This window comes from Pomacea canaliculata, linkage group LG6 (genome assembly GCF_003073045.1).
Source record: "Pomacea canaliculata isolate SZHN2017 linkage group LG6, ASM307304v1, whole genome shotgun sequence".
NCBI classification, from domain to species: Eukaryota; Metazoa; Mollusca; class Gastropoda; order Architaenioglossa; family Ampullariidae; genus Pomacea; species Pomacea canaliculata.
The window spans coordinates 14,141,852-14,264,868 of NC_037595.1; the positions used below are offsets into that span (position 1 = coordinate 14,141,852).

General features: G+C 40.3%; 11 protein-coding genes and 1 long non-coding RNA gene across 17 annotated transcripts in view; 4 read left to right on the plus strand and 8 right to left on the minus strand.

Annotated features, from left to right (window-relative positions):
* The window catches only part of LOC112566240 (coiled-coil domain-containing protein 1-like), a 4,530-nt gene extending 2,994 nt beyond the window's left edge, over nt 1–1,536 (plus strand). The window contains exon 3 of the mRNA XM_025242287.1: nt 76–1,536. Within this exon, the coding sequence (XP_025098072.1) occupies nt 76–570 (495 nt within the window). The 3' untranslated portion in view covers nt 571–1,536. The remainder of the gene's footprint in view (nt 1–75) is intronic.
* Nucleotides 591–1,033, plus strand: LOC112566141. The gene is made up of 2 exons (XM_025242115.1): nt 591–595; nt 691–1,033. Exons 1-2 carry the CDS (start codon nt 591–593, stop codon nt 1,031–1,033), a joined length of 348 nt encoding a protein of 115 aa, XP_025097900.1.
* Nucleotides 1,537–2,111: 575 nt separating the features above from the next.
* Nucleotides 2,112–15,817, minus strand: LOC112566237 (protein CIP2A homolog). The gene is given in 22 exon segments (XM_025242285.1): nt 2,112–3,410; nt 4,338–4,498; nt 4,766–4,848; nt 5,414–5,527; nt 5,949–6,011; nt 6,404–6,537; nt 6,832–6,942; nt 7,060–7,122; nt 7,525–7,744; nt 7,892–7,982; nt 7,985–8,009; nt 8,268–8,367; nt 9,190–9,346; nt 10,800–10,953; nt 11,474–11,707; nt 12,080–12,155; nt 12,695–12,843; nt 13,150–13,272; nt 14,065–14,161; nt 14,469–14,563; nt 14,995–15,106; nt 15,661–15,817. Coding segments are annotated over 20 exon segments (2,343 nt in total). The 5' UTR covers nt 14,489–14,563; nt 14,995–15,106; nt 15,661–15,817; the 3' UTR covers nt 2,112–3,242.
* A 1,040-nt stretch (nt 15,818–16,857) lies between these two features.
* On the plus strand, nt 16,858–21,148 carry LOC112566142 (methyltransferase-like protein 25). The gene is made up of 7 exons (XM_025242116.1): nt 16,858–17,802; nt 18,077–18,408; nt 18,483–18,934; nt 19,256–19,392; nt 19,545–19,610; nt 19,973–20,094; nt 20,273–21,148. The coding sequence occupies exons 1-7, from the start codon at nt 17,137–17,139 to the stop codon at nt 20,364–20,366; spliced, it is 1,869 nt and encodes a 622-aa protein (XP_025097901.1). The 5' UTR covers nt 16,858–17,136; the 3' UTR covers nt 20,367–21,148.
* A 28-nt stretch (nt 21,149–21,176) lies between these two features.
* On the minus strand, nt 21,177–26,587 carry LOC112566239. Its single transcript, XM_025242286.1, has 7 exons — nt 26,318–26,587; nt 25,792–26,087; nt 24,020–24,827; nt 23,566–23,767; nt 22,769–23,253; nt 22,228–22,595; nt 21,177–22,103 (listed from the first exon to the last, which is right to left on the minus strand). Exons 3-6 carry the CDS (start codon nt 24,420–24,422, stop codon nt 22,555–22,557), a joined length of 1,131 nt encoding a protein of 376 aa, XP_025098071.1. The 5' UTR covers nt 24,423–24,827; nt 25,792–26,087; nt 26,318–26,587; the 3' UTR covers nt 21,177–22,103; nt 22,228–22,554.
* A 6,175-nt stretch (nt 26,588–32,762) lies between these two features.
* LOC112567322 (brain-specific homeobox protein homolog) lies at nt 32,763–48,736 on the minus strand. The gene is given in 5 exon segments (XM_025243969.1): nt 32,763–34,891; nt 35,074–35,118; nt 35,121–35,260; nt 35,612–35,908; nt 48,644–48,736. Coding segments are annotated over 4 exon segments (759 nt in total). The 5' UTR covers nt 35,898–35,908; nt 48,644–48,736; the 3' UTR covers nt 32,763–34,603.
* Nucleotides 41,611–43,686, minus strand: LOC112567323. Of its 2 annotated transcripts, none has more exons than XR_003099791.1 (3): nt 43,591–43,686; nt 42,402–43,272; nt 41,611–42,090 (listed from the first exon to the last, which is right to left on the minus strand). It is a non-coding gene; the product is annotated as an uncharacterized LOC112567323 (long non-coding RNA). The 2 variants fall into 2 exon arrangements; XR_003099790.1 differs by having other exon boundaries at nt 42,213–43,272.
* An 8,300-nt stretch (nt 48,737–57,036) lies between the features above and the next one.
* LOC112567176 (leucine-rich repeat-containing protein 15-like) lies at nt 57,037–62,911 on the minus strand. Of its 2 annotated transcripts, XM_025243756.1 has the most exons (4): nt 61,879–62,911; nt 59,738–60,753; nt 58,988–59,453; nt 57,993–58,007 (listed from the first exon to the last, which is right to left on the minus strand). In XM_025243756.1, exons 1-3 carry the CDS (start codon nt 62,140–62,142, stop codon nt 59,036–59,038), a joined length of 1,698 nt encoding a protein of 565 aa, XP_025099541.1. In that variant the 5' UTR covers nt 62,143–62,911; the 3' UTR covers nt 57,993–58,007; nt 58,988–59,035. The 2 variants fall into 2 exon arrangements, with proteins under 2 accessions (XP_025099540.1, XP_025099541.1); XM_025243755.1 differs by having other exon boundaries at nt 57,037–59,453.
* An 846-nt stretch (nt 62,912–63,757) lies between these two features.
* LOC112566149 (filamin-A-interacting protein 1-like) lies at nt 63,758–72,013 on the minus strand. The gene is made up of 15 exons (XM_025242124.1): nt 71,935–72,013; nt 71,582–71,650; nt 70,964–71,154; nt 70,315–70,550; nt 69,683–69,711; nt 69,445–69,521; nt 69,061–69,205; nt 68,746–68,907; nt 68,060–68,192; nt 67,601–67,735; nt 67,255–67,347; nt 66,919–67,010; nt 66,492–66,564; nt 65,953–66,145; nt 63,758–65,409 (listed from the first exon to the last, which is right to left on the minus strand). Exons 2-12 carry the CDS (start codon nt 71,597–71,599, stop codon nt 67,006–67,008), a joined length of 1,224 nt encoding a protein of 407 aa, XP_025097909.1. The 5' UTR covers nt 71,600–71,650; nt 71,935–72,013; the 3' UTR covers nt 63,758–65,409; nt 65,953–66,145; nt 66,492–66,564; nt 66,919–67,005.
* Nucleotides 71,934–86,089, minus strand: LOC112566150 (centrosomal protein of 164 kDa-like). 4 transcript variants are annotated; one of them, XM_025242127.1, is made up of 14 exons: nt 85,464–86,089; nt 84,800–84,911; nt 83,946–84,088; nt 83,567–83,649; nt 83,095–83,220; nt 82,638–82,754; nt 81,828–81,881; nt 81,529–81,621; nt 81,275–81,358; nt 80,095–80,121; nt 77,973–78,107; nt 77,394–77,523; nt 76,796–76,893; nt 76,222–76,348 (listed from the first exon to the last, which is right to left on the minus strand). In XM_025242127.1, exons 1-11 carry the CDS (start codon nt 85,528–85,530, stop codon nt 77,997–77,999), a joined length of 1,017 nt encoding a protein of 338 aa, XP_025097912.1. In that variant the 5' UTR covers nt 85,531–86,089; the 3' UTR covers nt 76,222–76,348; nt 76,796–76,893; nt 77,394–77,523; nt 77,973–77,996. The 4 variants fall into 4 exon arrangements, with proteins under 4 accessions (XP_025097911.1, XP_025097910.1, XP_025097912.1 ...); XM_025242128.1 differs by lacking the exon at nt 80,095–80,121 and having other exon boundaries at nt 85,464–86,088; XM_025242126.1 differs by lacking the exons at nt 76,222–76,348; nt 80,095–80,121; nt 81,828–81,881; ... (4 more) ...; nt 84,800–84,911; nt 85,464–86,089 and adding exons at nt 71,934–72,018; nt 72,484–72,626; nt 73,006–73,128; ... (1 more) ...; nt 74,763–74,897; nt 75,215–75,332 and having other exon boundaries at nt 81,529–81,580.
* A 184-nt stretch (nt 86,090–86,273) lies between these two features.
* Nucleotides 86,274–98,597, plus strand: LOC112566148 (oxygen-dependent coproporphyrinogen-III oxidase-like). The gene is given in 15 exon segments (XM_025242122.1): nt 86,274–86,307; nt 88,796–88,925; nt 89,276–89,342; nt 89,824–89,910; nt 90,842–90,857; nt 90,860–90,891; nt 91,301–91,375; nt 91,605–91,723; nt 93,584–93,650; nt 94,189–94,314; nt 94,875–94,986; nt 95,428–95,507; nt 96,123–96,202; nt 96,588–96,717; nt 97,047–98,597. Coding segments are annotated over 15 exon segments (1,227 nt in total). The 5' UTR covers nt 86,274–86,288; the 3' UTR covers nt 97,134–98,597.
* A 2,093-nt stretch (nt 98,598–100,690) lies between these two features.
* On the minus strand, nt 100,691–118,202 carry LOC112567017 (palmitoleoyl-protein carboxylesterase notum1a-like). The gene is given in 15 exon segments (XM_025243451.1): nt 100,691–103,382; nt 103,935–104,071; nt 104,448–104,573; nt 104,776–104,823; nt 105,248–105,398; nt 105,606–105,703; nt 106,190–106,378; nt 106,628–106,704; nt 106,707–106,732; nt 107,307–107,362; nt 107,539–107,599; nt 108,241–108,336; nt 110,638–110,690; nt 114,477–114,791; nt 118,124–118,202. Coding segments are annotated over 15 exon segments (1,722 nt in total). The 5' UTR covers nt 118,186–118,202; the 3' UTR covers nt 100,691–103,155.
* Between the last annotated feature and the right edge of the window lie 4,815 nt (nt 118,203–123,017).

The window sequence follows — 123,017 nt, forward strand, 5'->3', positions numbered from 1 at the left end:
TACTCCAACTATTTATCGTGTCACAAGCCAAACCTAAACATTCTTAAAGTTCTCTTTTGCCTGTTTGTGTCGCAGAACAAGCCTGAAATGGTGGAAGATGTGGATGAAATAGCTGAAAAAATGGTTGACAGCATTCAAGATTCAGATGATGATGTTGAGGAGATTGTGGAGAAGGTCAATGATTTAGTTGACGATCTAGTGGATCGTGACGATCAAATCGAAGATGTAATCGATGACACGGCTGAAGCTGTAGATGATGTTGGAGATAGAGTGGACCATCTTGGAGATGTCATTGATGATGCTGGAGACGCAGTGGGGGATGTTGGAGACTTACTTGGTGATGTCGGAGATGCGATAGAGGATGGCGTGGGTGATATTAAGGACACTGTTGATGATGTTGGAGATGCACTGGGTGATGCTGCAGAAACATTGGGCGATGGAGATGCATTGAGTGATGTTGGAGATGCGATAGAGGATGGCGTGGGTGATATTAAGGACATTGTTGATGATGTTGGAGATGCACTGAGTGATGCTGCAGAAACATTGGGCGATGGAGATGCATTGGAGTGATGTTGGAGATGCGATAGAGGATGGCGTGGGTGATATTAAGGACATTGTTGATGATGTTGGAGATGCACTGGGTGATGCTGCAGAAACACAGAGCGATGGAGATGCATTGGGTGATGTTAGAGATGTATTGGGTGATGTTGCAGAAACACTAGGCGATGATGCATTGGGTGATATTGGTGACGCGTTAGATGATAAGGAGGATGTGTTGGATGATGCTAGAGAAGCGATCAGCGATGGCCTTGATGACCTCGGAGATCGCTTGGACTCTGTAAAAGATGTCATCAGCGATATTAGTGATGATGTGGGTGATACTGGAGATAGACTCAGCGATGCCGTGGAGGACCTTTCCGATATTATAAGCGAGGAAGCGGACGCAGTGAGCGATGCCGCTGACGATGTTCCGGTATTTGGGCGGCTGGACGACGACCCAGCTGACGTGCTTGACGACGTGGATGATGATTGAAGAAAATAAGCCCCTGCCCTGCTCCTAACTTGAACTCTTCGGCATCATAATCCATTGCCCACTACAGCTGCAATGTCAACAGACGACATTCTGTCATCTTGATCTCATGACAGATGACTTAGACCTTGACAAGAGAAGGCTGAAGTGACAGGTGACCGTTCTACAGCTCCAGACTGCTAGTGGGATTCGTTGCCAGCCAAAGCAAAAACCAAACTGGGACTGCTTGTGCCAAACGTTAAATGAACTTTAAGTTTTTTTTCCTTTCTTTAAAAAAAAAAAGATTTTAGTTATAGAGCATTTCCATGCGTTGATTAATGTTTGTGATACACGTGTCACCTAAAAATACTTCCACGATTCTACAAACCATAAGTATATAGTATCTAGTGGTAATATGACCTGCGAATAATTGATTGTCCTTGTTTCAATGACTTGTGTATTTATAAATTCAATTTTCATGTTATTGTTTGTATGGTATGAATGTATTATTAAAGCTTAATAAATTACCAAATTTGTCAATGCAAGGATTTGTTCGTATAAGCCTTCATAAAATATTGACACATTGCTGCTCAGTGAAAAGTCCAGTTGTGTAGTCATTGTTTCATGCCAATAGGCAAACAGGCAAAAACATTGAATCAAAGCATTTCATTATTGAATGAAAGCACGAACTTGGATTACTGGACTGCTTGCAGACGAGTTTCTGGATTCCAAACACGAGGCTGGTGTATACAAAGCTTCCGGTTTATTCACATTCTTTGTTTAGGGTCGCCGAGACTAACAGAGAACTTCGCAAGAGGCTGGCAGTGGCTGTTCTCTGTCTTAGAGTCGACAGAACAATGAACCTGTCCTGTTGTCGGGTAGTTGACCGTTGGCGTCTGGAGTGTCTTAGCTCTGCAACACTTCCCGTTGCATTATAACGGTCTCGTAGAGTTTGAATGACAGGGTGAGCAACTCCCACAGCTACCTCAGGCACACCCTTACTTTAAATACAGGCGAGGTGAGAGTGGGGAATTAATCCAATGGCTAGATGAACGTCTGGCTGTTGAAGTGTCAGAGGATGAAGACCGGTCAAAGTACGTGCTTGTATTAAATCCTTTTATTAGCAACATAATCGAAATATGTAAAACAAGAGTAACAGTTGTACTGAAGCACACGTCAATCAGTAGTGACCAGCTGTAATAGTTTACAATATGTTAATAGTGATGTATTTGACTGTAAATGTACTTGTTTAATTTAACGTGTGTAATAATTTGTCAGCAATATTACAGTATCATTGGAACAAAAGCAAAATGCCTTAATGACCCTCACGTCAGACTACCAAGACCATTGGTACCACGTGAGGGCGCACAGGCCTGCCAGTGAGTAGGCCACTATTTGGGCAGTCACCAGCTCCTTTCTGTGGAGTGAAACCAGAAGCCAATGTCTACTGAGCATTTCTTTCTCACCAGTCCCAAGAATGAACCCAGGGGTTTGGACTTAAGGGTTAGGATCGACTTCTGCGTCAGTTTTATCCGTTTCTATCACTCGGTTAAGCAAACTGTCTCGAGTACAGTTACTTCATCTACGTGAAGATTCTATGAGAAGTCCACCGTTACCTTTTAAACTTTGCGTGTTATCATAAATGTTTTCTTTTTCTAACGGTAGTTACCTTTTTCATAGGTAGTGTTACACAACAAACACGCTTGTGTTAAGGTTAATCCTCTCCAATTTCTTGTGTATGTACGGCAAGGTGTCACATAAACCCACCTCACGACTAGGAAAAATGGAAGGGAAGAACATTTCTGAAGACCAGTGTAAAAATACATATTAACATTAAAGACAAAGTGACAGGCAACTACCAATTGCTCAAGTATCCAGTTCTTACGTTCTATGTACACATTCCTATTTCTTTTGAGAAAGTGGTTTTCTTTCATTTCTTCTTTCCATTTAAAAATAAAAGCTGGACTTGTAAACCATAAAGTTTTATAAAAATGTGTCCGGGTTCCTTTCATTATCCACATAACAGCTTGGTTCAGTTTTTAAAATTACAATTAATATCTTTTGTAAAGATTCTTGACATGTTTTTTTCTGTTCATGTGAAGAGGACTTTACAGAGAGTAAACTTCTGTATTGATCAGTCTGTCAGCCTTCACAATCAGTTCTTTTGAAATAAAGGTGCCTGAGAAATACTCTTCACAGTTTTCATGGCTTAGAGTAACACAGCTGAGAGAGATCACATCTTTGGAGGTGCAGCTGAGGCTGAACGGCCAGAAGTCAGTTTATTAATGAGGGCAGCGACCTCTGCATGCTGACTGACTTCAGCCTCTAGGTGCTGCAATTTGTCTTGGTAGGCTTTTGCTACAATCTCCTGTTCCTGAGTAATGTGCTCCAGAGACTTCACCTGCAACAAATGTATGCCATGAGCTCTGGAATGTCCTCAGTCATATCAAACAAGTAACTCTGAATGCCACTATTTAGTTGTATGCAACCATCTGATTATCTCTAATCCTTGTTTGCCTGATTATCTCCATGACTGCTTCTAATAGCCTGCTGCATATGAAAGCTATTCTGCTTTCAGTGCTTAAAATATAACCATGTCCACTGTAGTTTTTTTTTCAGATGTATTAGTTTTATTTTTGACTTGTCTGATATATCTGTAATACTAATATATCTATAATACTTGAAGAACTATCAAAAATCAAAATATTTTTTGACCGAAGCAAGAGGATTTGTGAATGCTCTTTTATAAAGCATGCTTTGTCCCAACCACACTAGAATGTCTACATTTCAGAATCCAGGAACATGTACCCTTTGTCTTAACCCCCTTATCTTCATCCAGAGGCTAGAGACTCCTAAAATGAAAAGATACAGTAACAGCATTATTCTCTCCACCATTCAACTGCTGGGTACTGAAATGTGAAACAGTTCTGCCAAAATTGAAAAATAATGTTATTAAAAAAATGTTTACTTTTACTGCACTTTTTTTCTACTTCGTAGATAGATTTATTTCTGTAATCCTATAATGGAGACGTGATGTAATCCTTGCCATAACTGGATTATTAACACAGTTGATCATGACTTAATTATTATTTTTATTAGTACATGGTTATATTAGCATGTGATTTACTTCACAAGGTGCAGAAATTAAAATGATCTGTATTATTTTTTAATGCACAGAGAACATCAGGAAATGAAGATGCCACTCTCAAAACAGTCTGACATTGTACAGACAAATTATACAGTCTGTATCTGAAGACGGCAAAATCAAATCTGACATTGTATAGACAAGCCATGCAGTCTGCTTCTGAAGATGAAAACAAAGACTTACCTTCTGCAACAGCTCTCTTTTTGTCTGCTCCAAGATGGCAATATTTCCACGGAGAGTGTCCGTAGCCTTTTCCAGCTCCTCCTTTTCCTGTTCAACCTCTTCTTTGTCCTTCAGTATCTGGCTATGTTTCTCATTCAGTGTCTGCAGTGCTTTAGTGGTCTCTGCAACACCACCCCTTTGCTATTAGAAACGATTTTGGCTGTTACAAAACCACTCTTTTATCTATTGGAAACAGTTTTGACTCTCACATCATAACTTCAATAAACACTGTTACAATATGAAGCATTTACCATTGTTCTTATACATTAATATCAATGTTTATTGTGTTATCATAACGATAAGAGATTATCCCCTTCTTCTGTATGCCATTTTTCAATCCAGAGCATGTGCAACAAATTCTCTGAGTTTTACCTTTTTATTTAGCTCACCTTGAAGTTTTGCTGCCTTGTCCTTAAGTTCCCGTGACATGAGCTTGCTCTCTTCTTCTAACTTTTTCAGTTGTTCACTGGTGCTGTTAAGAAATTAAACACAAAAGACAGATTTAAATGAACAAAAGCATGGCAGAAAGACAGGAGGAACAAGTTGTGCAATATGCAATTTCAGTGATCCTTTTGATATGATGGACAATAGTATGTTAGTTTTGTGTTTTGTGTATAGGACAGATAATGCTCAGTTCGGAAAGTCAGTCAATCATCCCTTCACTGGCACCTGTCCTTGGGAGGAGTACATGGATAGACTGACAGGGCCCGCCATTCTTGCCTACAGTGGGTGATAGTCAGTTTTTGACGTTCATAGGCCAGTTCTTTATTGTCCACTGCAGCGTCGACTACCCTTCAAGATGCCTTGATGGATGGTCTTCAACAAGGCGTCATGTCGGGTCACATGACCAAAGAAAACTATCTTATGTCACTTGACTGTGGAAAGTAAAGGTAACTGGTGTCCTACGAGTGATGAGTTTGATATGATGGAAAATAGTCTGTTTAGTCTTGTGTGTTGATAATGCACAGAAGACTTCCCACTTCCCTTCAACCATTGGCTGTGAAGAAACAAAAAACATAAATGTACTTATATCTCACACATCATGTTGATGCTTGAGGGACTCATAGTGTTTCTGCAAAATTTCGTGCATCTCCTGGGTTGTCTTCAGTTCTTGCTGGACTTTGGTCAAATGAAACTCCAGTTCAGAGTATCTGTGAAAAAGCAAGAATATTTGATATCTAAGTTTCCAATGAATGAAGAATACAAAATAAAGATAATCATTTTGGAAACCTCTTGCTGTAGGATACAACAGAGGGGGAAAAAAAGGTACTCTAGTCTTGATGATAGCCATACATTTTCAATATGAATTCGTTTCATCTACATTGAAAAATGCTAACAAAAAACTCAAATTAGTCTATATCGCCACAATATGTCAAGGATTTATTATGCTAGGAAGGATTTTGTGCAAAGGTTATGTAAAAGGCTGCTTTGCTAACCAAGATTCTTACACTGTAGACTACTAAAGCACACATGTAGGCTCACTCTTCTTCCTACTGTCATCGTTGACAAAGCCATTAAGTATTTTAGATCAAACATTTTTTTTAGATACTTTTTTAATCAGCTTACACTAACCTTTCTTTTAGTTCAGTGTGAGTGACTTTTAGCTCACAAAGCTCCTGCGCTTGAAGTTCTAACCTGTGTAACATGAAGTTGTAGCTTATTTTAAGATGATAAAAAAATTAAGATAACAATTTCAAGATAATTTATGAGAATGATTCAAACAGAATACAAAATATCATAGGGCAAAGATAATGTTAAGAAACAAAGATTTCTATTATACACAGAAACAGACAAAACATATCTTTTCTACCTCCTCCCTAACCCAACCTGCATAATTCTTTAAAATCTGAAACCCACTAGTATGTAACAGATGTACATTAATATACATCATACGTAACTAAGAAACACAATGGTTTACACAAATTGCACTCCAAAACATGTTCTCTAGATCAAACTTAAAAAGGCAAGTGAATTTCCTAAATTCGACAAAGGATACAATGAATCTTATTGTCAATCTGAGAACATACTGGTTCTTTTCATGGCGAAGCATATCTATGTCACTTTTTAGGCGGTCCTTGTCCAGCTTAAGTTCGTTCATTTCCTTTAATAGACTATCATTTTTCCTTTCAGCTTCTTGAAACAAACATCTCATTTTGTGGGCCTGAAACCATCAGAGTCAATGCTTGCTTTTCACTGACAAACTATATGCCATATAAAAACTACATTTTTTTTCCAAATGTGCAGTACTTTATACAAAAGGTTGTAAGAAATGCAGGTCATATATATAATAAACAAGAAATACTTCATTATCTCCAATGGAATAGTTCTGACTAGAATGATTCCTCTATAGTAGTATATTTTACTCAATAAACTTTGACATGATTTTTACATACTTTAACTAAAAGTTTATTGAAAAAGACAGAGTAAAGGACCTGAAATAACAAAAATGGCTAACCTCAGCACCATGACGAGCTTGACGGGAGCGGTATTGTGCAATGAGGCGATCAGCTTGGGTCAAGGCTAGTGACTTGGCTTCCAAAAGGTCCTGTAGATGATCTTCCTTCATCTGTTATAAGGATCAAGAATTGCAATTGTTCAGGTCTACTGAAAATAAAGAGATTTTGAATCTGTAGAAGTAAAAAACAGCTTAAAATTGCAGAAATACCAAAAATTATCCATTTACCTGGTGGGACTGCAAGCGATGTTCATAAATGTCAATTACATCAGCAGTCTTCATATCTTTCAGCTGAAAAATGTGAATATGACATGCCATAATTTGAATGTAAAATTACAGTACACGAAAGTACATGTGAGCATACATAAAACATAGAAAACTAACTGAGCTGGTTTTAGCAACTTTTATTTGCATAATACTTTCAATTATGTATGTCTGTATAAAGCTGTTATTTAAGATCTTAAAGTTACCGCTATGTAAATATTTTAAATTGTTATTCTGAAATAAGCAATAAGTTTTAAATGATGAGCTATTTTATATTTTACAATATATTAAAATGGTGAAACATTTTTCAAGGACTGTTATGAATATTTCTAAAAGTGGTGGTCATTTAATGCGTATATATATCTTCAAATACCATGCAGATGTTTTAGAATTAAAAATATGTTTGGCATTAACAACTGATTAACTAACCTCGATAGAAGAATGCATCTTTTCAATAAGTGACTGTATGGAAGTATCTACATCAGTGCAAATAGACTGCAGACTCATGTCCCCAGTACTTGTGTTCCTCAGTAAAGGCATATTCTCCTTATTATTGCTTAACATCAGCTGCTTCTGTGCCTCAGTGCTCTGTGCCTGTATTGAAGAGCCAGCTTTTCTGGCATTAGCAGCAGCCACTGCATCCCCAAGACTGTCAAAATACAAATGTTTTACAGTTGGTGGTCAATTCAATCAAAGTGAAGGCTCAGCAAAATACAAAAGCCACATCCAGATGATTGTACTTACAGAGTTTTGGCAAATTTAGTAAGCTAATGTACTAATGCATCTGTCAACTCACATGACATCAGGAAAGTTTTCCAAAGTGGATGCCTGGCATATCAGCTTAAGTGAAATTTGCACCAGATCTCTATCAGTAGATGTCAATCCTCAGCCAGAAAAGGTACTATGCGACTGTCCTGAGAAATGAAAACACAGCAAGAAAATAGGAATAGAGCAATCAAAAATCTAAAGCTTTCAGCATTATTTGCCACGAATCATCTCAATTAATTGATAAGAATTTTTAACTAGTTACTGGCTTTGTTCAAAATTTTGTTTTGGCCTCCACAAGTGCAGATAACTGTATCAAAATCCAGAAACATAAAATAAAGAGGCCAGATTTATCCAAATGTACTGAAAATACATGGTGACTACCAATTCTTAGTAATTTAGCTTACCTGAAGGAGAGACAGGAAGCAAGTATCTAGATTCTGTACATAGCGCCGTATCTTGGACATCAGCTGTAGGGTTAGCAAAGCTGTCTCCACACCTGCACTCCTACAATTTAACTCTTTTTAAATGCCATGTACTATCTAACCATAACCACTACAATAAACTGTAATAATTTGCATATACGTGTGTGCAAAATAACTTTGATCATTCTGTATCTGCAACTCTAAACTATGTGAATGTACAGGCATCGTTCTTTCACCCATATTTAATTTCTTGGAGATCATCATTGCTAAAACTCAGGCAAGGATGACATAATTTGCAGGCTAATGAATCTGTCATTCTTTTTTTCTAGTCTCCACATTGTACTTAAACTTAAGCAATGGAAAAGATTCATTATTACAGCATTGATTTCATTTAATATTTTGAACTATGAGATTACAAAAACCAGCAATAACTTTTAATGACTTACCCTAGTTAAACAATTGCTACAAGGCTAACAGAACTTAGTACTGTCTTTAGTTTGTCACAAAAATGCCGTGATTTTTCAACTGTTTTGAGAAAAGCATACATGGGTTTGACCTAAATTCTTATTTCCTAGAAGGCTACAGAAATGCATGAAATTTCCTGATAAGGTTTTACCATAACAGTGAGCCTCCTTTCAAGATATTGCAGAAGATAAGGTCTTACATTAGAAGACCTTGATTATTTATGACTGGTATTGTCTTAATGTTTAAAGTCCAGTTTGTTAACCCCTTTTCAAAACGGAATTACAACAGCTAAATGAGTTTTTTGCTATTTAATTAGTATTTCGTAGTTAAAAGAACTCTGAAATAGTTTTGGAACCTGGATACCACCTAAAACCACCATTTTTTTTAAAAAAAAGACAAGAGAGGCAAATACATCACTAGACAAAGATTTGAGACTCACCCCCAATCTTCCATTAAATTTGCATCAAACTTATGAGCAAGAGACTGATTCAGAAGCAATCTGTTATATGCCATTTGAAAGTCAAGCTGCCCCATGAAATATTCTGTTTTTACCAGCTCTGCCACTGCTGCTTTTATCTCATCTTCTGAACACAGCACTGTAAAGAACCATCCACAAAATTATAGCTCACCCCTAGGAATGCTTCATTTCAAATGCAAAGAACAGAGAAATAAATATCTATTAAGATACAAATCACAACTGTCTTTTGAGATTGTAAGATAACTAGCAAAATTTTCTCAAACCAATCATGGTATTTTCCACACACATACTCACACAAAACTCCCACCATTTTCTTGTAGGTGTTACTATTGTGCTACACAAATATTTATTGACCATATGGTAACACACAGACCATATCGCTATACTACGAAATATTATTGAACAGTCCATCAAATGGCAGTCGCCACTCTACATGACATTTGTGGATTTTGAGAAGACTTTTAACTCCGCAAACAGGGAAACCATCTGATGCAACCAAGTTGATGCAGCACTACGGATTTCCACTAAAGTTCATTGCCATCATCCAACAGCTGTATGAGGACTTGACATGCCAGGTGATCCTCAATGGAAAGCTGACTGACCCCTTCGCAGTGAGGACTGGAGTGAGGAAAGGTTGTATGTTCTCGCCGACAATCTTCCTGATCGTCATAGGCTGGATCATGAGAAGAACTACTTCTAATAGCGATACGGGTGTTCAATGGACCTTTGCCAGGCAACTTGAGGATCTCAACTTTGCGGATGACATCAGCCTGTTGTCCCACAAGCAGAAACACGCACAGACAAGCTCATTTGGCTCTCAGAAGCAGCAGCAATGATGACTGATCTGACCATCAACATCAAGAAGACGGAGGTAATGCAGGTCAACAACAAGCAAGAAGCCACTACTCCAACTTCATGAGGAATGTATTACAGAGTCTGACTGTTTCACCTACCTTGGCAGCATAGTCAGCAAAGATGGAGCTGCAGATGAAGATGTAAGAAGCCGAATAAATAAGCCAGGCTTGCATTCCACACCCTGCGACCTATCTGGAACTCCAAGGCTTTATCTCTACACACCTAGATCTGCATCTTCAATGCAAATGTAAAGTCAGTCCTTCTATATGGATGTGAGACATGGTGTGTGACAAACACTATCACCAACAAGATTCAGACATTCGCCAACATCAGATGGCCCGAAGATCTCCAATACAGACGATACACGTGGGAGAGAACCAACTAAAGACTTGCCAGCCAAGATATCAAGAAGAGGAAGTAGGGCTGGATCGGTCACACGTTGCGAAAGCAGGCCGACAATTTAACAAGACAAGCTCTGGGCTGGAAGCCACAGGGTTGGGAGACCCAGCAGACATAGAAGAGATAGGTCAACAGCAATGAGGAGGCAGCTGGCATGACATGATCCCAACTGGAAAGGGACGACCAGAACTGGGTTTGATGGCGTGGTCTAGTTACGGCCCTATGCTCCACTAGGGGTGACTAGGAACAAGAAGAATGTGGTGACACCTTTTAGACAAATAATTTTTGGCAACTTTAAAAAACTTGTCCCATCGCACCTGTGATAAGCTTGAGTGTTCTGGATAGGCGAGCACAGGATGTCTTTAGTCGAGGCATGTCTATGCTCCATGGTTCTTTCAAAATGTGAATAAGTGCAGGTAAAAATAAAACACAGCCTGATCGCAAGTCATTTTCTTCCCCACACAGCAGTTCCTGCAAACATAAGAGCGTCTAATAACACAAAACCTTCTCTCAGCCTAAATGCATTCATATATGTAAATACAAAAGTCCTCCGATACATTGTGTACACAGAGGAGATTTACTACCTAATACAGTGGAACCTCGGTTAGCGAACGCCTCGGATAGCGAATATTTCGGTTAACGAACAAAAATTTCGTTAAAAGTTTGTCTCGGATAGCGAACAAAATTTCAGCCACGTGAACCACACGTCATGCAATCATTCGCGCTCGAGACACAGTTATGATCGGTTCGTTCCTTATCTATGCGCATTCTTCTTATTTAGTGATTGTTGTGCAATCTTGGCTTTAAGAGCAATTAATAGTAGCGAAATGAAGCGCCAACGATTTCTCCTCAAACTACCTGAAGAGCAATTGTTTCGGATAACGAACATTTCGGATAACGAACAGTTTTCCAGAACGGATTAAGTTCGTTAACCGAGGTTCCACTGTACAACAGTTCACATACATACACATTATGCACATTTCCAACCTACCTCATACATTTCTCTCAAGAAATCGAGAGCCACTAAAGATGTTGTGCTAGAGGTTCCCACAGGCTGTAGCCCCCAGCACAAAGCTGCTACAAGGGGAGGGCATTCTGGTCCTGGTAAACTGTTCAGAAGCTGACTCAACTGATCTGCTGGGGGAACAGAAACACTGAAGAGAAGACGACAGATACAGGTCCGTAGGGAATCCACAGTGCACAAAGATAGCAGCAACTCAAAAACCTGAGAAGATAAAAGAACATAGCCAAAAGGCCAAGTGTCTTGAAACTATCATTGAGAATATTAACCATGAAAGTCTACATTGCCTTCAATGCAGACTGCTTTGAAGTTTTGACTCAGAAATTTCTGAATTAAACATAACTAGTTTTATCAAAAAAATGTCTTCTATTACAACAGTTATGCTTAAGATTTAAACTGCTGTTCCACTGTTGGATAAAAACTGTTTAACCCAGGTGGGTTTTGCCTAGGCTCTCTGACATTGTAGCTATGGTTACCTATTACATACATATTTCTTACATAGCAATGTGGCTCAGGTACTTCAGGTGGACACAAAAGCGAAGGCTAACAAGAAAGAGGAAAGAAGAAAAGTCTTGCCTTTGTCACAGATTGTGTGGAAGAAGAAGAAATCATTTTCAACACATTCTGAATGTTTTCAGAAAGGTTGGGAAACCTTGAAAAAAGCATATTAAAAAATAATAATAAATTGAACTGAATATAGGGCATATTTTGATAAATCATAAAAATAAAACATGTTTTAAATAAATAAGATTGTTCTCATCACTACCCAATTAAATATATCATCTCCTCATTTAAATAAATCCATAGGTCATGTTTTAGATACTTTCCCCATCACCATGAGATACATTATCTCTACATTTGGGACACTTTACTACCACCATTCATCCCCCCCACATATGCATTATCTCTTAATTTAAATAAGTCAATAGGTCATTTTTAGATTAATCCTCTCCCTCATCAGATACATTATTCCAATATTAGAATATGACATGCTTTATATTCTTGTCTCTCCTCAGTCTCCATCAATATCTCTACATTTTCAGAAAGAGAATTAAAGCAAGATCATTTTTATTTATACCATCAAAACAGATGCAGTAATTATCAACTTTGTATTTTGTAATTCTTCTGTGCCTATCTTTAGCCTGATTATCACTAAAGAGTGAGCAATAAGCCAAATATGCAAACACATACTGTTTAAACCATTCTTGGAGATGAGGATTTCTGACCAGGTCCTGCACCAAGTCAACAGCATAGCAGCGTGTGGTCAAGGACTTGACGTTGGCTAGTACATTAAACACCATCTGCAGCACATGCCTAAAATTCTGTTTGGTGAAGAATGCCTGCACAGAATTGATGTGTTCTGCTGTTGATAATTATTAGCAATATAGATGACAAGATTTTAAAGTGCTGTCTGCTTCAATCTGATGGAAATGAGCTACAATTAACAATCATAAGCTTACAGAGGAAAAATAAAACTGTTTCCCCAACAAACACAACTTTTGTTTAATAAAATAAGAAAATGCGAGCAAATACTGTATGTACTGTTAACAGTTATGACTGCTAAGCCCTATGCAATGTAACATTTTTAACTTATTTAAAAATTTAGAGCACACAATGTGAATAACAGCTCTTGTGAAATTATTTACATTATCACCAGTTTCTTCATTCATACACAAGCTGGTGTAGGCTGACAGAGCAAATATCACAGTGGTCAAATCTTGGTCATTGAAATGCTGGCAAATTGCCTTAAATAATCGTCGTGCATTTTCCTGTAACAAATAAAGTACTTATATTTTTTTGTCACAGAAATATAATTATTACAGCAAACTTTTTAAAAAAGCTAACAAAAAATGGCATATTGTGAATGTTCTCTATCTCATTAAAAAAAAATTACAACCAAGAAATGATTCCATTCTCATAACGATTTTGTAACTATTACACATACTGTGCAAATGTGTAGGCTGGAGTTGCTAATCAATAGATTTCTACAAGGCTGAATGTTTACAAGAATACATGTGTAAATTATAAGTAATCAATCAAATTACTAGTTACACAGCTCCAAGAAATACAAGCATTCCACTACAATTCTTATCTTTTGTCTACTTTTCACTTGAACCAAACATTGATGATGTTAAAATCATTTTAAAATATTAACAACATAATGTAAACATTTTCATAGTGCCATCAGTAAACTAATAGTTAAGAATTGAAGAAAATAACTAAAATCTAATGAATACACATACTGTATGAATCAATTTGAAAAAAAATAATATATATAAAAAGAAAATACACTTGTCTTTGCAGGGATACAGAAATCTAAAATACTTGCTTAAGTCAAGGAGTCATCTACATCTAAAGTTTAATATGTACCATTGATAACAATAATCAAAAGATTAAACAAAAATAAAGTCTAAAAGTTGTGTGTACTTTGTATAAATCAATGAAAAAGTTCATATTCAAAAATTAAACAAACACATGTACGCAGGCATCAGAAATCTAAAGTACTTTTTAAATCAAGGAATCATTGTCCTCTCGTTGCATCTTAAGGTTTTCATATATACCATTGATTTGATTCTGGCTTGCACTGGGAAGTTGTCATGACAAAGGTTTGCTAGAATTCCCAAGCAGGACTGTGTCACTTCACTTGTGGGAGCAAGTCTGAAATTTTCATTGCAATATTATTTTATTATTTTGCGAGGATTATCCTAGTCTCTCTTCTGCCTATCTACTCCCTCTGTGCATGCCTGTATGAGTAAGTGTACATGGACAGGATTGTTACTGTTTTAACTTCTATCCAAAATATTTAAAACGAACTTAAAAATGCACTACAAGAGGCAGTAAATATTTTGCTATCTAGAAAGAAACATGGAAATATAGCATAAAGTAAAGAAGCTCAGATTTCTTGACATTGTATCTTTAATCCTGAATCATTTCTTGAAAATTTTCCACAATGATCTGTACTTACATTTGTCTCACCAGATACATCAGCAGATCTTCAACAAAACTCTCATGGAAACTGATTCGATGTCCATATGTCACAGTCTGTAGCAACTTAAGACACTATCAAAAAATTTTTTTTAAAACCATGAACTAAGGGTCTTCGTAAAATATATCATTTTGCAAGCAAAATCAAAGTTCACTTTTATAGACTCTGGAAACTGTGGTATAGGTTTAAAATTGAAGAGCTTCCACAATGGTTAAAGATCTGATTGTGGAAAAAGCCTTTTTCAATTCTTTAATTGTTTCATTCTTCTGCAATTTTTTTATATCTTACTTCCACCATAATTCAATTGCTACTGGGATAGATTTTAGTTATTATAGCATCATAACAACTCACTGGAGAAATTTATCTATTTTCAGATTCAGTTCTGCAACATTTTTCATTATCATTAGTCACAGAATGCTGCAATTAAAATACAAACATGCATGTAAAAAGCAGCATGTGTAGGTAGCTTTCCATTCTTCCATACCAAAATTAAAAAAAGAATAACCTCCTGGATCAGCTGATCATCTGGGGAACCACCGAAAGTCTTCAAGTTACCAGCCAGAGTGTGGTCTAGATAAAATGTTGCTGCAAACTGTTTCTGAGCTCACTATCTTTAGCTACAGATGAAAAAAAGATTATCAGTAATAATACAATGTTACTTTTGAAAGCAAGGTAAAACAGTTATGTTTTTGCGTGAACATGCACGCATTTGCACATGTGCATTACACAAGCACTGTGGAAACTCTTTAACTTTTGAAAGAGAATAAGAAAATCCTATTTGCATGCTGACATTCTGATGTATTCTTCATATTTTCAATCCACGAGCTTCATGCCAAAACTTTATGCAAGCCACTTAAACACCTGTCAAATAAAAATTCAGACAGACAAAGAAATCTCTTGGAATAAAACACTACAAAACTTTCTGCATACATGGGGTATATCACCAAAATCCATCTTAGTTTTCTTGGTCTATAATAATAAAAATATTAAAACCAATAAACACTTAATTTCTTTTCAGTAACATTAAATTCATTGCTCAAGGAGCACTTGTGTCCATTCAAATATAGTCAGCACGTCAACCTTTATTAGAACTGATAACTCTCTATGTAGACAATGACTTGTTAGAAAGTTAATGTTAATAGGCATGAATAATTAATAATATAAAATATACCCAAATTAGACAGGACTTGGATGCATTTTAGCACAAGAGCTGATTTATTGTTTGGATTTCCCATAATGTCCATCAAGCATTGCAGACATTCTACCGTCTGCAGCTGATTTGGCCGCAAAAGTTTAATGGAATCACTGCGTCCTGATACTGTGTGTAAAATCTGTCACAAAACAAGGTTTCAAAACAGTACGTCTACTGGAAAATGATTTTAAAGTTAAGGTGGTTATGTGTAAAAATAAACTGAGATATTACTTAAAAATCATACATAGATATGAACACTTTCGCTAATTTCAAAATAAAATATAACTCAGGAAAACACACACACAAGCACACTGCACCTACTCATATTCATTTATTCATATTGATGAATGTTATTTCAAAATAAAGTTTTCTTATCTCTCTCAGATTTAATTGTAACACACTACGTTCCTCTTATTGCTGGTATATATACATACAAATACATAATCACTTTTCTACAAGTGACAACCTGGTTTTTTTCTGTTTATGCCTATTTATTAGTATTACTTTACTTGCCTCAAGCTGATGCACTAAGAATCCCATGTTGCTGCTACTACGATTATTGTTGAATTGACTGGCTGCCATTGCAACACCTTTGATAGCAGATGCGATCTCCATTTTGCAGCTATGAACAGGCTGGCGCCTGAAACTTTCGGTAAGTCACGGAAGTCGTTAATTGCTTATCCGATAGTAATCATGATTAAATAGGAACAACTAGTATTTCATATTTTGCACCTATATAACACCTTATTTCATTCATAATATATATAAAAAATATATAATTCTGTCGGTATATGCACCAACTTCGATTTGTTCCAAAGTGTTACTAGTCAACTAGTGTCAGCCAAAACACATCATTAGACTACTGCTGGAGAATAATTCGTGTTTCAACATGTTTGTTAACACAAAATATTTCTTTGCTGGTCAAAGCTCAATTTTCTTAAAGTTTTAACTAAATAATATTTAAAACTCAACCTAATTTTTAAGATTCCAAAACAGACGACAGATTTCTTGAATTGAATGTTTGTTGCTCTACTAAAGTTTACTTGTATTTGAACTACGCGCCATCTGCAATGTTGCGTACAAAGTTAAATCATAGCTCGAAAAATTTCGATGAATATAATTAGTTATGGATCACAAACTGACTTTAGTAATGTTTATGTCAATGCCTTTTGATTTCTCGAAACGATCACAAAGTGAAATAAATACCCGACGTGCATAAAACAAAATGGCGTCTTCCTCCCTCGTTCCGTTGAATGTGAAAGTAGAAATAGCAGATACGTAGATTTGTTGTTCATTTCTTACATTTAATTTACTAAATGATGAATAATATAAACATCTACATTCAACTGAAACTAAAAGTCTGCCTTGGTATAGTGGAAACTATCTGTCTTTGAGTCGGTCCTGTAAGGACACACCATTATTTTTATAGTCATAGTCGTGGAGAGAACTAAAACCATGTTCAAAGTCGATGAACAAAAAGCACAGCGTGTTTCGCGTGTTAGGCAAACTCTAAGCAAATGCGCAAATTTTATTAAAGACTTCAGTGATTTAGCCAATGCTCATCCTTGTGATTTTATTGTAAATAACCACTGGAACAGGCTACTACCGGATTATATTCAGAAACAATTACTGCAGCTAAGTGAGAAGAATCTTGCAAAGCTGCTCACCTGTCAACATACTGATTATGACCCTAGTACTACGAGTAGTTTTTGCACAGATGCTCCGTGTGAGTATCTTGATCATCAGTTTAGGAAAAACGATATTGATGGCTGCATGCTAGAAAGCATGGACGATGGAAATAAGCTACAAACAAACATAGTGCCACAGACTGAGATGGAAGATCTAAATATTGAATATCAAGGTAACTCAAATTCACAGATTGCATGGAAAGGCAGATCTTTGAACCAATTTTTATCAGAAGCTCAGAAAAATTGCCTAGAGGGTCTGGCATCAGTATGCACCGATGTTGATGAGTTGCAGTCTTGGTTGAGGGAGGATATTAATGTGAGTCAGGAGACAATGCCCTTTGTGCAGACCTATATGAAAGTCAAGAAGGAGCATGAAGTTGAGATCATGGCTGCAGTCTGCACATGTCTTTTTCACAAATGTTCTGCTGACATGGTTTGTTCTGCACTTTCTGTTACTATCATTAAGCTTTGATCTTTATAGACAGCAAAAATGTGAATGTTTGTGAAGTAAAATTTATTTAAAAATTCAAAAATACTTATATATAATCAGCAAAACTTTTAACTTAAATACAGCATAATGTATATGCATGAGAAGTAGATGTTAAATTTATAATTAATTATTGAAACAGATAATTAAAATGTGAGATGAGCAACTCATGGGCAGGAATATCATGTTGAAAAGGACAAAACTACTCTTGGTTTTTCAGGTGGTGGATTTAGGCAGTGGTAAGGGATACCTCAGTATACACTTAGCTCTCCATTCAGGGTTACCAGTGGTTGGGATAGACTCACAACCCAACAACACTTCTGGTGCCAAGAGGCGAGCTGAAAAGCTTGGTACTCAGTTGCACTACCTTGTAAAGAATGAAATAAAAAATCAAACACAGAATGAAATGAAAGTAGAATCAAATTGGTCCAGGGCTAAATCAGAGTGTACCTGTGCGATAAAAGAAGGGACAGTTTTAGCTGATAACCACATGGATAAAGCAAGTGGTCTTCCAGTTTTATCAGAATCAGATACTGCATGTGTTGATACAAGGTATTGACCACGGAAATAAATCACATCTAAGTCCTGAAGCTTTATTGGACAAAAACTGTTTAGAAGTAACAAAGGAACTCTAGGACAGTGCCAGATGAGAAGTGCCAAGTGTCACATACATTATCAGAAAGTCATTGCAGAGAGAGTTATCCAACCTTTAAAGATAAAAACAAAACGCTTTCTTCAGAAACTCCCAGCAGGACAAATCTTGACCAGAATATGCAACGCCTTACCATTCTAGGAGCAAAATCAAATGAGGAGACACGGTCTGGTAAGCATGTAGCCCTGACTATGTGTGTTGGTCAAGACACCAGACTGACAGATATTGCTTATGAAGCTGCTTCCATAATATGTCCACACAAGGAGCCAGAGAACCTGAGACTACTTCTGACTGGCCTTCACACATGTGGGGGCCTTGGGTCTAGTGTGGTGAGACTGTTTGTTAATGACAGCGCTGTGGCAGGTGTATGTGCAGTAGGGTGCTGTTACCAACTCATGCAAGAGAAATTCTCAGAAGACTGTTTAAGTAAGCAAATGGCTGATTAATTCTTGCGATTTTAGTAAATTTTATAATCTAAAAGTAAATGCAGAGATGCATGTCTTAGAGTGAACATGTTTTAATTATGCTTTTACATTTAAATTTTATTTATAAAATTATATGTCAGCAAATATTAAATATGTTGAAAACCAAATAAACATTGTCTGCTGCTCCACTTGTAAATTTTTTTTCAACAAAGTACTCTCCATAAAAATTGCTGAGCAGAAAATCTGGAAGTAAAATTGTGTTTGCTGCTTTCAAGCATTTACCATTGTGATGGTGTCTAGTCTATGTGTATATATTGCTCAGGTGAAAATGATAAAAGTACTCAAGCTGCTCCTGACTTCCCGATGAGTTCTCTTTTGCTGGACAGCAAAGTATATCTTGGTCGGTCAGCCTGTAACACAGCCTCACTGTCTTTGGCCCGAATGAAAAATTGTGAAAAGGTAAAAATGTGTATGTGCATGCTTACAAGTTTTGTTTGTGTGGGTTAAATGCTAGTGAGTTTTAAACTGATTTTACTTTGTTTTTTTTCTTTGGTTGTTTTGCTATGAATCACACAACTATAGACAAGAAATTTTTGTATTTATGATTTCAGCTTCATGGACAAACATTCTATCCGAGAGCATTACTTCAAGCCATCATTCATGAAAAGATTGGGCAGGTACCAGCCAGTCTCAGGAATTTGCGGAATTTGTCAAAGCATGTAGGAGTCCTTGTGACTATGTGGTGAAGGCGCTTTACAAACTTGACATACCTGGTTGTCAGGTGAGATTAAAAATAAAAAAAACACTGTTGATTCTTAGTAAAATATTTACATCATCTGGATGTTGATGAACACATCAATAATGTTACTATTCTCTCTTGTATACCTGCTGGGTAGCCAGTACTATTTGCTCCTTCTCTCCCTCCCGAACCATTCTTTCCCTCCATAAGTTAAAAGCTCGGCCTTTAACTAAACCTCTCATAGTTCTATCACACTATTCTGGCCCTTATCATGCCAGGCTTCAGAGGAGGAGGTAGCAGATTTTCCATGAGAGACACAAGCATCAGGAGCACAAAATGGCAGCTTTCTACCAGCTTCAGGCAGCACTTGCACCTGTGATTGAATCGGTTATTCTTCTTGACAGACTTCTCTACCTATTGGAAGCAGGTGAAAGTAGTTTTGGTTTGAGGCTTAGAAAGGTTAAGTTTTCAATCCAGCTGTCTGCACAAACATGCCTTTTTCAAAATTATTGTCTTTTTTTAATGTTTGTTAAGCATACCTTATGTAAATAGGATCAGATGTCATGTAGAAATGTTTAAAGATTGTGCAGCTGTCCTTTTGCAGGATTGTGTGAAGGACGCTTTCATAGTGAGACTGTTTGATCCTGTGGCTTCTCCTCGATGCTATGCCATCATCGCCACCAAGGACTGCTGAATTCTTGTCAGGGAATTAAGAAAAAAAAACAAACTAACAGTGCAGTTGCAATTATTGTTATGCCTATACTTGCAGCTGTTCCAACTGCTTGACTGAAGTCTTATCTGCATGTTCCATACATCTATAAGACATGATATTTATTTATCCAAAATATCAGAAAAAAACTGTTACAGTGATTTCTATCTAGAAGAATGGATGGATAGAGAGATGGATGGTGGCAGGAGTTGTAAGTTTTCTGTTGTAGCTTTTTAAATTATTGCTGTTCATAAAGTCATATAATCTATATGGAAGCCAACGATTTTGTTGTCAGAATGCTAAAAATACTACATTCAAGCTTCCAGTAAAGTGAACAAATTCATTCCTATCCATTAAAAGTGTTTGAAATTTGGACACAGCATCTGCCTATTTTTTTGTTATGTATGATTCAGGATGCTCATAGCACGCCTTTGCTGGAGAAGTACATTTATACATGCATCATTTCTTTTATTCCCCTCACCTTATTTCGGTTCATCAAAGTATGTTGAAGTTGATGGGGGAGAGAATGACACGAAGAGAATGTCTCAGTGGCCTAGGAAGATGCTCGGGAGCTGACAGTAGACGATGCTGGCACTCGAACAATACCAACCAGAGAAGGAGGGAGTTCGTGAGTGCACGCGTGTACTTAGACAAGAAACAAAGATCGAAGCATGGCTCACCTATCGCAATCTCAAGAAAGTATATAATATGAGATAAACTGTATACTCATATTAGTCACATTCAAGGTTCGGCAAGTCATTGTAGTCAAAAAAAAAAACCAAAACAAAACAAAACTGCGTCTTCTTTGATTAATGGATTTGTTTGTAATAGTGTTTCTTTTTCTTTTATTTAGATCGAGGTTAGGTGTAAAAGAGCGTAACTTTTGCTTAGATTACCCTCCTAAATAAAGATTTGTCATTTGTCTCTCGGTTTCTCTACCTTTTTTGTTCTCCGTGAAGAATCACTTCTCAAGAATTGAGGAGAAGGGGAAAAAAGATATTCTTGCCCTCTTAGTATAACTTTTTGAGGGCAAAGCTGCTCTCTTGCTACCGCCACCCCTTCCCCCTGGTTTCCACTCCACTGTGTCTGTGCCACAAAGACATACTGGGCATAGAGAAATGTGGTTATCCCAAACCACGGTCCTGATATTGGCAAGTCAGGCAGAAGCAAAAACCACGGATTTGTGTTTTATGTCTCCGGTGTTGGTAGCAAGCTGATCTGTTGACAGTCTGTGAGCTTTATATGACAATGGCGGCACGTCGGCGTTGCGGCAGTGCCTGTCGTCCTGGCTCGGCAGCTGCACGACAACCAGTTGCGCCGTGCAGCGCGATACGGCGTACAGCCGGCCGCGCGCCTCCAGGTCCTCGTCACTGCGCTTGTCGTCTCGCCCTCGCAGCCGCCCCGGCACCCACACCACCACCTTGCGCTCCAGCCCCGACACGTCACGGTAGTTAGCCACGGTGATGTGGTCGTGCTGGCCCAGCGCCACGTCATGCACGTCTTGCTGCCAGTCGCTGTCTTGACCATTGCGCAGCACCTTCACAGGCAGGCCGGCGTGACGCAACCCGCGCACCAGTGGGGTGCACCCCGGGTGGTCTTTGGCGTCGCCTTGCTTGCTGGCGTCGTCATGCAGGTCGGCTCTCACAAAGACCATTACGTCGCGATACTGCAAGGGAGGGGGTGATGTAGCCGCTCCAATGTTGTTGCTGCTGGAGTTCGGCACTGTCGACAGATGCACATATAACAATCTGGAATTTGCACCAACCTTTATACATCAGTCTATTAACCTATATCCAACACAGATATACAATCTATATATATATATTTTCTGGGCCAAGAAACGGACCTTGTGCACCAACATGGAGGTGACGGGTCAAGACTGAGGCGATCTCCACCCCGCACTGTTCACAGTCCACCGGCTGTTCAGAAGTGTGTCCCAGTCCCTGGTGGCTCAGCCGTATAATGCTGGGCCCATCGCATGGGGTGGGCGCTGCACTGGCGCTGTAGTTGTACAAGGAGGAGGCCGTCACCCTGATGAATCCCTTCTCCACCTCCCGCTGAATGACGGGGGCACATCTAAGGGGCACGGTGAGAGGCTCCAACTGCAGGCCGGACGGTGCGTTGTTGTTCCACAGGCCGGCAGTCCACAGGTGTAGGTTTGGCACTCTCGCCATCAAGTCGTTGACGAACTTCTGATAGCGCTCTCCGTCCCTGCTACAGATACACAATGTGAATGTTGATTACATTGGAACTACCGAATACACCGCATATATGAAATATGCAACAGTCATGTCAGAGATACTTGTGCCTTGCTATCACACCGTGCAAACATTCTGCTGTTGATTGTCTGTTCTTCAATTACGTGGTCTTATAAGTTACATAAATACCTGATATCCGGCGTGAACTCATCACACAGCACGTGCAGAGTCTGCGCAGAAGCATGGCTTCAGTCAGCGTTTGCAGAGCGTGGTCTACATCGGTCTCGTTCTTGAGGAAGTCGTACAGCAGAAGGCGGGGCGTGCCCAATGCCGAGGTCACGCTGGGGTCAGCGCGCAGCGTGGCCCGGAGCTGGCGGTAGATGAGGTGAGAGGCCGCGCGGCTGTACTCGTCCACCCCCAGCACGAACACATCATGTCCCTGCCGCAGCCACTGCAAGCCCATCAGCACCATCACCACCGTTTTGCCAGTACCAGGCGGACCTGTCAGGAAGACTCTGGGGGTCGCCAAGTGCAGGATGCGGAGCTGGTCGGGGGTCAGCACCAGGCGGATGATCCGCTCGCCAGTCTCGGACACAGCCTGTCCCTCCGTCCGCACCTCGAGACGCGGGGGGAAAATGGCATGGATGTTAACTGTGGTGGCAGGACCTCCAAACCTGAGAGTTTTTAATTATATATAACTGAAGTAATTTATTCAGCAAAGTGACCATGCACCATGAAGATGCCTGGATGCCTGCTATCAGACGTGCACACACACACAAGCACACAAACATAGCAGATCAAAACCGTTCTCTCGCAGCCACATATGGTAGCATACACAAGGCAAAAATCATTATAAAAAATTACGTTTGTGTGTCAAGATGGAGAAGGTTTAAGCAACCGCCAGGTAATAATCTATTGTGTATAATCTCGTGAACTACATATATTGAAGGTCTGCGACAAACACGAGACGTGTAAGGGTCACACACCTGGCCACTAGCTCCAAGTGCAAAGCTGACGTCATGGTTGTATTCGTGCCACCGGTCATTACGCGACGCCACCAACCACGCAGCTTTGTGATGACATCATCTGTTACCTCCCATGGGGTCTCACGCGCCGTCATGTCATCTGAGCACATACACAGTTCCATGGCACTGATGGGGTCAGCTGCCCCAGACACTTGCAAAGTTTCTGCAACAGTTGAAGGTAAACATGCCCATTAGCATCGTGGCCGTCAACGTAAGTGATCCACTGTATCTAAGAGATGGCCAGGTTAGCTGTTTGCTTCCACTGCATTTACAAGTGAGCCTTGAGATAGAAATATTTTGCGGCATATTCAGGTGCACACCGTCAATATAAGGAGCCTCTACTGGCGATTTCTTTGCTTGGCAACCCTGAAAGAAGAGATGCCAGTCTATGGCACGAACGCTACGATTTACTTGCCTGTTCCAGGTCGCGATGGGCTTGCCAGCATTCTCATTAGCTGGCTCCTGGCGATGTACGGGAGCATCAGGGTCTTGCGAACTGGCAGGGTGGGAGCTACATCACTAGTGAGGTGTCTAACAACGGCCTCCGACTTGTTCAGCTGATTGAGGGCCTTGCCCACCCTCTTGGCGATGTCCGCGTCGGCCTCCTGCACACTCTTGTTCAGCTCGTTCGCATTCAGTCCCACGGCCTTGATCTCGGCCACCAGCACGCCGTGGTGACGGTGGATCACCAGCAGGTCAAAGTCTCCTCTGCGGTACTGCGACGCCATGCCTGCGGAGCGCGGTACCAGTCCGGCCGCTGCGGCGTAGCACGGCTGGTTGAAGTAGTCGGAGAAGGCGAGCTGCGAGATGACAAACATGACTTCCTGGGAATCGCTGGCCAAGGCGTTCAAGGCAGTGCAGCACGTGCTGCTGGGCTACATCTTCGCGCACGTGACTGTCTGAGTACTTAATGAGCTCTTGCTGCACCTTCCTTGTTCTGCAGCGGCCACAGGGCCCGAGGAGGCGGCGACTCCTGGCTGTAGTGAAGGCTTTGCTGTGGACTGACCGGACGTGGGTGGAGGCTGCCGCCGTCGTGACACACTGTCAGGTGGTGTTTCGGTTACCAGGACGGACAGGCCGCCTACAGACGTTTGCTTGAAGCACTCGCGGTTGAAATAAACGGGTGGAAGGAAATAGGCCCGCTTGTCGAGATCAGGGTAGAACCACGTGACCATCTGACGCAATGACTCCATCGTCTTTTGAACTGTAGCAGCATCGTCATTCTACAAAAACATATACAGCATACACAACATATACACGAGATTTCAAGAAAAGGTTATTGCATACTGACAGGACTGGTTCTGCCATTAGGCAAAGTAGACAGTCGCGGAAGGGGGGAAAATGCTGGATGAAAATTTTGACTTAAGAAAATAGATTAGAGCTAAACCTAAACGTACAATTATCCCAGGGATAGGGTTTTTTCTGATAAATGATTCACTTCGAGGTGTGTGCGTGCTGGGGGAGGTGGCGCAATATTTGTCTTTCGCCGAGGGCAGCACGGTCTTGCGCTTACCCTGATACTGAAATTCATTTTTGAGCGAGAGATAATGATTGTGAGGCAGTGGGGGGTAGGTGTGTGCACTATGCCAGTGAAAGACTGATACGAGACCAGGATATGCTCATGTTAGCAGGCTTGGTTATCTTTCTCTAGTGTCTGCGCATTTTGTTGCATCTGCAAACACACTGTCTAAACCTCAATATAAGATACATTTAAAAAAAGAATTGGTAAACTGTTATATTTTTCATATTTATTATATATTATTCATATAGCATTAGATGTTATAATAGAAGTTGTCAGTAAGTTTGCACATTAAACTTTTGTGATCTATTCTTCATATCAGGTAACTCATATTTTAACTTTTACAAGCTCATATCACACGATCAAATTTTTGTAGAGGTTTATGCTACGTGTATAGTCGGTACGTTAGATTGCCTGTGACGCCGACATACACACATGTATCGGAACATATATGAAGATATATATATATTAGCATAATAAAGTACATACATAGAAAGAGATTTCAACAACATTACAGGGTGACATACAGTTTCTCTGCATGTATTACTCGACATGACTGGCTTGTACAGTCGGCATGCCATAATCAATCAATCCAGTCACAGCTCAGTGACGTGTGTAAGTTTGTCGCAGTGTTCGGTTGGTATGTGTTTAACCCTAGCTTGACTTACCTCTGTCGGCTTTTGTTTTTGTCCATGCTCACTGAGCTGGTTAGCACTGTCATTTTCTTCATGCCACACTGCTAAACCGAGAACAAGACTGCACTGCAAGCTTTACACCAGACCCCCGTGTGAGAGCTCGGCTGTTGTTTGAATGAAGGTGAGCACAACAGTGAGAAGGGGAAATCCCGCGTGGAGTCTAAAAATAGTCTTGTGTTGTCACAGGAGGGATGACACCTGCAGGGGGTGCAGGGCGCTGACCGGAGCTCCTTGTCTGATGCTGGTCGGAATGGCTGGTCAACGTCTGTCTGAAAGGGGAAATTATATTACAGTATTCACCATCCAGCTTGTAAGCTTAATTAGTGTAATCAGCTTAAAACGAATTTCTATTATAAATGATGGCGGAGAAACGTAGGAGACGAAAGATATGAAAGTAAAAATGTCATAATAACAGGCCAGCCAGTCTACGGTATTTGACAGAGGGAATGGCAGATTTCAGTGTCAGACTGATAAACAACACCCTAACGTTTTGGCTTACTCGGATCTTGTTTCCTGCCTGTGCATCGCCTCGTGTTGTTTCGTCAGTCGATCCATTAATAAAGTAGTCACAGCCCCATCTCTTTATGGCCTCGTGCTGTGCTCGCCATTGTTACTTGACACGTCATTGTGAGTCGGCCGCCCGCCCACTACGACAACCGCTGTATTTTTAGGGAATAAGCACACCGACCACCCGGACATTCAGTCACGTACAGTTAAAAACAGCGTCAGAGACACAGACGCTTCTGGCAGGCATCAGCGAACGTCAGCACCTCGTGAAAGGTCGCCAGGTTCTGACACAGGAGACTGCTGCACCAGCTGCGCTTCCGGTTCTCATCCTTTGTTTAAGGACCTTCGTCACTCGTCAGACATATGACATGACAAAACGCCACGAATGTTTTTGTAGCATTGCTTAATACGATAGAAAATCACAGAAGAACAAGAGGAAGTCGGGTTCTGTGACTAATTATAACCTTAAAATGTATATGAAGTAATAAATTATGTCAGTCACGATTTTCTTGTCATTCTGAATGTGACACACGCTAACAGTTAACTAATAAACATGACGATTGCGGATCGACACGTCCTGTTGTGACTGTACAAATTATTTTAAACTCTAGTATTTATTAAAGATATATGTATTATAATTGAAGTAGGCTTCGTTTGTCCGCAAGTCTATGTGTGTGTGTTTTCAGCCTCCAATGCCTCGATCTGGTCTTCATTTGATGTGTTGAGCAGCAGATAAACTACTTGCGATCATAAATTATTTACCTGCCTGCGCTGATTTTTGAGTGTTTTTTCACTACAGTATAGTCAAAGCGGATGTTGCATTGAACAACTTCCTGTGTAGATATTATCCTCTGGAATTTTCCTTGTGGAAAAATAAAGTTGTATTGTTGTCCAAAGCAATGTTGTTAAGGGGAGTTAAATTCAAAGGAGAAAAGTGGCTTGAATTCAGAAAGAGTTACTTCCCATGAACGTTAGTCAACGCTGAATTTACCCATTTCTGTTTTGTTGTTTATTTTTGCTGTTGTCTATCGTAACCATTTAAAATAAATTTTGACTTTTTTTTTAAATTATTGTTCTCTTGCCTGCTTATTACTTCATTTTATTGTACGCCCCCAAAAATAACCCTTTTTCTGGTTATTTGTGTTAAAACCTATACCATGAACCTTCTCTGTATTTTCAATTTAAACCCTGTAAAAATAATATAAATTTCTACTTGTTTGTTTACTATTGTAACCCTTTTCAATAAGCATTTTCTGTTAGCTTATTTATTTGCAAAGCCTTGAAAATACTCATTTCTGTTTTGTAGTTTTCTTAAAGACGTTTTTGAAGACCTTTTGTTTGTTTATTTGTTTGGCAGACTATAAAATAACTACGTTATTTGTTTAATTAGTGAAAACATATAACATTGATTTTTTTATTTTGAATATTTGCTGAATTTATATTTTATATTTTATCCTATAAAATCAGGCTCTAGTGTATTGTCAACAATATAGAAATAATAATTTTTATTTTTTGTTGTAAACCATAACGTAGGCGAAGAACTTTTGAATGTATGGTGCAGCTGTATTATTATTATTATTTTCCCCGTGTGAGTACGTTGTGTGTAAAAGTGTTTCGATTAACTGCAGCCATCTTGGCATCGTTGACTGGCAACTCGCATCTCATTGGGCATAGTCCATAAGCCTCGGATCCTCTACTTTAATCTTGTCTCACGCAAAACTGCTTCCACACACCCCCTCCTCCACTTGTCTGTCCATAGCCAAGCTTTACCCTTCTGTTGTCTGCCTCCTCACCAGCTCAGCCCGGCTCTCTCCAGTCGATGCCTTGTTCTGCGAGCCCAGACCTATGGAGCAACATATTAAGGCGCTAAAGCCTCCTTAACTGGAGAGGGAACTGGCGCTAAATTAATCTCCCGACACCAATTAGGGGCGCGGATGATCCACACGGGGCTCGAGAGAATCACAATAGCCGGTCCTCGCCGAGCCCTGCCCTATGCTGTCGCTGCTTCCGTTTTCCCGTCTCTTTGATTAATCCGTGAAGAACTTTCAGGAAGTGTGGCTTCTTGTGCTACTACTTGCTGCCAGAGGATGGAGGGCGGGGATGGATGAGGAATGGAGGCTTGGGGGCTATTACAGTGGATTGCGCTTATGCTGCATTCCCTGGCGTTTTCTTGTGGTGTTTTTTTCTGACATTTAAAGGTGTATTCCTTAGCACTTATGACGCATTCCCTTACATTTTACAGTGTATTTCCTGGCACATGACAAATTCCCTGACATTTTATGGTGTATTTCCTAAAATATGATGCATTCCCTGACACTTTAGGGACAATGTATTTCTTGGCACGTTTGTGGCTTGTGAGAATAATTACCTGTAGTTTATTTTTCTACAGCTTGAAGGGGAATATTCTTTGATTACAGCAGCTAAACCTACAGTCATAGGAAAGGTTTGGTGACATAGCATAGGTTTGGAAACTTGGATTACTCTTGTCATATGTTAGCGAAGCATTATAAGAAAGGTTTGAAAACGACTGTTATTGTAGTCATTTGAACGGCTTGTAAACTGTTCACATTGTAGTTATGGTTTAAACGGTTTATAGGCTTGAAAGGTCATGCGACTGGTTTAAACATACACATGGAGGCGTTTGAAGGAGCACATGTGAGTAAAATCTATTAATCGCTTTACATAAACAATTAAGGAGAAAAAGCTTGCAACACTACTATCAATATCATTAGCATCGTCATCGAGACGAGACAACATTTTGTCATGAAAAACAATTAGCAAAAATCGCAAAGGATATCTGGTGATCCGTTAGAACTGGCAGCATGTCCATCTCTAAAAACATCCTGTCTGCAGGAGGTATACAAGAGATTGCATAGCTAAAGGAATGGAAAGCGCAAACATCAAAAAAACCAGCCTGGTGTTGCGAGTAGAGTCAGCGCCAACCTCGCCTGAAGTTGCTGAGACTGGCGTCGCTGTTGGTCCTCTCAGACGCCTCGGCATCCGTGTCGGCTCCGTGTCGACGAGGAAGGAGGCCGGAGGCGGGCAAATACTCACATTAGGCGAGTAATGGAAAATTAGCGCCCTTGGTTGGCCGCCGCCACTCCGTCACTCGCAGAGCAAAGGGTCAGGACAAGGGGAGTAACTCGCGTACGGAGCTTGAATGCGAGGTCTCGCGAGACCTGATCACCGACCTTTGGGGATATCGGTCACGCCCCGGCCACCGGATGTCGTCTGCGACAAGTCGCACATGGGGCTTCTGCTAGTTTTACGTCTGCTTTTTTCCCTTGCCTTATGCTCTCCCGCCAACCCTTTAGAAAGTTCGAGACTTGTAGGGACCAGGTGGACAGATGCTGACTCGCCGTCATGGGATTATTGCATATTCACGCGACATTCTCTGCCGTTTCCTCTGGAAAATGCTGGAGTCCAGCAGGTCGGAACTCGTCGCGCTCGTCATTTCACACACTTCCGGCGGCTGCCCATGCAGTGTCCGGCACATGGACGACAGAACAAAAGGACCGAGTCCTCTGGCGAGGGAACACACAACTCGTGACCTGCATGCGCTGAGGGAGTGGAAACTCGTCTTTTCCGGTCTTCCTTCAGTGTGCAGCAGAGCTACAGTCGCAATTATGATTTGCTGATGTGCCAAGGCAGTAAATGTGCGATTCCAATTCTGCTCATCGTGCAAAACGTGACCCAGATGTTTGCCGTTTGCCCCCTTGCGAAGACCTGGGGCTGCATGTAAGAGGAGAGCCAAAAATGAACATTCGCTTGTATATCGCCGTATGGACAAGCTCAAGGCGCTTCACAAATGACAGAAGGTGATGTCACCTCAAAATAAGGTGACCTGTGTAGCAGACTGTGTATTCCACGCCAAAGAGCAGCGTCGAACCACAATCCGCAGCCCAATATCAAACATATCATAATAATCCGAATACACTCCATAACAAATACAGTTCCAAATAGCACATCTGTCAGAGGACAACAGTCGAACTGGAAGGAGGAGTGAGCTCCAACACACCCAAAAGTTCACGGATCAACAAAGGTCAAGCGGACATGAACCCCACAGAACTGCGCCGATAGTGAAGTCTGCACTTGAAGCTTCTCCCTCTCCTCCATACCCAAAATAACATCTCCATTTCCATAACCACAATAACATCTCCAATCGTGGTCACAGCAACAAAGAAAAAAATTACTTTGCTGCTGTGAAGATTTATTTACTATTAAGAAACATTAAAAATTAAAGACTTTGCGAAACTTAAGCATTACCAATTATTTATCAATTGTGGGTTGCACAGAGTAGGGTACACAGAGGGTTTGGCGTTGGCCACCACAGAGTTTGGCATCGTGTTGTCCGTCGCAGACTTAATCTTCCTGATCATGGGTTTAGAAAAAAAAAATCAGTGCTGACTGTGTCAAGAGAAATAATTGGCTCGTTAAGTACTTTCATCCGACCTAATCGCCTTAAGTTACTGGGACCGGCTTAAGTTCTCTTCACTCGTGAACTAGACTGAGTGTCGTTATAGGTTTTATAGATAGCTGAGACTTAGCAAGTGCCTTTGTGAGTTGTAGGCATTGTGGCCTCGGATTGAAGTAACGGGTTCTACATAGTGTGGGTCTCGGGTGCCAGCATGTCTTTACACTCCGAAATGGGCAGCTGGGTGAATAACAAAGAAATAGCAGGCTTTTCAATCGCGGAGTTGAAAGATGAACTATGAAAATAATACTTTCCAAAAATCTTGTCTAAATAATCAAACAAAATTTTAGCTCAAGTCTAGGTAGGCTATTCGTGCAACGAGTCATTCAACTGGTGGGTCTTGGTCCCTGGTCCTGACTGATGTGTTGCTGATAAACAGCACTAAACGCTATCGAGGCTCTTTAGGTCCATGGCTAAGCAGGGATTAGCGTGGACAAAGGCCAGTTACTTTGTGAAATTTGCAGACACAAATGTGATCGGTCTCAGATGGGTTCGTAGCGAGCTTGGATTAAACACTGAGACCTCCCTTTCTTTGACTAAGTGCGTTAGACCGTGTCTACATAAAGCAAACATTTCTAATGTAACGCCATCTTCAAAGTTTAAAAAACTTCAGTCCCTAAACTTTAGTGCCGTAGAGGGAACTGGAAAAATGTAGAAAGTCCTGTCAGCACGTCATGTTAGTGCGTCACCTCAGTACGTCATTTTAGTGCCCATCAGTACATTATTTCAGTACGTCATGTCAGTACGTCAGCACGTCATGTCAGCACGTCATGTTAGTACGTCATGTGAGTGGTCATGGACGTTATGCTATAACGTCTATGGAGTGTGTCACCTCTCTACGTCATTTTAGTGCACCTCAGTACGTCATTTCAACACGTCATGTTCAGTACGTCATCTCAGTACGTCATGTGACTGCTGGTTAGATGCAGCATTGGTCTTTGTGTGCTGTTTCCGTTGTTTACCTCCCTTCGGTCATGCTTATGTTCTTGTTAAGCTGCAAAATCTCACAGTTAGCTCGCGCTGTCACACGCGCTATGTTTTATACACTCAAGAGTTATCCCATTCATTTCACCTGTTGTTTCCATTCTTTATGTCCACTGTACGTCTTCCGTTATGTATATACTAGATTTCTTTTTACTGGGCTTCAGAATTTAACGGCTTGTCCAATTCTTGCCAGCTCTGGGATTTTATTAGCCAGAGCTGCACCATTAACAATTGTTTGCTAGAAACATTTCTGTCCTTTGTGTGCTGTTCCTATTGTTTGCTTCCCTTTATTCAACTGTACACTTAGGTTAGTTACTTCTTTTGTTAGGTTATAAAGTGTAAATGTTTGCACATGTCAATTATCCACCTCCCCTTCATTAACGAACGCCAACCTACACTTGGTAAAGAAATGATCAGTCTGAGTCTGTCTCTCTTTAGGTTTATTCTTCACATCTATCATTATACGAGATGAAGTAGGACGTAACGGGCAAAATTTGATTGGTTTGCTGGCAAGAGGCCAGCCAGTGACGTGCACCCAGACACACGAAGCAGATGAGGAGGACACTGGTGTCTACCTGGCAACCCGCCGTAGCGCAGTGTTAACAGCATGACACCTTACAAAGTCTTCGATTAATTTTTTTAAAGCTTCCTTTATATTTTTTATATTTTTTCTTTGTGGATTTTTCCCGTTCATTCCTTTGTTTTGTGACTCTTTTTTCAAATCGCTGACTTGAAAAGTGTACACCAAGGACTGCTGCATAAGCTAGAATTAAACTCTGGATTATGGTTTGGTTACGGTTTTGGTTAGGAGTATAGTTTCTTGACAGTCCATCTGACATATTACACAAACATATCTGTATGTAGCGCCACAAAGTCAAAACTATTTTATCATCAAAAAGAACTCGTATCACGCAAAACTCTCAAAAAGTTGACGAAATTTTCACGAGAATACAGTCTCAAAATGATATTTATTCTGCGACCTTTATTTACCCATTTCATAATTAACGCATTAAATACAAGCATGCTATGTTCATATGCAAGAGTCTACAAATAATGTGACACCTTCTATCACACATCTTTCACAAATTGCAGTGTAACTAACTCGTTACTCGGATAATGCGAAACCCAAAGCTTACCACTCAAGCACTGAAAACATTTCATTCTATTAGACAAGAAACACACATGTAGTTTTGTAAATAACAACGGCTGAAAAACTGTCAGATGTATGAAATCGGAGGCTGAGTCCAACTTTTCACAAATACAATGGACAAACAAAGCATCTGTTTGTTTTCCATGATGTTATTGTGAGGCTGCGGCACGTCATGTATCCATCCGCACGCATGGATGATTTGAGCGTCACACCTCCGCTCACCGTCACCAGCCCTGTCTGTCGCATTGCACACTGTCCAGGTGTTGACTGTGGTTTGAACAAAAAACAAAAAAACAAAAAAACAAAAAAAAAACAAACAAACAAAAAAACCGCTAACGAAAGTTCTGTCGGAGGGAGGAAGAGTGAGTGTGTAGAGTGAGAGAAGGAGTTATACCTCCACTCCTCCTCCACTAAATTAGTTTTACTGAGGCAGTTGGAAGCAGTTTTAGAACCGATGATGACAGTAAAAATTTCGGAAACAACGACCTCATGGCTTATTTCACTGTTGTAAACGAACAGAAGTATGAACAGCATTCGTCGGATCTTTAATGTTGAACTATTCTGTGAAAATGGTAAAGTCTACCACCTGCTGGAGAAAAAAGACAGAAACTATAACACAATCAAGAAATATAGTTAATTTTGCGCATGCTCTGCAGTGGCCTTCTACTAAAATATCATCTTGCTTATTAAACGATACGAGCTAGCCCAACCTGTAGGTGTTTTTCTTTTTTCCGTTTTAATATCAACAGCAAATTACTTTATAACAAGCATAAAGGTAATTCGATGACCACAAAGCTATATTCACCTTACTGCTGACATGGTGTTACAGACAAATCTGTCATTAGTAGCAGCTTATTGGCGCAACTAATGTAGTCTACATAACGTGATCAATCCAGAAAACATCGACACGGGACTCGAAAGTCATTGTGCATCGTGTGTAGCCTGTAGTCTTCCCCGTAGCCCTCACCTCCAATAAACATTGACTATGATATATACTACTGATATTTACGTGTACATGTAATCAGAGAATGAATGTACATGTTCAGTGATCGAACATCTTTGACCGATGACCGAGTTGACAAAAGTCTCTGTCTTGTTATCTCACAACACTTCAGCTGTTCACACGCACACACAGATGTGAAAAGTGTTCAGATCAGTCCTCCAGACCTCCTGCCACCAGTTTACTATGGACGTCAGCTTATTATGAACATGCTTATTGCACACACACACACACACAGAGAGTTTTCGTCTTCTCAGGCCAGGGTGACAGATTTAAAAGCAGACAATGTCAGTGAGAAACAAGTTGTAACAAGCTACAGAACTAGCGACATGTTGCTGACAATACACAAGGCGACACGTTGTTAGCGCAGTCTATTCATTGGTGAGCGTCAACACACAGACAAACACACAACTATACAGCTGTGCTGGCATGTGCAGACCACATAGTACAGCTGTGTGCTTCCAGAACATCTTCACCGCCTCAAAACCCTCCCTCTTTTCCAAGTCTCTACATCCTGGAGAGGTTTCCCCAAAGACAGAGCAATATACAGGTGGAGGGTGTGTAGAAGTGTTCTGACTGATGGTTACAGCATCAGTTTACAGTAATGAGCAGGCCTCACTCGTTGCCTCGTCACTCGTGACAAAAAATGTTGAAGAATTCTGTACTATGTTCAAGACCCCTTGGACACCTGGTCTGAATCAGGGTCTACTACATTGATCTCCTCGCCATCTGACCCCACCAGGTCATCGGGGTCAGGTTCCGACTCATGGCGTAAATCCGGGGACGTCCGATTTGGGAGAACCCTCCGTCCTCCGTCATCCATGTCGTCTTCCGAGTCGGTGTCTTGAGCCTGACTGCCGTGAGCTGTTCTCAGCCCCGCACTTCCGCTCGAATCTTCTTGAGATTTGCGCTGAAGCTTCTTTTGTTTCATACGTCTGTTCTGAAACCAGGTTTTCACCTGAAATAAGAGAAAACACATTTACACACAATGCGAGCTAAAACAAGACGTGTAGCGTGTACGTACCCTTACTCATTTTGTAATAGTGAATTGCAAGGCATACTAATAACAATGCCGGGGATAGTAGAACGTATCGAAGAGAGAAATGCTGATGACTGAGTGCGAGAGTGCAAACGTCTCACCTGTGTTTCAGACAGGTTGAGTTGTGAAGCCAGGTCCATCCTCTCTCGGGTGTGGACAGGTAGCGCTGGGCTTCGAATCGCTTCTCCAGGCCCGTCAGCTGCTGGTCGCTGAACACTGTGCGAGCCTTCCGCCTGCGACAGTGCTTTCCGGGGCTGTCGTGCTGGAACAGCGGGCTGAGGGGCAAGCCTGCAGCGTGACGTTATAATCACGTTACAATCACGTTATAATCACGTTACGGTCGCCTCACGCACACCTAAAGATAGCTGACATGCAAAGATAGCGTGAAGGATTTTTTTTAAAAATCGAAAACAGCAATGAATGTAAAAATGTCAGGCCAAACATATTTGACTAATTGTATATGTTTTCTTGGTCATATATATGGATTGTGAACACATCAGTTTATTTGAATTGTGGGTATTGTGCATGTTTAGTTTGAAAGAAGTGCACGTAACTTCCAGTCAAATCACTTCCACAGACAAAGAAGCAAGCTTACGCGACCTCACCAGGTAAGAGAGCACAGAGGACTCAGAAACGTACCCGATGCAGGTATGAAGAAAGCCGGGTGCTCAGAACCCTGTTTCGGGAAGAACGTGGAAGCAGCTGCGTGAGCTAAGAGCGGGTGGGGGTAGAAGGCGGGGCCCCCCAGACAGGCGTAGCCATACTCTGGGAATGTGGCGGGGCGGGGTAGAGTCGGGAGGGGTGGAGCAACACCGCTGTGCTCCCTCGTGACCGGAAGTGCCTTGGGCTTGGCGAAGAGGATGTCTTCGATGAAAAAACTGCTTGGCCGCGACTGGCCGCTCTCTGAGAAGCCACGTAGATTCATTGTCAGATGTCCTGCAAAATACAACTCTGACGTCAGAAACCTGCCTGTAAAGCACACCTGGGACAAAATTCATCGAAAAAACATTTCAAATAGCAAAAAAATGTCGAAAATTCAATATTAACGCTAACATGAAGTGCAGGGTGAGTGATAGGAAGACAAGATACTACAGGATCGAGAAGCGATAGAATGAGAACTCTCTAACGATCGACAACTCTCACAGTCATCGTGAACAACCTTCTGAAGAGTTTTCCTTCCTTCCTTCCTCTTTCACTCCCCTCCTTCCATTCTTCATTAATTAGTTTAAGTAGTGTATTAATTAGTTGAAGCAGTAAACAGAAATGAACAGTCTTTACAGAAAAGCAGTTTATGATCCTCGTTATAAATAAATTTCGTCTACTTCCTCTAACTATTATTTCAGCGAATTCTTTTTCCGTCACAGCAAACACGTTTCTTCGCATCTTCCTTTCTCGACTGAACGACACTGTTGTCTGGTGTTAAAAAATCAACACGGAGACTTTTGCAATTCGTCTTTCTACCTCTGTGAGCTGAATTAGAGGAAGTGGTAGGGTGAAAAAGCAGGATCCGGAGCCGCAAATCGAGTTGCCGAAACGCAATCAATCACGCCGCCTTTCAGTGTGAGTCAGCCGGGAGGAGAGCGGAGGACCGCATTACGGCAATCAGCGGTGCGATCGGCCCTGCTGCAGCCCCCGCCCGGCCTGGGTGACCGCCGTCCCTGGGGTCGGCTTGTGCGGGCGGCATCGCCTGATTTGGCCGGCAAAACGAATCAAGCACGCTGCAAATGAGCTGTGTCGCTGTCGCAGTGCTGCAACACTTGCAGAGAGAGGACGTGGGGTGCAAACACCCCTACCCTCCGACTACCACCTTCAGCCAGTGAACAGTTTTCACAGGGCTTCTGCTTACGCAAAAAATTGCGTACAGTACGCATTAAAAGTTCGGAGGACCCCTTCAATTTTCGTCAAAGGGGTCCCATTCAAATTTGGGCAAAGAACAGGGACCCCTTAAAAATCCTGGGACCCCAAAGAATTTAGCCTTAGCAGAAGCCCTGGTTTTCACTACCTTACACCTGACTCTGAGATCTTCATGCTGCACATTCAACATGTCTTATTCTGTAAAAACCAACCAACATTTTTTTTTTAATCTATGAGAAGTTCTTAAAAGATATCAAAAATGTCTATTAGAAAGGAAGACGGCAAGAAAATGAGAAAGGAGAAAAAAAAAAAAATAACTAACTGCATTGCTCTCGCAGTCACCAAACATCGCACGAACGTATAAAAACGTATTACATTATATATATATAGTGTGTGAAGTATAGTATAACCATGTCGTCAACGGTTTTCTGAGGCAGTGGTTCTCAAAGTGTGGTCCGCGGATGTCAGTCATCATATGTCAGCAAAGTGATATTTATCAGCTAAATATCTCATCAAAAACAATTACATTCATCCCATTAAAAACTTAATAATAACTTTGCGAAGTATGTAATTTTATGTAAACTGTTACTATACTACTGTCACAAAAGTACATCTAGTTTTGAATTGTAATGAAACAAATGCGGCAATTTAAATTTGAAATTCATGGTACACAGTGAGATTAGGCATTGGTGGTCCGCCATATTTTTTTATTTTAGTAAAGTGGTCCGCGGTCCGAAATATTTTGAGAACCACTGTTTTAAGGTATGCAAACCCAAGTCGTCAGAGGAGAGAAAGAAAGAGAGACAGGAGAAGAATAAACTAGCTCCTTTTTTTTTTTTTTTTTTTTGAAGACACTTGTACACATCACTTATTAAACAGTTCAAGGGGGTAGATCGCTTTCTGCATCACTGGCACAGCAAGCCAAACGGCAAAAGGCAGGAGGAGAGAGGCGGCGGACAAAGAGATAAGGGAGGTCTTTGCTGCAAGCATGGCGTCCTTGATTGGCCAGCAAGTGTCGCGCGTGCAAAGAATGTGAGGGGCGTTAGTTAGGCAAGCAATAACAAGAAGGGGGATAATTCAATAACGTGTCAATGAGAGGGCACTCCCAGGAATCGAAGTGGAATCAGGTTATCGTTATTGGCAGCGAATGCCAAATCCCAGCGTCGCCGCCTGGCTCTGCCGCATCGCCGCTGTTGTCCTGATGCCGGCAGAATGTGAAACCAGCTGCGTTAACGCAGTGCGGCGCGCGCATCATTAGGGGCGAAACAAGAAGATCAGTCGCGGGTCAAATTTTATTCAAGGAATCAGAGTCAAATAATTCCTGCCCTCTACAGTTTTCTTGTTCTAAATTACCCGGGTAATTGAAAATTTACTCCTTCGTCAGGATCTGCGTTCGCCTGAACGTGTAGTGTTTTGATGATCTCTATTTTTTTTCTCTACTTGAAATGGTTCCGAAAATCATAAATATCGTCTCAAACGTGATTTTTCGTCTTTCACTCTCCTAAGGATTCTTTCTGTGGTTCTGGGGCAAGCTAGCGAAATTATGGTACGCAGGCAAAAAAATGTTAAGTATATGTACTTTCATAGTCTATACATGTCTGTGTGTGAGAGAGAGAGAGAGCGTGGGTGTTCATATGTAAAGTCCCATATCCCAGTTTCTAACTGTAAACCCCAGCAATGTATATAAGTCAGAAAAAGCAACTTTTTTGGCTGTTACAAGCTTTCAGTTCCCTGCAGGGACCTCGCCAAACATTTATGACTGCAGAGTGCTCCTTAAACCGATTATAACACCTTCATCTTTGCAGTATTTTTTTTAACAGATTGTAACATGTTCATTTATCATTGCAGTATGTTTATTAAACTGGGGTTTTTGTCCTATCTTATTTTAGGAATGCATGAATTGAATGATTTATGGTCGGAAAGTTGTCTGGCTTTCTAAAAAATGTTCCCTGTGCTTGAGGGTAAAAAAAAGACTAAATTTTAAAATCTGATTGCGCCTCAGAGAAGTTTTTTTTTTTTAATACTTCCAAGTGTGAATACGATGTGCTACTAGCAAACCATACCCAGGTTTTCAGCTGCTTTTGTGCAATTATTTAAGGCTCCAAAAGAAACGTCCAAAAAATACCATAAACCACGGGAAACTGTGAATAATCCACTGAGATGGACCACTAAAAAAAAATAAAAATAAAATAATAATAAACAAAAAAACGAAGTCCATGATCCTAAACCCTTGTTTCCAATTAATTCGACACCTCCATCTTCCCTCAACTTCGATTATTATTATCTTTTTGCCAGCAGTTACAAGCAATTCGCAGTGTCAGGCCCAAATTCCATTTTCTCGCAGGCCAGAGAGGTGCATCACGTGACCAGGGTGGAGGAAGGACAGCGCAGCTCGGAGTGATGTCAAAGATCCATTTCTTGTGCGCCTTGCCCGATAATTGCCGCAATCACGAACACTTCTGTAGTTTCTCGCGCAGTTCTGGGGCCAAATGATAGCATTTACTCCTCGCCTTTCTGTCAGGCCGCTGGCAACGCGATTTTAATCCTTTTATGAAGTCAAAGAGCAAGCGCCAGAGCGTATGTGCAAACCGCATTTTGCCGGTTTTTCCCCTCTTTGATTAAGCCACTAATATTCACATTAACAGGAGGCAGCAGATAATGACAGAACACGGTAAATGGACAGGAAGAGACACCCTGCGGGATTGCTGCTTCACGAGATGCCGAGTGACAAGCCGAGGAGCGCCTCCACGCACCCGCACGCACCTACACACACTCACACAAGCACACAAACACACAAACACACACTTATATCTCTCTACTTGTCCATCATCCCGTCCCTTCTGCATTAAAAAAATATATAATAGCTTGTGTCAATGAGAAGCTGTCAGACAGAAATCGTCCACAAGAAAATATACTGACACTAACTGATAAAATTATAAGCTTCAGGTTTTAAATACTGTCATCATGTATGTGTGTGTATGTGTGTGTGAGAGAGAGGAAAGTGAGAATGTCATCATGTATGTGTGTGAGAGTGAAAAAGAGAGCGAGCTAGAGAGAGGAAAGTGAGAATTAGTCACAGTATTCGACTGTGAAAGATTTGGTCACGAAAAGAAAAATAAATAAATAAAATGACAGATGTAGCTATACAATAAAGTAAGACTTAATTGTATGCAGTGCCTTCTCTTAATGAATTTCATTTAGTAATATTTTTACATACACACACGCAGACTGTAACAACTACTGTAACATCAAAGTTAGAGGCAGTTACTGATAAAAAAAAAAAAAATACAGCTAGGAAATAACACAGAGCCAAAGAAACCAATGTGTCATCTGAAACACTGAGACTGATGGTCCACAACAACCATCATCAGCAAATGTCGTTACACCACAAACATCAGTAATTAATGTTGTTACACTGCAGACAGGGTAATACTGGCGACACTGAAGCATGAATGAAAAAGGTAGAATGAGTGCAGAACATCCCCCCCCAGTCACACTGTGGTGTAAACGGTAAACAAATTCCATCATCATTTATGACCGCATCACTGACACGTCCTTTAAAAGACTCTCCGTATACTTCTATTCGCCTTTCCCTGATAATGAAAAAAAAATGGGGGAAAGGAAAAAAAAATGGACACTACTACAAGCAATGGTGGCTTGGACGTGGGGGAAGATAATGGCGCGATGGCAGGCTGCAGTGAAGTCCTTTAGGCAGCTACATTCTTGCAGGGAGCCAGGCCCTGATAGGCCCGTTGGCGGTCCAATAAGCTAATAGCTATTCGCGATGCCGTAATGGCGGGCTGGTGGCTCTCACACGAGCAGGAAAGCAAGAGGCAAATGGCCGGGGTCCGTCCTGGCGGCGCGCAAATAAGATAATAAGCAGACTGAACGTTGTAATGGAGAGACATCGGCAAGGAGCCGGCAAGAGGTTGTCGAGCCGGGGCCGCACGAGAGCCGCGTTGGCAAGAGGCGCGGACAGGGCGCTTCCCGTTATTACGGCAATCAGGAGAAATGACGGGTCTAAATGGCGGCCAATTTGTCTGTTTTCATCCCCGCTGCTGGCTACTCTCTTGTTCCCGCTGGCCAAGGAGCACGCCACCACGCTGTCCTCCAGCACGCAAGTGGTGCACGCAAGACGCTTCCGGCTGCCGTAGGGGCCGCAGCAGGACCCGTAACGCAGGTGACAGGTGCCTGCGACTGGGGCCACGGTGGTCTGCCCACCCACGACAGGAGAGTTGCTCGGATGAATGATCATATCTCTAGCTGTAATGTTAGTTCTAGTGCTAATCTAACTTCTCAACTTCCAAAAGACAACCAAGCAACCAGCAAGTTAGTGAAACCTTTCTAGCGAGGTTAAGGGTCATTTGTTTAGTGAGGTCATTTTTAGAAATCTAGCTTTTAGGTAATAAGATTAATTTAGATACTCTTCTTACTTTAATAAAGCTTCTTTGTTAATTGCTGATAAGCCAGGCCTACTTGAAAAGAGTTAGGAGATGGGGAAAAGTAAAAATGAAGCTTTATTTTCACCAACAACCTTTCCCACTTCGCTTTGTCACTCACTCATGTGTGTGTGTGCTCACGTGCGATAATACGACTCAGAGAAATTTGTAATAATAATAATAATAATAATAATAATAATAATAATAATAATAATAATAATAATAATAACAACAACAAACACATTTAAATGCACATATGGAGTTCTCCCCACACAAACATGCATGCACACCGTACCACAAAATATAATCAAGACTGATTTATCTAACGCCTCACACACCGTCAAAGACAGGCTCAAAGCTTTACGAAAAGTAAAAGCACAGAGACATAACACTAATAATGGATGCCTTGTCTTTTTAAACAAAGAGATTATGGTGTGCCTTCGTGATGTAGCTACTCATGTTAAGAAGATGAATACCAACAGTATGCATAGCCTTGCCATTGCATGGGATCTTCGATAAGTCAATCAAGTTCTGCTTCGAAAAGTAGCTGAAATTTATTATGAAGTTTGCATGGAGGCTCAAATCACAATGTTTGGTGCTGGGGCCCATCTTCCGCAGACGAAAATATACCTCCATCATCTGTGTTCGTTCCATCCACACAACTCTTGTTACAGCATCGTCTTGACGGTCATTGTAAGATTAGTTTTCTGGAGATGTACAATATTAGTCATATCAGACCTGCTGTGACAGCGCAAAACTTTCTGGAGCGATTGATGAAGAAGGAATCAGTCTAAAGTCGAGACTGCTGATGCACTGATACAAAACCTGTTACAAGATGGCGCAGACATGGCAGTAGAATTAAAATGCTTTATAAAAATAGAGGATAAGTGTCGCAGACAGAGAAATCAGTTCATGACACAATTGCTTCAATATAAATACTAACTGACATGACACGTCCATTCTGTTGTTCTTTCTTTTAGTTATAATTGTTTCCGTCTGAGAAGACAAACACGAGCGCAAAATCTTTTCGTTATGATCGGTTAAGTTTATCATAAAATAATAATTTGAGCATGATTATGAGTACACAATTATGTTTAATTTTCGAGAAATAAGTCTTCAGACATCGGCCTTCTCACCTGCGACTAGGAAAGCAGAAGGAAACTACTGTCCGATGCTGGAGAGTTCTGATGTGCGTGAATAGTATTTGTAAGAGGTCGTGTGGCTAAGTTCACCAAATGTATTCATGTCCTCCAATCAAATAACGAAACATCGCTCAGGTTGTCGTGGTCAAGAAGCCGGCGTATTTGAGATAATTTTTCGATGTGTATTATTGTTGATAAAATATAAACACATTTCAAACGTGCACTTTGTTTGAGATAAACTCCTGTAATTGTTTCTATGTGATAGTTATTTTCCATCATTGCATTTTTATTTTATAGTTACATCTGACTGTTGAAGATGACATTTTACCATTAAAAATAGAGCATAATAAAAATTTGATTCATGTTTATCGAGGTAAAAACCTATTTCTTCCTTATTTAGCTGCATGCAAAATATACTACTTACTCGCACGTGTTCCCTCATGCGTTTGTCGCCCTTTTAATTTTTTTTTTAAAATACCGTTTCGAGCACTCACATCGTCAGTTGTTTTTAGCATTGTGATGGATAAGGATACTAACGATGGTGTGTTTGTGACTGTGTCACGATGTTACTTGTAGACCAGACGATGTAGAAATGTCGATGTTGTATACTTGGTGCTTGATCTTTGTTCCAGCTTTTTACCAGAAGTCAGTTGGTTTTACCCACGGTCGTGGTTTTACCACAAGTTCGTGGTTTTAACAGCTCGTGCTTTTGTATCGCTGGCAGTGCTGTAGGAAGAAGATTTCTTCGTTTTACTGAAAGTCCAAGACTTGATTGTATTGTATAAGAGGCTGGATAATAATCGCTTTTGGAATGTTTTGAGCACATTGTTGAGTACAGCGTGGGGACGAAGTTCACACGGCACATCTGAACAAAGCAGAGACTTGAGCTGTACATACACATCTCTGAACAAATCACTAATCCACTGGCGATTGCTGACATTATCTTTAGGATTTCCTAAATGATCACAAACTAACTCCGTTTGAGTGTCAAAGAAAACATTCAGCAACAGCATCTGGTCTGTTTTCTTTTACCGAGGATTGCATCTTTCTTTTTCGAAATCAGCTCATGTAGACGACACTATTTTTTTTTAATACTTTTTTTTAGAAATACTACCTTTTATCTCTTTTCTCGGCAAATTTATGTGCGATTAAGAGAAAAACGTTAATATAATATTTATCATACCTCTTGGTAATAAAATACCACCGGAATATGTTTCTATGATACTCCTTGCCCTATTTCCGGCGATTTTCGTGACATTTAAAACAAACCTGCTCGTCGCTTAACGTCAATGAAATAAGTGACGTCAAGACGATGACGACAAATACACACAGATGACGTAATCCCGGTATGACGCACACACATGGCGTTCTGTATGTGTAGCTGAGTCTGCAGACTGTAAACCAACATGACCGACATCAACAACTACTAGCAGCGCACTACAGCTAATGTCCTGTAGCAATGTAGCCTGAACTCCACCTTTTCACGACATTTAACACTCACATGCACACGGGCGTATGGACACACACGCGTACGCACGCACATACACACATACCTGCCAGCCTGCCTGTGTTTTTACGGGAATGGCATGGAGGTGGAGTTAGCAAACGAGTCTGTGAAAACGTTTAATCTTTAAGACGGTGTCCGGTCATGTCGGAGAGAATAAGGAATGCCAGCTAACTGACCCTGACTGAGGTTTTGGGTCTAAAAGCTACGAATTCTAATTTCATGCAACGTGTTTCAGGCGTAAAGAAATATATTAAACTGTGACACCTCGATGTTTAGGTGATGAATGTCTTTGTCTCTACAGACAAGTCAAGAGCTGTCTACTGTTTATCAATTAAGAACTATTTCCTTTGTTTTCAGAGAGATTATAACGAACTGTGGGAATCTAGATGCAGCATAAGGAAAAAGTGAAGACGCGAAAAAATGAGAAAAAGCGAGATATTTGGGTGGAAGTTAAACTGAGAATGACCATAAGAAAGAGAGAACGGTGAGAATGTCTAAAACAGACTGTGGAAAAAGGACACGACAGAAGAGAACTGGGGACGGGTGGAGAGAGGTGGAGGAGGGAGAGGGAGAGGGAGAGAAAAATAAAAGAAAAAGAAACAGTGGGGTTGGGGAATGAGTGATTGACTTGAGCATGTGAAAATTGTCCCTGGAGAAATGCTGGCTTGCTGGTGTTTCACGTGGAATTTAGGGGTAATCTCTCCGTGAGCTAGAAGCAGGCTCCTCGAGAAAGAAATAGTAGATTAGCGAGTGTACTCACTTGTGAATGCTAACTTCTCGTGCGTACGTCCCTTAGTGGCATCTGTTTCTCCCTCCCCTCTTCCATTTGTGTAGAGGCCAGTTTGGGCTCTCACCGAAGTTTCCAGATAACGGGTCCACTACATCAGAGGACAGCTGATAGATAAGTAGGAAAACGCTCGGAGTTTTCGGGTGAGGACTATCAGGGAGATGACAAAGTATCGGCCTTTTGCTCTCGCTGCTCATTTCGAAAAAAAAAAATCAGAAGGAAAAAAAATCTTTATTCATGCAAGCGAGACAGCCCCTGGGTCACTTCAAAACACACCTGATGACCTGTTGCGGCAGTACTCAAGTGAAGGCAAACTGACCGTTACAAGGATGAGAACTGCGACAAGTACCTGGCACCACGTGATGGTCATGGCTGATTGGCGGATTAAGTGCATTGTAACTCGCTCCACTAAGTGCCGCTTATCTTATCCGCCCCCAACGCTTGTCTCACCTGACGCTGATCCGACTGTCCCCAAACTGACCACTAGCCTCCGCTTGAGAGCTCGACACTTACTCCAAGACTGGCGTGTACATACCTCAAGGTTCACATGGGCAGACAGACCTGTTCACTCGCACACGTGTTACGTTTTGAACACGAGCGTTGAGATGTGTAACACAGTACTCCCTCATCCTTTCCATTATCGATATTCTTCATCGGTGTTTGCATTCAGAAGCGGCATTAGGCATGAACAGACTGTGCACCTGCTCAGGGCCGCCAAATCCCAGGGGGCCGCCACGCCAATATATGTATATAATTATATCTTGAATATAAAACAGAAAGAGAAAATAACGACAGAGCAGACGGCAGTGTGCATGAAAAACATTGTTTCTTGTTAATTAGTCTGTTGTGTTTACTAATATTGCTAGAGTCAATATAGTAAGCTACAGTATATGTAATATTAGAAAGTTCTGCCATCATGAGAATATCACGGGCCGCCACTTGGTTTTATTGAGGTTGGAGGGCGACAGGGGCCACTGATTCTTTCTCTGCCCAGGGCCGCCACGAGGCTAGAACAGCCCATGATGTAGTCATAGATGCAGCATTATATATTGTGTGGAGGATGAAAACTGCGAATTCATAGTGCAAAACTCATAGTGTGTGTGTGAATAAAATATTTGGACCTCGATGAGATTATTTTGAATTAAAATAGTTAATGCGTGCGAATGATAATAACAGCAGTCAAAGTACAAACAAGCCTCTTTCTCAAATTTTAAGCAGCACGATGACCATTTTTTTTTAAAAAAAAAAAAACCCACAAAATTAATAAATTGGGAGACAAGGAAACAAGCAAACAGACATAATAAGAAATGGGGGAAAGGGAGTCAGTCAAGACAGAAATAAGACTTAAACTAAGCTGAATATCTCCAATATTACTACACTATACAATGATAGGAGCAAACATTATCAAAGCTTACAGAGAAGATCATAATGGAGCAAAACAACTTCTCCACAAAGGTGTCAACAGCTCGGACAGAGTGGTGGCTAGGAAAGTCGTGAAAGCAAGAAACATGTGTGAGTAGGGCGAGGGGATGTCTTACAGTCGTCTTTTTTCTCTTGCGTGAAATCAGGCAAACTTTCATTTCTGATCTGTAAATCATATTTTCATCATCTACAGATAACTTAGTTCACATTCACACATCCTGAAATATATTAACATAGTTACCACCCTGACTAACTACTAGTGCACTTTCCCATGTTCATATCGCCCACTGGGACAAATAAAGTTGGTCATAAGCATAACCACTAGTTGCTGAACCACTATACACAGTCGTTAATACAAGTGTATTACAGTATCAAATCACAGATCCATTTTCCACGTGCCTCAACCCGGCGACATCAACTCACAAGGAGAGCGCCCGGGTTTGAGGTGCCGGAAGGTATCTATATATCTAAAGAACACAGACCCACTTATCAGACGACAAATTATTTGACAATATTTCGAAGGACAACTCAATAGCACTATAGATGTCCGCCGTCCTCATTAGATAAGAGCACATCGTCACATAAACGACGATCCTCAACGACTTGCTGAGAATTCGCACAGCGTGGGGTTACATTGTGTGTTTACTTTCTCGTATAAAACTCAGCCTTTTATTATGAATACAGACTGTATTCGTAAGTTAATTAGATACCCCGCTGGTGTCAAAGTAGTACATAAGTTGTGTTTACATACTTGCATTTCTGCTAGTGTTTAGCACCACAAGGTGCCGAAATAGGGACGATGATCATTTGATCCCACTAGGAAGAAATTTACCCTTTGTTTTGCCCTACCATTCTTCGCTGAAAAATTATTTATACATTGTATGTTGATATGTGTATTTAATTTATTTAAAAAACCCTTAATGAAAAGATATAAAAGCTGTAAAAATTGATAATATATATATAACGAAATTATAAAATAATCTCTTTACAGATAACAGTTGCTCAGATAGAAATTGGCGCAAAAAACATATGTGTTATTTTTTATATTTCAATGCAAAAAAGAAAATTATAAAAATATCGAATAATAAAAGTAGCTGAAAAAGAAAACCAAAAAATGTCGAAATAGTTGCAGTCCCCATTAATAGTGCTATCAATTGTGTAACCTTAATTTTAACGCAGCCAAAAGAACCCATAAGCTCACACAAGCTGGCCATCTTTCTTATAAAGAAGATAATGTTAGGAAAACTAACTGTATCGTAATAAAAAGTTGCATTATGACTCGGATCATTGATAGCAAGGAGACAGACCAAGACGAAAGGAGAGAAAGTATGAACGCATGAGGAGTAGAATCGTTTACAGAAGCCTGTGTGCTTCGTCTACTGTTGCATTATTTAGTCATTTTCTTATCGGTTATCCAAGCGGAACAGAAAACATTTAGGAAAATGTTAATGTTTTAAAATAAAGCTTTACTTTGTTCTATTTTTTATTTTTCACTATATTTCACTTGTCTGCTATATTTTGTGTGTGTGTGTGGTGGTGGAAAGAGTACTTAATTTCTCCGATCGACATCTATGTATCCGGACAGCCCTCATGCAATAAATAAATAAAATAAATGAACAGTAAAAGAGCAGTGAGCATCAGTATATTTTGTTTACACTTTAAAATGAAAGCTGATTCTCACATAGAAGTCGCCCCGCGCAAGACGTCCAAGTAAAATAGTAAAATAGTAAACTAGTAAGGCATGACAGTAAACAGAATTCTTGCCACCTGACACCCTGCAAGTGTCCTACGTTGACCCTTACTGTGTTGTCAATGGGGACAAAATCCAACCATAGAAGAAACAAAGTAAAACTTAGCGAGCTGGTGTCACTAAAGGACACAAGGTGCCTACCTACCTACAGACCACTTCATGCTCGCGTGAGGCTCTCTCCTCCATGCCATTGTGTTCCACAAACTGAGCACGGGTCAATCATCCCCGATACCTAATCTGGACAGTGAACTGTCACCATAAGGCAGACATAGGTGATAAACAGCCTCCATCGTGACCGCCAGGAGCAGAAATAGTCATTTTGTTGGAAAAAATTTAAAATGTGAACGAAGTAAAAGACGATTATTGCCAAAACAGATCGGCGGGACAGGTTTCACCAGCGGCATTTCTATATTTTGATTTCATATAAAATTCAAAGCCATACCAATAAGTGTAAGAGTAAATGTCATGGCGTCGTTTCAAATAAAAATGAAAAACCTCAACAGAAAATTAAGAAATTCTTTTCTAGAAGGTACCGATTCCAAAATGGTATTTAAAGCGATGCAGTTTAAGGCACTGTCAGAGGAATAAATACCGCCATGCTATAAATTTCAAAACAATTTATTTCGTGCAGAATGTTGTCATACTATGTATTACCTGGGAAATATTTATAATAATAAACAGAGTAAATAAAAACCCTGAAAAAAAGTGGTTTAAAGCTGGGCGAGAAAGTTCAAGCGTCAGAGGAAGCACATCGAAGACAACTTTCTCACCTTTCTCAAGTACGCCGACGATGAAAGTGAACGCCGAAGCAATTGGACCGCTTAGCCCCGTCGTGCTCACCCCCTGTCGTGTGCAGCGTGCGAAGGCGACTGACCAATTGCAATTAGAGTGGGCAGCTTACCAGGCTAACACAAACACCGCCTGTCACACAGCCTTTAGCCTCGTAAGCCCCGCCTCCCGCGAGTCCATAATGGACCAGCGACAACCCTCGCGCTCCGAGTTCGTGTCTCGAGCAGCTCTCCTCATCCTTCGCTTGCACTGTGAGGTTCGTGTGGAAATTCGGACAACAGGAGCAACAAAAATCCGTATGCTCACGAGCGTCGGCTGTAATTAAGTAACGAAATATGTATATAGAGAGAAAGATAGAGAGAAAAAAAGACATTGTATACTAAAATAATATTGTATGTTCAAATAATATTTTAGAAACATTGTGAAAATGAGAAATAGAAAAAAAATTAAAGGAGAAAGAGGGTGACATCACATTTTAAGAGGGAGAGGAAGAAAAAGTAAAGGAAGAAAAGAAAAGATAAGCAGGTTACAATATAAGACTTCAGGGTATAAACATAGTGAAAAGATAAATGTTCGTTCCACGGCATCAGATGCAGATAAGGGACTGATGGAAGGAAATGAGTGTTTATGTTGCTTCATTTGTGGTGATTTTGTTTGAAGACATCTTGTCCCCTTCCTGATGTCCGCTTGGCAGTAGTCTTTCTTCACAGACATATTCTTGTGTGCTGTGTGTATGTATATCTTATCGTGCATGTATGTACATATTTCTTCTGCCAATCTGCCCGTGTCTTTTCAAACTGATTCCTTCTCTGCATCTCCTCCTAACTCGCTTGCATACTTTTATTTTGTTCTATTTTTTATTTGTTTACTTAGTTGTTCACTTTTTGTTTTGTTTTGTTTTGTTTTGTTTCGAGCCATTGTATTGTGATTGGAGCTTTATGAGCGACAGACGACGACGACGATGATGATGACGATGACGACGACGATGATGTGTCCTCACCGAAGCTCTTCAATTAGCTGATGTTTCCGGTTTTTATAATATTCTCGGGAGTGACGAAAGGCCGACTAACGGATTCTGTCGATGTATCGATGAAGATCGTTTTTTAAAAAAAAAAACCTTTCACAAAACATTTTAGTCACAACGTACCCAAGCCCGGAGGACGATGGAGAACTAGGCATCGACAGTACATCAGCACAAGGATCGAGTCATCGATCGTCCCCTCGGCCACTTCTCGCCAGTCGCGAGCGGCGATGACAGCGGGAGGCGTTCTCAACACGATTATGATAATACTGACGACAGAGGCGAGGCCTGGCGCCCTCTGACGGCGCCACGGCTGCTACGGCCGCCCTCCCCCCACCAAAGCGCTGGCCACCGACAACAACGAGCACGAGTTGACGTGTCAAACGTCGTCGCCCGTCACGGTTACAGCAGCTTCTGACGAGCCGACACGCCATTCGCGGTCATGTGACCGGTAACTCATGTCGCCAGCACCTAATTAAGATACCGCTGTTCATCGGCTCTCGACCTCTCTTGACCTCCACGAGGTAGGCAGAGTTCAAGGAATCATGCTCGCGATCCTTGCGGAACACGTGTAAGCTCACCGACGTCAGCAAGAAACCAGCCCCGACTAAAGATGCAAGTTGCTGCCAAAGGTAAGGAACAAAAGACAAAAGCTAGGATTCAAGCAGCTAGGGGTCTGGAACATTCAGCACAAATATGACTCAAAGGTCAGATTACGTCACTGAGACAGTCAACAGACAGGAGCTGAGCTTCTTCAACAGCCATTTAACCCTTTGTGTGTGGTGCCCTTCTTGCTGAACGAGTTGGCTCAGTTCGCGAGGGACAACGACTTCACAAGTAGGTGACGACACACAAAGGGTTAAAATACTGGTTGTGGTTGTACGCATTGTTTGGTGGTAACATCGAGCGGTTGTGATAGTTGTGGTGATTTACCTAGTCCGTTAGTCACACGTTATTGTTAAAAGCAAAATATCATGTTACAATCAAAATAATGAAATTTCCAATATAGAATCGAAATTTGTATTGCCAGTCGTATCTCAGTCGACGTAACACTCACACACACCACACACACCTAGATAGAAGATTGTATAGGAGGGGAGGATAAGGATGAGGTAGTGGATAGACTTATGGATGACAGCTTAGCAGCGATAAAACAGAGAAAACAAATGTTACACCTTATTGACTTCATTGTTTCATTAGTCATGTCTTTTCACCATCCACCTCTTCATGTTTTTCCTTGTCTGTTAGTCCGCTGGTTTGTCCACCCGCCTGTCTCTCTATATTTGTCCTTGTCTCTGTCTGTCTGTCTGTCTGTCTGTCTGTCTGTCTGTCTGTCTGTCTGTCTGTCTGTCTGTCTGTCTGTCTGTCTGTCTGTCTGTCTGTCTGTCTGTCTGTCCTCATTGTCTCCACGGTGTGAAAAGGCAGAGAGTCTTCAGATAATTTGTAAAATCAGCTTTCCGAAAAGTTTAGACGAATGTCGGAACGACATTTCCTGGCCGCCATACGTTAATAGTGTTGGCAAAGCGAGAAAACAAAATCAGCTTAGGCTCGGGGTGGGCTGCGCTCGTGAAAGGAGGGTTTGGGCGGGCGACTTGATTAACGTGGGGTCAGAAAGGAGCCTTGACAGACCCGGACACTGACCAGATTAGATTAGTCACACCAGATTAACAGCGCCGTGCTCAAGCCTCACCTCTCACCGGGCCGGAGAGGACACGCATGACTAATCAAACAAATGAAGCAGAAAATTGCGTGAATTGCGCCTATAGTCCCCTCGTCAAAAGCATCAGTTGAAGACTACCGCTGCTTCAGCAGCTGAAAGAGACTGCTCGGTGCTGTGGTCAGACTGACATTACACTTGCCTGACTCTTAGTCGTAATTTCTTTATTTCTATTTCTTTATTTGCAAGATTCACTTTTCATACTCCATTTTTCCTTTTCTTTGAAATTTTTCATTCATTTGACAGCGCAAGCTGTCTTAAACATTTTCATTTTCTTTCTTTCGTTCTGCCACTAAACAGTGAAGCGACTACCTCGACTCTGTCCCACAAACAACCATCACCCATAGTTATTCTTCCCAAAATGTAATTGCTGTCGCAAAAATCAATGTCTGTAAGATTTTTGCTTCTCCATCCCTTGGGATGGTTTGCTTGCCTCCTTGAGTTATGCAGCCCAGGTAGTCAGGTCTTTCAGCACGATTACTGACTGCTGACATGTAGTCAGTGCGTTCATGTTTAAATCTGGTCAGAGTTCTTCGCCGATCTTTTTTCAGAATATTCCATGACAACATAAGTTCATTAAACATAATTCCTGATGTACAGAGCGCATACGTCGCACGTTTCGGGCTCCACGGCTACAGACCAAGTTATTGCCGCGGCTGCTGCTTCCTCTCCAGACTGTTTGTACAGTCTAGGTAAACTCATGAGGTCCAAGCTTCATCTGCAGACTGTTTAAACATACATACAGGGATTGACTGGCATCAACGGACAAACTGTTATGCTGTAGGCTAGGACTGGTGGTCGGGAGGAACACCTGGACAGTGGCAGCGGCTGACAAAGCTCGCCATTCAGGCCTATCCGTAGTCATGGTGATCAGGTGCTGGGTGAGACGACCAGTTCAAACCTACCCGCTTGTCAATCATTTCTTCCTATGTCCACCATGGCGTGGACTTCCTTCCAATTACCCTGAAGGACGGCTTTTAGACAGTGTCGTGCTGGGTCACATGACCGACAGACAAGTTTGCGCCTCTTCACTGTTGCGAGCAGAGGTTCTTAGCGTCCTGCGAGGGTAGCTTCGCTTCCTACAAAATCATTGGTTTTGAGCTCGGAGAAGCCTCCTCGAGCACTTGTTCTGAAATGCCTGTTGCTTTTCTCCGTGTCTCCAAGCAGAGTCCATGTCTCGCAGCCGCACGTGCATGATGGATGCTATGAAGATCACGTACAACCTGTGCTAGGCGGTAAATGTGATGATGTTACTGTTCCAGACCCTATCCATCCTAATTCGCTGTTGCGATCCTGATGACAATTTTTGCCGTTAACTGCCATCTTTGGAGAGGGTGGCTCCCAAGTACTTAAAGCTATTCATCTCCTCCATTTGTACTTCCGTAGAACTCTTCTTTGCCGTTGCCGCTTGTTGTTAACCATGCTTTGGATCTTGTGAGTGCTGGTGTCCACTCCATATATGCATTCACACTCTCTATCATTCCGTTGGTGATGTTTTGCAGGTTGGGGCCTGCCATCAAACATCTATGTCCTCTGCAAAGCGTAGGTTGCACATAGGTCTCCCATAGGAGGTGTAATGGTCGTCAATGGTTACGCTAATGAGAAATCTACTGCCGTGGCCTCTGACCCTCGGATAATTTTAAGCTCAGCTAAGTAACGCTTCTTTTCATTATCTAAAGATGGGTTAATGAGAATCGTGAGGTTTATGTGATGAATATTTGTGTTAACTTTAAGAGCGTACCGGATTATTCGTGCCTCTCAAAATGTTGACATTTCTTAAGTAGTACAGATGATGGATCAGCGAAAGAGGATTTAAACCAATTATAGAAATGATCGTTCATTGGAAGATATAATAAAATTCCATTCAAGTCTTGGAGTCTTTAAAATTTGTAACAAATAGTTCAGGGTAGGAATGCATCATAACCCTGAGTGGTATGTACAGGCGTGTCTTCAAATGCGGGTTGACGTGTTCCACCCCGTCCTCATTCAACAACGCTTTTTGATACTTGTCACGAGGTCCTTTGTTGCCTTGGTTGGTTGATTGGTAAGAAAATATTTCTACCTAGAGTGATTTTGCACTAAAAAGAGAGGGCGGATTTTTTTTAAAAGTAAAAAAGTATAAAAAATTTAAAAGCATGTCTGAACAGGTACTTCTGAAATACTGCTTTCATACCTTATCGTTACGACGAACGACAAAGGAAGAAAAAAAAATGTTAACGAAGTTAATGAAATTTTACAGTCACAATATGAAAAAAAATAAATAATGGCCAAACTTTGCATTTTGATCTTCAGGCTTATATTTTCTTAAACTCTCAATAAACGAGTATGTCTGATCCTCATTTAATGATGTTCTACAATGAACAAAAATCTTTATAGCCTTCAAGCTTTTGCTGATCTTGTTTAGAAACTTCTTCCAATTTTTCTACAATGTTCTCTACACTTTTGCTCTTCCCCTCCTTTTTGCTACTGTATATTCAGTTGTTGCCTAACCACTTCTAGACGACTTTCTTCATTCCTCACATTTTTTAAATCAAATTATTAATTTCAATCGCATAAGTATAATCTTTACTTAGCAGAGAACTCTTCTGTTATTTTCTTTGTACAAAGTTTCTTCTGTTTTGTCTGTCTGCTCTCCTACTTGTAGTCGTAGCTGTAACTGTAAAACGTTAAGTGCATAATGCAAACAAACAAACAACATGTTTATGATGTAAACATAACCTTTTTAAACTCGGAAAAAACGTCCCATTTGATTGAATACACTTAATTCGACTATATTCTTAAACTAATGTATTATTAATTTACTGTATATTAAGTCTAAGCTTCTGTTATGTAAATCATTCAATGCTGTATAGTGTTGTTAATTTTATAATTTATTTGAAATGTCTCCATCATATGTTAACTAACATATCGTAATGCAAATTAATTAAAGATGTATTTTGCTTGATCAGTTTTTACATATATTCTAAAATAATATTTGTTATGAAAAATAGTTTTCATGTATTTTGCATGTGTGCTCCGTGCTCCTTCTGCCTGTAGCGGAAGTTCGCTGCACTTTGGGGAAATCTTTGTAAAGAAACCTGTTAACATTTTCTCGTGTGACATCATGCGAGGCCTGTCTGTAAACAACGACGAGAAATAACCTATCAGCAAGTAGGATGTATTTCAATTTGTTTGCTTGACGACTCTCGACAGTACTGGACAATGACAAGGATCAACTTTATTTGTCCACGAACGTCTTCAAACTTGGAAGTTTTGACGTAACCTGTTTTGACGTGATTAGATGATTGAAAAATGTCGTCACTCATAGTGATGACGTCTACAATGACGCACAAAAAACACAGCAGTTGCTTTTCTGTAAAATGTCTGTGGTATCCCTGCCTTCAGTTCTGCCGAATTTCATTGGCAAGTGTAGATGAAGATAATGCCCTGGCTGCCTTGCTTATGTTCGTCAAGTCACGTGTCAAAATTAATACCTAATAATCAACACACATAAAACTGGAATTATAAGGCTAAAATAAATATGAAATAATAAGCTTGTTGCCCATCAATGTCGTAAAAGGGGGAAAAGCAAAACAGACAATATTCCCTGCGGCCGAAGGAGGGAGGAGAATAATTATTGAAAAGAACATTTAAAAGAAGTGGCGAAGAAAGAAAGAAAGACAGAGCATGTGACCGAAAAAAGTGTGGCGTTCAAAACTTAGCGCAGGTCCCCGCCAACGACTCGACAGCTTCTTTGCCCAAGATGTCCTTATTGCAGAGTTAGCTCCCTTGTTACCCTTGTCAACTTGTGCGGTGATGGCAGGCACACGGCTCAGGCCAACACCCTTCCCTGGCTGTCTGTCCCCAACTTGGTCCACAGATATCATTTGCTTAACAGTTATGTTTTTGTCTACTAGGAAAAATAGAAGAAAACGTGCAGAAAAGAGGAACAAACACAATCGACGATGATATTTTTATGTTTTCCAAGCCCTTCATTACTTTCTTCTTTCTTTCTTTCTTTTTATCTCTAGTCACGAAAAGAGCATGGCCACAGTGGTCCTTTTAAACCTGCTTTACACTTCACTCTTAAATTTCATTAGAAATTTCACTATCAGATGACGGATTGTCTATTTTCCATCCAAACACTTACCTAAATATTTAAGTCATTAATCCATTAATCAGAAAATTATATCAGCCACCACACACACAAAATAAAAAACAATATGTGTGCCAATATTTTATTTTTATATACAATTGCAAGAAATATTTGAATATCTGTTATCTGTTGTAAAACATAAAAGTATTCAAATTCTTATCAATCAGCGAAGTTACCATCACTTCCTTTTCATGTCTGCATCAAATCGGCAGAAACCGCTGATCAAGCGTGTCCACCCACACATTTAGTTTTTAGTCAGACGCCACTGAGAGGAAAGTGTCAAAGGAAGGGTCACTAATAATATGTGACCTGAACATTTACAACTCGCTGCTGCTGTTACAAGTCTGAAAATGAAAGAGCAAAAAGAAACAATAGGAGAAAAAGGAAGGAGATAAAAACAAGAAGCACAAGGAAACGTATTGAAGAACCTCGAGGACGAGAAGGAAGACAAGAAGAAGAGAAACAGAGAAAGAAGGTAAAATCATCAACCGCTTCTTCTTGAAACCATGCGAACCTCGAGATAATTTGCCTCCCAAGATGTAGTCGGAGCCAGCAAAGTAAGCGATTCGTCTGCAGTCGTCGTGTTTCTTTACGTCGTTTTCTTGGTGAATAGCAGCAGAACAGGCGCCTGATGAGCTCCACGAGCTCCTCGCGCGCCCCCCCCGACTTTTTGGATGGAGGGGGAGGTCGTGCGCGACATGGCGCAGCTGCGGCCACGAGCTGGCGCTTGTTAGTTGGGCCTCGTCCCCGCGCCGCTTCCGACACGCTGGACAGGGAGTGCGCCGTGGTAGTCTGATCGAGATATTAATTGAAATAAATTTGCTCTAATGCCGAGCGAGCGAACGCCAAGCCACCCCCTAAGGCGAAACTATTACGAGTGATTATGTTATTAAAGTCGGGTAACTCTGCTTGTCGGTCTCTGCTTGCCTTGCACACTTGTCTGCCCTGATGAAGAGAAGGCTTCTTCCGGTACTTGTCTGGCGGCCGCGTCGCCAGTCCGGCGGTTACAGACTGAGCGCCTCTCACCACCGTCTCCATGGCAGCCAAAGAATGGCACGCGTTACGCAGACGCGAGGAAGACAACTCCTCGCCAGTGAGGCTAGGTTGAAGCGTTGTGTAATTATAGTCGCTGAAGGAGTAAGGCGAGTTTTTACATTTTAATTTTAGTAAAGATTACAGAGGAAACTGTCAAAAGGTTTTGCCAGTAGATTGCATTCTTTCCGTGTAATCTTGAGGCAGAATTCTTCCCGTGCAATCTTCTGAAAGTCAAATCCATTTTCATATCGACCTAACCCTGAGTTAAAGACAGTTTAATTACGATTATTTTTAAAACACTTTTAAAATAAACAAAGGGGAACGTTAACTCTATTTGACGAATATTTTTTTCCGCATCATCATCATCATCATCATCATCATCGTCGTCGTCGTCGTCGTCGTCGTCGTCGTCAGTGTTGTTGCTTTAAATATATTGCAAGATACAGAAATGCCAAATGTAAACAAGTTATTGAGATAATTTTTATTTACGGCTATACTGAATCATTATCTACAAATCACCATTCAAAAGGAAGAGACATAGACGAAAGGTCAAATATCAATACACTGAAGGCGCCATCTTACTCTGTGACACTTCATCTGACAGAGCGCAGGACTTTTGAACTTGAGTGGTTCACTGTGCATAGTTCACTGGCTTGTGAACGCGAAGACCCTTTTCTTCTACTTCGCTTAACATTGGAACTTTCTACTTAACATTGCCAGAAAGATGGGTATATACTATTGCGGGTAAGGGTAAACAGTGTCAGTTTGTTTGATAGCTTGATCGAACATGCTTCCAACCAACAATCGTTCCCTTCGAAGTCACGTGTACAGACCGCGTGGCGGAGGAGTCTTGTAAAATGAGATGATGGAGACAGATGTCAGTGGTAACAGCTCTGCCTGCTCTCGGAAATCAACGAACTGGTCAACAGTCGGGGACAGAGTGAAGTAACGGCTCTCCTAAAATGCATGATGAGGTGGAAGGTACTGGAGGTCATGAGGTTGATGCAGGTCGTCCCACCGAGTCTGAGCTGTGGGTACACGAAGGTCCCTCCCTGCAGATGATACAGACCTCGTTGAGAGACTGGTATTGAGGCTGGTGGTCTTAGCCGCTCAACAGTGTCGCTAATGATGTCCAGTGACGTTAGATGTTTTTCCCTTGTCACTAACTGTTCTAGTTCCTCGGCAGTTGTCGAGCTAACATTGGATATTATATCATAACTCTAAGTCATGCCCTTCTTTTGCGATATGGTTTAGTGGTTGACACGATGCTAAAAATGCTAGTCTTCAAGCTGCATCATCGATTATCTTTCTTCATCACAGAAAGAGGTTACACGGGGGAAGTCGTTGAAGCTCGTTACTCTTGTGTTATTAAGACCACAGGTATCAAGAGATCTGGAAACTTAAATAGGCGAACTCTGGAACTAACACAACTCTCACCTTGTTTGATGAAAGAGAACGAATATTCGCTTTAATTTTGTGAATTAGCGTCTAGTAATTAAATTTGGGGATGAGTAAGTGGTTGGAAATTGTACATTGCTACAAGAAGTGTAGTTTATTTTATATTTATAAAAAACACAATTTGTTTCTTGCATAATTTTTTACTCCTACTTCTTTGCTTGCTCTCTTGCAGGTTTCTGCAATATACAGCGAGAAACATTAACATCTCAGCACCAGACAGACCCAAGGAGTCTGGACAGATTTTCTTTTCTCTCTCTCTCTCCCTCCTACCTCTCCCCACCCCACACACACTCTCGCTCGACGCTGGCAAAGATGGTGGCCCCCTGCCAAAGGCTGTGCAGTGATCTTGCCCCTCGACACTCTTTACCTCCGGCCGTGCGTGAAATGGAACAATTAATTATCCTATTGGGCAAGACCAAGCTGCACATAATTCCATAATCTGCCCGCATGAAACGATTTCATTGACATTCAAATGAATTCCTCCCTTCCGGAAGGGACCAATTATCCGGGAATCTGGATCCTGTAGTTGTGAGGATAATCTCCCTTGAGACGAGCTGGGCTGCGATTTGTACACACGGAGACGTACGTGCGGTCAAGAAAGCTTCGCGGGGGAAGGTGGTGGGGGGGGGAACATGGTGTGTAAGAGGGTGAAAGGGTAGCAGCTGATCACGTGACTTGTGTTTGCACGAGATTCAAGCATTCAAGAGACTTTGGGCAGAATTTCGCGTGCAAATGTCAAGCTTTTCGAAGGGTTCTTCTGGCTGCTGATGGCAGGGTTTTCAGTAGGTTTCATGTGAATGTGAGACGGTTTTCCTACATACACATTGATGTCTTGCTCTTCTGAATCTCTCTCTCTCTCCATTTAATACAATACACTAAACAGATAAAAATAAAGGCATGATATCTTAGGAGTCTGTCAAGCACGATCGTACCTAACCTTGGAGTCACGGACCTTGTACCTTGCTCACAGTCCTCGTCTTCACTTCCATGTGGAGTCATAATGGAGTTCACAGTTCCTCCTGCACCTCAACCAAATCCTGCGTTGATTCTGTCGGCTTTGTTTGTAGCCGCTGGTACTGAGCCGTTTTCGTCAGAATTTGCACTCGACCGCCGCCGCCACGTGACCTGCAGCCGAGGTCAAGATCTTCTGGTTCTCCGCTGTACCCGAAGTTGCTCTCGCCGTCTCCATCGCCTGCTCCCTCCTTGGTGTAGACGGTGACGTATTGTCCTCGCTCCCCTCTCAGACATGCGCACGGCATCTTAAGTCGACGGAAATAAAGGACGACACCGAGAACGGAAAGACACATAGATGTCAAGGTCAGACCCACCATGACCTTAAACAGGGTTAAAGGTCGTGCGCAGGAAAGCTGGGTTCGCTTGGTGCTGAGCATCTCGTGGCCTCGCAGTCTTAGCGGATTTTGACATCTGGATAAATAAAGAGTTGGTATGTTAGTAAGTGACGGATACGTGTGATTATAAATGGGTGTCCATGGCTTGTCGTGGTCTTCCATCGTAAGTACTATATTTAATGTCTGAATACGAATATTGATGATGTATGTTCTTTAATTATCTTTTTTGGATACATTACTGGTTTAAAACAAAGAAATGTTTAGGTCCTTGTATAGTTTATATCCACACACACACACACGAGTCTCAGAGAGAGAGAGATGAACATACAAAGATAATAAAGGACATGCTGCACCCACTACCTCATTGTGGTGTTTGCCACCAATCTGCCTGCTGCCCACTCCAGGCTGCAATCACAGGTCCAGGGGTTATCGTGGAGGGTCAAGACGGCAAGCTGTTCCCATGGTAACAGGTTGGCCGAAAGAGTGGTGAGTCCGTTGTGGTCCAGTCGCACTTCGCGTAGGAGGCTGATGTTACCCTGGAAAGCTCCCTCTGTGATGGTGCGCAAGCTCCCACAGAAGCGTAGAGACAAGCTGCGCAGCCCAGAAAAAGTCGAGAAAGCTCCCATCTCGATTGTCGTGAAACCTTGCAAGTTGTCCAGAACAATCGCCTCAACAGATAACATATACGGCTCTCGCTTGAGGCTCTCGATGGGGTTCTGACTCATATCCAGGAACTGGAGATGCCTCAGCTTTTGCAGGGACCTTACGGGGACGACTTTGAACTTGTTGTTGTTCAGCAAAAGCCGGTCCAAGATCGTCTCCCCGAAGAAAGCAGAGTCGGAGATGACGTGAAGCTGGTTGTTACTCAGCCGTAACACCTTCAGGTTCGTCAGGTCACCGAACATCAGGTCGCCGATGGTGGTAAGGCGATTCCTGCTCAAGTCAAGAATCTGGAGAGAGTTCAGTCCCTGGAAGGCCTGCTGAGGAAGGTCTTTCAGGCTGTTGCTGCTGAGGTCAAGCACCTCCAGGTATGGGAAGTCATCGATAGACAAGGGCTCGAGCTGGCGCAGCCGGCAAGACGACAGATTGAGTGACCTCAGTTTGGGCATAGAGACAAAATTGAAGACCCTGTCTTGTGTTTCACCCAGCGGGTTATTGCTGAGGTCCAGATGACGCAGATTGTGTAGCCGGTTAAACATTTTATTGTTCAGAGCTGCAATCGTGATGGAGTTTTTCGAGAGGTCCAGCGACTGGAGACAGATGAGGTCACTGAAGGCCTCATCGTGCAGGTAGGTGAGATTGTTTTTTTCAAGGTGAAGTTCGCGAATGCAGCCGCTGCAGTTCCGCAGGCTGCAGGTGGTCGTTGTTTCGTTGACCTGCGACCGCACAATCAAAAACATTATGAACTGTGTTTGCAACGATATCAAATAGACGAAGAAAACTAAATTTTAAAAAGAAGTATCTTTAAAAATTGTTGTTTTACTTATGTTGAAAATTCTTATGCCAACGTTTAAACAAGCGATGTGTCTACTACCAAAACAAACAACTGAGAGAAAAAAAAGGAATGAGGAGATGGGATAAAGGTGCAAACGGTCAGCTATGGACTAAGAGGCGTAGGAACCGGAGGTAGGAGGCAAGGGGGCAGGTGACCCCTCAAAAAAGATACTGAGGAGGCATGAAGTTTGCCTCCCCAAAGCCGAACATTTTCCTAGGCCACCTGTATAGGTAAAACAAGATGGCTGTGAGCTCTGTTAAGAAAACAACAGACCCAGTTTAGGAGGATATCCGGCCGAAAACGAGGATACTCAGTCTGCTTTACACAGAATCACACACGCAAACACAAAGGAAGAGAGAGACTCGCACGGACGCATGCTACATAACATGCACACGTGTTGGGAAGATAAAAAATATGCTCGTAGTTCAGCTCTACAAAGTCATTGTTAATCTGTGATAAAAGCATGTGAAGTTATACTCGCAAATAGTTCTCGTCCATATATCAAATCATCTTTAGATTGCTAGATGATAATGAAGCAGAGGACACAGCACACTGTGTGACCACGGACCTACAAGTTCGTGGTGAGACCTCACCGTTAAATTACGCAAACAGAGGAGTAAGGCAGTCAATGGAGGAAAATAGAGGACTTGACAAAAACCAACAAACTACAGACAAGCAAATAGTTCACCAAAATGACGAAGAAACGTGTGTTAAATAATCACGAAATTGACAAAAGGTCAATGTAAACAACCACAAATATAGAGAGCTAACCACTCAAGTAGGTAAAGCAGAGGACATCACTAGGAAGACCTCAACCTGCACAAGGACTATCTCCACGTGGCCAGTTGGGTGCATGCACATTGCCACAGAGTACAGATGTACCTATCATAACAGTTTTGGATATCAGCGGGTTGTATTAACCATAAGCACTATTTATACAACCTGAATGTACAGCTGTATTCTTCTAAGACTTACATGTACCTCAGGGTAGACGTGTCGTACGTACCTTGGGTACACACATGATCATGTTGTCGCTGAAGTCCACCACCTCGACTCCCTGTGTTATGTTGGCCATGGACTTGAGGCCCTGCCGGCTGCAGTTAAAGACATACGGATGATACTCAGGCTCCATCCTGCAGCCAAGGTATTCCCCGATGGATGAGGTGTGCCTGGGACATTCTTGTATTTTCATAGACTCCAGTGCCGTCACCATAGTTACGAACGTCAGGAGGCAAACCAGAGTGCAGAGGTCGCCGATTCTATGATACATGACGATCGCAGTGGACGGGAAGAAACGACGAAATGGTCTCACCACGGGATATGCTTCTCACTCTTGTCTCCGATGTGTGTTGTTCAGTTGAATCGTTGGTGACGTACAGTGACGTTTATCCTTCTAACGTCTGCGGACAGATCGAGTGAAAACACGCTGTCACTGTGACACAAACACGTAGAAGAGAAAACCTGAGAAGACAGGATGAAAGCTCTGTCACTGGCACTCCCGCACGCCAGTCACATCTCCACCTGTACTAATCAGTTGATATGACTCACCTGGAGTTCGGACCCTCTCATACAGATTTTCGCGACACTTCTGTTACACACTCTCCATCCCTGTGTGACTAGCTTATCATCCGTCAACAAGATGGTGGTACAAGCATGGACAGGACGCTAGTGAGATATTGTCCAACGAAAACTGACCGCGTAGTTTTCAAGGACTTGAAATTTCTGTCTGCAGACAAACTCGCCTATTTTCAGGCTCCTGTTTTTAGCTTCTTCAAATCCTCATCTTGTGAAGGCCAGTGGTTCGTCATCTTCACATAACAGTCATTCAGCGCCGCTCACCAGCTCGGTTTTCGTTTGGGAAAGGGAGTTAAAGATCCCCTCTCCCCTCTTTTTTCCCCCAGCTACTGGCGTCAAACGTGCTTTTTATTACATTTTAAAAATCTGTCGGTGACTCCCGGTGAAATATTTCTTTCCACCGATTTATATCCACTCATTATTGTTCTGCTCGGACGAGCACGCAGCGCGAATGAACTTGTTGCTAAGGGAGTGACAACTTCGGGTGGCTTTGACACCTGTAGTCTCCGGAGATAGGTCGCCAGGTGAACAAAGTTAATCAGAACGGATCACGTTATGTCGTTGTGTATATGCTCTGAGTGTATGTTTCGTTTATCTGTTAACCCCCTCTATCAGTTAGGACGCTGTCAGTTGCTGTTATCACTGATGGAGTGATACGCCAATCTATAAGCCTTCTGATCTTCGTCATCAAGACAGCCCCGCAGCACGAAAAGGTCAACTGAAACAGCTTCATGTTGGTAGGACAGGCAGGCCAGGTACTTCCTGCATGGTCAGAAATCTTTACATCCATATTAACAACAAACCATCGAGTATAACTTTTTGCCAGTACTTCAGCTGCTGCCAGTGCGGTTAGAACTATCGAACCAAACGACCGAAATAATGATATTAAAAAAATTAAGGAAAACGATAAAGTCCATATCGCTGAGTGTTGGTCATTAACTATATACCATTTTAATCAATTTATGCTTCGGTTGAAGTCCTGTTGCACACACCTGGACAGCTTTCTGTGATTGTACACGCTGTAAGTCCCTCATCTTACAGACGGCCCCGACAACATGCCCTCGTGACCATAATGGCCTTTTTAACTGGACATATATGGCTATGTTCGACAGATTCTAATGACAGTGAAGCAAAACATTTCCTAACGCTTTTAACACATTCGACAACATGTGACCTTTTCGTTCAGACAAGTGAGAAAATATGTCCTGATTCGCCTGTTGCCGTACATTTTCTGTGTAATCAAACTTTTTTTCATAGGAATGACAGTTATGCACACAGCTGCACATATAATCAGAAACAACATGGTGCTCTCACAACATGATACAATTTATTGTAGACAGGAATTTAATAGTAAAAATTAAAACATACGTTATTATCTTTGTAATCACTTGGTGGCTTAAGCCACAGGACTTCAGCCAATTCAGGATTTAAAAAAATACAAGAGAAATGGACGGACGCCTGAAAAGAGTATGTAACCATGTGACCATATCTCGCTTGACCCTGTGAGGAAATGTACACACCAGGTAGCACCACACGTAATCAGGAGAAAGTTATTAATCGCGCTTCATCAAGTCTCAGAATGTCCAGGAAAACAAAGTTTGTACCAGCAGCTCGTTAGGCAAAGACATTAGCAGCTCATTCAAAAATAGGTTTTCTCCTTGAAGTCTGCAGAATTAGTTCTCTGGGACATAATCTGAGGTCTCCTCGTCAAGTCCGCAGCTAGACATAGCTTTGGTCTCTGCATTTCCAAGACAATGACTCGCGTTCAGTGGTTCAGATAATAACTAAAACTTTCAGATCCTTGTCTATGGTGGGCTTTTTTTTTCTTTGCCACCACAGCTCTCTATTTCTTCCTTTTTTTCCTTCTGCCTTAACACATTCATTCGCCAGTTAAGTTCTCTTTCTGATATCACAAACACTTGCAAACACTGATCATCAGACTACCAAGGCAGCTGGGATGGAACTGAATCTACCAGCGAAAAAAGACACTTCGGCTAATACAAATAATAAAAATAAACAAAATACCCATATCAAAATTAAAATGTAACAAAATGGATCTGTCATCAACAACACCCAACGCTGAGTATAGGGCGACAGTGGTGCCACACCCGTTATCCCCACATTTCCTGGGGCATGAGGTACCACAAATACGGAGCTTTTCTCTGGAAGACAAGGCTAACAATGGATGAGTAATATGTTAATCATAAGGCTACTTTTCACCTGGCCCTGTCGCGAAAGGCCTGTGAAACCAAGGCGACTGTACAACCTCCCCATTAGATACTCAACTTTATACGAAGATAGTTTTTAAACAACAGTACTTTAGCAGTCTCATCTGTGAGGGAGGCACCACACACCTACAGGAAGTTTACAGTGCGCGAGATGTTGGTCACTTGAATCAATGGCACAGAAGCGTCCCCGTGCCACACGTCCCATCATGCACTTCTGCCAACGGCTTGTCTTCAGTTTGACTTGTGTAAACCGAACAGTTATCACGTTCGATTTTTTCCATCAGACGATCTGCAGATCTCTCATCACGTGATAGAGTGTCAACCGGGCTTCATACATTGAAATCCTATGGACCCCACGCACATCCGACCAATACAGGATAAATAATGTGGCGACACTACAATGTCAACACACACACACACAAACGGAGAGAGAAGACCCAGAGGTATAAAGATGTCTGCGGGAAGAGCTAAGTGTTGATGACAGCAGACCGTGCCCAGGAGTATTGTAGGCTGTCCATCCACACGACTATTTCTTTATGTGGCCCTGGCCAGCCGCCTCTCAGCGCCCACTCGTGTGTTGCCGTCCAGTGTTGAGTTATGTGACCAGCGGTCAGTACTGGCGGATGCGAATCTCGTTGTGCTCGTCCAGTTCCAGGCGCGGCGCCTGGCTGCGGAGAGCTGCTGACGACGGCGGGTTGGGAGGGTTGGGCGTGGTCAGGGCACCCACACTCAATCTGCTGTTGTTAAGGGTGATGCCATTTAATTACTACTTTACTGGTTTACTTTCTGATGACAATCACTGACTCTAATAATATTTTCTAAGTGACTGGCTAACTAATCTGATACATTTGCTAGGTTAGCTGACTGATTGGTCTCATAACATTTGCTAAATGACTAGCTGCCTTTGAATAATAAGTTACTAGCTGACGTGCTGACTACACTGAATACAGCAGTTACTTCAGGGCGAGAGTAAGCAAGTATATACAATGTAAGCCTTATTCACTGGCTGGTTGTCAGCAGTACATGCCTTTTGCTTTTTGAAGACACTGAAGATGACCACATCACAATGCAGTTTGTGATCAGACATTGCGCTCTCATGGCGATTGACATTCGAACTTGTGAAGCACTGTGCGCGTGATAACCTCAAGTAAGCAGCTTTTGTTACTCCAGTTTTATCAATGCCAAATAATACACAACGCTTCAGCTCGAGAGCTGGCCTAAACAGCAACTACGTTAGAGGGAGAGGTGGGAAGCAGACGGGGACAATACAAGGATACACTGATCCCGAGTCAGAGCCGGCAGCGCTGAGGACGGGGCCAAAAGACGCGTTGGCCCGATGCTGGTGGTAAAGGGCAGGTGTGGTTGCTCTGGAATCGACGAAGCCATTCCTTGTGCTGCGCCAACTGGCTAGACGTAGATTGCTGGCCAATCTCCCCTGCCAGGTTCTGGCGGAATTCACGCAGCTGGTCACTGCACACGGACACCAAGGGAATTATACATGGGTTCTGTTTGAGGCGGTGACAAGGAAATCATCATTCTAAATCAATCTGTATCAAGAAAATTGTCAGTCTATATCGAGGTGTTAATCGAGTGGACAAATGCTGGAATACTAGTTAGTAGCAAACAGTCGAGAGGTTACAGTACTGACGTACAAACGCGGCACGTCGGCTCGATACCTATGTGGGCAGCAAACTTCCCTCAGTTGACCCAGCTGTACGGATTGGACACCGCCCACACACTGGCCCCAGAGAAAAGACATGAAAACAAGTTAGGGGACGATCTTTAGCTTACTTTGAGTAAGGACAGGTCCACTTACCGCACGTTGACCGGACCAAATGTTGACGAACTTGACGGCAGGAAGGTGCCTCTCATCAGCGGGGGTCTCCGATCTGTAGGAGCCGACCAAAGGGAAGTAATAAAAACATCAAACGAGGCGATGTTAGTGAAGAGGGTTTGTCAGCATTATACACCCTCTACTCCTCACCTCAACATGTAACTACAGAAAACTGCTAAATGCTGATTGGATGTTGCCGTAAGACACCGATCTAAACAAAGGCCCCATTCTGCTACAATCTGCCCAAAACAAGCTCCATATTTTAAGCATTCTGAACCATGCATACTTCATAGTGCAAGAAACTTGCATCACACATACTCAACACTGGATGCTACCAGCACAGAAATGAACCTCACTGCCAACAAACAACATGAATCATACATAATACTGGATGCTAATCACACATCACCTCCAAAGTATTTGCGCCATTTACGCTCCAGAGACTGTTCTGCGGTCAGCACCAAAGAAGAGTAGTCTGCAGAGGGTGGGTGGGGCTCTAGGCTGTAACACAGAGAGTGGTGTACCATGAGCATACTGGTGCACAACCATCACACGTTATCAATAGTTAAGTTTACATTTACAAGTATACAAAAATGAGATAAGCATGCTCTCAGCAGTTAGAAGTAGGCAATTCACAGCTCAACAAATATACCACCGCACCTCCACAGTGGCAGTGTTGACTGAAAGGCGCAAAAAGGTACAAAGACCAAAAAGCAGCATGAGATAAGTAAGATGAAAAACTCACTAGTTAGGCAGGCGAACCCCTCGAACTGCATTATCACTGCTGTCAGCAACCATATGACGACTTTAGAAGGCACGTAGACAGGAGCCTGCTGACCTAAACACAGTCACAACCATTTCTGTAAGGTCACAGTTTTAGGTTTTTTTGGGTTTTTTTGCCAACATAGCTGATGGCCGACCTTAAATCAGGAGGACCTTGAACTTATAGCATTCATTATTATTTAAAGATAACAGTCTCTGCTGGCAATAAAATGAATACATAATTCTTATCTTTTCATGTTCAAAAACTGTTGTTCAGTCTAAGGTTCACTTGCTAGAGAGACATGCTGTTGACAGGACTGTTCGCTCACCTTGCTGACCACTGTTGATGGCTGTTAGGACACTGGTCAGATCAGCGTTGATCTTGCTAAGTGTTTTAATCAGATCACTGTTGCCATGACCGGACTCCACAGCTACGTGAGACGGACCCTTTCCTCTGACCATACCTTGTAAAATACAATAAGATGTCTTTGAAAAAATCTCTATACTTCAAACCCATAAACACACTTAGAATAGGAGTGCTTTATCACCTTAATGTGAATATTAACCTGATAATAGGCAAATGACAAAATAATAAAGTATTTGCTTAAGCCATCAATCATTCTGTATGAACAGATTATGGGACTGTCCTATTTAGCACTACAAATGCAATGGCAGGCTGCTGAGCTCCTATATGAAAACATGCAAACTAAAAAAAGGCTGTCTGCAGTGGTTGGATCTCACATATTGACATTAACCAAATGTTATTCTGGTCTGTTTGCATCCCTCACCATGTACAAAGTTTTCTAGACTAATATCAGTACTGCTGATGCCACTGCTGTCATCATCACTGATGTCCAGACTGGGGATGTTACATGGCCGGTACGTCCGTTCAAAGGGAAAGTCTGACTCATCCTCACTAAGCTAATAAAAAAATAAAAAATATATGTTATATCTGTAGCTGGATGCATTCTTCAATGAATGTGATCTGTAGCAATTCTGACAAATATATCTAGAAACTAGACATGCAAAAGTCAATACACAGAGATAACTGACTCTTGCTATCAATGATACTAATGGTGTCATTTCATAAGATCCCAGACATTTTATTCTCATTAAAAATTTTTTTGCTCAATACAATTTTCAACTGAACTTACAGTATTGTGATTAGAGCTTTTGCTATTCTGACAAACATTAAACTAATTTCCATTGTACCCCATTAAACTACTAGGCAACTCACTCATTTTACCAGCAAAAATAAAGACAATAAATGTAAATCGGGTTCTGCACCTCTCTGAACAACAATTATTAGTTCTACAGCATGAAATACTTATCTCTCTGATCTTCAGAAAATCAATGCAAAATAGACAAACATTTTATTTTCTGTATACAAACATGAGAGAAAATCAAGAATGGTGCACATGCACACACATACACACAGGTCCTTCCGACAAAGTGCATTGTCAAGAGAGATTACCTCCTGCCTCTGATGTTCAAGCTGTTGAAGTTTCTGTTCCTTTTGTTGAATAAGTCTGCGTCCAGCATGCATCTGCTTTTCCATGACATCTAGCTGCTGCCTCTCAGACTCCAGGCTAGCTCCGACCTCATCCAGAATATGTGCACCATGCTCTGAATAATCCTGTGAAGAAGCATCAAAATACTGAACACGTACTTAACCTACCAGATGTGAATAAATGTAGGCAGACGATTATTCTAAAATGGTACCCACTCTCAAAAACAATACAAAGAATAAAATTATTGAAATGCTACGGGACTTCGAGACTGATCTTACCTGGCGCCTGAAGTCACGCGTCAGTTCTTGGCTGGCAGCAGCAAGAGCAGCCTGCCTTCGTTTGAGGGACCGGCGCTGTTTACTGAGAAAAGCTTTGGCATGCACTAGTTCCGCAGTTTCACGATGAAGATGGCCAGTAACTCCCCTGAATCATCCAGAAACATTTTGCTTTGAAGTGTGCAGCCAGCATAAATGATGGATTTTAGCAGAAAATGTTATGACTGATAGAAATTTTCATTTTACAGACATCATTGACTCTTGGTTGTATTCCAAACATCATATACAGGGTTGGCAATCACAACCATGATAAAGTAAGCTTTGCATTTAGACAGACCTGGTCAATAACAGCAACACACAACCTATACTGCAATAAAGCTAAGATACCTTGTATGCAGGACTGGGTTGAAGCTGTCAGACAAGATGGCTTCATCATCAGACAGCAAATCACTCCAGAGTCCAGACTGAAAAAAGACAAAATATAGAAACATCATATCCAAAAACAAGCATTCAAATGCAAGTAACGTTTTGTTCACTTTTTTTTTGGCCTGACTTGCCGGCTTATCAGTAAGGATGTTAACACATACACTCAAACACTGGCAAGGGTATGATGTCTTGGACTTACTTTGTATCCCTTTGCTATCTTCTTTACTCCTGAAACAGAAATTCCAAAACCATTTAGTGCTGGAAGAAAACATGACTTCAAATCCAAACCGGCAGGTTCCAGTTATATGCTTCTCATAAAAGCTATTAACTACAAGTGCTATTAAATTTACTGTCTAATATCTAATATTACAATACTAAGCATTGAACAAAAATAAGAATGTCACAGATTTTACATGTTCCTTATACGTGCATTTAACACTATAATTCATTATATGCCCATCTAGGAATCTCCAGCTTCCCCCTACCCTCTCATCCCCACAACAAAACAGTTGCAAATTAAAATTTTATAGTAAATTCCTTTCATTACTTTTCAGAGTCCATACCACCTCCACCATAACCAGTCATGGGAACTTTTCAGGAGTCAAAGAAAAACAAACAAACAAAAAAAACAAATTAGGTAACTCATATGCAGTCAAATAAGAAGTGATAATTTCAAAACCTCTTTTGATGGAATCTTTCAACATGGTGGCTCTTTTCCCTATTCTGCTACCTCTGTTCACCTTTCCCTATGCCAGGTATTCCAGCAATAAATCTCAAATTTTTCAGTCACATACCTAAGCAAGAAGAGTTAGGTAAGAAGATGAAGCACACCTTCAATTAGTCCATCTTCTGCCGTCTCCTCCTTTGAATGACTATCTCCAGCGGCAGCAGCCTGAGTTGAGTCTTCTATGGACAGATGCCTATCCCTTGATGTTTCTACCCTAACTTTTGTATCTATTGAATCATGCAGTACAGAGCTCTTTAGCTTGGCAGACTCTGCCTTCCGAATCTCATCCTCCAGCCGCTCCAACTCCTGCTGGCGCTTCTCCAACTTTTCTGTCTGTTGTCTGTCAATCACAATGGCTACATTTTCCAGACTGGTTTTGTCAAAGAATAGTATGGTGCACAATATCTAAAAATTTGTTCTTATGGTCTCAACCAAAATGTACACGATTTCAAATAAAAACAAAAAATAGAGACAAACACAATACAAAATACAAATTACAAGAATCATCCAAACATAACTGTCTAAGCTTGCCACAGATGAAAAAAGTGCCTTCTTCCCTTCGCTAAAAACAACTAACACTCTTTCACAAAGAAAGTTCCCTCTTCCCTATACCAAAGAATTTTTCTCTCTCGTTAATATCTTCAAAAACCAAATAATTCAAAAAGGAAACAGAAAAGTATGAGAAGTTTCATTTGTTTAACTAGCAGAGCCAAAAATCAACCTGTCTGAACAAAATACACTGAAAGAAAGTACCTGATGTGCCTTGTGAGCTGCTCCTTGTCCATCTTCATCTTGAAAACATTCTCTTCAAGACCTTTCCTCTCAGATTTCAACTCCTCAAGCTCCTTTCGCTCCGCCTGAATCTCAGTCAGTAGTTGTTGTCGCTCTTCTCGCATGCGCTCCAATTCATGAACTGCCAGGTTGCTGGGGCAGTTCATTACATCCTTGATGTTTTATGTAAATCACAGAATACATTTTTCTTGAATGTTTGCACCATGACTGTCACATAGTGCTTCTTGAATGAACATCCCTAAATATTATAATAGCAAAGTTAAAAACCCAAATAATTTTTAAAGCATGTTAGAGATAGCAAGCACAATGGCATTTTAGAAAAATATTATTTTAAATATGATGATGATTATATTATTATTAATATTATTATATCGTGATTAGAATTAAGTCCTTGTAAAATTACAAAAGAAACATAACAAAGGAGTGCTGTCAATATTAACTTTGTAACTTTCTAAACACTCCAGTGCATTGCATCAAAGGTACAAGATTAAAGGTATTTAATGAGAAATGATCTCCCATTTTTCAAAGTAACTGCCCAGTTTTTTAATATTAAAAAATTACTATACAGTTCTTCCCTACCCCTTGCTCTTTTTCCATCTGTTCACGGTCTGCAGCAAACTTTTTTCTCCTATCCTCAAGTTTTTTCTCCTGCAAGCATTACATGTCTAGGTTCAATGATATGGACCTGCTGCAAAATGTGACCACATGAAATTTCGTTTATTGTAAGGACAGATCTGTATGGACATTCTGCACATCTGTGCGATCATGGTGAAATCTCCACAGAAGGAAAACAATTTTTTGAAGTAATCATAAGATTGATATAAAATGTATGAAATATAATAGGATGAAGACCAACACACCCATATCTTAAACTTAACTCTGAACGAAAATACTGCATAAGAAAAGCATGACAAAGGAAGTTATGTCCTCACCTGAGCTTCAACAGTTTTCAGGGACTTGTCAATGTAAGATGCGCGGCGATCAATTTCAGCCTTCTGCTCCTTTAGCTTTTCCTCCTGTTACCATTGTGAATAACTAATCATATATTTTTCTTTCTATACCAGTTGTCTTTAACATGCATCTAACATCAGCTTTGAAGACTTGTTTTTAGACCCAGAACTATTTATCTAGGAACCATTATCATCACTAATGTATTTTTGAGTCTCCTGAGAACTTTCTGACAGAGAGATACTAAGCACTCTGTAAAAGACCTCTAAGAACCTGTACAAACTCAGTTAAAAAACAAATTACAAGATTAAAGAAAATCATGAGATTATGAAAGCCCACAGACAGAAATTCTACTCTTGACTAGCATATAGCTAAAATAAAGAAGCATAAAATCCGACAAAAATCTGACATATAAAATAGGTGCCATTTGGCAGCATAAAATATATTGCACTTCCAATTCATGACAAAATGTTGTGATCAGCACAGTGTGACCTAATTTGACAAAAAAGACTGTCGCAGACAAAGGCCAGTACCAATTCTGAAGCTGCTCCTGAACTGTCTCTTTGCGCTGAGCATGTTTACGTTTCAGTTCTTCTATTTCACGATCTTGCTGCTTTTGTAATGCCATCTTTTCCTGCTCAAATATATTCTTCAAGCGCTCTTTCTCAGCATTAATCTGCACAATAAACATATGTGCATAAACAGTTTTTAATGTTTAATGAGAGAAGTGTTGAAGCTAAATTTCTAGAAAATTTGTACCTTTTGATCATGAAGCAAACGTTCAAATATTCTGCTTTTTTTTTCCCCAACAGATTCTAAATACATCAAATGCATATGGATTTGTGTAATTTCTCTCTTGATCTCGCAAGAAAACAAACAGTTTGAAAACAAAGATACAAACCAAGCGACTAATTTTCTCATTTTTGCTTTAACTTCAGGCTAATAGATCCTGTACCACACATTACCACCTCTTTCCCCATTCCTATGTACATAATCATAAAAATGACAAAAACAAGATTGTCAAAGCACTTGAGGAAGGCAAAGTGAAAACACACTTTGTCTTGCATCTCCAACTGCATGCGGCGCAAAGCCACGTCCTGTTCCTGCTTAAGTCGATCTAATTGCTGCTGATGGCTGGCCTTCAATTCTTGATGCCTTCCACTGAATATATCTTCCAGCTGTAACAAGATTCAACTTGGTCATTTAAACAAATCAGTTTCACTTAAAAAAAAAAATTTCTAAATCCTTTTTAAGAATGTTAGGCAATCTTGACAGGGTGTAGCATAAAATCTGTAAAACAAATCTTAAGCTGGTTTATCTTCTAGCTATGAGTAAAATGTGCCTGTACTTTTAAATCATAGTTTCATGTTTTTTATCTTAACAAATTTTCTCGTGATGCCATCCAACTGCAACACTGCAACCTACAGATAACATCATGACAAAATCTGACTGACCTCTTTGTCAAAATCGCTGATTGCTTTCTGCCGATTGCGTGCAGCTTCAAGCTGTTGTTCTTCCTTCTCCTTTTCCTCCTTCAGTAAAGAAGCCATCTCTGCCCTCTTCTCTTCCATTTCTTTGTCATGTTTCTCTCTCAGTTGTGTTCTTAATGCATCAAGCTGGACAAAACATAAGCAGCTGTAGTCAGCATTACATTACTGTGAAACATAACAACAGGCAGTCAACAAATTAACAATATTACATTGTAATGGAAATATAGAATGGACAGACAGATTTAAATATTTCTGAGGGTCCTATTAACTATGGTAGGGGACTTCAAGACCTCAAGTGTGAATGCTATAGACATGTATTTCAAGTGAAGGCTTTTTTTAAAAATATTGTTACTGTTGCCCGACTTAAAGTTTAAGATACTCAATCTTAGGGAAAAATTCTCAGCAATCTTTTTGTTTCAACAGTTGAGTCATCTGGTAATGTTAAAGAAATAAATTAATTTGCTTTAAAAAATCTAAACTGGTATACATGGAACATTCCAGAAATGCTATTTCAAGAGGTAGCTGAACAGAAGTGAACTCCATTGAATGCATTCTGGTTTAATCTAGCAGGACAGACTGGACATTGCATGGTGAGTCTTATTTCTGTATGTGAAAGAGCAGTGAGAAAAGCTTGCATGTCCAATGTGAAGCTCAGTCATGACTGCCTGTTCATTTCAACAGGAGATTGTCTTTGGTGGAGTATGAAGAGAGATTAGGAAGAATTTGAAAAAGTTTGTTGCACAGTTGACTTGACCATTCAGTTTTCTAAACTGTGTAAAATATGCACAAGACATTGACTAAAGAAGGGAAGGAAAGAAATATTGTTGAGACAGACAGGTCAGGGTAGTTTAAGTGGCTTTGTCCCCTAATTATCTTGTATACCCTCTGTGTCCAAAGATCAACATAAAAGACATCATTTCTATCAACATTGGAGAGAAAAATTGTAAATGTCTGTCAGAAGAGAGACAGAGATTTTTATATTACCATAGGAGAAAAACAGATATGCACATTTTTCAACAGTTTATGCTAAACTTTGTGGCAGGGGATTTAATCTTCGCCCTTGAAGGGGGCCCATTGACGAAAAAATACTTTTAATGCGTACTGTACGCAATTTTTTGCGTAAGCAGAAGCCCTGCATTTTATATCAGTTGTTCTACATATGCTGATTTTATAAAATATGTGGCCCCCTTCTCCAGGACTGTCTTCAGTATTGTCAAAGAGATCCAACATCTTTATTATATTTAGCACCAAACTGAGAAGAACCTCTTGCTATTTTCACTGAAGAATTCAGACAAATCTGAATATTTAAATGAAAATGGCACCTGTTCTTGATGCTTTCGTTCAGAATCTTGCCGTAACATTTCCATTTCTTGACTGTGTTTCTGATTTAGCCGCTCCATTGCAGTCCTCTTCTCTGCATCAAGTTGTTCTTGCTCCCTTGACAAAGCTGCATCAACCTATCATGGACAACTTTCATCAAATGGATTTAAAAAAAAAATTTACACCAAGAATGCTTCTCCATTCCTAGCACGCAAAGCTCTGCAAAGTGTTCTAGCTAATCTATCGACTTACTAGCCATTGCTAGTGATTTCATCTGAGTGATTTCAAAGTAAATGTATAAGGCAACTCCATCAAATATTAAATGCATTTCAAAAAAAGAAAAAAAATCCCTTCTTCAAACAAAGCAAACAAATGACAAGAGTTGATAAGCCTGACTAACCTTGCGCTTGCAAGTGATCAAGAGCAAACAAAAGATGAAGCTTATGAGCCTAACCTGTGCTTGCAGACGATCGAGAGCTTTGCGCTTTTCCTCCTCTAGTTTGCCTTTCTCTTCTTCTTGCAGAGATGCAACTTCTTCCCTCAGTTTTTGTAAGGCTTTGCCCATCTGTTCTCTGTTAGTAGAATAGTTACTGGTCAGAAAATCATTGCAAAAATATTTGATGCTCAACAAATAAAAAATAATAACAGGCATGTAAAGTACAAGTGACCTCACAAGATAATTACTTAAAGACCAGCTGGAGTCAAAATAAATTGTGAAGCTCCTATGTGAAGTAACATGTCATCAAGCATTGACCTTGTCACCTTGTCAAGATATAAGTCAAAACCATGGCATTATCTAATTCGTAAATCAATTCACTCCGTCTTTCACAAAACATGTTATAGTTTTTTTGGATGTGATTTTAAACAACAGCCAAAAAAGAAAAAAAAACCAAACCAAAGCCCAGATCTCAACTAGAAATTAAATAGCACATCCGCATGCAACAACACAAAACAAAATTTTATGCAAGACGGAAACAAGCTCAACAGTACATTTTTTTTTAAAAGATAAATTGTGAACATCATGCCCCTTAGTAATCACAATGTACTGCTAAGTGAAGAGTTTTAAAATTCTAACACTGAATAACTACAGGTGACTACAAAAGTGTATAGTTTATGGTGCATCTGTAAATAAAAGTTACTGACAATAGAAATGTGAATTTTATTTTAAAGTTCTGTTTTTTGAATAAAATTGTTATACATAGAGCACTTAGGCATAGGTTGTTGTTTTTTTAAAGCATATCTGATGCAAAGCTGTGATTACCAAGAGCTGTTAATGCACAAGAAAGCAGTTGAACAGAAAACCGATAACATAAAAAAAAATGAGCAAACTTTTTTCATATTCGCACATATATACAATTAAAAAAGTAGAGAAGTTTAAGTGGAAAGTAAGACATCACAGTTGGTAACTATTAAATGCACGGATCAATGCAACACAATAATAATGGCAGGGGAGATTACCGCAACTTCACTTCCTCTGCCTGTTTGGCCCTTTCATGTTCTTGGATGAGTTTTTGCAGTTCTTCATCTTGGACAAGACAACTCTAGTCTTTTTGCTTCTTGCTCTTTCTCAGCCTCTTTCTGGAGTTGACTGTGATATCACAGCAACTTAGTATTTATAATACCATGAAAATGTTGGGAAAAAAATTATAAAACCAAAGCAGAGGTAAATATAAGAATTTTTTTTTCATTCTTCGTGATAATAGTTTAGCACCACTTCAAAGAAAGTGTATTATTTTACCTTAGCATATGCTGACTAGTATAGGAAATATTTCTGACCAATGTTGGTGCAACTGACTTGGTTTTTTTCTTAGCAGTCTAAAGACAGAATCATCTGTGCTGAATTCTCCATCAGAAATCATCTAAAATATTTCCTTCCTATTTCAAAAGTAAAGGGAAAAGAAAAACTAGGCTTTAGCTCACTACTATTACTTGAGCAGACTAGAAGCTGATTTACTAGCTCTTAAAAAGTTTATAAAAAGCTATGTAGCACTAAAGTTCACAGCTGCAATATATTAAAAATGCATAAGATTCTAACTTTATTATTTCCCTGTTTTCATCCCTGATACGATGTTCCTCCCGCTGCTGCTCTTTCAAAATCTCTTCCTTCAGCTTTTTCAGTCTCATGTCTTTGTCCTAGAAACCAGTAACAACAATGTACTGTGTTATCTGGTGTGACTAATAAATGAGATAAAAAGGTATATTTCATGGATAAGATATACAATTAAAAATAAAAAGATATACATAGATATACAAATTGTTTCCTTTCATATTTAATTATCTCACTAAAACGAGTTCCTACTCATGCACAACCATATAGACACTCTTACTCTCTTATTTCTCATCCCTAAGGTGCCTTTTCTGCTCTACTCTCCTGTTGTATCTTTCTTCATAGATTAATCAAATCCCCAGTGTATTCAAAATGTAAAGATCCACTTACTCTAACTACATTAATTTTACTTTAATTTTTCCCATTACTGCCCAAACCCGGTGAAGGTCCTGAGGGACTTTTTTACACTGTCAAGAAACATACGAGTGAGTGCTACGTCTATCATTCTACAAACTCAATCATATCTACTCACAAAACTTACCAAGAATAAGGTAAACTATAAGCTGTATCTGGTCAAATCACTTACTTCAAGCAGCTCTAGTTTGGAATTTTCTAATTCCTTTTCCAATCTTTGCTTCATCTCCTGCCGTGCACGATCATTAGCTGTTCTTATCTGAAGCTCCTCATCCCTCAGTTGCCTTTCCTGTTCCACTCTCCTGGTGAATATTTTTTTATAGCTTAAGAAATGTCTTTAACTTTATTTAAACATCTTACTGTCTTCAGTTTACGATAAATTTAATTACTTACCTACCACTTTGTTTCTTCAAAAACCAAAGTACCTATGAATTAAAAGTAAAGAATTGTTTCCCTTGCCCTTATGACAGCTTGCCAATTTTATCACAATTCTTTTCAAGGTTAAAATAACCTTTTAAATGTAACTAACCTTTTGTGGTTAAAATTATATTAATGCATTTCCCAACATACCTTTTGCTGCATATCATAATCTAACATTGTAGAAAGTAAGCATATGAGACATATAGGATCCAACATCCAAATAGGTAAACATTCAAGCAAAATATCAGATACCAGTGAGAGGGGGAGTGGGGCAGGATGAGAAAAGCTAATTGGAATAACATGTACATACATACTTGTGCTCTATACATACCTATCAGTTGAGATGGAAGCCAGTTCAACTGTTTTTTTTCCTCTCCTCATCCAGTCGATCCAAAGGAGATATTTTACCAGGTCCTGGAGATTCATCCCGAGCTGTAGACTTCACTGACAATGTTCCATCAAAATCCTGAGATATCAAAGAAAAAACAAAATCAATGACTACAACCACCAAAAATTTTAATTCAAAGGACACAACAAAACAATAATTATTAATTCTTACATCAAGATTATTTTTTTTAGAAGTATATAAAATAAATGAAATTATGAGCATTTTTACTCAAATAATGTCTATTCTTGTAACCTGAATGTAAAAACAACACACACACACACAAAATCAGGAAGAGCCATCTAATTATTTGGTGTATAGAATAATAGTAATTTCTTTCAAAATATCTTATATGAATTGACACATATATGCCAAACAAGCTAATGATGAAACATTGTATTATGGATAATTCAGCATAAAATAATGGTGCCATACCATTGCTAAAGACACTTATTTAAAGTCTGACATGAAACAAATAACTTTAATGCAAATGTAGGTGCGAACTCTGAGGAGTCTGCAAAACAAAGGCTTCCATCTGGACAGCTGACAAATAAAAATTTTTTTAATTCAAATGCTCCTTTGTCATTTATTTACCTGAGTAATAAATATTGCACAAATAAAATACACTAATAAATTAATATCAAAACAACTGAAAAAAAAACCGCACAGATAATAGTTTCGAATTAAAAATTATTATTAAAAATTAACACTCATGCAAATTTCCCCAATTTTAACAGAAAGTTATATTTTTATAAAGAGAACACATTTGCAATCATCTATTATTCAAAATATTAACATTCAACCAAAATTTTGAAATTTTAATCAACATATTTTGCCTGGAATATTCCGCCATGATTTATCTAGCACAAAATATAAATTTCTAAATAGCAGCATCTACTTAATGTACAACAGACATTCCTGAAACTGCAGTAGCATTGCCAAAACATCATGGCTACTACTGGTATTGTCTCTATTTGTAAACAGTAATCTACATGACCTCAGTTACATACGATATAATGTTAGTGACTGCAGGATTTCGTTCAAAGTGTCTGATATCAAATCAGGTAAAGGTCCTATGGCTAAGCAGCCAGAGTGCCAAATTGTAGGTAGGTTACTTTGGACAGAGAAGGCAGAACCAACCTTCATCAATTTTACTTTCTCTAAAAAATTATTTATCCACTCAGTGCTAGATGCAGAAAGCAGGTTTCCTGTCTCTGGCCAGAATAAATCCATGTCCCGCTCTATAGTTAAGTGTATTAACCACCTGACTACATGATTTGTTTGATATCCACTGATATAATTCAAACTTTGTTTTACTGTATGCAACTGTATGCATGACTCAATGAATAAAATACAGATTGACATCAATATTAATTAAAAGACACCATCATCACACTGTAAAATTAATATGCAATATACATTAAAAAAACTGACCAAAAATATTAAAAGAATACTTCAGTAAAGTTGATTATAATCTTTATTTGAAATCCAAGCAAAATTTATAAAAGAATTTGTAGAACGACTAGCCACCCATAAGACCAATTCTCTTGGGACAAGAAACAGTACACACAATGCATTGCTCTTGAACACAGCCTAGCCTTTCATCTACAAAATGTAATGTCAATAACGTAATGATATGATCTGAAAACACTCCAACAGCATCTAAATTTTATTAATTTAAAATGGTTAAAAGAAAAACAGCTAATTTAATAAAGCATTTTTACAAGAGATATAATGCAGTAACAGTCAATTAAAGATTTTGGCAGCAGACTGAAAATGAATTCTACTTCTTTTCCTTTTAGCCTGGTGTAGACATTATAAGTAGCTAAATACATCTTTTGCAAAAGGTCAAAGAATAAGTTTAAGCTGAAAAGGGCAACGACAAAAATAAAATTTCTATTTATTTCCTGCAAAATTTGAACTTTAAGATGAGAAAAATCTTTGTCTGCTAAAATAATGGGATTTTTTTGTTAGGCTAGAGAAAGCATTGGAGGGCATTAAAAATAGCTTTATAGCACACTTCAATTCTACTAGAGCTCCACTGCTTAAATAAAGAGGCTTAACTCACACTTGACAGTGAATGTTGCTGTGCCATCTGTGTAAGGAAACAGTAACCTTTGTAAGGAGCTAGAGCAACAATTTCCAGGACACCAGGAGAAAATTGTAAAAAGTTAACAGAGACACAAAAATTATACCTTTAGAAGTCCCATTCTGTATATGAAATGCTCATAACCAGAAAATAAAACTCCTAGCATCATACCACCTTTGATGTCTTCAAATCTAGTCTTTAGACTCACCTTTTATTGAATATTTTAACTAGTGGCTTTTTCTCCTCTCTTTTCATGCCTTCCATTCCTTTAGAGCGTGTATGTGCGTGTATATGCATACAGAGATATTGTTACACTGATTGTTTATGTCAAAGTATCTCCAGCTTGCTCTGGCAGGATACTACTATAGAAATACTTCATAATTACTGTATTCTTCATGGTTGAAAACAAGGACTTGATTTACGAAGGAAGTAAAATCTATAGAAAAAAGTGGAATATGTATTTTATCTCTACCAAACAATACAGATTTCTAGACCGAAACAAAAATTTAAAATATGGATAGGAAAGTAAAAATTTATGGAGAGCAAAAAACCAAGGAAACCAGCACAAAGCTTCCAAGTCAATGCCATACTCCTACATTAGTCCTTCAGTTAAGAATGCAAGGGAGCTTTAAAGCTGTTCCACAACTTTTAACCAACTCTAAGACAAGCTGCTTTATGTAAAAACTTCCCTGCAGACTAGTATTCTACAGTACTAGCCTAACAACCTTAAAATTTAAGTCTACTCTCATGGTCCCTTGCTGGAACAAGATTTTGAAACACAATACTACTTAACTCTCTTAGCACTGCATAAAAGTATAAATATTATAAAGACTGGCTAATAACTGAAGAATGTGAAGACGACAGTGGGTTATGTTTTTTTTTATCATTGCTGCTCTCAGGTAAACATTAGATCAAGAAACCTATACATTTTTGGAAATGAGAAAGCTTGATTTTTTTTGCAATAAAAGTAAGGAAAATTGCCTTTCTCGTACTTCCCTGTGGCTCATCATGCTCTAAGGCATAAAAATGGTCATAATCAATGGAGGGGCTGTCAATCAAGTATTGTTCTGATCCCTTTCTAGAATTTCCATAGACTGGACAGGTAATGAATATATTACAATAATAAATATATAACGTGTAAACAAATTTGTTTACTCACTTTTTCAAGGGAACCCCGTAATGCAGGCTCCAGGTTTTCAATTCCCATTAGCTTTTCTGACAGATTCTTGTCAATACCAAAGTCCTTTGAAAGATAAACAGTAAAATAATAGTAAAACTTATAGTCAATTACCCAGCAAATACCAGATAAAGTTTCACCCAGTTTATCACATTACTTTACCATATGATGGTTAATACCAAAGCAAAATAACATGAGTGAACTTGAAAAATTATTTATCAAACATCAACACCTACAACATCATTTTTATAGTCGTAGCTGTCTTCACTGTCTGATCCTATCTTGACAGCACTCTGTTTTATTAGCAGTCTATCTTCAGGATCTGATTCCTGCAAATACCAAAATATAGAGGAAAAAAAATTACAAAATGTAAAACCACCTCAAAATTGAAAATAAAATGTATGCACACACACACACATTTATATCGATATCCTTTTGTGTCAAGTATTCTATTGCATTCAATCCCGTTTTGGGACTTCTATACTGTCTCTCTGAGAAACATTTCAATGAAAGTAAAAGGCAATTGAAATCTCACCACATAAACAAGTGCACCCTCTCTCCCGCTTGCGTATTTGCCTCTTAAACTTTTCTGCAAGAAATAAAACAGTTCATACTGCATCTATGCAAATGATGAGAAAAGGACGTGACAGATCTGGATACTCAACATATAATGCCTGGATTTACAACCAAGAACTCCATCTTATTACTTTCTACTGCTTTATGGAATGATGTCTTCTAGGAAGGTAAACTCTATGCAATGGCTGGTTGAATAAATAGGTCATGAAAACATGAAACTCCTAAGCATTTTAGCTTGTACAATCTTTTTTTATTTCAATAGAGCAGTTTTGCTTTAATGCATGAAGAGTGTGTTTAGTCTTAACTTTTCTTTAAAAATAAAAAGTTTGCTTAATCTTCCTATAAAGGTTAACAGTAGGCGGTCATCTGTTATCTACCTCATGAGCTGGTAGAGAGCTGAACCAGTTATTCCTGCTTATACAAATTTTATCAGCTCTTTTGTACAACTATATGCTGGAGTGTTGCTAAGGCAGGAGGTCAACTTTGCACACAAAAATGGCTTTTCACCATTCCACAATCCTTTATTATTAACACAAAACTGAAGTATATTTTTAAGCCATTACATATAATCATTTAAACAAATGAAATACAAAAGGTATTTTTAATTAATGGTTGTATAGCCCCTTTGGACCTTACTATCCACCTTCTACAAAGCAAAAACAGCAACCACCTTTAGGTACACCCAAGGTAAGCCTAAGTCAGAGACTTGCATTAAAAATCCATTAAATTCCCCTCCAAACGGATTATAAATAAAATAATGTACACATACCTCATCATCATCCTCATTATCATATTCATTTGAATACACAGGTAGACTCATGCTACTAGTAAGATTAAAGCTGCGTGACTTCACAGATCCTGTAGTGGTATTAAGACTGCTAGCCACCTGTATCAATGAACGAAATTGATGAAAGTTATGACTATGCAGCTGATTCACACTGTGGCCACATGTTCATCATATAAACTTAGCTTTTAATGACAAAAACAATCTTGTTACATCAATACTCCACAGATAAGAATTACTTGTTGTACTCTCAGTAATGAATAATTTTACATGCACTCCTCAACTAGTGATAATGGTGTTATATAATGCTACTGGAGACCCAGTACATCAGAACAGTTTGTAATAATTAATATTGTAAAAATAAATTTGCTGCAAATTCAAACAAATAAATGTGTCTTTTTAAGCTCATGAATAATAGCTGATAAAGATACAGAATAAATACCTGTTGACTGCCACCCCCAGATCCTCGCATGGCAGAAAAGCTGTCAGTTACTTTAAGAGATCCCAGTGCACCTGCCCTGTGTAAGGTTGGCGTACCTGCACTCTGCTCTGCCTTCAGCAGTCCTAGCTGCAAAGCAAAAGCATTCATCTTCATCTCTATTGCATCCTTACAATGCTATTTGCTTCTGTGTGTACATGCATGTGCATAATTTTTCTTTGTGTGTGTCTGTTTCATCCAACAATTTCCATCTATATATTGGCCAACTCCTGATGTGACAAACAATTGTGCTGATATAAAAAATCAGTTTCATATATTTTTCATGGACCAAAATGAAACCTGAATGTGTTAGCAACACAGAATCAAATGTTTGGCACTAATCCTTATGTATGTCAGCAACAGCTTCAAATGTTTGGTTCTAACCAAAATGAACCCTTGAAATTGAATGTGTTAGCAACAGGTTCAGTCTATGTACCTTGCCAGCAGTCGGCTCTTTTTCTTTCTTTTTCTTCAGCAAGTCATCTCTGCTCAGCTTACCTTTCTTCTTACCAGCTGAGCCTGTAAAGTTGGATTGAAAATACCAATAGAAGGTATCACATTAGAAAAATAGAATATTATAATTTGTTACAACTGAAAACATTAGATAATAAATACTCATTGTATTAAACTCTGGTCAAACTCAATGTGTTCTTCAATGATAACAGAGATAATGATTGTTTACAAAAACCAAATCTGATGCTTAAAAAATTGGAACTATAAAAGATTGTATAAAGAACTGTATTAAACATTTAACCTTTCTTCTTGTACAAGTAAACATATTGAAGGCATTAGGTAGTTGCAAAAATACAACATACCTCCAAGGGGTCCACCTTTGTTAGAAACACACTTTCTACGCTCATCGGTTACCATTCTGCGATAAAACTCATCACAAGGATGATCCCAAATGCTCTCACCAGTGGCAAAATTAAAGTAGTATATATGCCCATTTGGATCTTGACTGTAAGTGTACATAATTTTTTTAAAATGTGCTTATGTAAACCTAAAGCTTTCTATATTATTAGCAAAAGAACATTGACAATATAAGGTTTTAAGTTTTCTAAACTTAAGGAAAATCTTGTAGCTGTTCTACTTCTTGTTCTATTCAACACTTACTTGTAAAATTTTAAAAGATTATAGTATTGGTTGACAGATTCTTTGACTCAAAGAAAACTAATAATTATTCAAAAAGCATGCTAACTTGTAAAATGTGGTATAATACTAGCAAGCATCATAGATTAAACATAAATTTTATGACCTCACATAATTACAAAAGTAACAAATACAGTACCTAAAACTAAATAAAACTCTACAATACAATATAGGAATAGGGTAACATAGGGAATCTGGAAACCTGTACAGTACACCACGACTGGCAGGCCTCCTCGACAACAAGAGACCACAACCAGAAGCAGTCATCAGAAACAGTGAACAACATCAGCAGCATGACAGAGCAGCAACCTTCTCACACCTACCATAATCCCCACCCCCCTTCTTGCCCCTTTCATCCTCCACTCTCCTAAATTCCCCCAGATCCCCATTGCTCCCTCCCCCCAGTGTGAAATTGCCTTTAAGTGGCAGCACTTTTCCTTTCTAAACACAACAACACATTCTTCCAAAAGTGCAGTAATAAATTATAAAATACTTTTAAATAATAATAGAAATCCCATACCAGGGTTTCCAGTGTTCTGGCAATGGTGCACAAATGCCTTCACGTGCAATCCATAACAAATGAGGTTCATTCTCTGGGTCAATACCCACAGTTTGGGCATATTCAAAGATTTCTGCAGGGAAAACAAAAAGAAAAATGTTTATTAAAGTGTAAGTTGTTACATAAATTTAAATTTTTCACATATGCTCAAAAACCATGCAGTCACCTATTCACATGCATGCAGTCTCTATTACTTACACCACCATCACCACCCCCCACACACACAGGCACAAAAATACACAGCTACAATGTAAAAATGAGAAGCATTAACAAGCAAGTTCTAAATTATTGGAGCAACTTTAATGTAGGGTAGAATGTCAGATTTCTACAGTACCACCCAATATTTTGTGCTGTTCAAGTTGCAGGACAAACAACCATCAGACTGCAGACCTGACTTCTTTGCTCATATATGTTCAATATGTTATCTAAATATCAAGTTGGAGTTATGATAACCCTAATTCTAATTTCATTCATTTTATAGCACCACTGCGATATTAACTACTTGAGGTATATAACTTCTGCTAGACAGTTAAACCCACCTTCTTCCCTATAATAAACTTGAGCCAAATTTCTCAAATAATTATTTAAATAAAATGAAAACTAAAAATATTAATTTACCGCATACCTTCCTCGGTTGGAATATAGGTCTCATCATAATCTTCCTCCAAGATAATTTGATCGTTGATCATCATCTTGAGAGTTTAAAGTGTCCGGAAAGCAGAAAAATTAGTCTCTGGTGTTAAATTCTCATTTTTAATTTTGCTCTCACTCTTTGTCCTTCGGTACGGACAGTCCTTTTCGAATTTTCTGGACAAGTGGATTAATACATTTCGATGATCCCTACAAGAGGCATAAGACCAACCCAGACTGTAAGAGATCGTTACCATTACCATTAGTGGTCAACTAAATCCTATCGATGTCATGGTTGTTATCGCTGTTCAAGTACTGGAATTAGCATTAATGATGACAGAGTCTATAGCAACAGAATTGTCTCTTCACTATCATATACAGCTGTAGATGGTAACCTTCTCATAACGTTCCGTTGAAAGTTAGTTAATCCAAGTCAGACAATGGTCTTGAAACTGCTGGCAAAAGATTAAAAGTGCTGCTGAACGCTCACATTGTGTGACGACAATTCAAGCACTTTCTCTGCAATACCAGATTGATGTGTACATTATTATCCCCTCTGCACCTTCATGCACTGCGGTCTTTTCGTGTGGGGAATTAACCGGGAACTTGTCAGAGTTGTCTGGGCATGTTCCCTACGGCTGCTTCGCGTGACGTCATCAAAACATGTGTGGAGGACAGCCGGCCTCCCATCACGAACTTTATCAATGTTTATATGTAACATCTGCATGTTTCGAAATGTTTACATTGATGAAATGATCGAGCCATTTAGTTACATCTGCACGTTAGAATTTCTTCTACCCTGTTTCTTGACAACACATATATGTTTGCAGCGTGCAGTTGTATGTTTGTTATGATTATATAGGCTTGCATGATTTCCTTAATAAAAATTTGATATTCCTGATTCTCTAGTTTTCCGAAAATGCATGAATAGGTTCCCTTTTGATATATTTTACAATGAGCATGTGGTAAGTCCATTAAAGAGAATACCAGATGGAAAGTGGGATATTTTGCTTGTTATGATTATATAGGCTTGCATGATTTCCTTAATAAAAATTTGATATTCCTGATTCTCTAGTTTTCCGAAAATGCATGAATAGGTTCCCTTTTGATATATTTTACAATGAGCATGTGGTAAGTCCATTAAAGAGAATACCAGATGGAAAGTGGGATATTTTGGACTTGTGAAGCAGTAATTGACAGACAATTCTAAAAGATTAATTAGCTATATATAGGGAAACCTTTGGATATATTTTACAATGAGCATGTGGTAAGTCCATTAAAGAGAATACCAGATGGAAAGTGGGATATTTTGGACTTGTGAAGCAGTAATTGACAGACAATTCTAAAAGATTAATTAGCTATATATAGGGAAATTAATCAAGGAGTTAAATTGTCATTATACAAAGGCATTGTGTTATTTCACTTAAAGCCAACAAACTTTCAATATGTTGCATTGAAGAAAACTAATATGTATTAGTGTAAAGAGCAATTTGAGCTATAGCTATAGGTGATATATTTGTACTTATAATTGTGAAATACTTCCAAGGACGATCGATCGATCAGTTCTAAAGTCTCATAAAAATGTCAGTTCAGTCTTCCTATGCATTCCTAATATGTAATGTGATCTTAAATTCTGCCAGGACTGATTGTATGCATGGTTAGTTGTATCTCACTCTGGGTCAGTAACATTTAATATGTATATGGACATAGAGTGAGCTATATACACTGATAGATGCCAGATGCCATTTGGAAAGAAGCACCCTAAACCAATGTTAAAAAATAGGCTTGATGCACATACTGTACTTTAAGTTTCTTTTGAGTATTTGCTTTAATTTGTGTTAGGTTGGAGAGGTATACAATTTTTGTTTTGAGACTATAAAACACAATCCTTATATGTTCTGCAAGTGGATGTAGATCGAATAAAGTCTTATTTATTTACCATTTTAAAGGAAATTTAGTTATAATCTTTAGCATAATAATTCAGTTTTACAAGGTTGAATCATCTCAATTACAACTTATTACATAAAAAATTTTACTGTGACAGTACTATAACTCTATATGTATGCTGAGAAAGCTATTGAGCAGAAACATCACGAACTTTAATTTTCGTTTTTAAAACATGATATGTGTTTTCAAGCATCAGATTGGAAACAGCTGATCGAGCGGTTACTCCGTCATCTACAACAGTCAAATTAAACTTAATCATAAGACACAGACTTCTGTTATCTCTGTAGTGGGGGACTTAGCTGCTAGAACTGTTGTATTTCCGATTTCAAAAAAAAACTTCCGGTCAAGGGAAAGGGAGCGAAAGCTGCCGCATTTGAAGTTTTGTCGCAATCAAGTGTTATTTACATTTGATTTTATTCACGTAAAGCTTACTTCAGAAATAAAATGTACATAAGTAACACATTTCTTTATAACAAACTCATCTGAAGGTCACGCCTCTGGACATGACCCCAGGAAAGGTGCAATACTGCACGTGGGCATGATTTGCATTTCTGAGGTGTCCCAATCTTTGCAGATCGCGGTGTGCGACCTCGCTTTCACACATAAAACAATTTTTAGCAAGTTAAAGCTCGAGTTTTCTTTTAGAATATCGGACTTAGTCTTCTTGTGCATCAGCGCATTTTAAAGCATACATTTAGCTAATATGAGAAAATAGCAGACGACGCCACAGACCAATTCACTTACAAGCTTAATTGTCGATAAACTCGTAAGTACTACGTTGAAAATATTTTTTTTCAGCAACAGCCTTAACATGTCAGATAAGTGTTTTTGTATTTTGATATCCTGATAATTCTTTATTGTTGAAATGAATGCTTATATTTTACTCAGATAATAACTGGAGTGCAACCTGATCCCCGATGTTTTACTAGCTCGTACCAGTTAAAAAATAATAATATAAACCCCTGGAAATAAAGGACAGTTTAGCGCTTTTAAGTAGAACAGTACAGTTATATAAACAACATCAACAAACAAGCAAGTTGAGAAAAGATATTTAGTCACGTAGGTGATTGTAATTCTAATGAGCCATTTTGGCATCGTATACATTTCTACATCACCTTCATTTGGAAGGGAAAAACTGAGAATCAAATTAGTGGTAAAAGGTGGACATTAAGGATTATCTTAAGTACTAATATGTCCCAGAGAAGAAATGTTTTGTATATCGCAGTAAACATATGGGATGTTAGAGACTATGGATATTAATTATAATTAGAGGATAGTGTATGTGCATGTTGTGCTGCAAACAGTTGTATATGTTTATATAGTATGTTTACAGTCTAAAAGCAGAGATTTTATGAATTTAAAACTCAAAATGGATTACAGATCATTCAGTCTTCATTAAGCTCCTCGAGCTTGACAGTATGGCAGGTACAAGCAGAATCTTGACTCGCATTCTCCAGACTGCTGTACAACTTTCAGCAACAAGGTTTCATACATGCATTAGATCTAAGAGGTGAGCTAGAGTTATTGTTGTTACAGACAAAGGAACAGTTTGCAGAAGTTTCCAGATAGTGGATGTTTTACATTCATTGCATATATGCATATACACACAAACACATATATACATATGCACACACTTAAGTAAGTGTGCAAGTATGATTCTCATACAATCAGTCTCTCTCACGTGCATGTACATATAGCATTTGATGTCTGAAAATTGATACTGATTTGCTCCAGCAAAATATATGTACATAAGTAAATTTATTTTTCATTATATGTATATTTTTAACTTCTGTGTGTGTGGGCGCATGTGTGTGTGTGTGCATGCACGTGCATATACAACCATCCATCTGAATGGCACAGAGTGAAGACAGTAGCATCTCTTGTTGGTTTTGGAAGTGGAGGTGCCTTCAGCTTAACCTTCTTTACTGTGAGTACCATCTTTTGTTTTGGTATAGTGGAACAGATGTGAAGCAAATCAGATTTATTCATTTGTCTTCTTTATTATATTTCACACTTGCATAGCAACTGGGGGAGGTGCAAGAGGGTCAGCAGGTCCCTTAAAAAGGATACAGAGGAGGCAAGAATGTGAACATTGTTCACTGTTGGCATAAAGTTTGACCCCCGCCCCAAAAGCTGACCATCATTATTAATAACTTGACCCTTAATTCTGATCAAGATAAAGTAAAGATTTGCCTTAAGATTATATCACTATATGACAGGATTTTTGAGTGGAAAATTGCTAAATGAAAAAGTTGCATTAAGGAGAATGGTGCATGATATTGACTTGATTTGAAAGTTAATTTCTTTCTTGTTTTAAATTGCTTTTACTTATAATTATCTTAGCAAAATAACTATTAGTTGCGCAAGAGTCTACTTGTTGGGTAAAACAAGAATACGTTTACTTTTAGACATCACGCAAAACTGAAGAGAGCATAAGGGAACAAGCAGCCAAATGGATGGCCCAGCCTCTAACAGATGTTGAAAAACTTGAACAGGTTCTAAAGTTATTTTCTCTTTGTGCTTTTGTTATAAAAGAACTTAGTGAGCATGTGTGTGGATAGGTAGGGGTATATAGAGAGTGTGAAATGGACTAAAAATTCCTTTTTCCTAGGAATTTTTTGTTTGGGTAAAAGGTAATTGAATTGTTTTAATTTTTAGGCAGCTCATAATCTTTTTGCTCTCAGCAGACTAATATGCTTCTTTTAATCTCTTGTGTGACCTCAAAGCTTTGAGAAAGTATGTTTAATTGTGGAGTGTGAGTTTACAAAAGTTTTTTGTGAAAATAAAAAAGGTTGCTGTGCATTTAATCAGAAAATAAGTTAGTATATTGGTAAATTTTGAAGTACCTAACTGCAGCTTATTAATATGCCTAGTTTACAGACCAACCTGAATGGTTTGCATGTTTTGCAGATATTGGTAGATTTGTATCTGCGATCAACGAGCGGCGCTAACAATGTACTATATAACATCGGTACATCATTCACAACATTGCCATCCATCAACACCAGACAGAGCAACAGTTCGGGTTATTCGGAGGTTGAAAGTCTGCATTTCTCGTGTTAAAGTAGCAGTTTTTCAGAACCACGAGAAATGCAGACTGTCAGCATCCGAATAATCCAAACTGTTATTCATTCTCTCTCTCTGATTGATGTTGACTGAAGGCAAAGTGAATGGTGTGCCAACGTGACATAGTACACTGTTATCAGAGCTTGTTAATTGCAGAGGCAAATCATAGCAGATAACAAATCAATTTTGGAGGCTGAAATTTACAGGTTAATTTTATATCTCCTATATCTACTGATATCTGAAAAAACACAAACCTTTCAGGCTAGTTTTTAAGTGAAATGTATTATAAGACTGGGCTAATGAAAGACAAGCCAGCCAGATTGAATGACACTTTAATTAACTTATTGTCTTCTCTTCCAGAAGTCATCAGATATGCGATCCGCATGGAAGTATTGATTATGAGAATTCAGGTGAACTGCTATTCAGAAATTGATTCCTGCAACATTTTAAGGACTATAATTATATGCTTTTCAATCGAGATCGTATACATTTTTAATTAGCATGCTTTTAGTTTTTTAAATATTTTACTTTTTAGATCCAACACAGAATTTGTTTTATGGTATATCCAGGACAAAGTGCAGGTTAAAATTTTAAGCAGTTTATTCAGTGACTGCAAATAATTTATGATGTCCACCAGTTTCAAACACTCCTTGATTAAGTTATTATTTTAAATGAAGTAGCTTTGGCATTCTTGTATATGTTACTGAATTGTGGAAGTGTAAAATGTACAACTAAAAAAGGACTTATATACTTTTATCTTTTATTTTTTCATTTGTGAGTGTTTGATAGTATATGATGCATTGTTTTACAATGATTCAGGCAGAATTTTGTAAAGCTTTGGAAGAACAAGATGGGGAAAAAAAATTTCAAGTCGACAAATGGTATAGAAAAGAGGTAAGGTAGATTAAAATGTAAATGGTTGTCTTTGTCTGATAGCCGTAGTGCTAAGTATCTTGGGAGCTGATATCGTTGGATTATGATGGATGTTCACTCCCTGAACATATGTGTATGTCTGTTATAAATGTTTCCATTATTTATTTTGCCATTTCATGCTTCTTTTTTTTAAACAAAGTTTTTTTTCCATATTTACTCATCCTTCTAAATTGTCATGTTTTGCCAAAAGGGTGGTGGAGGAATTACCTGTGTTCTTCAAGATGGCACCGTATTTGAAAAGGCTGGAGTTAATGTCTCAGTGGTTAGTGGGAGTCTTCCTGCAAGTGCTGCACAACAGATGCGATCAAGGTATCAGGTTATATTTAACCAGTAGTGGAGAGATTTTCTCTTGATGGCATTAAATTATGCAGTAAATTCCTAATTGTCAGTTGTAGTAATTGCCAAGGCAATGAAGATGTGTTCAATATGAAAATGTATGTAATTAAAGTATGATTCTGATTACATTGTTTATGTTACCAGATAAGTGGAAGTGTTACCATTTTTTTGTAAGAATAAATTGATAAATTAAGCTTTAACACAAGTATTGTTGTTATATGTACCCATTAGACCTTTAATTTGTATTGTACATTAGACATGGCAATAGCTGCAGTGCTTGGTGAACTTATGTCATCAGAACTACAGACGATAAGTGCCTAAGTTTATAACCAGTGCTTTTGAGAATACTGACTGTTAGATTGACTCAAGAATGCCCTAGATAAGAGACTGAGGCAAGAGCAGGCAAGCTTTTGGCAGGGTAAATCATGCACAGACCATATTGCTACACTGCGAATCAATATTGAACAGTACATCAAATGGCAGTCGCCACTCTACAAGACATTTGTGGATTTTGAGAAGGCTTTTGACTCCTTAGACAGGGAAACCATCTGGAAGCTGATGCAGCACTACGGATTTCCACCAAAGTTCATTTCCATCATCCATCAGCTGCACGAGGACATGACAAGCCAGGTGATCCACAACGGGAAGCTGACCAACCCCTCTGCAGTGAGGGCTGGAGTGAGGCAAGGCTGTATGCTCTCGCTGACAATCTTCCCAATTGTCATAGATTGGATCATTAGAGAACAACCTCTAACAGCAACACAGGCATTCAGTGGACCTCAACTCAGTGGATCTCAACTTTGCGGATGGCATCAGCCTGTTGTCCCACAAGCAGCAACATGCACAGACAAAGCTCACTTGGCTCTCAGAAGAAGCAGCGATGACTGGCCTGACAATCAACAAACAAGAAGCCCCACTCCAACTGCATGAGAAATGCATTAGAGTCTGACCGTTTCACCTACCTTAGTAGCATAGTCAGCAAAGAAGGAGGTGCGGATAACGATGTAAGAATCTGAATAAATTAAGCCAGGCTTACATTCCATATCCTGCGACCTATCTGGAACTCCAAGGCTTTATCTTTACACGCCAAGATCTGCATCTTCAATGCAAATGTAAAGTCAGTCCCTCCATATGGATCTGAGACTGACATAGTGTGTGACAAACACCATCACCAACAAGATTCAGACATTTGTCAACAGATGTCTGCGCCACATTCTCAACTACAGATGGTCTGAGAAGGTCTCCAATACAGACCTGTGGCAGACAACCAACCAAAAACCTGCCAGTCAAGACGTCAAGAAGCACAATTGGGGCTGGATTGGTCACACCCTGTGAAAGCCGGTCGACAATTTAACAAGACAAGCTTTGGGCAGGAACCCACAGGGGAGGCGCAGGGTTGGAAATCTGAGACAGACATGGAGGAAATCAGTCTACAGTGAGGCGGAGGCAGCTGGCATGACATGGACCCAAATGGAATGGGACGCCAGAACCAGATCTGATGGCATGGTGTAGTTGCAGTCATATGTTCTTCTACGCGCTTAAAGGAATCATAAGAAGACTGTTAGATTGACGGCTATATCTGCAATGAATAAGAAATGAAAGTATCTCACACAGTGCTAAAAAAATTTAAACAATACAGATCCATACAGAAGAATCTCCAGTCTGTCATTCTCTCCTTTGGTAGCATCTAGTTTCAGTGTGACATTGGTAGCATTCAGTCTTAGTGTGACATTGGTAGCATTCAAATAAGTGAATGCTGGGTGACTGTAAATAGCTACTGAGATCCTTTATCCTGTTTTTAATGTGCATTTTGCTGTGTTCTGCTTGTTACAGGGGAAAGAAGTTAGAAGGAGATGACCTTCCTTTCTTTGCAGCTGGTGTCAGTAGTGTAATCCATCCTGTAAGCTATCTTCCCACCTGGTGTCAGTAGTATAATTCATCTTTTTTAAGTTATCTGCTTTTGTTTAGTTTTTTTTTTCATCTCTAACAGTTGAGGAGCTTTCAAACACATTGTTTGCCAGTTCTGCAAGATTTTATTCAGCCTTTTTTCATAATCTTTAATTTTTTTAAAATATATCAGATGACATTATATGGTGATCGATTCCAGGTGTATGCTTGGCAAGCTTATGCCAAGTATAAAGACAAGAAAGTTGACAGTTTTATGGATTAGGTGAAACAACAGCATATTTGTGTCCATCCTTTAGTTTTTGCAGTCATTGTAATGCCTGCCTATTAAGTGCAGGACTGTACTTTTAGAAGTCTTCTTCCCAGAATGAGAATAACCATATCCTTAATAGAAGACTGTCATATGTCTAATACATTGATATTCACTGAAAAAGAATAAAATAATGTTTGAAAATTTGTCATTGATTCTAGTGGTGAGATCACATTTTAGTAGATGATTATGATTTTTTTTCCTCTTACTGTTTAATCACCAGAAAAACCCTCATGTGCCTACCGTACATTTTAACTACCGCTACTTTGAAGTTGAAGATAGAAATGGCACGAAACACTGGTGGTTTGGTGGCGGCACAGACTTGACCCCTTACTACCTTGACAAAGATGTAAGGACCTATATTTTAAGTGTATTTATGCATTTTTTAATGTATATATACCTATTAGTGTCAAAAATATTATTGACTTGTTTAAAATAAAATTCTGTATTTTCATAATGCTCTTTCCACTTGTTCATTTAATAATACTTGTGTATAATACTTTATATAATACCTGCACATTTAGTTATTGTGGATCCATCCCCCCCCTTCCCTTTTTTTAAAATTCTTATTCTCATTTTTTATCATGCTGCTCCTATACATCCTTCAAAGTAAGTACTTTAAAGATTTTTTTTCAAGGTTGCATCTTTCAAGAAGTGAACTTAATTTCTTTCCTTGGACCACATCTTAATATTTTTGCTTTGCTTTCGGACTATTTTGCAATATTGTGCTTGTTTGATTTGTTATAATTATAAATTCTTGATTTTGCTTTAACTTTTTTATGCTATTGTTTTTACCACAAGTACTTGCTAAGATAAACCCATGAGTAATAATTATGGTTGTTTATATCTTGTGGAGATATTCTGGAGCTAATGAGTTAGTGAACTATTTTTTTTTTTTTTTTTTAATAGGATGTGGTACATTTTCACAAAACTTTGAAAGATGCTTGTGACAAGCATGGTAAAAAGTACTACAAAGAGTACAAGAAATGGTGTGATGACTACTTCAATGTAGCACACAGAGGTAAGACATGAGTGATACTGACATCACAACATGTGTTTCTAGCAGTAGTATTATCCAGTGTCTGTAGTATCTATATATTCTGCAGTATCTAATGTCTGCGAATTACTTTATGCTTGTAAACCTTTAAACAGAAGGTTCTAAAGCCAAAAAAAATTAAAAGTGTAAGCAAAACTCTGAACACACAATGAGAATGTCAAGCTTCCAAAGGATTTGTTAAATAGTTCACAGCATTTTAAAGGTAAATGATGTAGCTATTCATTTCTTTGAAATGTTGAAATTTCCCTAAAAGCCTATTATCATTGGTAGTTGAAAAAGATAAATGCATTTTATCCAGAGATAATTCCTGCATATTTGGGGTATACAACGCTTACCATAGGCTGAAGAGGAGTTTTATAAAGAAGCATTCTTTTTAATATTGTCTTGGTCTTGGCTATATTACAGGGGAAAGACGTGGAGTTGGTGGAATATTTTTTGATGACCTGGACTCTCCTGACCAAGAAACCGTTTTCCAGTTTGTTAAGGTACATTTTAATGAAGTTTACTTACAGCAAGTACCAGCAGACAAAATTAGTTTTTTTTTAATGAGTTATTTTTCCATGTTCACTTGAAAGTATGAGAAAATAAAAACTGAGTCTCCATCTCAATTAATTTTTGAGATATTACGGTTTGAAATTCATGATTTGCATTGCAGCTATCACTACTTTATTTTGGACCATGATTGAAGCGTCATATATACCATCTTGAAATCTTAAAAGTACACAAGTACTCTTTATGAGAAGTTACAAACACTGACTTCCTATTGATTTGCACATTGGAAAAATCACATTAAAATCTGGAAAAATGAAAAGTTTAATAATGAATTTTGAACAGCTCAGCCATCTAGACTAGGAACACACAACTGGCAATAACACTAATAGTCACATATAGTTTTGCTTCCAAAGAACAGGTAAAGGAAAAGTCATCTTTATTTTATTTTTTGAGATTAGTGCTCTTTTAGTTTTGTGTCTCGGGCGTTAGTAAGCAATACAAAGAAAGTTTATTTTAGCATGGTATGGGTCACCACTTAGTAAGATCTTTATAGCTATTAGAGGACACTGTGTTGTCACAAGATATAATTATAGCTGTTTCCTTTGTAGAGCTGTGCTGACTCTGTTATTCCCTCCTACATTCCAATTGTGAAAAAGCAGAAGTACAAGACATACAGTTATGATGAACGGTATGTCTCTGCTTATTGCTACTTTATTTTTTTTAAAGTTTCTGTTAATCATGTGATGTCGTGCTTTTTATTTATTTATTTATTTATTTTTGCTGATAGACCTACTTTTTATTAGGGAAAAGTAAAACTCAAAATTTATGTTATCAAACTCTCAAGTCTTGACAAAGAAGGATATTGTGTCCTTGCTTGTTCTTTTATTCAACAATTTTAAACAGTCCTTATATTAAACAATATAGATTACTTTTTAAAGTGACTTTTAAACTTGTAAGGGAAAGATCGATATATTAGGTTTCTCTTAGAGCCAGTGACTATTATATTCTTTCTAATGAAATGGCCAAGAATGGGTAGTACCTTGTATTAGTTACAGACATTTTGATTTTTACAGTACTTGGCAGTTGTTGAGACGAGGAAGATATGTGGAGTTTAACCTTATTTATGATCGAGGCACTAAGTTTGGACTGTACACACCAGGTGCCCGCTATGAAAGTATTCTGATGTCTCTGCCTTTGCTTGCAGTAAGCATTTTATGTTTATTTCATTTTTAGTCTTTTATCAGCTCATTACTTTAATTTATTTCAGACTTTCAGTAATTTCTTTTGAATAAGCTTTGAGACGTATACCTTTTCTTGGCCACATGAAGTTAAATGTCTTTATCTTGATTTCCAGATGTTGGTGCTAAGGAAAATGTGGTCTTTAGCACTCTGTCACATATGCCAAAGCTCACACACATCTATTCACCACATGTTAAGTTTAGTCAGATATTGATGTATATAGCATTGTTGAGTTGACATGCATAGCGTGACTGCATGTGTGAAGTAAAGATCTGATGGTAATTTCTCTACAGCGCTGGGAATATATGCATGTTCCCAAAGCTGGTTCAAAAGAAGAGGAGCTGCTGAAGGTGCTTCAACAGCCCAAGGATTGGGTTTGAAGAACTTTGGGACAGTATTTTGTGAATGGATATTTTTGGTTACATTTTTATTGTTCATTAGCTTGCAGAGAACATCTTCATTAGTATTTGAAGTGATTGAAGAATAGTGCTGCTAGGTTTTGACTTTTAGGTGTCTATTGTTTGCCATGGCTGTTTTCAGGGAATAACTATTACTGTGGGAAATTTAAGTAATTACTGCATATGCATTTGTGCCATTCAAGGAATTTTTCATCTTGAAAGAAATATTTGTATTCATGATGTGGGAGCTTTCAACTTATATAACAAATAATCCCTGATAATCAAGTGAATATTTTATCTAGTCATTTTTTGTGCTTGTTCATTCCTCTAAAATGCCATTATATTTCAAAACATTTATTAGTAGGTGGTTTTTATAAAGGGAATCAAAATCCATTCATGGCACTTTCTGCATGTTGATGATGGCAGGGCGTTTTCTGATCAGAACTTTTGTTTGTAGAGATCATGCAATGATATATTTTTATGTATATAGATATATTTGTTAAGATTTTATATTGGTTTTATTGGTTTAGAAGTAATATTTTCACATTACTTCTTTGTATTTGGCAGTAGGGTATGAAATCCTTTTTATACACAAAAGTATCCACTGTCACCTATATTCCCTTCTTCTACGATTCGTTACTATATGATGTACATCATTAGGTTTACACCAGTAGCTTTGTTTGGTGGTGACATATCCTGACAGCAGTATAGGATTTTGACCTTCATAGTCATTTCTGATTCACTTCTAGAAGGGCAAAGTTTGATAGTATTCTGTGATTGTTTTTACAGGAAAATAGAAATTTGTTTTACTTACGATCGATAATTCAGATAAAGGAGTTGTTGCATTGAAAAATGGTATCAATACTCTAGACGTACCTACCTTGAAATTTCTTTCCTGCAGTAAGAAAAATGGCAAGCAAATATCCTGTTTCTAGTTTTCAGCTGAGACAACTTCTTCAGAAAGCAGACATAAGATAATAAGCTGCTTCTTGTGCAGAATTTATTGTTTTAAAAATATGTTTTTCATTATAAATTTACTTTTAGAGTTTTAGTTATTCTTTGTAGTTTTTGAAGTTGTAAATGTGCCCCCTTTTCAGGATCAAAGCTCCTTTAATACATTTGAGTTAATCTTTAATGCAAGTAGTAAGCTTATTATCAGGTGTGGTACCTATGAACCAGAGGTAAAACCAGAATCTGAAAAATATTGTGTAATTTGTAGGCTTTAATGTGATGTACAGATGTGCATGTGTGTTACCTATAGAGTCCAGACTGCAAGAGTAGATCTCAGTGGTTCTATGATTTATTTTTAGTTGCCAACATATGTATTGGCTTCTGTCTAAATAGTATACTGCTCATAACAAGAACATGACAAAATAAGAGAGCATTATGTTTTCTTTTGACACTGTAAATATATTCTTGGTTACAAATATAAAAAGGCAAAAACACCATGAATCATTCTTGGATTTGTGTGAGAATGCATGTGCATGTGTGTTTGCAGAGATTAAATACACAGTTGTGTGTACATGTGAGCATGGACAAGAGACTAAGAGGAAAGGCAGAGAAGAAAAGCGTGTCTTTAAATTCAGCCTCTGTTGATTGATCATCTGCCTGCAGATCAGATTGGTAGACAAGTCTTACCAAACCTTTTTTAAAATTATGAATGGAGGATACTTATCCTTGTTCAGGATGTAGACACACACTTCATATTTACTCAGCAAGTTACTTGAGTCTTTGAAGTCTAAATAGAAAAAGCAGGTGAGATTATCGTACAAGCCCTTTGAAATTCCTGTTTAAGAAGCAGCTTCTCCATCACAGTTGATACCTAGGGAAGGGAAGTCATTTTTAACAATTGAAACCAGAAAGGTAAAGATAAATTGTCTACCTTAAATTAAGGAATGCAGGAATCTGTTTTGTGCAGACATGCACAGTAAAATCAACTTGCAATATTTATTGATTGCATGTGCAGGATTTGCAACCACAAATAAAGGGATTAAATCAAAATTGTGAGGCCTAACAGAAACAGTAGGACAGCTATTTTTGATGTGCTTATGTTCACAGCCTCTTATACCTTGGAAGGAGGTCTTTGCCAACAATGATGCATAGAGCCTGCTGAAAAGTTATGTACTACTATGACCACTTCAAACATAAGTAAAAAACGTTTTAATCATACAATAAGTCAAACAGTTAAGCATTTAGTTTTTTGTGGTCCTTTTCATAAAAAGGACAGTTGCCAGTGTTAATGCCATTCTGTGTAATTAAATGGGCATTGTGTGAATGTATGTGTGTGCTCTCATTACAAGTTGATTATGTGTAGATTATTTTTCTTCTCCATGTGTAGTCGAGTGGTGGGGTTTATGGAGTGGCGACAACAACCGTCCAGCACTCAAATAAAAGCAGGAACCGTCAGCATAGACATCATCACCATCATCATGAACAGAAATGAAGCACACAGTGTGGCAAGCCCTCAGGTTTTCTTTTTTTGCTCCTACACTCTTTACCTGTCTGATCTAGACCGGCTTTAATGGAGCTTCTGCCAGCCTCCTACTGTTTTAACTCTCCTTGGCTCATCAAGATAAAATACACTTTTCAGGTCTAGTGCCAACACTTCCATTCTGTAATTGTAAAGTACCAGACCTCAGCTGAAGTTTGGAAGAAGCTTGAAAAGATTTCTTCAATTTCTTCAAGAGATTGATTCCAGAACTTAGCAGTGCTGCCAACTTTGGCTGTTGAAGACATGAGGACATTTGGTTCAGACACTTTTTCCATATGTTTAGTTATAGCCATTTGATTGACAGAGGGAAAATAATTCCATTTATACCTTTAATTTGGTGTTTTGATTGAATGTTGCTAGCTTTGATGATAAATCATGTTACTGAAATAAGAGGTGCTTCTTCAAGGTTTAACAGGTATTTAAAATTTATAATAGATATACACATAATAATTGATGCATCTTTATTTTATGAACATTAGCATTGCCTTTTGGAAAGAGTACTAGGAAGTGGTCAGAAGATTTGCCAACATCCTGAATGAGTGCTCCATCCACAGTATACATGACTTGATGCATTCTGGCACTTCACCAAGATCTAATGCCCTCCATAAGCATGCCATCCACAACCTACACAAAATGATGCATTCTAGCACTTCACCATTATGTAACAGCCTCAATAGGAAATGTCACCAAAATCTAACAGTCTCAATGTACATCCACTACGGACATGAGCTGATACATTCTGCATTTCACCAAAGATTTACTCATTGTCACCCCAGGATGTTCAGTGTCCATTTCTTATCAGAAATTTCCCAGAAAAATTAAGCTAGTCACAGTGCACTTTCAGCTGTTGCTGCCATGCTAGGGCCATTTGTATGACTAGAATGTTTGAGTATGCAGTCAGGGTGGTGCAAGAACAACAAAACCACTGAATAGTATTCCTTTTTACATGGGATAGAAACAACCTCTTCCAACAATCATAACCAAAATCTTTACCACAGAATCAGTAATCATCTCAAATTACACACACAGAAACTATAAATTCACTGCAGATTTTGAATAAAGCTATGCTTCTTTTACTTCAAAGTCATGTTCTTTCAAAATATATTACAAACAACAAAACCTAAGCAATCAGTGACTTCCTGTGGTTTGTCTAACAGGGAATGAAACTGATAAAATATTGTTCTTGTACTACTTTTGACATTGAAATTTTTGCGAAACATATAAGGAGTTTTACAAATTCGTATGGCGCTAAAAATTATGGACCTCACACAAGCTACAAAGTCTACCTTGAAAATTGTCCACAGTATGAGTGTTCACTAAAGTTCATGTTTTCACAATTTATCAAATGACCAAATCACAAAGCGTATACTATTAGCCTATGAACATAAAAGATGCTTAACATTCGAAGAACAGATACTTTGCCCAAAATTTACTATTTGAACATGTTAAAAGGTATGTGATCTGGCCATTATGTGGAAGGAGGGCAAGATACAACACAGCTTCTTTAGCTTGTTCATTTGCTTGCTGTTATGGATGATTTCTTTTTTTAATAGGGGCTTGTTACTAAAATTAGATAGGTAACAGTGAAAAGTGTATTCACCAAAACAATAAGAAGTGTCAGTCTCTCACAAAGTACCAGTGTTGATCTCTTACAGCCTCTTTCACTCGTTCTCACACACACACACACAGAGCCAACACTAAACAAATCACAACCTCTATGAAAATCTATGTACAGATACAACATCTACATATTCTGAAAATCACAACCTATGTCCAGGTCAGTGGTCACATTTAACCATCTCGTTGCACTGAATACCACAAGCTCAGGGTTAATGCATCTTATGTAGGTGTGCTCGGTATGTCAGTCTTGCAGGATGTGTGCCAGGTATGTCAGTCTTGCATAATGTGTCAAGTGTGTCAGTCTCATGTGATGTGTGTCAAATGGGTCTTGCATGGTGTAATGTGGTAGTGGCTTTAGCAGGATCATAAAGAAGTCTTGTTATTCATCTGAAATGTTGGGTGGGACGATGTCTTCTATGCCAGATGTAATCTGTGTCAGTGTGTCATGTAATCTATCAGGTACACCAAAGATAGCTACAAACATTACTTCCACCTGCATGTGAATTAAATTTTATCATCAGTCCTCTAAAAAAGGAATTATGGGCACTGCAGCAGTGAAAAGAGTTCACCAAGTAACAAATCAGTCATTGGGATGTAGAAACTTGTCTAACATGTTTCTTTCTGTGGAGATGGTTGGAACTGACTTTCTGTGCCTGCCATAAAGGCAAAGTAAAAACAATTTAAAATATTCACTTAATATTTTCAGCATATGTTAGACGATGGCTGAGACTGATATTATTACATGAGAAGAAACTGAGGTAAACTTGTTGTATAATTCAAAAATATTTCTTTCAGCCTCATATCTGTAACATTCACACCATAACACTACAGTCCATTTATGAGGTCATGAAATGCTCTGGTCATGCAACAACTGAGAACAGTCCTATTATTGTTGGGCTGTGAACAAGTGGAAAAATCAGAGATTGTACATCTTGCACAAGGAAGAAATATTAAAGAGTGCCACATACTTCAGTTTAGTATTTTATGAAAAACATCTAAAATTTAAGCTTGGGATAGGCAAAGGCAGTTTGTCTGTTAACAGATACGTGCATGTGTATGACTAGATGGTACCAAAAACTTTCTGCCACATACACAGCTTCACTTTTTCTTTTTGAAGTCTCAGCTCTTTCAGACAATAAATTCTAGCAAGTTTCAAAAGGTACTGGCTTCTCACAAAACATGGGTACAGAAAATACAGGTTGGCTAGCCTCTTAATTTGTTGCCAGAGTGTATGGCACTGTCATTTAGTACTGTCATATCTACAGGTTTCAAGACACTGCCAGCATTGTTCTCTTGTCTATTCTAGTCTGGGAACGGTGACTGTGTATCTCTCTACACAGAATAAAGCTATTACTGTGGGATATTGTGGAAACAACAGTCTAGTCAGCAGTGAACACCACACCGAGCTCTTCCACATTTGATGTGCTGGTGCCCTGAGTTCAAAAAATTGCACAGAAGTAAAAAGAAACTTGTCTGGTTTCTGGTCAAGTTTTGCAAATACTTTAACAGCCTGCTAACAATGTAGACGAACTCCAGTCACAAAAATGTAAGTCAAATGCTGAGAGTACTACTAAGTAAACAGCAAACATTGATGAAAAAGTCATTCACTCCTTCAGTATTCATGTCTGAAGCCTTTCCAAAGACATCCTTAGAGCTCCTATCTAGCCGGACAGTTTGCCAAAAGCCAGCAGCCCCCTTTGCACTTTTGCTGATTGGTTGTGCTATTCTACTGTACACTGTTACAGGCTGCATGCAATATGAAGCTCTCTGGAAGTTTGCAGTTCACCATATACTCCTCTGAGGTATAAGGTAGTAGTGACTCGCAAAGATCACACTATAAATGTTTGACTTCAATAGAAGAAATTGCGCCTCTGAATTCTTTCACAGATTATGCTAATAGCCACACAGATGCATGTTCTGCATCTTAACAGGATCTATGTCCATGGCAGATGCAAGATTTTTCATGAAGTATTGGTTCACTTCATTCATTGTGTCCGGCCAGCAGCAACGCAGACACGAACAGTTGCAATGGGGCCAAGGGCAGCGATCCAGCAAGTGCTTCTTACACCTGGATCCTCTCTCTGCTTCTCGTCGGCTTCTATCAGTATCTGATGAATGTCCTGTCGAAGGTAATATTAAAAAGGTCAAAGTTGAAGATTTTATCCCCTACCCTGAAGTATAGTAAACCTTTTCACAACTTCCCATAAAAGTAAAGGTTTTTCTTCTACATTATTTGCTTTTGGAGAAAGAATAACAAGAAAATAACCATATATTTGCTTGCAAAAAGCAACATTAAATATTGAAAATCTAATTATTAAAGGCACTAATTTTTCACTAAACAACAGATTACAGACCTATACATTCATGACATGATAAATTCCCTGAGCTATTGAAAAAATTGAAAAATCCTAAAGTGGAGGATCTGTTCATTTTTAATACTTAGTATTTTTGTTTCTTCAAAATACTAGTATTGTTAGTAGTACTAAGGCAGAGATGTATAAAGTCTGTAGGAAAATCTGCGCACGTGTTTTTCTCCCCTAAACCTAAGCATCTGGCTGCCTTGCCATGATATAGCCTTAGTTGCTGTCTCGGTGTAAAACACCAATCGTTCCCCCCTCAAAACCTAAAAAGTGATTTTAAAAAATCCAACCATCCGACATGTTATAACACACCTTGGTTTTTGTTTCTTCTCCAGTTCTTTCTATTCATCTTCTTTCTGTTTTTCTTTTTCCCTTTCTTTTTGGACTCCCCTGCAGGTGGTGAATCTGCCAGTGGTGTATCATTACGAGATGTCCCACTTGTTTGTAACCTAAGTAAATGAAAAGAGACATTTGCATGTATTACATATTTCTGTATTCCTCTATTTGCTTAAAGTCAAACCTATCAAAATGCAACACTTGTGTTCAAATTTGTTGAAATCCTTCAAAATAAAAAGACAAAAAAAATACTGTACTAGGAGAACAAACATATGCTTCAAAAGCCATAAGACACTTTTTATATATCTGAGTGATATTTTCCATCAGGTGTCACAGTAAATTATAAGCAAACATGGATACATGGTGTTAGTTTTCTGCCAGTTTAAACACATAGACTAATCTGCTTACTTTATGCAAAAATGTTACAATATCTATGAGCAAATCTGACCACCACAAAAGCTTCATAAATTTTTTTTTTAGTTAATTTACCTATTATTTTGCACACCAGCAATGTTGGCATGTTGGCAGTTGGAAAATGTGAAGGCACCATTTTCTTCCCAGCAGTAAATGGACTGGGATAGGGTCACTCCATCGATAGACAGCTTGTGCCACTTACTGTTTTACAAGAAAATACACATTTTTCTAAAACAACTTCCATTTTCTTTATTTTTTTAACACGAAGTTTTATTAGTCGGATACTCAAAGATAACTGAAAGGTAGAGTTGTATGTGTGTATGAAAATGGCATGACTTCATAAGAACTACCACTTGAAAAACACAAATGTGTAGAAAAATACTGTATATCTTCATATTTGTACCTGTTTAACAGGACATCGTGGGATATGCAGGCAGGTGCAAACACAGCACTGAAAAGAAAAAAATGACAATGCAAATCTAATGACCAAACCTTTTAGAAGGAATGGCAAAGATCATGTTTCTTCGATTAATCTTGAAGGTTGTTTCATAATAAATTTTATCATTATGTAAGCAATAAGATGAGAAAAAGCAAGAACAGATATGACTGCTTCCAGAGATATCTAATTTGAGCTTCAAGACCAATGTGAAAATAGAATAGAAAGTTTGTACATATTATTGTGTAATATTTGTTGATTAAATAATAAAGAAACAGATATACATCCTTAAATTGACCAGTCTTCTCCAAGAAGAAGCAGCCCTTGTGTGCTGACAGCTACACACCAAGATCCTACAGTTCACATCATAAACAACTACATGAATTAAAAATAAAATTATCTAGAAGTTACTTTTCGGCATATGAGAAAAAAAAATCACCTAGCATTTTCAAGTGTGGCCTTGACTTCTTCCCCCAACTTCAGGAGATACTGCCATTTCGCGTTGAAGTCTCCTCCATTATTCTCATCTAAAATGTTGTCCACTTTAATCTGAGCAGCATCATAAAGATTCTGTATGATGTACACAGGAGCTGAAAGAGTTGAATAAGCTGCATTACCTTAAAATAAATGTTTGCTAATTATTCTGTATATGATACACATTCAACCAAATCCCTATGTTGCCAAATACTCATTGCAAAATAAAACTATTTTGCTTGTACACCTCAAAATGCTTCTTATACTTTAAAAAAAAAACTTCAAAAAAACTATCTAAACTGGTTGTAACATCAGTAACTTACTCTTTAACATATGATAGAATCTATGTCCAAAGTAGCAGCGCCATATTTCTGTCGGGTACTTGGCTTGGCAATCTTTCGGTAGACGTGGCTCCCACATTCTAAACATAATAACAGATTGATATAAGTGACTATAAGATATATTTATCTACCACTAATACAAACATTATAGAAGGACAGAAAAAGATGTACCCCTCTCTTCAAGGGATGCTCAAAAGTCAAAGATCCAATCTCTAGCTGTCTCCACACTCATCCTAAAAATCAAAGGTCAAAGGTCTTACCTCTAGCTGTCATTTCACAAACCCAAAAAATCATCATTGAAAAAACTGCAATTTTGGTAACTGAAAATCTGTTGGGTTTGTTTTTTTTAAAACACATGACTATATATAGTTTTATAGTCGGGGGTCTAAATACTCAAGTTTAATACAAGTCATAACAAAATCTAAGGTTTTGATATATGATCTCAACATTATATTTTAATCAAATGCCATATTTCTCATAACTGTGAGAACAATCAATCTTATTACAGTGACTGTTTTGATCTAATACAGAGGATTTTCAATGTAAGTCAGTTTTACTTTACTCACTTGATACCTCGCTGAATGCTGACGAGGGCAGGACAGCTGTGGGCACTAAGACAAACGTGGCCTTGAGCTGGGTCTTTGTCTAAAAACCACCCAGCATCTACTAGACCTCGTACCTCCACCTGCGGGGCTCGACTTCGCACAATCTCTGCTATGTGGTCTATGTTGACAAGGACACCAGTTCCACCAGCACTATTGAAATCAATGGTTTTCAAAGAAAAATAAATACAGTTTATACATGGTAAAATACCTGTACTGTTAACCTTTGTGGCCAGAATAGAATATAAGCTATGGTTGGAAAACAATCTGAGTATGCAGAATCACCTTTCCCTACTCCTCTTAAAAATTATGCAGTGTGTGTGTCTGTGTGTGAGATTAGTTTGTGCATATATGTGTGTGTGTGCGCACACGTGCGCACATGTGCAAGTATGTTTTCTTTACCTGCTTCCAGCCACAAGCAGCTTCCTGGCTTTGCGAAGTCCCTTCTTCATTAGTTTCTGAATCACCTCCTCAATAATCAGGACCCCATAAAAGCAAACTCCTCACCTGGTATTAAGAACAAGATCTGCTATCTTTAATGTGTCAAATCAAATCACAAATGGCAGATCACTATACATGATGGTAATGGTGCAACATACCATTCATATTGAAGCCATCATGTCTGCTACATAGTTTAGTTTAGTCCTTGCTACTCCTTTAGAAGCATGGGGCAGCAACACCACCTCTCCATGGACCTGGTTTTGGGCAGCCCCCCTCAGTTAGGCCCATGTGCCTCACTCTCTACTGTTCTTTTCCAAGTCTGCTTTGGCCTCAAAACTCTCATCTTTCACAGAGGGTTCCAGTCACGTTTGCTATTTGTCTCTATAATCTAACAAAACGTTCAGAAGAAATGGTGTTGCTTCCCCTTGCTTTAACTTGTGTATGTCAATCTTATCAGAAATGTGCACAAGATTGCAGGCATATTTAAATGCATTTTTCTTCAATATTCTTGCAGTATCATAAATTATTTTGTCTTCATCTCTTTTGTTACGGTTATGGTACCAAGATGAAGAGAGTGCTACAAGAGAGGAAAAAAAGTATGAATGGGAAAAACAACATATAATGGTTTGGGGCATCATACCTTTTGTTCGATTCTTTGTTCCACTCCAGGAATCACTTGAACAGTAAGGAATTAACCTGCAATGGATTCAGCCTTTCAAAATGATATTTTATGAAAACCTTGGTTTTGTCCTACTTCTATGCTGGTTGAACAATTCACCTAAGCTCAAATCTCAAATTTACTAAGGTTAGACTGGAAAAGTTTTGCCAATCCAAACTAAATGATAATAGTGTAATTTGAGAAGCACACTTACACCATATTTGAATGAAAGTAATGTGGATTCTCCTGTGGATCCCAAGAAAGAATTCCTGTACCTGAAACATCCACCAGCAGCTGAATTTGAAAGTTTGGCTACAGCTGTAATTTTGCACTGCTTAACAGCCTGTGATTCAAAACCAAACAGTTTGGTGCATCAAGCTAGTCAATTAATACTAATAAATAAATAATTTTATCTTGCTAGGTTGATACACATTTATGCTAAACTGTGATTTATCCCACACCATTTGCCTCAATACAATGATTTCTATGAGAAATCCACCGAATGTTGAAGGAGAGGGGTGTGGGGGATTGGTGTAAACGGATGCCACATGCAAAGAAAGAACAGCATGTCTGAGACAGAGCTGAACCAGGACAGTCAACCCTCACTGTACTGATGACAGGTGATAACCGTTGCGCCACTGGACCGCCTTAAGGAGGAGTGTAAGTGGGTGAAGATAACCTATCATCTATTGACACTATCTTTATATGCAGGCAAAGTGGTCAAGTATGTACAGATGCTGAGAGTAATTCATAGACAAAGGCAATGGGATACATGGAAATTGTACCAGCCATATTGCAATGAGGTTAGTGATGATGATAAAGATTGATGATGATAGTCATATTTGAGGTAAGTGGAAGCAGCTGACTCAGAGAAAAGTGCAGAAAAGTTACAGTTTGAGAACTTATTCATCAGTACCTTTTCTGTGGCGGGGCCACTTGAGAGAGCTCATATAGTCGGGCATCATAAGTCGGCGCTCTATGCAGCTGGCTCTGTCAAAGCAAAACCAGCCTCCTACCAACAGAAAACAATTAAAATGAACGTGACTTCTTTGCTACCTGTGCTTTTCATACAAATATCTTCAAGAATACACTTGCAACTGTAGTTTGTGACTAACAACAATATCGACAGAGGTCTTTCTCCTACCAAGCCCCATCAACTTGTAAAGAATTACCTGTCAGCCTTTGTCACTCCAAGGACGTGTATGGGTTATTAGTTTGTGGTCACTCTGACCCTCTTACCACATTAAGTCTAAGCTTAAGACACTGTTTTCAGAATGACGACTTCCCTGTGACCCTGTCCTGACCCTGAATGTGCATAACGTGTGTCTGTATTTACTTTGTTTATGAGTGAATGTTGTAAAGTGAGTGTGTCTGTTATATGTGAATATGGGTGCATGGTTGTTGTTGATTTAATGAATATGATTTATGTAAAGCCCTCTGAGCAAATCTTTGGAAAGGCACTATATAAATCCTCATCATTATTATTTAAGCTGGGTTTTCTTCTGCCTTGATGACATAAGTACACTCTTCTGATAAAACTGAAACAGTTTGTTTCTAGACGAAAAAATTGGTTGCTCTTTATTAACTGATCTAGTGGCTAGCCGACAAAAACAGAACACTCTGGGTTTACAATGAGGCGTGAAAGTTTTTCATCTCTGCCGCTTTAGCAGCCCCTTCGACTCCCTGCACCCACCCTCAGGACCTCCCCTAGCCGCCGTCCAGTCTAGTTTTTTTCCCCGCCCTCTTGAAAGCAGCCGACCCATCTTGTTCCAATTGGTCGATGCCAATTACAGACTCACACCGGATGTCAGAAGTCAGCCACCCTGTTTTTCATCTCTCCTCGTGGCGCAGATTAGATTCAACATCAGTCTTCTGATCCTTTCAGACCATCAGTTTAACATACCGACTACTGTTCTACACCTAGCCTTGCCTTCCTCCAGGCTTTGCGATACCGACAAATCCAATTAGCAACCTGATTCAGACATCAAAGGCGCTTCAGAACTTCTGTTTTCTACCAACCCTTACCGCCACTGGCTGCTTTTGTGTCGAGACCAACACCTTCTAAGCACCAGGCCCCGCCATTGTGCATTCTGCCGGCGCACGGCAATGGAAGCAAGTCGTCAGGTCCTATTCGGACTTCAACAACACTTCCGCTCGGTGAGTGTAGAGGAGCATGAACTGGGAGTGCTTGCCAATCACCATGTGTGTGGTCGTCCTCATTAGCGTGTTTCCCAAAGGACAATCTTCACTACTACTGCAGCATGTGATGTAACCGGGGTATCATGTCTACAGTCGATGGCGCTAAGAGTGATTAAAAGCCCTCGACTAGGATCAAGAGTCTGGCGGTGCAAACCAGGCTTCATTTCAAATTAGATATGGCACTGATTACAGTCTGCTCACAACAATCAGTAATAATTCACTCTGCTTTTTGATCATCCGTTCCACAACATCCTCTTGCGTGTGTACTCCAGTATCTGCCCCTGTCAATCTACTGTGTCGCTTAGGTCCCTTGCAAGCTCTTTGAGGCGCCGCCACTCCACGGAGATGATCAAAGAGACACAGGGAGATCACCGCACTGCAGTTTCACCTGCCAGCCACCGGCATCGTTTGAACTGCTATCAGGTGCGCTGGACGAGTGCGCGTCCTTTGTAAGGGTCAGTTTAAGGGGGTTACAATAACGAGCAGGGGATGGAGGGCATGCTTGGTGTGTCTTTCTCCACCCTTTCGAGTGGTGAGAAAGGTAAGTTCTAATAACCGTTCATCGACAGGGTTCAAGACGGTATAGACTCTGCAATCCTTCACCCTAAAGACTGACATATGTTTCTTAACGCAACACAAGATGTCTGGGGTGCACACAAGGGGGTGGAAGTACAGCGGGAAGCGTCTGTTGGAGGCGGGGATGCAATAATTGTTCTGTTGGCAAAAGGAAAAAAGCAGCTTAGTAGGGGGTTGGTCCTTTACCTTTGATCGTGACTAGCGATTTCCTTTGCAACTTATTCAGCCCCATATTCCAATTTTTGGACACTCCTAATCTCCACCCTTTTAAATTTCATTTTTATTGGTGTTTGGTGGGAGAGGGGAAGAAACGAAGCTTATGCCAACTTGGAAATGTCTAAGCAGTTTCTCTTGATTTTACAGACAACTGGAAATATTTTCATCCTCTGTACACAGGATGGGTCTTTTGTGGCCGTGCTGAGTGCTGTATTCAATCTCCGACCGCCCCCGGGGCAAGCGCCATCAGCAGACGTTTGCACTGGCGGTTCACAAGGTTCTCTGGGTGTACAACAGGGCCTCGCAATGTCCAAGTACTCACCTTCCAGGAAGACAATCCACTTGGAGCTCCCGCGCGATTTGCGTATGTAGTACCTGCACACACACACCGACAAGCAGTTAGACCTTCACTTGAATTCAGCCAGTGAAATTAATTGCATGCACGTTCATACACGCACGCGCACGCAATGAACGGCACGGAGGCTGAGCAGGACAACGACCTCCTTGCCCACAACGGTCGCGCACTAGTCATCTGTTCCCGCATTGACGGAAGCGGTAAAGATCAAAGTGGCGGTATCCAATCAAAGGGTTCAGGCGTGACACGGGGAAGGTACGAGTAGCCTTACTACTACTGTAGTAAGTCATGTCATGTATCATGACTAGCAAGGGGACCATGGTGAATACTTCTAGTATTAAGGGGTCGTAGAGTACACTAGTGCAACTATAAGCTGACCTGGAGACCAATCGCTGCACACTTCAATGCGCGTGCGTGTGCGTCCAAAGATAAGTGAAGCCGAATTTATTATAATGCGACGTAGTACAGGTGTGAAATAATCTAATCAAACGTTAAGTTTATGAAACTGATGACGCCATTTTCAAAAGACAGATGGTGGAAGTCCTGTATCTCCGTTTACTTGTAGTGGCTTCGTCCTCCTCCCTCTTCCTTCTCAATATCACTCTTCTCAAAAATGTGCGCATTGTAAGATCAGACGAAGTAAATGTTTTACTGTTCAGAAGATATATAATGTATTTCATTCTTTTTTCCCAAAAGATTGCTGAGAGGGCGACACTACACATGACTACCTTATTCTCATCCACACGTGCAGAGTGTGAGAAGAATGGAGAGAAGAAAAAAAAAAAAAAAACCCAGGCAATAAACATGTCAGAAATCTAACAGTTTTTTAGTTTTCAAAAAAGCAAACGCCCACGTCACGGCTAAAAGGGAAAAGCAATTTAAAGTGATTTATTCCCCTTCTTTGCCTCGACGGACAAGCAAGACTCCGGTTAAGCAACACGCGTCTGGTAAGGTCGAGAGCGAGGGAGGGGGAGGGGGAGGGGTGAGTGAGGAGGAGAAGTATGACCGCACGTGCATAGGTATGGCCTCACAGGTAAAAGTCTGGCACGGTTTGGTTTTGTCTGCAGACTTCTCTGTTTGAAGTCAATCTCCAAAGGCTCTTTCGGTATTTGCATCCCGCTCAAGGGTTTGCTCCCCTGTAAAAGTTGCTTTTGATGCCGTGTCGCTGCCAGGGGAGGCGACTCAGAGAGGCGGCGCGCGCCTATTTTTCCCCCGCCGGTTGGAGTCAGGCTCGTGGAAAGATCGCCTTTGAAGAAATCATTACCGACGGGGAGTTGGACTTTTTCGACGCATCATCTCCATTTCATTTCGGGTCTTTGAGACAGCGCGCCAGCTCCAGCGCCTGCCGAAGCAATCACTGAATGAGCGTCAGCAAGGGTGCGCGTGCATCGTCGTCATCGTCTGACGTGCACCACGCTCACTACAATGGCATGACGTCATAGCTAGAAACTACAATGGCATGACGTCATAGTTAGAAGCCGACGATATCTTCAGTCGTTGGTGCTTACGCTTGTGTCGTCAATAAAGGACAGGGAGAAACAAGAGAGAGAGAAAAAAAACTCGTCGATGAGAAGCCATAACTAAGTAAGAGCAAGTACTGTGAATTTAAAATTTATTTAACACGTGTTTTCGTGGCAGACGAAAGAAAAGGTTTTTTAAAAAATCGCTGAACATCATTATTCCACAGTCTTGTCAGTTGTGGGGACTTGAAAGCCTTTTTAGAAAACCTGTCAGTGACGTGGTTTTGACCCCGTGACACCGTCCATCTTTGTTCTCAGAACGTTGACGTGGGAAGTTACATAGCAAACACGGCCAACGTACCCTCCCCTGTTCAAGTTACCCAGAATCTCTGAAGACTTTTTTTTTTATCAACGTCTTGGAGCTGGGTGTGGTCAGAGGCAGGACTGCACGACGTCACAAGATGCTCGTTGGTGGGCTTAGCTAGCTCAGCGACTAGTACTCGTGATGTGACGTCAGATCCGCTTCTTCCTCCCTCTGTCCTTCCCCCGTACTCCGCATCCCCTCCTCCCCACCATCCTGTGCCTCACCTTCCCCTACCCCAGCACCTCCCACTCTAAACACTCACCGAGACGCCCAGCGAAGTCGGGAGAAAAAAAAAAACTTCTCCCCGGAAATCGATTACGGATTTGTCTTTACCTTTGAAGTGAGGAGGTTAAAAACATTTTTACACCTTTCGTGCCGACTGTTTTCTTTTATCCACACTTTCGTCGATCATGGCTGGTGTACCTTGAAGTGTGAGGTCTTCAGACAGGGCGCAGGCTTGTTACCCACTGACGCCGGCGCACTTTTTAACCAACACTTGAGCGCAGACGAAGCTATGGGTGGCGTGAAAATGACGCACCCTGTCTACCCCTGTAGACGAGCCAGCACTGTTTCTCTACCGTTAGACATTCCAGTAGACAGAGAAGTTTACACTGGGCACTGAGCACCACCAACCTGCAGAGCGTATGTCACGTGCACGTTTGTTATGGCATCAAACACGCGCTGTGCTCGTCACGTTAGGACCGTTAACTACAGGTAACAAAGTTTGGCAGAAAGACCAGGGACATCAAAACTCTGCGTCACAGTCTCTGAACAGCGAGGACAACTTCATAGGAGAGACTCAGGAAGACAATGCACATTGCAAAGTCGATGCAACCTGCGAGTTGTTATCGATGCGCCATCCACAAGTCGATGAGAATGAATAAATATTACTGATGCTAACAGTTATAGGATGTCTAGACCTCTCCTTGATCTTTTCACAAATACTCGAGTGTTTGCTGTCGTATCACTTGCCCAGTAACCCAACCCTAGATGATGATGCGATCTTCTCAATGTTCATCAACCGCGATAGAACGTTACAACTGCTGTGATCCCGTTGCACCCAACAACCCACTACAACCTGAATGCCTGACTCTCCTTTGACCCCGTGACCTCAACCAGACAGGCAGGACTTGCAGTGGTCACGGCGTCCTCTCGACAGATAAATGAGCGAGGGGGCTCTAGTTCCTTCTGTACTTCAGCATTCTTATGGCGACACCTGAGGACTGTCAACATGGCGAATGTGGTCATCATACCGATATTAAGGCTGACGGTAAAGATAAGTCGACACTTTTTGAAAACTTCGTTGGATATTATTAACGTGCATTTTGTATGTATACATAATAAAGCCGCGCCTCAATCAGTGATTTGGCTAATTGTAGCCCAGCTTATATATACATACAAACTTGAAGTATACGCTCGCAAAGAGATGTGAAAGTGTGAAGTTATGGCAGAGAGGTCAGTCAGCCTGTTTGACAACTTGTCCCCTGCTTCTGTGTGTGTGCTTGTGTCGGTTGGAGGGAGAAATTTTCACACGAGGACATCTCATCTTGACGTGAGACTCTCAAGCCTCCCCCAGCTTGCCGGCTACATCAAAGGGCCTTACTCCTTTCAAGATGAACAATCTTTATCCATCACACAGCGATCTTGCCGTTCATCTCACCTTGTACATTGATTGACATGTCGAGCTCTCTGCCCCGCCCACTGTCCCTAGCGCGATGGGTGCTTCAACACTCTAGGCGTGAAGTCCAGGTCACCCCGAGAAGTAGTCCATTTAATTAATTCTAGAAAGTCGGCTCATAACGAATGAAAGTCTGTATTACCCGACACAAGCTGGTTCGCATTCATCAGTCGGGTAATCATCGCACACAGCATCAACCACGACCACGGGTGACCAGTAGATGATGACGTCGCCGCCAACAGTGAACAATGATCGCAGAAAGACTACATCAGCAACACCAACACACCACTTCTCAGACACTCACCCGGCGCTGCTGCCGTCGTTGCAGGTGATGCTGGGATGCCGCAGTCGCTTACGTCGCATCAGCGCCATGTCCGTCTCGCCGCAGGCGCGGGTCGGGGAGGTCATCTCCTGCAGCAGCACTTGCGCTTTGCTGTCCATCCGACCCAGTCTCTGCGTGCCAAGCGTGACGTCACTGGCGTCACCCCGTCCCCGCTGTGCCGTCGACGGCCTGGGCGTCAGAATGCAAAGCGTCAGCATGTACATCACGCGTAGCACGTGCAGCGCTCGTTTGACGCCATGGTGCTGATGCTGATACTTGCTGTCCATGCTGCTGCTGCAACCGAATAAAAGGAAGAACAGCGTGATGTAACTATGTGATTTATACCGTGTTAAAGCACGGTTTGAGGAAAAGCGAACCCATGATCTTCCCCTTCTGTCGCCCTTAACCTTTCCTGCTGCCGGGTGCTGGAGTTTTCGGGATTCGAGTGACCTTCTGGTCTAAAGTGGAAGGTACTACCCGACTACGCCGCCACCCCCTCGCCAGTTTTACGCCGACAACCACCCGTGTGCATGGTCACAGGTCTTGTGCAGTTATACCTACCCAAGTTCCAGACTCGTTTGGGCTATGAGACTCCCAATACACAACATTCTTCTCAAGAGTTTTCCACACGAAAAATAAATGTCATGTAAGATGGATGTTGCCCGTCTTTACACTCTTACCTGTTGCTGACCTGCTGACATGTTGAACTATACTCAGCAAATATCAACTATGAATAAAATAATGTTTTACTGAGTAACGTCGTTTGATATCACGCTTCTGTTCACTACAAATACTATCGTCTGGTTTCTCATCAAAGGAATAAACTTTTGTTGCAGAAACAGCGCAAACACGTGTTCACGGACAGACAGGCAGAGAGAAAGAGATGGGGTACAATGGCGTGAGGACAGAGAAACAGACGAACAGTCACACACACACACCCCAACCCCACCCACCCTTGTGTACTCACTCAAGCGTGCATATATATATACACCCCTCTCCCACACACACCACGTGACAGCCCATAAGCCTCACATGACGACTTTCTCGCAATGATCGTTACAAAATGTTCCGAGACCTGTCGGTGGGCGGCCCAGTGGCGGAAAGCTCAGGATTAGGAGATGTGGAGGCGGCCCTTATTCTCGAACGGGGGGAGCTAGTATTCCCGGTTAACAAGCGTGATATGGCGAGTAGATAAGATGGCAGCACTTCACAGGGCCGCCCGACCACCGTCACGGGACCTGGCAAAGATAACGATATCCTGGTCGTCATCCAAACCCCAACGGAGCTTCCCAGGTGTGGAGGACAGGCTTCACACAAACACCGGCTTTAAGTCTTACACCTGACCCTGCAATTACGTCTACTCCTCCCCCAGTCCTAATCTTAGCAACAAGCGGCGACACGAGGAGACGAACCTGGCATCGGGGGCGCCCCGCGACCTGCGCCTCCACAATGGCGCCAATGATTGTGAACGGTAAAAACCACGTTTGCTATCAACATTTCACAAATAGTGTACATAGCTGAGAGAATGGATTAAGACCGCTAGCGGCGTTTATGAAAAATATAGCTTTAATTTTCAACTGATGATCAAGTCAAAATGACAGAAAAATTTACATTAGTCTTACTCTCACCTGTCTCTCTCTCTCACGTCCCAATAAACTATCGGCTCATTCCGCGAGATAATACCAGGACCCACAGGTGAACAGACTACTGTCCATTCGCTCTGTTCAAAGTCATGTTTTGCATGTTACGTCATAATGTCTTTCATTCCTGATGTTCAGCTGCTGCCCATCGGCACCGAACAACCAAGATATAAATGATGTACCAAAACGTCCGATTTCTCTTGTACACGGGCTCGTCTCCATTATCTCCCTCTCGCAGGACTCTAATAACATCCTAACACAAAAGGAAAGCCAGCGTACAAGATGTGGAAACTAAAAAGAAATTCCAAAGAGTGATATAAACCGCAATGAAATATGTACATCACCGAGAAAGATACCGTTGTTCTCTTCCTTTAAAAGCAGTCATCGCAGAATGTATAATGAGGTAAGTTGACATAATGGAATCAGAATAATATACACTGATATAAAGATCAAACAATTATGGGGGAACACTGTGCGATCAATTACATTGTGTTGTTACATAAAGACTAAAAACTGACGTCGCTCTCCGATCCCAACAACGCCTTTGATGGTTGCACTTACTTGAAACGCTTGTCTGAATGTGAACGGCGAAAGGTAAAACTTTGGAAGTGAGTGCTTCGTATTGTCGGAGAGGGCAGCCAAAACTGTCTTTTGAAGTTCTCCCTATGTAGACAGCACGAGAGCGGGAGATCAAAAGCTCGGGCAACTCTCGATGAGGGGCCGACGTCAGGGAACAGGCGCTAGGATTCTGATGGGAGTGGGGGCAGTCGGGATGTAGGCTAAGAGAGAAGGTGGTGGGATGGCAGGAGGTGGTTTGGAAAAAAGCTTAATACCCTCATCTTAAAACTACCCATGTCGCGTGCTCTCGCTTCTCTGAATTTGCGCTCAAAACTTGCCAAGCCCTTTCAAAAACTTTGGATCGTGATCAAAGCGGCCTGGCCAGCATCGCAGTCGCAGGTAGCACTTCTTGTGTCGCCACCGTGAAGAAGTGGGAGAAAGATTTGTTAAAAGAAAAAAAACCCCAGAAACAGTCGGAAAGAAAGAGGAAAAATAATAAAGTAACGGTTAGAAGGAAACAAGGATGGGGGATTGAAGTCAGCCGTAAGACACAAGAGAATAAAATCCCGTCATTGCACCATGACGTGGTCGGACTGCCTTATGAGGAGTGTCGATGGTTTATGACGAATGAAGTCATCGGCATCCATTTCTTCCAACACCCTAAAGATTTAAAAATAAAACTCTTTCGAAAACATTCCTGTCTCCCTATCCTGTACAAAGCTCCCACAGAAACGAAAATACAGTGCCAGAGAGAATATGGACTGAAAGGATTGTAACAAACTACAGCGAGAGAGAGAATACTGGAATAAGTCGGAGGACTGTGAGGAAATACAGTGAGGGAGGGAACGTTAGACTGAGAGATAAGGAAGATACAGCTTCTTCTGTCTCACAACCTGCTGAGGTCAGAGGCAATATTCATCGTTGAAAAGTCGTCGTCGTAACACTTTTATTTCCAGCTTTAAAATGAAAGGGACTGGAATTGTCATCTAGTGGATATACCATACTTACTACTCCATATAAGATATCTAATAAATTCGCCATCTTAAGCATCCCGACACATCAAACTAGCAGTAACAGTCTTAAAATAACACGCGACTAAAGTTCTGAAACTTCTTCAGGCATAGGCAATGTTAACACTAGAAATAATTTTCTACATGCCTTTGTGGCCGCCATGCACCTCCCAGCAAATGCCACTTTGGAGAACTTTGTCAACTGCATCCGGCTAAACTGAATTTTAACAGTTTTATTTTATCAAATTAAATATAAGAGAGTAGAACACACAATCGGAACGTGGCCATCTCACATCTTGCCGCACAACTGTTTACCTACTTCAAGTCAACACTGAAATCTGTAAATAAACGGACAGCACACAGACCGTGTTTGTCAGCGCAATGCCAGTGTCGGTGTCATGTCACACACTGCTGACCTTACTTTCGCTTGCTGTCACTAGTCAGTGCCTGCAGCTTCCTGTAGACTTGAGTCGCCTGCTGCATGTCCTCAACATAGTCTGACGTCATTCACAGACAATGACGCTCGCAGGCTGACGTCAATGTCTAGCACTGCGTCATTCTATCTTCTAGAATTGACGTCAGCCTGTGAGCGTCATTCTCTGTGAATGACGTCAGACTATGTTGAGGATATGGAGCTGGCGACTGTCCTAGCCTCTGGCTTCCAGACAAGCGAGGGCTGAACATCTCCCTCCTTCAGGTGGGCTCGGTATAGTTTGCTCGCTTGTCACCGCTTCTGAGAGGCCCTGGGTTCAAACCTCGTCTCGGGGCACTGCTAGGTCTGGCTATCGACGGCTTTCTCCGGACTCTTTTCTCTTCATAGCGCGAAATCGCCGTTAGATGGAAGTACTTTCCAGCAAAACAAACAATCATCGACTCCTCTGTTATAGTAAAGTCCTGGGTTACCATCACCGTCTCCTCCATCTTTTCTTACTCTGTATTCAAGGTTTGATCGATGTTAGAAGACAGTTGATGCAACCCCTTCCCACTCCAAAAAAAAAAAAAAAAACGAACACACAAAAAAATAAACAATATTATGTGACAGGTGACTTCAACCTTGGCTAAAATGCTTATATACAGATGCTGGTCTACAAAGATGTCAGTTTGACATCACACACGCTTCCTCCATGTCAATGTGTTTACGCAGTCCTTGCTTTTCTTCCCCTTTTTGCTAAATGTCCCCTTTAGTTACAAATACCTACACAGGTGTCGTCTAGCCAAGTGTGCCTACCCAGATGGCTTTGGTTAAATGTATCCGTCCCAGACATCCCCGGTGTTTCCTCGGCCAAAGCTCGGCAACCTACAGAACTCGGCGCCTGTTAGCGATCGTCGCCTCAAAGCCCGCAAGAAGAGGGCTGAGAGGTTCACGATGTAAAAGCCGACGACCACGTCGTGAGACAAACAGATTTGGTGGGCAGAACAAAACAGGCAACATTTCGCCCCGCTGCCAGGCGACTCCCTTCTGTCATTTTCGCCGGCTCCTGGCGGCGCCTTTGAAGCTGGCTAATTGGCTGGGGTCCGGTTGCACGTGCACGATGGCCTATCCGGAGGAAGCCGCCTTCCTTTGTCGCCAGGTCTGTGAACCGAAGCAATCAGCCACCAGGTGCTGGGAGGGGGTTTGTCGCCTTAGAGGGGGATGTGGTAAAGAGAGACAGGCCTCGGAGCTGGGGTCCCCAACATATAATAGTCTCAGTTTCAAAAGATTTATGAAAAAACGGCCGAGTGGCTGCTGGTGAGCCACAGTGCGGCCCTAAACGCTTACCGTCGCCCAGGTACAGCCTGACCCCTGAAAACAACAGGTGAAACTACGCCTTCGATTCCATTTTTCATGCTCCCTCCGTGCCCTCAGCCACTGCAAACGCACACATGACGATGGGAAATATTTCAGTGAGGATGCTTGTATGGTCGGACACACAATCAAGTCTTCTTTGGTGTTGATTAGGTTTAGCTGATTAGGAGCGTGAGGATTGTCATCATCGCACGTGGAATAGTCTAAAACAGGTTTTAACCACACACACACCGCTTTATTTATAAGACTAGCGACTTATACCATAATTACCTATTCCTATTTACACTTCAGCTGCAGAAAAAGTCGTTTCTTTGTCCTGTGAATGCAGTCGTGAGGTGGCGAGCTTTGCGACTCTGCACACCAGCTGTTGTGTGTGCTCTGATGTCCGTCGTGCGACTCTCAGGACTGGGTGGTCTGGATAACGAGCACCCGGCGACCGCTTCAAAGACCTCGCACTCACCCGATGCCGTTGACTGGCTCTGAAACACCCGAGAACAAGCAGGACCCCGCCAGAAAACTGAAACAACTTTGCACCGCTCCGATATCTTACAAAGCAGCACTGCATCAAAGTTGTCCCTCCTTTGGTCCTTCCCCTCGCACGCTTGCCCAGGACAAAGGTAAGAGGGATTTACCACCTACACGCCCTCAAAGCCATAATTAATAAGTACTTGAAAGCTGAATGTAAGAGAAAGCGGACTGCCATCAAAGGAATGCACTCTCTTTTTTCCTCTCCCGAGTCGCTGTTGGTGGTGTTGGTGGTGGTGCGTCGCACGCACAGTGCCGCACAGCGCCGCGAGACGCGGGATGCTGCCATCCTCGCTGTACTCCGCAGCATGTGACAGTGGCTAACACAAACAGATGCTGCAAGAAACCACAAGAAGAAAACAATTTCTGAAGTACAATTCCGCACGAGCTCAGTGTGGTTTGCTGACAGAACTAACCGTCTAACCCACAACGACGCTTGAGACTATTCGAGAGGTCTGTCGTAACTCGGGTGGCTTGTCTCCCGTCTCCTCTGACTCCATCAACCACTAAACACTGTCATCATTATCTATCAAGCACTGTGTAGATGTTGTTTCATTATTAGCAAATCCTTTTACAACTGTACATTATCTAGCAAGCGAGAACTGTACCATTGTTCTTCATTAGCTACCGAACACTCTACAACTGTTCACTTTATTAGTCACCTTAGTTTTCTGTGTCCAGCACAGAGATCACATCTACAAACGACAAAATCAAGACACGATATAACGTTTTCTACCGGTCAAAAACAAAACGTTCACAGAAAATGTTTTCTACAAAGCAGACTCGGCTACAAGTCTTGATGCTCTCTCATGAACATGGAATAGAAAGTTTGCACTTTATTATCTTCTTCACCAATAATCAAAACTTGGAACTTCAATCTGAATTCAGAAATTTGTTTTCTACAGACAAAGCTATGGCGACGGATAAAACATAAAAAGGCCGTTGGGGATGTGGAGCAAAAGTCGAGAATACAAGGTAGGAGGGGACAGAACGAGCTGCCTCCCTTTCTCGCTCGACTGAGAAGCTGCAGCACGGCGCACAAGATGATTTCGAGAGGAAGGATGGTGCTCTACACCTGTGGACGACGTGCTGGCCGTCCGACGTTTCTCTACGTCGTCTGTGCATCAGGGCCCCAGTGACGCAAGCGTGCAGGTGGGAGAGGGGGTAGACTGGCCAGGTGACGAGGAGGTGAGTTGGCGCCGTACTGACCTCTTACAGAACAGGCATGGTGGCTCCACCGCATACCTGCAATGTCTGCGGCGTCCTGTGTCTCATGAACGGGAGATCAAACACGGCGGGACACGGGCTTGCGGCTCAGATCACAGCCGGGCGGTCGTGTGGCGAGGGCCCCAAACCAGTCGACGTCAACGTCAAGTGGTGCGCCGCCTGACAGGACGGCGACCACAGCTGGCCGCCGCCACACCACCACCACCACCACCACCGCCACTCGCCACCACTGGCCGCTAACCGACATGCAGCACGACTTTCGCATCGGAAAATCAAGAATGCGCCGGAGCTAGTCCGGTGACCGACCACACGTCACAATCACTCACGCACTTTCCGTCACCAACGTTCCTCTGTCCATCATACTTTGCAGTCCAGTCTTGACTCCCTCCCTGCGTGTGCGTGTGGACAAAGTTATATTTACAATACAAACCAGTAAAATCGTTAATTGTTCGTCTCCTCCCGACAGTACCCTCAGTTGAACCCGCCCCTCAGAGAATGTCCCCAGCATCGCGCTCTCGTCTGTACCCACCCGTTTGTTTGTGACTGTCCGAGTGGTTGACAGTGTTTGCGACGAAGTGAAACAGAAAATGATTTCCAGCCCCGCACATACACTAGCACTGATCTTAGAATACATCCCAAGGCATCATGACAGAAAACACAACAAACATCAGAACTCTTTCTTTTTATATTTATGCAGAACCACCCTGGTTGCTTGACTCGAAAAAGTGTCCAGACGGCCAGAAAGCCTGCCAGCTCCTTGTCGTCTCAGTCCATGCTGGCAAGGTTCGAGCCTGTAGTCGGCCACAAGCCTGACTTCTTTCACTATTTCATTTTTATTACTTAGTATGTCACTTACGAACGCACCAATAAGAACTAATACTACACAGCATTGAGTGTACAACAGTGTTTGTAATGGCTGCACGTGATCTGCTCCGGCTCAGGTGAGAATTGCACTCAGGTAACCGTGGGAGACAGGTGTGGGTGGAGACACGCACCATCTCATCAGGCACGTGCAGGAGGTGACGTCACGTTTTTCTGAACTCGTCCATGGTTTCACTCTCTCCTCCTGCTACCTGAGCGGAAGCCCACAGCCGACTTCTATACAACTGCGGTCTCCGAGCCGGAAGCGTGCACAATAGGTTCGATACCCGTCTTGACCCACCTGACCCCAGCTGTTGAATGGGTATATTATCCCCGCCTTTCCCATCGTTGGGGGTGGAAAAAAAGGTAGGAAGAGAACGGAAATAAAAACATGCAGACCACAGAAAATGCTGTCTCGAATACATTAGTCTCCAGTGATGGGAAGGTAACGGTCTACTTACACCTGACCTGAGTGGGTGGATATAGGTGCGTATGTTCGCACTCAAGCGTGCACGTGTGGTGTGGGAATGTGTAGCGTGGGGATAAGCCAGAGTCTCGGAGGAGTTACGACTCTTGCTTCAAATTGTTGTCGAGTGTTATTAAGCCTCCCACGCCCACTATCGTGACTGTGTAGGTGATATTCAAATCATTCGACAATCCGACCGTCCACGTCATCACACGATTTTCCTTTTATCCCACTCTTTCCAGTTCAACCTTCTCTGCCGCTCCTCTTGCCCCCCACTCACCCAACCGCACAGTTCATCTTTTGCAAAAAGGAGGATAGACGCAACATGGTGCAGTCTGCTGACACCGGCGTAAAATTCAAACTCCTCGTGAGTGTTGTGAGCGCACGCGCAAGCAAGCTCGTGCCAAGGTTTCCATCTTTCTGACAGCTTTTCATGTAGTAACGGTTTCA

Bases quoted from the DNA above. Each gene is read 5' to 3' on its own strand.
- LOC112566142 (XM_025242116.1), top strand. From the start codon at position 17,137: ATGTTCAAAGTCGATGAACAAAAAGCACAGCGTGTTTCGCGTGTTAGG. The intron at 18,409-18,482 runs GTATTGACCACG...GAAGTAACAAAG, and splicing joins ACTGCATGTGTTGATACAAG to GAACTCTAGGACAGTGCCAG. The intron at 18,935-19,255 runs GTAAGCAAATGG...TATATTGCTCAG, and splicing joins ATTCTCAGAAGACTGTTTAA to GTGAAAATGATAAAAGTACT.
- LOC112566239 (XM_025242286.1), bottom strand. From the start codon at position 24,422: ATGTTTGTCATCTCGCAGCTCGCCTTCTCCGACTACTTCAACCAGCCG. The intron at 23,254-23,565 runs GTGTGTGACCCT...AAAAACTCTCAG, and splicing joins CACTTGGAGCTAGTGGCCAG to GTTTGGAGGTCCTGCCACCA. The intron at 22,596-22,768 runs GTATTTATGTAA...GTGTATCTGTAG, and splicing joins GAGTTCACGCCGGATATCAG to CAGGGACGGAGAGCGCTATC.
- LOC112567176 (XM_025243755.1), bottom strand. From the start codon at position 62,142: ATGTATCATAGAATCGGCGACCTCTGCACTCTGGTTTGCCTCCTGACG. The intron at 60,754-61,878 runs GTACGTACGACA...GTGCGGTCGCAG, and splicing joins TGATCATGTGTGTACCCAAG to GTCAACGAAACAACGACCAC. The intron at 59,454-59,737 runs GTAGTGGGTGCA...TTATTTATCCAG, and splicing joins GTGGCAAACACCACAATGAG to ATGTCAAAATCCGCTAAGAC.
- LOC112566149 (XM_025242124.1), bottom strand. The intron at 70,551-70,963 runs GTACTTTCTTTC...TGTGATTGACAG, and splicing joins CAGCTCACAAGGCACATCAG to ACAACAGACAGAAAAGTTGG. The intron at 69,522-69,682 runs GTAAGTCCAAGA...GTCTTTTTTCAG, and splicing joins AGATAGCAAAGGGATACAAA to TCTGGACTCTGGAGTGATTT.
- LOC112566150 (XM_025242126.1), bottom strand. From the start codon at position 78,067: ATGAATCTCCAGGACCTGGTAAAATATCTCCTTTGGATCGACTGGATG. The intron at 74,898-75,214 runs GTTAGGCTCATA...TGTCCATGATAG, and splicing joins TCGATCGTCTGCAAGCACAG to GTTGATGCAGCTTTGTCAAG. The intron at 73,567-74,762 runs GTGCCATTTTCA...TGTTTTGTCCAG, and splicing joins AACGAAAGCATCAAGAACAG to CTTGATGCATTAAGAACACA.